The sequence below is a fragment of the Tripterygium wilfordii genome, chromosome 4, assembly GCF_013401445.1.
Source record: "Tripterygium wilfordii isolate XIE 37 chromosome 4, ASM1340144v1, whole genome shotgun sequence".
Classification (NCBI taxonomy): Eukaryota; Viridiplantae; Streptophyta; class Magnoliopsida; order Celastrales; family Celastraceae; genus Tripterygium; species Tripterygium wilfordii.
Genome location: NC_052235.1, coordinates 7,700,356 through 7,810,934, shown reverse-complemented (window position 1 = coordinate 7,810,934; position 110,579 = coordinate 7,700,356). Strand labels below are relative to the sequence as shown.

General features: G+C 34.7%; 15 protein-coding genes and 4 pseudogenes across 20 annotated transcripts; 8 read left to right on the top strand and 11 right to left on the bottom strand.

Moving 5' to 3' along the window:
- Positions 1–347: 347 nt before the first annotated feature.
- LOC119995920 (germin-like protein subfamily 1 member 17) lies at positions 348–1,902 on the bottom strand. The gene is made up of 3 exons (XM_038842396.1): positions 1,701–1,902; positions 1,442–1,546; positions 348–954 (listed from the first exon to the last, which is right to left on the bottom strand). The coding sequence occupies exons 1-3, from the start codon at positions 1,885–1,887 to the stop codon at positions 512–514; spliced, it is 735 nt and encodes a 244-aa protein (XP_038698324.1). The 5' UTR covers positions 1,888–1,902; the 3' UTR covers positions 348–511.
- Positions 1,903–5,617: 3,715 nt separating this feature from the next.
- On the top strand, positions 5,618–16,616 carry LOC119996892 (annotated as a pseudogene).
- A 1,175-nt stretch (positions 16,617–17,791) lies between these two features.
- On the bottom strand, positions 17,792–18,503 carry LOC119996891 (germin-like protein subfamily 1 member 16). Its single transcript, XM_038843669.1, has 2 exons — positions 18,487–18,503; positions 17,792–18,332 (listed from the first exon to the last, which is right to left on the bottom strand). Exons 1-2 carry the CDS (start codon positions 18,501–18,503, stop codon positions 17,792–17,794), a joined length of 558 nt encoding a protein of 185 aa, XP_038699597.1.
- Positions 18,504–21,315: 2,812 nt separating this feature from the next.
- On the top strand, positions 21,316–22,004 carry LOC119997704 (annotated as a pseudogene).
- A 3,019-nt stretch (positions 22,005–25,023) lies between these two features.
- LOC119996890 (germin-like protein subfamily 1 member 16) lies at positions 25,024–25,885 on the bottom strand. The gene is made up of 2 exons (XM_038843668.1): positions 25,756–25,885; positions 25,024–25,610 (listed from the first exon to the last, which is right to left on the bottom strand). The coding sequence occupies exons 1-2, from the start codon at positions 25,883–25,885 to the stop codon at positions 25,069–25,071; spliced, it is 672 nt and encodes a 223-aa protein (XP_038699596.1). The 3' UTR covers positions 25,024–25,068.
- Positions 25,886–27,281: 1,396 nt separating this feature from the next.
- LOC119996482 (germin-like protein subfamily 1 member 17) lies at positions 27,282–28,319 on the top strand. The gene is made up of 2 exons (XM_038843129.1): positions 27,282–27,442; positions 27,604–28,319. Exons 1-2 carry the CDS (start codon positions 27,316–27,318, stop codon positions 28,152–28,154), a joined length of 678 nt encoding a protein of 225 aa, XP_038699057.1. The 5' UTR covers positions 27,282–27,315; the 3' UTR covers positions 28,155–28,319.
- Positions 28,320–33,530: 5,211 nt separating this feature from the next.
- On the bottom strand, positions 33,531–35,332 carry LOC119996889 (annotated as a pseudogene).
- LOC119996149 (germin-like protein subfamily 1 member 20) lies at positions 35,139–36,436 on the bottom strand. The gene is made up of 2 exons (XM_038842682.1): positions 36,238–36,436; positions 35,139–35,903 (listed from the first exon to the last, which is right to left on the bottom strand). The coding sequence occupies exons 1-2, from the start codon at positions 36,395–36,397 to the stop codon at positions 35,335–35,337; spliced, it is 729 nt and encodes a 242-aa protein (XP_038698610.1). The 5' UTR covers positions 36,398–36,436; the 3' UTR covers positions 35,139–35,334.
- An 8,658-nt stretch (positions 36,437–45,094) lies between these two features.
- Positions 45,095–46,206, bottom strand: LOC119997312 (germin-like protein subfamily 1 member 17). The gene is made up of 2 exons (XM_038844237.1): positions 45,985–46,206; positions 45,095–45,836 (listed from the first exon to the last, which is right to left on the bottom strand). The coding sequence occupies exons 1-2, from the start codon at positions 46,109–46,111 to the stop codon at positions 45,295–45,297; spliced, it is 669 nt and encodes a 222-aa protein (XP_038700165.1). The 5' UTR covers positions 46,112–46,206; the 3' UTR covers positions 45,095–45,294.
- Positions 46,207–48,622: 2,416 nt separating this feature from the next.
- Positions 48,623–49,682, bottom strand: LOC119997311 (germin-like protein subfamily 1 member 17). Its single transcript, XM_038844235.1, has 2 exons — positions 49,501–49,682; positions 48,623–49,359 (listed from the first exon to the last, which is right to left on the bottom strand). The coding sequence occupies exons 1-2, from the start codon at positions 49,625–49,627 to the stop codon at positions 48,812–48,814; spliced, it is 675 nt and encodes a 224-aa protein (XP_038700163.1). The 5' UTR covers positions 49,628–49,682; the 3' UTR covers positions 48,623–48,811.
- A 3,057-nt stretch (positions 49,683–52,739) lies between these two features.
- LOC119997310 (germin-like protein subfamily 1 member 17) lies at positions 52,740–53,787 on the bottom strand. Its single transcript, XM_038844234.1, has 2 exons — positions 53,605–53,787; positions 52,740–53,451 (listed from the first exon to the last, which is right to left on the bottom strand). The coding sequence occupies exons 1-2, from the start codon at positions 53,729–53,731 to the stop codon at positions 52,904–52,906; spliced, it is 675 nt and encodes a 224-aa protein (XP_038700162.1). The 5' UTR covers positions 53,732–53,787; the 3' UTR covers positions 52,740–52,903.
- A 4,297-nt stretch (positions 53,788–58,084) lies between these two features.
- LOC119996888 (germin-like protein subfamily 1 member 17) lies at positions 58,085–60,673 on the bottom strand. The gene is made up of 3 exons (XM_038843667.1): positions 60,607–60,673; positions 58,778–58,905; positions 58,085–58,612 (listed from the first exon to the last, which is right to left on the bottom strand). The coding sequence occupies exons 1-3, from the start codon at positions 60,671–60,673 to the stop codon at positions 58,085–58,087; spliced, it is 723 nt and encodes a 240-aa protein (XP_038699595.1).
- A 903-nt stretch (positions 60,674–61,576) lies between these two features.
- Positions 61,577–62,265, top strand: LOC119997814 (annotated as a pseudogene).
- A 6,304-nt stretch (positions 62,266–68,569) lies between these two features.
- LOC119996646 (germin-like protein subfamily 1 member 16) lies at positions 68,570–69,603 on the bottom strand. The gene is made up of 2 exons (XM_038843357.1): positions 69,429–69,603; positions 68,570–69,280 (listed from the first exon to the last, which is right to left on the bottom strand). Exons 1-2 carry the CDS (start codon positions 69,556–69,558, stop codon positions 68,739–68,741), a joined length of 672 nt encoding a protein of 223 aa, XP_038699285.1. The 5' UTR covers positions 69,559–69,603; the 3' UTR covers positions 68,570–68,738.
- A 686-nt stretch (positions 69,604–70,289) lies between these two features.
- On the bottom strand, positions 70,290–70,961 carry LOC119996887. The gene has a single exon (XM_038843665.1). The coding sequence runs from the start codon at positions 70,959–70,961 to the stop codon at positions 70,290–70,292; it is 672 nt and encodes a 223-aa protein (XP_038699593.1).
- A 949-nt stretch (positions 70,962–71,910) lies between these two features.
- Positions 71,911–72,910, top strand: LOC119996645 (germin-like protein subfamily 1 member 17). Its single transcript, XM_038843356.1, has 2 exons — positions 71,911–72,051; positions 72,206–72,910. Exons 1-2 carry the CDS (start codon positions 71,925–71,927, stop codon positions 72,754–72,756), a joined length of 678 nt encoding a protein of 225 aa, XP_038699284.1. The 5' UTR covers positions 71,911–71,924; the 3' UTR covers positions 72,757–72,910.
- A 2,823-nt stretch (positions 72,911–75,733) lies between these two features.
- On the top strand, positions 75,734–81,534 carry LOC119996644 (U11/U12 small nuclear ribonucleoprotein 48 kDa protein). 5 transcript variants are annotated; one of them, XM_038843353.1, is made up of 6 exons: positions 75,734–77,219; positions 78,125–78,239; positions 78,859–78,966; positions 79,274–80,104; positions 80,236–80,768; positions 81,219–81,534. In XM_038843353.1, exons 1-4 carry the CDS (start codon positions 75,844–75,846, stop codon positions 79,982–79,984), a joined length of 2,310 nt encoding a protein of 769 aa, XP_038699281.1. In that variant the 5' UTR covers positions 75,734–75,843; the 3' UTR covers positions 79,985–80,104; positions 80,236–80,768; positions 81,219–81,534. The 5 variants fall into 5 exon arrangements, with proteins under 5 accessions (XP_038699281.1, XP_038699282.1, XP_038699283.1 ...); XM_038843354.1 differs by lacking the exon at positions 80,236–80,768; XM_038843355.1 differs by lacking the exon at positions 80,236–80,768 and having other exon boundaries at positions 81,200–81,534.
- Positions 81,535–84,265: 2,731 nt separating this feature from the next.
- LOC119997299 lies at positions 84,266–96,642 on the top strand. 2 transcript variants are annotated; one of them, XM_038844212.1, is made up of 8 exons: positions 84,266–84,418; positions 85,358–85,682; positions 85,819–85,996; positions 86,811–86,991; positions 87,079–87,159; positions 87,424–87,531; positions 87,649–87,924; positions 96,237–96,642. In XM_038844212.1, exons 2-8 carry the CDS (start codon positions 85,382–85,384, stop codon positions 96,333–96,335), a joined length of 1,224 nt encoding a protein of 407 aa, XP_038700140.1. In that variant the 5' UTR covers positions 84,266–84,418; positions 85,358–85,381; the 3' UTR covers positions 96,336–96,642. The 2 variants fall into 2 exon arrangements, with proteins under 2 accessions (XP_038700140.1, XP_038700139.1); XM_038844211.1 differs by lacking the exon at positions 96,237–96,642 and adding an exon at positions 88,163–88,564.
- Positions 96,643–100,486: 3,844 nt separating this feature from the next.
- LOC119997298 lies at positions 100,487–104,257 on the top strand. The gene is made up of 8 exons (XM_038844208.1): positions 100,487–100,676; positions 101,502–101,826; positions 101,962–102,139; positions 102,590–102,770; positions 102,857–102,937; positions 103,192–103,299; positions 103,417–103,692; positions 103,910–104,257. The coding sequence occupies exons 2-8, from the start codon at positions 101,526–101,528 to the stop codon at positions 104,006–104,008; spliced, it is 1,224 nt and encodes a 407-aa protein (XP_038700136.1). The 5' UTR covers positions 100,487–100,676; positions 101,502–101,525; the 3' UTR covers positions 104,009–104,257.
- Positions 104,258–110,579: the final 6,322 nt, after the last annotated feature.

Sequence of the window (110,579 nt, the reverse complement as noted above, 5' to 3'; positions counted from 1 at the left end):
TATTGAATATAAGATCTACCTACTAGAAACTTAAATCTATTGACTGGAAAAAAAATAAATAAATAAATATATATATATATATATATATATATATATATATATATATATATATAAAATGACATTGACATCGATTGACTTACAACGGTACACAAGCAAATCTCGAACTAAAATCTTGGTAGCAATAATAAAAAAGATTGACTATACCAAACCCTTAATAAATTATTTCAAGCATCTATATCATCATTATCCGAGATTTTATCCAAAAATTTTTGGGTTAGCTAAATGAGCCCGAGAAAATCAATCATCATCATCCAAACTTTTATCACAAAAAATATGAGCCGGCTACATGAGTATGAGAAAATCAACGACAAGAATTTATTATGATAAATTTAAAACAAAACATAACAGAAATTGGTTCTAGTGAACCAAACATTGATAGAGGCACACAAGCAACCTCTTTATTTGTAAACAACTATATCATAACGTCCACAATGAAATACAGTTCTAATTGTTAGTCAGAGAACTTTTTCTGAAGATCCTCCACTATGTTCTTGTCTAGTTGAAAGGCTTTAGTGGGAACATCAGGATTGATTAGTGGATCCGAACCAAATATTGTATCTACAATTGTAATCACACCAAAGTTTTGGCTGCTCAATCCTGCAAAAGCCACTGCAGGTGTCTTTCCAATATTGAGTTGGAAGTGAATCATACCGATTGGAAACACAAACACATCTCCTGGGTTTAGGGTTTTGGCGAAAAGGCGATTACCATCTGCGTTGGACGTGACAAATCCGACATAAAGTGTTCCTTCGATGACCACAAGGATTTCTGTGCGGTGAGGGTGAGTGTGAGGTGGATTTAGGCCACCGTATGGTGCATAGTCAATGCGAACCAGGGCTACGCCGAGGGTGTTGAGTCCTGGTAGTTCATTGACACTAACAGCAGTGACATTAGTGTAGAAAATCCCACTATGGCACAACCCAGAGCCAGCCTCCCCACCATCTCGGCCCATTGGGCCGTGGCAGTTCGCAGCCCACCTTCCTGGAAAAGGCTGGACAATGAGTTGAAGACTTGGGCAAGCTTATAAACTAGACACCAAGCCCCTCAACAATCGATGTGGGATTTTTATCCCTTTAACACCTTTTAACACTCCCCCGCACTCGTGGACTGGGTACCAAAGCCCACGACCCAACGAGTGAAAAATTTTTTTATCGGGGACGAGCACACCTGCTCCGATACCATGTAGAAAATCCCACTATGGCACAACCCAGAGCCAGCCACCCCACCATCTCGGCCCATTGGGCCGTGGCAGTTCCCAGCCCACCTTCCTGGAAAAGGCTGGACAATGGGTTGAAGACTTGGGCAAGCTTATAAACTAGACACCAAGCCCCTCAACAATCGATGTGGGATTTTTATCCCTTTAACACCTTTTAACAATTAGAACCAACATGATTTGAGACGTCTCCTGGAACGTTGAGACCGGATTTAAAGAAATCATTTGCATTGACGAGCTTTGGGTCCTTGCAGAACTTTCCATTCACAAACACTGCATAAAAGAAATGTTGTGATCGATACAATCTCACATGTATACTATTGAAATTTGAAGTCAAATCCTGAAACTGTACGAGGTTCTAATTAAATCAAACCGAGACTAATTGAGCTACCATAACAGAGAACAAGAATATATATGATATGCATACCTCCATCCTTAGGTTCATTGATGGCGACACAGAAGTCTTGAAGAGGGCTTGGATCGAAGGCCGAGACAAGCGAAGAGGCCAAAGCCAAGAGGAGAAAAGGTACCAAGAGAGGAGAAGCACCTTTCATTGTGTTGATGTTTGTTCCAGAGGATGTATTGTTTGGAGGTGTGGGGAAGCAATCTTTCATGGGGTGTATTTATAGATGGAAGTCACTGAGGCCGAGTCTCTGTAAACTTTATCCCAACGAGGACCAGGAAGTTTTTTATATATAAAAAAAGAACCATTCTTCAACTGCTACACACATCACACATGTAGTTGGTAATTAATAGATGAATTTTCTTCCCATGATTAGGCCAATTGACTCAATATATTTTGTTTTAACAGTTTAGAAAATCTTCGAGTGTTTGGATTACTTAATAGCCCTAAGATTGACATTTAGAAGGTGGAATGAGGTGAGAGTTACCCATTCCCATCTTTGGTTTGATTTTGAGAGGATGAGATCTCAAACTTATTGTAGTACCCTCTATTCTCATTTGGGGAGAATGAGTTTTAATGTGCAAAATACTACTATACGTTTATTACATATTATAATTCTCACACGCATATTCACCCATTATTTCCTACCAAATATAATCATTCTCACCTCATATTTATTGTCACATGCACACAGCTCACACTCATATCACGCTCACCTCATACTCGCAATTATTCAGTTATGAACCAAATGTCTCATAAATATATATTTGTAAACCCAAGTGTGTCAATATGAAAATGTGAACTTAATGGCTCATTTGGTTTGCGGATTTGGAGATAGAAATAGAAAGAGAATGTCAGAAAAGCTATTTTTCCGTCATTCTCATTCCTTGCCAATGTTTAAATCACACTATTATATTACTTTTCTAACATCATTGAGCTCTTTAGTCATACTTGGCTAGAGTAAAAAATTACAATTATTATAGATTTAAATTAAAAATAACACTTTAATTTGAGTACGTAAAGTTTAAATCCTCATTCCCTGTCGACAACTCGTTCATTCCTAGGTGCGCCGTGGACTGTGAATAATAACAATGAGATCGGCGGCTTTCCAATGCACACGTAATTAAGAAAGAATCACCTAAGAGTGGCAGGTGAAAATGGAGTGGATATATATATATATATATGTTTTATTTAAGGAATCATATCACCAACTACATATTTCTTCCTTCAATTGCCTATTACTTAGTCTCTACTAAAAGGGCTATGAAATGATGTTTCACTAACTACTCTAGTTAATCCTAACGACTCTAGTTGATTAATCCTCAGACTTCTAGTCTTGTTTTCTCATAAACAAATGGTGGTTCACTAGTAGTTTTTTTTTTTTGTCACACCAAGTCTTGCTAACATTAATTAGTTGATTAAGGTAGAATTTTATTATTATATTTGTATATCCGATTATGTTTCCTACCTAATACAGTTGAAATTAAAGTAGAAAACTAGGTTTGATTGGTTAGATGCAGAAGTATATGTTTCATCCGAATGAGGAAACTCTGGAATTCCCTACATTTTATAATTCTCATCTATTACTGGAGAATATGTTGGTTGAATAAAAATTTGATGTGATTTGACACACCTACGGAATCATTACATGAGAATTGTACATGCTGAAAATTACAGAGCCCCAAATCTATTTCATCCACTTCTTTACCAAGACACACATATGCAAGTTTTTCTCTAATTTTCTTATCCACACATACATGCATTTTAACTCCATGGGTCCGTTTGGTTGAGTGGAAAGATTGATTTTCAATGTTAACGGAAAAGTTATGAAAAAACAATTGAGCTTAAAGTTGTGAAATATGTTGTGAGGTGTTTGGTGAAGTAAAAACTGACGCTAGCGGAAAAACTGTTGAAATAATATTATAATATTAGATTTTTTATTTTTATATTAAAAGTTTATATTAAATTTAATCTAATAAATATAATTCTTATTTAAATTAATTTTAAGCATATTTTTTATTAAATGTTTTATATTAATTAAATATTATAATATGATACAAGTGGGAATAATAATATAAATTATTTTTAATAATAATTTTTCATAACTATTTAATCATTTTATTATTAAATTTAATTTGATAAATATAAGTTATTATTAAAAATAATTTAAGTATATTAGAAATTTTTTTATATCAAAACTTAAAATGTTAATTAGTAAAAGAAAAAAAAATAATAAAATATAATGTTGTAAATATTAATAAAAATTGTTAATAAACAAATTGTTAAGTAAAAATATAATGTAGATTTTTTTAAAATAAAATTAATAAAGAAATGTTAAGTCAAACAAATGTGGGCCCAACCCTTATTTAAAAAGTAATAAATTTGTAATCATACTATGGGATGGCAGTGGATCTGCTGACATCTAGTCGCCAGATCCGCTAGTGCCGCTGCATCGACACTGTTGAGAGGTTGGTGCAATGGATCCGTTGCACCAAACAGGCAAAGGGTCCGTTTGGCATAGCAGTTTGATTGATTTTCAATGCTAACAGAAAAGTTGTGCAAAAAAAACTAAACTTAAAGCTGTAAAATATGTTGTAAGATATTTGACGAACTAAAAGCTGAAGCTAGCGGATACAACCCTTTATATTAAATTAATTTTAAGCATAAATTATAAATATCAATATTTAAAATTATATTAAATTTTTTATCATTACATTTTTATTTATTACATGAGTTTTTATTATATTTAAGATGTATTTTTAATTTTTTTACAAATATTAAATTTATTTTTATATTTAAGCTGTATTTGTTCCATAAACTAATTACTTTATTAAATATATATTATTAAAACTGGGGCCCACATTATTTTATGTTAAAAAGTTCACAAGCACAAGATTTCATGATTCATGGGTCCCACAATTGAAATCTATATATATATATATATATAAAAGTAGGATACATTTCCACTTTTGTTTTCCCTCCTAAAACTTCTAAGATTTTAATCCCACGTCTTTAGTTATTATGATACACTTAATCATATTTTAATCCTTAATTATAATATTTGTTTTTAAAAATTCTACACAACAACTTTATCATTATCTTTATCCCTATAAAAAAAATTTACATAGTTGTTTTTTTAAATTCTACACCACAACCTTTATCATTATCTTTATCCCTATGAAAAAAATTTTACCACCATATGATTACCTTTATCACTATAAAAATTTTTTTGCCACTTTTTGAAATTTTAAATAGTAGTTAGTAAAATATTTTGACTAACGTGTTTTCCTAATTGTTGTTACAATGTAATTCTACACAACAACATTTATCATTATCTTCATCCCTATAAAAAATTTTACCACCTTTTTCAATATGATTGTCTTTATCACTATAATTTTAGCCAAATTTTGTTACCACCCTTTTCGATATGATTACCTTTATCATTATAAAAAAATTTTTGCCACTTTTTGAAATTTTAAATAGTAGTTAGTAAAATATTTTGACGAACGTGTTTTCCTAATTGTTGTTACAATGTAATTCTACACAACAACATTTATCATTATCTTCATCCCTATAAAAAATTTTACCACCTTTTGAAATTTCAAGATGATCTCTATCACTATAATTTTAGCCACTTTTTGAAATTTTAGTAGTAGAACCTTCACGTGATATCACTAATTAATAATTTTATAACTTAATTGTTTAATTATATTATGTTAATAACGGTTAAAGGAATCTACTTTCCCATTTATAATAAAGGACTTCCCTTTGTGATAATTTTTTCCCTTTTAAATTTTAAAAATTCAAACAACTTATGATAATATTATCTTTTAAATTTTAAATATGACAATATTGTGTTTAAATTGTGAGGTATACATATTCATCAAACATCTCCTCATTGTCTCTATTTTCTTCTATTTTCTATTGATTGTATGCTACAAATGTCTCCAAGGTTTGATTTTATTGATCAATTGATTTCCATTAATCGTCTGTTTGATACTTTTCTTGATTTGATGAATGCTTTGATTGATTTTGCTAATTTCCCTTGCTTCCGTGCAGCTACAAGCAACTGCACCTCATTGTGGTGAACCGTGAGTTTGTTGGTGAATGCTTTTATGGTTCTTTCTTGAGTTTGTTGGTGAATGCTTTTATGGTTCTTTCTTCCATTTCCAAGCTGTACTAATCAACTGCACATCTGTGATTAAACCTTGCATTTAGAGGGTGTATGTTTGTTTGATTGATATTTTTAATTCAAGATGTATATGCACAACTCATCTCTCTACAATATTTATTGTAGATTCAGTGGAGGCAACAACGATATACAATATGGGGAAAGTAGGATTGATTTATAAAGTCGAAATATTATTGTGTTTAGAAAGGTTCTTTTATGGGCCTAATGAACTGCAGCTGGTAAACTCTACTCATATAAACACATTTGATTATTAATTATGTTCTTGCTATTCTATTATTATGAAATCTGTAATAATGGTGTGCTCTCATTTAGCTTCCAAAGAGCGAAAAATATCTACCTATTTGTGTTTGTAGTTCAAGCCTCTTAATATTTACCAAAACTTCTGCACATGCTTCTCAAGCTATTTTCGATTTCTATAAAAAAATTTATCGCTTATTATGTCGACTAAAAATGTTCACTAGGTTTTACATCATTTTTTGTGATAATAGATTTCAGATCATAGTGCAGCCAACCAATTCCAATTGTCAGGTATCTGTATCTTTTGACTTCCTTCCTTATTTCCCTCTGTGTTATTAAAACCGATTAAAAATCGTAAACGGTTTCCAATTACAGATTGCACATTTCAACTTGATTAGTCATTGGTATTGTCTATGCCTTGCAGCAATTATTTAAATGTCAGAATACGTGAATCCTTTTAAACCAATCACAGTTTGTTGGCATGAGCAACCAAATATGTGAGTATTATGATTTGAACTTTTTCTTCGTAAGAATCAAACATATAAGGATTAATAAATGTTTTTTTTCAATGTTTAAAGTTTAAGCAAGTGCATACCAAACACCTTCAAATAACAACCAAACATATAAGGATTTTCAGCTTGAACATCCTTGACATTTTCAGATATCAATCTTTGGCATTTTCTTTTTGATGAAAATTTCAAGTTGTTCTGCTTAATTGGATTGGTGTCATTCCCTTGAGTGCGATATTTGGCCCATAAATATGAACTTCCTGTTGTCATGCTTTCCAAGGACACTTCAGTAAATCACTCTGCATGACTAGAGTTCATGAATCTGCCACTAATTCACGGTTGGATTGAAATTAGTACTTCGATGAACTTCCTGTTGATGATAGCTTGCCCAAGGATTTTTGCTCGGTAGCTGAGGTGGCATGTACATTTATCATAAAAATAGAGTTGTTGTTATGCTACTTTCGCAGAACACTTTAAGCTATCAGACTTTTGTTCTCATGGAATTTGAAGGGAGTGAGGAAAAATTTATTTGGTTCATTTTTAAAATTCTCTCATAAATTTAGACAACACTTCAACGTATAAACTTAGACAATCAACACTTTTAGGTTATATATATTTTTTTGAGTGGGATAATAATGTTTTAGAAAATGTTAATTATGAGCTCCTCTGTTAATTGTTTCTGAATTGTGATACTGGATTTTGAGACTGATAACAAGACCATGATTTACCGGCAACAAATGATCCACCATCATCGTACTGAACATCAAGTTCCAACGACCACAAGTTTGTATGAGTTACTGGCAATAAATGATACATATCCCGAAGCACCATTATTAAATCAGTCGAACATAGTCTTGAAGAAAATAAAAGCTGGGAAGCATATTATTCATGATAGGACTATGTTGCAATCCATTGTATTAAATGGTATGATCTTTTAACATTTTATGATATAGTTTTCCGGAAGCATAATTATCATTATTTTTTTAGAAAACAAATTTCAAAAAAATAGGTTTAAATTCAAATAAATTTCATGTTAATATATTTATGATTTTATGCAGATGGACAAAATGATGTTCATATATCTGAGATCAATGAAGTTGGTGCTGCTAAAGGTATGATTTCATCAATACAATATGCATGTCCAAAAATTTACTTAATTAATATTTACTTCAATAATGTTTGTATTTATATCCCAAATTAATAAATTAAATTGATTGAATTTGTAGTAGATCTCAAATAAAATAGCGTCATCATATTCTAATGATTTCTACCTATAATTATTTTGATATAATCTCTGAAGTTTTTTATGATATAGTTTGAATAAACAAGAATTATCATTACTATTTTTACAAACCGAATTCACAAAAAATACATTTCAAAATAAAATTAATTTCATGTTAATTTATTTATGATAGTATACAGATGGACAGAATCATGTTCATTTATCTGATGTCAATGAAGTTGGTGTTATTGAAGGTATGATTTCATCAATATAGTATGCATGTCCAAAAATTCACTTCATTCATATTACTCCACTGATGTTTGTATTTATTTTTCAATTTAACAAATAAATGTGCAATAGTATCATTGAAATATTTTGTATTTGATAACATATATTGTAGGTAACGACAATAGTATGAGCTTAGAAGATATAAGCATTGATTCTGATCTTGAAGGTAAAATTGACATATGAAGTTGTTAAACTATACTTATTTAATTTATTGTATGTCTTAAATAAAACAGCTTGATCATATTCTAATGATTTTCATTCTTAATTATTTTGAAGGTGATGATCACTCAGATCAAACATATCACGAAGGTTTGTATTTATTTTTTTATACAATAAATTATGTATTTAATAAATGTTTAGTTTATTATATTGTTGTATCTTTATTTAATTCAGATTATTACAAGTTGTTATGTTTTCAATTGTAAAGTACGTGATTCTTATATTTTTAATTTCATTACTTGTAGACTATTGGGACATTGGTGATCCGGTATTTGAATGTGAAAGTTGTGGTGCTCTGTTTTGGTACAATGAAAGAATAGGGAAAAGCAAACATTCAGCAACTCGTAAATTTTCATTGTGTCGTATGCAAGGAAAAGTACAACTTTCATTGATGGAAGAACCTCCACAACCATTAAATGATCTTTTGCACAAAGGGGATGCTAAGAGCAAGCATTATTTTGACAATGCCCGAGCTTTCAATATGATGTTTTGTTTTACATTGATGGGAGGAAAGATTGACAATAGCATTAATAAAGGATCAGTACCTTTTACGTATGTACTCAATGGACAAAATCATCACATGATTGAAAGTTTATTACCCAAGTCAGGTTCAACCCCCAAATTTGCTCAGCTTTATGTATATGATACTGAAAACGAGGTTGAAAATAGAATGAGTGCTTTCAGGTTTGTTAACTATTCAAAATATTTTCATTGAAATTATTGTTAACATTTTCTTTTTTTTTCTTAAAATTTTTAATTTTTTTATTTAAATAATTAATTTTGCAGATCAAAGGATAATCCAGTAACATTTGATCATGGAATAATCGATGGTCTCAAAAAAATGCTGGATGAAAAAAATGTTCTCGCAAAATCATTTAGAATGGCAAGAGATAGGTTTAATTCAGAAGGTCTTATGAATGTCAAGCTTAGGTTGATTCAGAATCGAAGCTCAGATGGAAGAAGATACAATATCCCCATTACTTCTAAAGTTGCTGCACTTATTCCTGGAGATATTGATCCTGATAATTTTGAAAGAGATATTATATTAGAAACACAAAGTGGGCTATTGAGACGAATTAGTGAATTACACACTGCATACTTACCTTTGCAGTATCCGTTACTTTTTCCATATGGTGAAGATGGATACAGAGATGATGTTCCACTGAGAGAGCAAGAGGGTACTTCATCAAGAAAAAGGAATAAAGTAACAATGCGACAATTTTTTGCATATAGGATTCAAGACAGGAATTCTGAAGCTGACACAATATTATGCTCCAGGAAATTATTCCAACAATTCATTGTTGATGCTTACACTATGGTTGAATCGCAACGATTATGTTTTATTCGTTGCCATCAAAAATAATTGAGAGCTGATATATATAAAGGTTTGTCCGAAGCAGTGTTGAGAGGAGAAACAAATCCTTCATCGATTGGAAAACGTGTGATTCTGCCATCGTCATTTACTGGGGGAGCGAGATATATGATTCAAAATTATCAAGATGCAATGGCTATTTGCAGATGGTCCGGTTTTCTTGATTTATTTACAACTTTCACTTGCAATCCAAAATGGCCGGAAATTGTGAGATTTTGTAAGAGGAAATGCATAAGACCTGAAGATAGACCAGATATACTATGTAGAGTTTTCAAGATCAAATTGGAAGAATTGATGAATGACTTAAGGAAGAATCAAATTTTTGGAAGAGTTAATGCTGATAATTCAATTCTTGAATTTAAATTTTACGAGAGCTTATCATTTACTAATTTTTAATTGATCATATTAATGTTTTTTTTCGTTAATATATTATTTATGTGTTATTCTTTTAAGATGTTGTTTACTAACTTATTCCAAATTCAAATTCATTTAATTATTCAAAACTCGATTGTTTATTAATTTTATTTCCTTTGGTGTTTGTTCTGAACTGAAAATCATTTAATTCATATGGTTTTGACATGCAGCAATATACACAATCGAGTTTCAGAAACGTGGCCTTCCACATGCTCATATTTTATTATTCTTACATCCAAGTAGCAAAGTTCAAAATGGTGAAGATATTGATAAGATCGTATCCGCTGAGATTCCAGTTGTGGAAGATGATCCTGAATTATATGAGCTTGTAAAGAATTACATGATTCATGGTCCTTGTGAAGCTTCTAACCTACGATCCCCATGTATGAAGAATGGAAAGTGTTCTAAAAAGTTTCCTAAAAAGTTCAATGATAGAACATTTATTGATCCATATGGATATCCTGTTTAAAGAAGGGATAATGGTAGGACAATACAAAAGAAAGGAATTGTCATTAACAACATGTACGTGGTTCCATACAACTCCTATCTTTTGAAGAAGTATCATGCTCATATCAATGTCGAATGGTGCAATCAGTCAAGATCTATCAAATATCTATTTAAATATGTGAATAAAGGACATGTTAGAGTTACTGCTTCCTTCTATCAATGTCAAAACACTGAACAAGGAGATCATAACGTGGATGAAATCAACATGTACTATGATTATGGATACATATCTCCTAGCGAGGCATCTTGGAGAATTTTTGCCTTTGACATTCATTACAGAAATCCCTCGGTCGAGCGTTTGTCTTTCCATCTTCCAAATCAACAAAATATTGTTTTTCCTGATGATGAAGCAATAAATGATATTCTTATTAGGATGGGATCTCAACAAACAATGTTTATGGCTTGGATGGAGGCAAATAGAGTTTATGAAGAAGCTAAAAATCTCTCATATGCTAAATTTCCAACAAAATTTGTATGGAGACAGCAAGAGCGTCAATTGTTCCCAAGAAAAAGAGGATTTTCAATCGGAAGAATTTTTTATGTACCTCCAGGTAATGGTGAAATGCATTATCTTAGAATTATACTAAATATTGTCAAAGGCCCTACATGTTACGAACATCTTAGAACTTTCAATGGGGTACGCTATTCTTCCTTCAAAGACGCATGTTATGCTTTGGGATTGCTTGATGATGATAGAGAATATGTTGATGCTATCAAAGAAGCAAGCTTATGGGGTTCAGGATATTATCTCAAGAATCTATTTGTTTCTCTAATTTTGTCCAATTGCATGTCTAGACCAGAATATGTATGGGAGCAAACATGGTCTATACTTGGAGAAGATATGCTTCAAAAACAAATGAATATTTTACATATCCAAGGTAATATTTTTTACTTTCAAATTCTGTAATAATACTGATATACATTTTGTTAGTGATATCAACTATTTACATTTTAATAATATATATTTTTTGTTTGTGATATTATTTATCAAAATTAAAATTAATGATATTCTATGTTGAAAATCTATAATATATTGTTCCCTTTAATTTAAAACATATTTATATGTATTTGTTTAATGTTTTCAGATTTGCATTTAAGTGAAGAACAGTTACAAGATCTTACTCTTGCAAAGATGGAAAAGTTGTTACAAGCAAATGGAAAAAGTCTAAGGGATTATCCTCCAATGCCATTCCCAAATGAAAATTATCTTGCAGAAGTTCAAAATAGATTGATTCAAGATGAGCTCTCCTATGATAAAGTTGCATTGGCTGAAGAGTATAAGAACCTTCTTTCTTGTCTCACCGATGAACAGATGGGTGTTTATGAAACAATAATGCATGCTGTATCAGTAAATGAATGAGGTGTGTTCTTATACGGGTATGGAGGTACAGGAAAGACTTTCATATGGAAAACACTTTCAGCAGCACTTCGATCTATGGGTGAAATTGTTCTTACAGTTGCATCGAGTGGAATAGCGTCTCTATTGATTCCTGGTGGTAGAACAGCTCATTCTAGATTTGAAATTCCTTTGAATATTAACGAGGACTCCTGTTGTAATATCAGACAGGAAAGTCAATTGGCTCAACTAATATGTAAGTCCAAGCTCATAATATGGGATGAAGCCCTTATGACTAACAAATATTCATTTGAAGCTTTGGATAAGACCTTGAGGGATGTTCTTAGATTTACAAATCCTAAAAGCTTTCAGCAACCTTTCGGAGGTAAAGTTGTAGTTTTTGGGGGTGACTTTAGACAGATATTGCCCGTTGTTCCAAAGGGGACAAGACAAGACATCGTCTTTGCAACGATAAACTCTTCATATTTGTGGAAATTTTGTAAGGTTCTAAGATTGATAAAAAATATGAGGCTTCATACGAGTTGTCAAGATTCTGCATTGAACAAGATAAGCGAGTTCTCGGAATGGATACTAAAAATCGGTGATGGTGAAATTGGTGATCATTGTTGGACAAGAATTTTATTCTAGGGTATAAAGAACACTGTCTATTCCATCTGCAACAGATCCAAGTTGTACTGTGATCTCAGTGATTGCTTCGTGCAATTTATCTGGGTCATGAGTACTTGCTTGTCTGCCCCATGACATATATCGAACACCTTGTATGGCATACCTTGAAACCATAAGTTGCCTTTTGTAGTCTTGAACTTTGTCGGTTGCTTTTTTAAGTCTCCTTTTGGTTTCCATCAAAGCTTCTTGTAGAGATTCGATGGTTTTCTGGGGATTGTCCTCGTATACGTCTTCCCTTATAGGGGAGAGGTTGAATCTGGGATCGTCTCCACCTTCTTCTTCTTTAGAAGTAGAACCTTCATCAGTTCTAGACCTTTTTGCAGGTGGAGAGTTAGGAGTATCCATCCTTGAATATTTCTTGAGGAAGATATTGGTTTATGCTGATTCTTACTTTTGAATATTTATACGAATGGAATATGAAGGAAATGTTGGACCAAGACTTAGTGTCTAGGTTAACATTGTGTTTTTGATGATTGTGTATGATTATATACTAAAATGTGTGTGAGCATGCTTGACTTGAACATATCCTAAAATGCTAGAAAACATGCTTAAATGGTTATTTGGTTAATTGTTTAATATCTTAATTGTGCATATACAAATGAAGGCTTATGTATATCTCTATGTGAATTTGGTATCTATATATTTTTGAGATAGTGCTGGAAATTAAGTTTTGGAAACAAACATACATGGACTAAGTTAGGGCATTAATCTTCTAATGATCATAATTTATCTTACTTAGGTCCAAATGACTTGAAACTTGAACCACATGCACATGAAGGTCTAATATATGTTCTAGGACTATAATCATGATAAATTAAGTGCATCACATATATATTTGATCATATGCTTAAATTCCGCCAAAACTAGGTTTTACCTAATTTTGTGCATATGTGTTCTTTGTGAACGTGGTGAACCAAATGAACTCCGATTTAAATGAAATTTCGTGTGCATCTTAGTTTTATCACTATGAACATATTTGACCTAGTAAAGTTTAAGAGAAAAGGTCATTTACACTGAGTTTGCAAAATGACATTGAATTTACACTTAGAATTCATCGGTTTCACTATTAGTGACTTATTTGCTTGGTTGAGTGACCAAACGATTTCCGATTGTTATGAAATTTTATATGGACATTCTAATATATATAAAATGATTTATCATGCAGTAATATGAATTTTCTGTGTTGTTTTTCTAATGTAATTAACCTATGCGCTCTATATGAAGCTCTTTGAGCTTACATGCAATTGGGGAGTTCTACCTCCTATTTCTTTGTAGGTTAATCATCATGAGAATGTTATATCACTCAGAATTCAGTTTGCTCAAGTGAATTGAAGTCCGGTTTTCAAGTATGAGCTTGGATCTCTAGAAAACCAAGAAAAACCTATGTTCATCAACCTTCCACTAAGGCATTTTGATTGATGATGGGAATTAGCCTTAGGGCTGCATAATATGGATATATTGGTGCTGCCAAATTCAGAGTTTGAAGTCAAGATTGGAGGGACATGTTTGGTCACGTGAAGGATCTCTTATCTTCATCAAACAAGATCTTGCACATGCTTCCTTTATTGAGGTCAATGATCAGATTTTTGTGAGAAGACAATTGATGAAGCTAAAGGACAAATGCAATGGTTGAAATTTGTAAGAGATGAGAAAGTATATTTTGCAACTAGACAAGACTTAGATTATGAAGATATTCTTGAAGACTACAAGCTCCAATGGTACACTAATCTATGGCTGAGATTGAATTGTTTTGAATTATGAATGGATCAGATTACAACAAGACTTGAAGGGTTAAGATGACCATTTAAAAGGTGAATCCAATGGTTGTGCATAAGACAACATTCTTGCTTGCAATTTTTGACTTAAAAGAAGATCTTACTTTATTTTTGGAGTCAAAGATGGCTGCAAGTTGCTACACATTTAAAAGGAAATTGTTCGAGATACCAATGCCAAGATTTGGTGCAAGTTTGATCAAATGGTCAAAGATCACAAAATTGTTGGAGATACCAAGGTCAAGATTTGGTGCAAGTTTAATCAAATGGTCAAAGATGGCTGCAAGTGCACATGACAACTCAAATCTTGCAAAGCTAGACTTGGAAAATAATGCAAGTGCAACGGTTACATATTGCAAGGTTGAGATTCAATGATCTATTCATTCAATGGCCAAGATTTGCACATGTAATTGAAGGTCGAGATTTGAAGATGGAAAAAGATCCAATGGTGGAAATCACAAGAGCTTAGTAAATTATAAAGAGGGGTTCTTCCTCATTCCAACTTGGAGAAGCCAAAATTACATTGAAGAAATTCTTGCTCTCAAAACTTTCAAGCTAGTTTGTGCCATTGAATCCAAGCTTCTACCCAAGCCACTCTAAAGGCTTCCTCACTATTTTGCTTTTGCAAAGAGGGAGTGCTTCTCATTTGGCTTCTTATTTTCAGATTCGAAAATCCTCATTATTCTTCATTTTCTATCCAACCCGTGAGGTGATATTGTGATTCTTGAGTGTTCCTCAACCCCATTTGCTTAGTGCAAACCTTGAGTGAACCATTTATACCGAACACTTGTAAAAGTCCCTTCATTGGGCAAAAACCTTGTTGAGGTTGAGTTTAAGGGAGTGCTTGAAACCCTTGGTTGTAAAGTTTGAAGATTATCTTGAAATCTTCAGTTTTAAGGGTGACCTAAAAACCCTTGTGAGTTTTGTGGAGCTCTTGAGAAAACCACATCCTTAGTGGAGGTTGAAAAATCCTAGGTTGGTGAACCTAGGTAGTAGATGTAGGAGAAGAGTCTCCGAACTACTATAAATTGCTGTGTGGACTTTCTTGATTGCATTGCTTGCTTGTTGATTGATTAAGTGTTTTGATTGCAGAATTTTCTGAACCACTAATCTGTCCGTGCACTGTTCACATAGCTAAACTTTGAATTTTAATCTGAATTTTTGATATAGTATTCATTAGGGTGTTGTGATACTGCATACCGAATTTCATTGAATTCTGACTTGATTTGCTAGGTGAAATTTGAGTTGTAAAATCTGTGCGCAGTGTGTTGTTTAAAAAATCAGTTTTTACAATTCCTTGATTATTTGATAATTGATCATTCACCATATTGTATCACATCTTGCATTGAAATGAATATTGATTAAGATAATTATTAGAGTCCAAATTTGTGTGCTAATTGTTAATTGACATTGATTTCCTTTTAAATTATAAAAAGAGATTCCTATCGGAATTTGGGGACACAATTCACCCCCCCTCTTGTGTTAAGTACGATCCATCAATCATAATGATGGTGAGGGAATTGTAGAAATTTCAGAAGATCTTCTTATCAAGGACTCGGACAATCCCTTGGAAGCTATTGTTGATAACACATATCCTTTTTTACTTCAGAAAATGGGAGATTCTAAGTATCTGCAGGAGAGGACAATTCTTGCACCTACACTTGAAATTGTAAAAAGGATGAATGACTTTATGCTTTCGTTGGTTTCAGGTGAAGAAATAACTTATTTTAGCTCCGACAGTGCTTGCAAAGCAGACATCAATGTTGATAGTCATGAAGATTTATACACAACTGAATTCTTAAATTTCATTACATCTTCCGGTCCTCCAAATCATGAATTAAAATTGAAGATTGGTGTTCCAGTAATGTTGCTTAGAAATATTGATCAGAAATCTGGTTTATGCAATGGAACTAGATTGATAGTGACACAATTGGGAAAACATGTTATAGAAGCTAAGGTTATTTCAGAAAGCAAGGTGGGTCACAAAGTATTTATTTCTCGAATGGTACTATCTCCATTAGATTCTCGATTGCCGTTTAAATTTCAAAGAAAACAGTATCCATTAGCTATTTGTTTTGCCATGACAATAAACAAAAGCCAAAGACAATCACTTTCTCATGTTGGATTGTATTTGCCAAGGCCGGTTTTTAGTCATGGCCAACTATATGTGATTGCGAGTTTATGAATTTATTCAGTACACACCCAAAAGATAATGATTGTGGATTCTTATATAAAAAGAATTGCTATGTAGATCATTAGATCAGGGCAAGAAACTTTGGGTTGACTAAAGCAAAAATTTTTGGGAGCGTTATCACCGGACCCATCAACTTTTAATAGTCCCTCAACAACAATTCCAGGCTCCGCCCCCGAAGGTCCATTGCATATAATACCCTTATTGAATTATGACTAACATCAAAATGCATGTTTTTAAGTCTGGGTTGTTCTACAACGTCGTCATGGTCAAATGATATTGGTGTTGTTTGATCATATTTTTTAATATATTGATCACTGTCTTTAGTAATTGGATGTTGTTATTTTCTGTAAATAGACTAGTTACCGGTATAAGATTTAACGAAAATGACATATAGCTCATGAGAGTCCAACATGTTTATTTCATTGATTTAATCAATGGAATAGCTTTTATTCCACTATTTTATTCATTGTTTTCTAAACCATAATCTAGGATTCATTGTTTTAGTTCTGAATTCATTGTTTTTGAAATTTCATTGAAAAAAAAATAGAATTAAGATTCACTCGATAAAACTCATCGACAATGGATCTTGTTAGAAAGAGCTTTATGCGCTGATTCGGAATATGTAATTTTTTTAAACAATCTAACATGTATTTTGAGAGTTAAAACGATTTAAAATTTTGTTTAAGAGACTTGGGCTCCCATGGACTACCACTATATGGGCTACCTAACACTACTGAAGATCTAATTATTGAATATAAGATCTACCTACTAAAAACATAAATCTATTAACCCAAAAAAAATATAATGGCATTGACATCATTTTACTTACAACAGTACACAGGCAATTCCCAAACTAAAATCTTGGTCCGAGCTTTTATCCCAAAATTTTTGGGTTGGCTACATGAGTATGAGAAAATCAATCATCATCATCCGAATTTTTATCACAAAAATTTTGGGTTGGCAACATAAGTAAGAGAAAATCAACGACGAAAATCCATTAAGTGTATTCATTTCCGCCAAACATTTATTATAATGAACTTAAAATAAAACACAACAGAAAATTAGTTCTAGTGAACCAAACATTGATAGAGGCACACAAGCAACCTCTTTATTTGTAAACAACTATATCGTAACGTCCACAATGAAATACAGTTGTAATTGTTAGTCTAGAACATTTTCTGAAGATACTCCACTATATTCTTGTCTAGTTGAAAGGCTTTAGTGAGAACATCAGGATTGATTGGTGGATCTGAACCAAATACTGCATTGGCAATTGTAATCACACCAAAGTTTTGGCTGCTCAATCCTGCAAAAGCCACTGCAGCTGTCTTCCCAATATTGAGTTGGAAGTAAATCATGCCGATTGGAAACACAAACACATCTCCTGGATTTAGGATTTTAGTGAAAAGGCGATTACCATCCACGTTAGATGTGACAAATCCGACGTAAAGTGTTCCTTCCAGAACTACACGGATTTCTGTGTTGCGAGGGTGAGTGTAAGGTGGGTTTAGGCCACCATACGGTGCATAGTCAATTCGAACCAGCGCTACACCAAGAGTGTTGAGTCCTGGTAGTTCATTGACAGTAACAGCAGTGACATTAGAACCAACAACATTCGAGACGTCTCCTGGAATGTTAAGACCAGATTTAAGAAATCGTTTGCATTGACGAGCTTCGGGTCCTTGCAGAACTTTCCATTCACAAACACTACATCAAAAAATGTTGTGATCAATAAATTAAAATCTCTCATACTATTGAAATCAAACCCTAAAACGGTACGAGGTACTAATTAAAATCAAACCAAGACTAACTATATAAGCTATCAAAACATTAAAAAAAAAGAAAGAGTATATATGCATACCAGCATCCTTGGGTCATCGATGGCGACACAGAAGTCTTGAAGAGGGCTTGGATCGAAGGCCGAGACAAGCGGAGAGGCCAAAGCCAAGAGGAGAAAAGGTACCAAGAGAGGAGATGCACCTTTTATTGTGTGGTGATGTTTGTTCAAGAGTAAGTACTGGTTGGAAGTGTGGGGAAGCTATCTTTCATGGGGTGTATTTATAGATGGAAGTGTCTGAGGCCAAGTCTCTGTAAACTTCGTCCCAACTGCTACACACATCACACATGTAGTTGGTAATTAATATATGATTTTTCTTCCTATATATGATTAGGTCAATACACTCAATATATTTTGTTTTAACAGTTTAAATTATAAATGTTCGCCACCTCGATCTGTCTCCCATCCATGACATATCAAATAGATACACCATAAACAATAAAAAAAAAAAAAAAAAAAAAAGATACACCAGCAACAGACGTGCAATCCCAAACTCGTTACACCTTTTATATATTCTCATTTGTGGAGGATAGTCAATCTCACCAAAATAGTGAGAATGAATATTCTTCCTTGTGGAGAATGAGTTTTAATATACAAAATACTACTATACCTTTATTACATATTCTCACACTCATATTCACCCATTATTTTCTAACAAACATGATCATACTCACCTCATACTTATTATGATGCTCATATCATGCTCACGTGAGAGTCGCAATCATTCAGTTATGAACTAAATGTCCCATACATATATTGGTAAACCCAAGTGTGTCAACATGAAACATGAAAAATTGAATTTAATGGCTCGTTTTGTTTACAAATTTGGAGACGGAAATGGAAAGAGGACGCCAAAAAAGTTATTTTCCTAGCATCTTCATTCCTTGCCAATGTTTAGATAAGACTGTTATACTACTTTCCTGACATCATTGATTTCTTTGACCATGTTTGGTTAGAATAGAAATTACAATTATTATATATTTAAATTAAAAAATAACATTTTAATTTGAATATCCAAATTAAAAATTGTAAAAAAAAAATTATTTGACCAGATTGAATGAATGAAAAATGAAATAATTTAAAAATGACATATTTAAAACACATGATTGTGGGATATTGTCGAAATTATGTGTTTTTCAAAATGACCATACATGTGTTTGATTAAAAATGAGTGAGGAATGATTCCTCTCTTTTTTTGGGAGGAAAGGAGAATGGGAGGAATGCAGTTTTCCTTAGAGTCCTAGATTCCAAAGATTTCACCAACCAAATATAAGAATTATTGGTAAAAGAAAAACTCTTATTCTTGAGAAATTGGATTCGCGGAACCGAATAACACCGAAAGTTCAAATCCTTATTCCCTTGTCAACTCTTTCATTCCTATGTGCGCGGTGGACGGTGAATAATAACAATGGTGTAGATATATATATATATATATATATATATATATATATATATATATATGGTTTATTTAAGGAAGCATATCACCAACTACATATTTCTTCCTTCAATTGTCTATTACTCAGTCAACTAAAAGGGTTATGAAATGGTGTTCACTAACTACTCTAGTTAATTAATCCTCATTCTTCTAGTCTTGTTTTCACTAGGTGTTGTTTTTTAAGTCGCACCAAGTCTTGCTAACATTAGCTCCACATAATTCTTATGAATATATCCATTATAACAATATGTGTCCTCTGAATTTTTTTCCTAATACAGTTGAAATTAAAGTAGAAAATTAGGTTTGATTTGTTAGATGCAGAATATATGTTTCATCCGAATGAGGAAACTCTGGAATTCACCATAGTCTATAATTTGCATCTGATAGTGGAGAATAAGTCGGTTGGAAAAAATACAAAAATTTAATGTGGTTTAACACACCTCACAAATCATTAAATGGGAATCGTACACTCTGAAAATTGCTGAACCTCGGATCCGTTTCATCCATTTCTCTACCTAGACACACATATGCAAGTTTTTCTCTAATTTTGTATCCACACATACATGTTTTTGAACTCTATATCGAACTATGTATTTTAACTTCAAAGAATTCACCTATTCATACGCATAGTTCAAATGCATCCAGCCAAACACATACTCTTACATATGATACAAAGTTCGGATGCTGGGGATAGGCTTGTTACAATACGTGGTTTGTGCATAATTATGCTGAGTTCATGAATTTATCCAATACACAACCAAAAGATAATGATTTTGGATTAATTCTCATATAAAAAAAAATACTTTGTAGATCATTAGACCAGGGCAAGAAACTTTTTGTTGACTAAATTAAAGCAAAATATAATTAATTGCTCTATCCCAAGCAAGTAGAAAGTTGTTAAATATGAACAAGCTAGTTGCAAGATTTCATGAACAATGTAATGGTCTCTTGTTTTTTTTTTTTCCTATGAATTTATGTAACCGACTCCAAACTATTTTAGAAAATGCCTTAGATTAGTTTTATCATCTAAAAACTATATCATGTGTCTAGAAAATCTTTGTATATATACATGTAGATATGTATACAATCAGCCGAGCAGGGCCGGCAAGTAATGGTTGAATTGTTAGATGCAATCAATTTAATTAGCACAATTGATTGAACTGTTAAAACAAAAGGGTATTGACTTAACCATTTGAAGAAGAAATTATTAAGTATATCAACTGTGTGTGTAGCAATTGAAGAATGCTTCTGATGAAGTATAAAAACATACGTAAATATATGGACTTGGGGAATTTTACAGACTTGGTCATGCATTCATCCTCTATCTATAAATATATCCCATGCAAAATTGCTTATCCACACCCACCAAGACGTACTCTTTGAAGAAATATCAAAATTTGAAGCTTTCAATCTACACAATGAAAGGTGCTTCTCCTCTCTTAGTATCTTTTGTTCTCTTGGCTTGGGCCTCCTCGCTTGGCTCGGCCTTCGATCCAAGCCCTCTTCAAGACTTCTGTGTCGCCATTGATGACCTAAGGATGCTGGTATATATGCATATATACTCTTACTTTGTACTAGGTTTTGATAGATCGTATTGAATCATTGATCACAACATTTCTTTTATGCAGTGTTTGTGAAAGGAAAGTTCTGCAAGGACCTGGAGCTCGTCAACGCAAACGATTTCTTTTTATCCGGTCTCCATATCCCAGGAAACGTCTCAAATGATGTTGGTTCTAATGTCATTGTTGTTAGTGTCAATCAACTACCAGGACTCACACCCACCCTTGCCGCACAGAAATCCTTGTAGTCCTAGAAGGAACACTTTATGTCGAATTTGTGACATCCAACGCGGATGGTAATCGCCTTTTCGCCAAAATCCTAAACCCAGGAAATGTGTTTAACGTTTCCAATCGATATGATTCACTTCCAACTCAATATTGGGAAGAGAGCTGCAGTGACTTTTGCAGGATTGAGCAGCCGAAATTTTGGTCTGATTACAATTGCAAATGCAGTGTTTGGTTCGGATCCACCAATTAATCCTGATGTTCTCACTAAGGCCTTTCAACTAGACAAGAACATAGTGGAGTATCTTCAGAAACAGTTCTAGACTAGACTGACAATTAGAATTGTGTTTCATTGTGGGCCTCTGTCATTAATGTCCAGTTCACTAGAACCAATTTGTGCTATGTTTTAAGTTTTGATATAGATACTTGAAATAATTAACTAAGAGTTTGCTATATATAGTCAATCTTTTTCTCATTATTGCTACCAAGATTCAGGTCGAGATTTGTAATTGTGTGCTGTTGTGGGTCAAAGAGTTCAATGTCAATTCACGGCAAATTACAACATTCACTTACTGAGAACAAGACCAATTTAGTGAAAATATGATCAAACGATACCAATGCCATTTGAGCATGACCACTATAGCCCACCGAGATTTAGTATCATTCAAAAGTGTGGTCAGATAAAAAATTTTTGTGCACGCACAACGAGAGCACTCAAAAGTTTAATTTTGTTGCATGTCTCATGCAATCATATAAAAATTTCTCGTATGACCTCAATTATCATAATCAATCTATGTTAATTGCTTGCAATATCCATAATATATATTTATATATACAATTATATAAAATCAAGCAATAAAAATAACAGTCTTTTTATAATCTTTTTATATTACAAAAATGACATATAGTCAGGAAGACATTGGTTTGTCAATGTCAGAATTATCCCCCAAACCGTGGCTGTTAGAAAGGACCCCACTCTCCAGTTGACAGTTATTTCCATTGACAAGTTGCTCTTGATGGTTAGAGACCCGACTTTCCCCATCCGAATTCCTAGGGACGGTTATTTTAGGAGTAACCGTCGTAGGTGCAGAATCCGCAACACCCTCCTGGTGATGGATCGGAGAAGAGACTGTCTACGAGGAAGGCGGCTTGTGATTTCGATTCTGATTGGAAAAGAGATTGCCTGTAAGGAAGGAAGGCGTCTTTCGAAATTGTGTGATCAATGAACATGCGACCCATCAAACTAAACTCAACCTTCTTCTGAAGGAATTCCAAATGACTACCATAACATATATATATAACACCGATTCCTTTTGTTCCGTGAGCGAAAAATTCTTCCGGTGAATAACAAAAGTCGCCATACTTGAGCAGAACATAACAAACCACCCATGTGTTACAGAGGGACTTAGCACAGTTCCTCTCTGGTTTCAGAGAAAACCATAGAGAACGACTAGGTTTTTTCTGGTTTCAGTCTTTCAAAAAAAAAAAGACGACTCTCTCTACAGTTTTAAGAGAAAATTAGAGAGTTGATATTATTCAAGTTTTTTTTTTTGTTTTTTTTTTTTTTAAAAAAAGGGCTTAGCCCGGAATTTTATTAATCAAGGAAGAGAAAAAGCCTCTCTTCGATGGCTTACAAGAAACGAGGGGGGCATGAACCTGACCTCGGCAACAAGAACAAAAAACACAACAATGACATAACCAACCAAACAACACCAAGCAGAAAAACCACTGGAAACCTATTTTCTAATATGAAAAGCTGGGATCCCCAACCTATCCATTTGGAGCAAACCTTTAACAGTAGGAGGGAGATTACAGAACCTGTCATAGGCTAGAGAATCTTTATTCAAGTTATATCTACATCCATTACTATATAATCAATCCCCTCAAAAGTTTTATTTAATTGCATTAACACCTCTTGTAGTTTTAATAATTGAATTTAGCCGCACAAATAAAAGCCTTAAAGGCGTTAATGCAAATAGACTAAACTCTTGTAGCCGAATTGGATATTTCGATAAAACAGTTCCCTCAAAGTTTTATTTAATTGCATTAACGACTCTTGTAGTTTTAACAATTGAATTCTGCACACAAAAAAAGAAAGAACTGTTTATGAAAATAGGCTAAACGCTTGTGGCCAAATCGCATATTTCGATAAAAGAACCACCGAGCGTAAGAACTGCTGTTCTACTGTCTCCTGCAAATTTTGTACACGGACACGAAGGCTTGATGCATGGAATTACTCTAGTAGTGCTCTATGAAATAAAATTATAGTTTTTTTTTTTAATGATAAGGAAATCCACCATGGATTTTTAAGAGATCTTACATAATTTCACACGTGAGGCGTTATTTTTTGGTTTCGTCCGCTCATTATAACACTACCCTTTGAATGTATACTGAGTAAACTCATGTCTGTCAAGCAAACACATGATAACTCCATATATGATGTTATGCAAGAACCGAACTCGCGACTTTCTCAAATGGAAGGCTACCTTCTAACCAGTTAGGTTAGAAGCTCATTCCAAAATAAAGTTTTAGTTTAAGCCATGAAGGGAAGGTTCATTGTATATAATACCGTTATTAAATTATAAATAACATCAAAATGCATGTTTTTCAGTCAAATGATATTGGTGTCGTTGGATCATATTGTTCGGTACATCAATCTTTGTTTTTAGTAATTGGATGTTGTTATTTTCTATAATTAGATTAGTTACCGGTATAATATCTAACATAAGTGATAGAGATCTCCATAAATAGGATCTCAGTCATCCCAATGATACATGTCAGTATGTCACTTTTTGATTCAATCACCAGGTTTTATGGACCCCTACACTTTCATCAATAACAAAATGAATTACTGGGATGATTGGGATCCTTGACATTTTTGAAGATCTAATTATTGAATATAAGATTTGCCTACGATAAACTTAAATCTATTTACTGGAAAAAAAAAATATAACGACATTGACATGTTTGACTTACAACTTTACACAAGCAAATCCCAAACTAAAATCTTGGTAGCAATAATAAAAAAGATTGACTATACCAAACCCTTAATTAATTATTTCAAGCATCTATATCATCATCATCCGAGTTTTTTTCCAAATTTTTTGGGTTGGCTAAATGAGTTTGAAAAAATCAGTCATTATCATCCAAACTTTTATCACAAAAAATTTGGATCGGTTAAATGAGTATGAGAAAATCAACGACGAGAATCCACTAAGTGTATTCATTTCCACTAAACATTTATTTTTAACTTAAAAACAAAACATAACAGAAATTGTTTCTAGTAAACCAAACATTTATAGAGGCACACAATTGCAACCTCATTATTTGCAAACAACCATATATCATAACATCCACAATGAAATTAATACAATTTTAATTGTTAGTCTAGAACTTTTTCTGAAGATACTCCACTATGTTCTTGTCTAGTTGAAAGGCCTTAGTGAGAACATCAGGATTGATTGGTGGATTCGAACCAAATACTGCATTTGCAATTGTAATCAAACCAAAGTTTTGGCTGCTCAATCCTGCAAAAGCCACAGCAGGTGTCTTCCCAATATTGAGTTGGAAGTGAATCATACCGATAGGAAACACAAACACGTCTCCTGGGTTTAGGGTTTTGATGAAAAGGCGATTACCATCCGCGTTGGATGTGACAAATCCGACATAAAGTGTTCCTTCCAAGACTACAAGGATTTCTGTGCCGCGAGGGTGAATATGAGGTGGGTTTAGGCCACCGTACGGTGCATAGTCAATTCGAACTAGGGCTACACCGAGTGTGTTGAGTCCTGGTAGTTGATTGACACTAACAGTAGTGACATTAGAACCGACAGCATTTGAGACGTCTCCTGGAACGTTGAGACCAGATAAAAAGAAATCGTTTGCATTGACGAGCTTCGGGTCCTTGCAGAACTTTCCATTCACAAATACTGCATAAAAGAAATGTGATCAATACAATCTCACATATATACTATTGAAATCAAACCCTGAAACTGTACGAGGTACTAATCAAAATCAAACCAAGACTAATTAAGCTGCCATAACATAGAACAACAATATATATGGTATGCATACCAGCATCATTAGTTTCATTGATGGCGACACAGAAGTCTTGAAGAAGGCTTGGATCGAAGGCCGAGCCAAGCGAAGAGGCCAAAGCCAAGAGGACAAAAGGTACCCAGAGAGAAGAAACTGCACCTTTCATTGTGTTTATTGAAAGCTTCAAATTTTGATATTTCTTCAAAGAATACTATTTGATGGGTGTGGATAAGCAGTCTTGCATAGTATCTATTTATAGATGGAAGATGAATGACCAAGTCTGTAAGATTCCCCAAGTCCATATATTTATGCATGTTTTTATATTTCATTAGAAGCATTCTTCAACTGCTACACACATAGATGATATAAATTTATTCTTCAGATGGTTTAGTCAATGCCTTTGTTTTAACAGTTCAATCAATTTGTGCTAATTAAATTGATTACATCTAAAAATTCCGACGATGACTCGCCGGCCCGGATCGTATACATATATATCTACACGTATATATACAAAGATTTTCCAGACATATGATATAGTTTTTAGATGATAAAACTAATCTAAGGAATTTTCTTATACTTGGTCTTAAGGAATTGGTCATTTTGTTTGATTATTTCCCCTATATCATCATCCGAAACTTCTCTAAAATTGTTTGGAGTCGGTTACATAAATTCATAGAAAAAAAAAAAAAAAACCAAAAACAAGAGATCATTACATTGTTTATGAAATCCTGCAACTTGTTCATATCTAACAACTGTCTACTTGCTTGGGATAAAACAATTAATTATATTTTGCTTTAGTCAACCCAAGGTTTCTTGCTCTGGTCTAATGATCTACAAAGTAATTTTTTTATATGAGTATTCATCCACAATCATTATCGATTTCTTGGATGTGTATTGAATAAATTCATGAACTCGCACTCGTAATATAGCACAAAACACGTATTGTAACAAGGGTATGTAATATATAGCCATAGGCCTCCTTCCCCTTCTTGGTTTAAACTAAAACTTTATTTATAGAGTACTACTACTTAAACAAGCCGATCCCTAGCGTCCAACTTTGTGCGTATGATATATATGTAGAGTATCTTTTGGCTCATCCATGGGACGTATGGACCTATGCATATGAATAGGTGAATTCGTTGAAATTAAAATAATACAAGTTTGATGTGGAGCGTGGATAAGAAAATTAGAGAAAAACTTGCGCATGTATGTCTTGGTAAAGAAGAGTCGATGAAACGGATCTGGGGCTCTACAATTTATTAGATTTCAAGTACTTGCACACGCGTAACCTAGAATCTACATGCGTGTCTTCGTAAAATTAGAGTTCAAATACTTTGTCTTAAGGAATTGATTTTGTTTGAGTCCATTGACCTAATCATAGGAAGAAAAACCATCCATTAATTACCAACTACATGTGTGATGTGTGTAGCAGTTGAAGAATGGTTCTTTTTTATATATAAAAAACTTCCTAGTCCTTGTTGGGATGAAGTTTTACAGAGACTTGGCCTCAGTGACTTCCATCTATAAATACACCCCATGAAAGATTGCTTTCCCACACCTCCAAACAATACATACTCTTGACCAAACATCACCACAATGAAAGGTGCTTCTCCTCTCTTGGTACCTTTTCTCCTCTTGGCTTTGGCCGCTTCACTTGTCTCCGCCTTCGATCCAAGCCCTCTTCAAGACTTCTGTGTCGCCATCGATGAACCTAATGATGCTGGTATGCATATCATATATATTATTGTTCTATGTTATGGTAGCTTAATTAGTCTTGGTTTGATTTTGATTAGTACCTCAGCTCGTACAGTTTCAGCCTTTCAGGGTTTGATTTCAATAGTATATATGTGAGATTGTATTGATCACAACATTTCTTTTATGTAGTGTTTGTGAATGGAAAGTTCTGCAAGGACCCGAAGCTCGTCAATGCAAACGATTTCTTTAAACCCGGTCTCAACATTCCAGGAAACGTCTCAAATCGTGTTGGTTCTAATGTCACTGCTGTTAGTGTCAAGGAACTACCAGGACTTAACACCCTCGGCGTAGCCCTGGTTCGCATTGACTATGCACCATATGGTGGCCTAAACCCACCTCACACTCACCCTCGCGGCACAGAAGTCCTTGTAGTCATCGAAGGAACACTTTATGTCGGATTTGTCACTTCCAACGCAGATGGTAATCGCCTTTTCACCAAAATCCTAAACCCAGGAGATGTGTTTGTGTTTCCAATCGGTATGATTCACTTCCAATTCAATATTGGGAACACAGCTGCAGTGGCTTTTGCAGGATTGAGCAGCCAAAACTTTGGTGTGATTACAATTGCAGATGCAATATTTGGTTCAGATCCACTAATCAACCCTGATGTTCTCACTAAAGCCTTTCAACTAGACAAGAATATAGTGGAGGATCTTCAAAAAAAGTTCTCGACTAATTAACAATTAGAACTGTATTTCATTGTGGTGGTTATGATATAGTTGTTTACAAATAAAGAGGTTGCTTGTGTGCCTCTATCAATGTTTGGTTCACTAGAACCAATTTATGTTATGTTTTGTTTTAAATTCACCATAATAAATGTTTGGCGGAAATGAATACACTTAGTGAATTCTCGTTGTTGATTTTCTTATACTAATGTAGTCAACCCAAAATTTTTATGATAAAACTTTGGATGATGATGATTAATTTTCTCATACTCATTTACTCAACCCAAAAATTTGGGATAAAAGCTCCGTTGACGATTATATAGATACTTGAAATAATTAATTAATGGTTTGGTATAGTCGATCTTTTTTATTATTGCTACCAAGATTTTAGTTTGGGATTTGCTTGTATACTATTGTAAGTCAAACGATGCCAATGTCATTATATTTTTTATATCACAAAAATGACATGGTAAGGAAAACATTGAGTAGTTTCTAAATCTCTCTTCCAATATCCATAATACACAAACACACACACAAAATTATATGAAATCAAGCAAGAAAATAGCAGTTTCTAAATCTCTTTTTTTAATCTTTTTATATCATCATCATTTATAGATCAGATATTAGTGGGTTCGGTAAAAAATACATATTACAATTCAAATGTGATCACGGTGACAATTACCAGAGCAAGAAACCCTCAACGAAACAGACTGGCACCAAAAAAATAGAATGTCCGTTCAAATTGAGAGGGAGAAAAATGAAGCTAGACGATGATTGAATGTTGGAGGTGGTGTGTGCAGAGCATAATCATGATCCTGCATTATATATGGAGGGACATCCATAACCCGGTCAGCTTCTGAATCTGAAATTCAAATTATGGTTGACATGTCGAGCAAACCATGCAACCAATGAGCTCGAAGATTAGTTATTCGCACATCCTGGCTCGATAGATCGATTGCGTGCATTCCCACACGTATTGTTGATGGATGCGACATATCAGACCAACAGGTATGGGTTGCCTCTCCTTGAAATTGTTGGTCTTTCCTCAACTACTCAGACTTTTTGCATAGCGTTCGCATATTTACACTCAAAAAAAGAGCCCAGTTATACTTGGGCTTTGGAATGTTTGCAATCTGCAATGCATGGATGCACTAGCTCACGAGTTATCGTTATGGATAGAGAGTTGGGGCTGATGAAAGCCTGTGCTCAGGTATTTCCCGAGGCTTCGAAACTACTCTGTAGATGGCATATCTATCAAAGTATTTTAACCAAATGCAAGCCATCAATGCAAGACAATAGAGTTTGGAATGCATTTTACCGCATGTGGACTACGGTGATCGAGTCTGAAAATGAAAACGCGTACATGAGTAATATGGCACGCCTTCAAGTAGTCTTACGGAAGTTCTCGGCAGTGATGAAATATCTGAAAGATGTGTGGCTGACACCATATAAAGAGATGTTTGTATCTGCCTAGACAGACAGATATCTGCATTTCGGGAACCACACAACTAATAGGGTTGAGAGTCAGCATGCCAAGCTGAAAAGATATTTGTGCTCGTCATAGTCAGACTTGGAGAGATCCATGTCATGGATTCATCAGGTTATCTTGTCTCAGGACATAGCTATCAAAGCTAGCGTTGAGAGAAGTCGAACCATCATCCAACACCGATTCAATATACCGCACCTTCGGGATTTATGTGGTTTTGTTTCAATCGAGGCATTGAATTTGATGTTGATTGAGTTTGAGCGATCAAAAGATGTTGGACAAATTGCTTACAAATGCGGATGTCACCTTTATAGGAGCCATGGACTACCGTGTGCTCACGAACAAGCCATGTACGTGAGCGAAGGTCATATTGTACCGCTTGATGCCATTGATAAATTTTGGAGAAAGCTTGATCTAATGCAATGTCAGTCGATTGAAGAGGATGACATTGACTGTAACGCTGATGTACAAATGTTCACAGAACATTTCAAGTAGCAGCCAAGACATGTAAAAGTCAGTTGGCTAAGGAAATCGAGGGAAATATTCAGACCTTCATCAACTTCTCTTCGTGAAGCGACTGTTAAGACCAACACTAGAGGGCGTCCATCCACAAAGAAAAAAGTAGCCACCAACACTCGTAACAATCCAACATCTTTTGATCGCTCAAACTCAATCAACATCAAATTCAACGCCTCGATTGAAACAAAACCACATAAATCCCGAAGGTGCGGTATATTGAATCGGTGTTGGATGATGGTTCGACTTCTCTCAATGCTAGCTTTGATAGTTATGTCCTGAGACAAGACAACCTGATGAATCCATGACATGGATCTCTCCAAGTCTGACTGTGACGAGCACAAGTATCTTTTCAGCTTGGCATACTGACTCTCGACCCTATTAGTTGTGTGGTTCCCAAAATGTAAATTTCTGTATGTCCAGGCAGATACAAACATCTCTTTATATGGTGTCAGCCACACATCTTTCAGATATTTCATCACTGTTGGAAACTTCTGTAAGACTATTTGAAGGCGTGCCATATTACTCATGTACGCGTTTTCATTTTCAAACTCGATCACCGTAGTCCACATTCGGTAAAATGCATTCCAAACTCTATTGTCTTGCATTGATGGCTTGCATTTGGTTAAAATACTTTGATAGATATGCCATCTACAGAGTAGTTTCAAAGTCTCGGGAAATACCTGAGCACAGGCTTTCATCGGCCCCAACTCTCTATCCGTAACGATAACTCGTTGGCTTGTGCATCCATGCATTGCAGATCGCAAACATTCCAAAGTCCAAGTATAACTGAGCTCTTTTTCTGAGTGTAAATATGCGAACGCTATGCAAAAAGTTTGACTAGTTGAGGTAACACCAACAATTTCAAGGAGAGGCAACCCATACCTGTTGGTCTGATATGTCGCATCCATCAACAATACGTGTGGGAATGCACGCAATCGATCTAGCGAGCCAGGATGTGCGAAGAACAAATCTTCGAGCTCATTGGTTGCTTGGTTTGCTCGATAATCGAAAACGTATTCTTGGTCGTTGAGGAATGAGAACACAACTTGCATTTGTGATTGACCCGATCTCTCAGAGGTCCTGTGCATCTTGCATGCATTATATATGGTTCTGATGGTGCTCACGTTGTTCGGTTCTCGCTTTTTCAACTCCGCCAATATGTCCCGTGACTTGGCATTTTGTGCAGACATGTCAACCATAATTTGAATTTCAGATTTAGAAAGCCTACCGGGGTATGGATGTCCCTCCATATATAATGCAGGATCATGATTATGCTCCGCACACACCACCTCCAACATCCAATCATCGTCTAGCTTCATTTTCCTCCCTCTAAATTTGAACGGACATTCTATTTTTTTGGTGCCAGTCTGTTTCGTTGAGGGTTTCCTGCTCTGGTAATTGCCACCGCGATCACATTTGAATTGTAATCTGTGTTTTTTACCGAACCCACCAATATCTGATCTATAAATGATGATGATATATCCCAATTTGTGTCCAGTTTGTTGAACCCACTCGATCATCGATTGTCGCGATTTGAACACCTGATAATGTATTAGTTCTTATTAGAAATTTATGAATATTCATTCAACATAACAAAAAAGCTCATATTTTGATTGATTAAAACATTATACCATATCAATTTCAAATTCCCATCTATCGTTAACTTTGATATTATCGACCATCTTGTTTGCATGTTCGTCTTCTTGCTTTATTTCGGTTGAGATAAAATCACCCTACGAACAATATAATTTCCACTGAGTATTTACAAAAAAACAACAATATAATTTACATCAGTATATGTATTTACCTGTTCACTTGAACAACTGGACAAGTGGTAGTCGAAAATATCATTCAAGTAATCCATATCCACAATAGGTTCACTCTCTTTTTATCTCAAAAACATACTACTTTAAGACTCTCTCTCGTTTTTCTCTCACACACCACTGCTATCTCTTGCAGTTTCTTAAAATACTCTGCAAACTCTTCTCAATTTATAGACATATGCGTACACATGTACAGACAGAGAATATTCTCTGTACTATACAGAGAATATATTAGGACAGAGAATATATTCTCTGTCTAGATTCTCTATCCTATACAGAGAATATACAATGGATACCTATCTACAATTGATAGATAGATATAATTGAAAAGTTATATATATATATATATATATATATATGTTAGCATGACATGACAAAAAGGGGGTCTAAGATAGGGGGTTTAAAGTAGGGGGGTTTTAATAGTGCTTCCCATTAAGCACCACCTTTGAAGGTCCTGTACTTCCTTGTATGAGCCATCAAATGAGAATGTCTTAGTCAAGTCTTTGCTGTAAGGTCCTTATTCTGACCATTCCACAGTTACGAGTGACCAATATTTACCTTCCTTCCCAATCAATACAGAACAATGAACTCTGAATTTTAACCTTGAATCTCAAAACTTGAAAATTCCCAACAGTTTCCTTCTCCCTGCGACATATTGTACTCTCTGTCCATATACTTCAATAAGTGCTCGTTTAGTATGTCAATAGTCATTCAACAAGTCAGCAAATTTTTAGAGTTCTCCTACCAGCAGACTAGTGCTTCAATACCCCGTCTCCACTCCCTACAGTAGGAGGATGCGCCCTGAAAACCAGTAAATTTAATGATTACCAACTTCATTCAAATGTATTATCCAACTTCCTACATCTAATATTTGAGAAGCTTCTTCCAGCAATAAGGAGCATTGGCAAGCCATTAAGAAACAGCTCTATATGAAAAAAGGAACGCCAAGTCAGTACATTCATATATGTCATAAAAAAAGAGCTTCTTCATGCTGCTCTTTCTGAAAACTTGTTGTGAGCATCAGGAAGTAAAATCTCTACCAATCTAAGTGACAGTTTAAGTTCCATCTAATTATGACTCTAAAAGGCCACAATGGATCCGAAATACAGGATCAAGTGTAGCATATGTTTTTATAATGCATAAAATGGTAGGGAGATAAAAGTTGACAAGAAGCTAGCATTTCATCAATTAATTCCCTTATCATAATGTATGTAGCTATAATGGCTTAGTTGATTGTTCTTCTATGGCTAATTCCAGACCAGCTCTAACTGAGCATCAACTCTTTTGTGCTTAACTTCTCTTGTTTTTACTTCTGCATCACAATTATACTGATAATATGACAGCAAGAATGGACAAAGGAGTTGACAATGGTTAGAAGTCTTGCATTAAGAACCATGTGATTAATGCACGAAGAGCATAGGGAATCACAAAAAAAAAAACCAACTCTCCATAGTTACCTCCATATCATACCGGAAGAACCAATGTCAGCCGTCAAGATCAAATGTTGTACACACCATATCTTGAAGTCATTCCCATCACAAATTTACCAAGCCTAGCACAAAATTAAACACCTCGAAGGTTGATTTCTAGATGCTCCATCTTCTTAGCCAGATCATGCTTCGCACAATTCTTCAGTCCATTAGTGACCATGTCAAAGCACCGAGAAACAAGCGTCAAGCCCATCTCTGTCATCTCCACCAAATAGTTTGCAGCATCAATAAACCTCCCTCCTCTCCCACACATTGTTACCAGCATAGTGTAAACTGGTCTATTAGGGCAATGACCCTTAACCTTCACTCACCAAAAAAGCTAAATGCACCATCAAACTGCCCACTCCTACACATGCCCTTAATTATTGGTGCATACAAACTCGGGAATGGCTTATGTCCGTCCCCAATTGAATTGTGAAGAAGCCTGAACGCCTCGTCAATTCTACCCAACTTTGAAAACGAAGGAATCAATATCTTGTAAGTATTGATATCGGGGAAAAGACCCAATTTACACACACTATGGTACATATCAACACAAAATTCAATCTCCCCGGATTTACAGATTGCTTCAATCAAAGAATTAAAGGTATTTATATCAGGTACAAACCCTTGTTTAGTCATCTTCCTCACCATATCCTTCGCAGACTCTAGATAACCAGCATCTAACAAACCTTCAATCAATAAATCACGCCCACGAACAGGAGGGTTGAACCCTTTTTTGCTCATCTCCTTTAGAAACTCTTGAGCCTCTCTGAGTTTACCTGTCGAACACCATGCGTTCACGAGAGTGGCATAGGTCGTCTTGTCAGGCTCCACACCCTTCCTGATCATCCTCCTTATCAATGCGTAGGCACCATTAAACAATCTCACCTCACACAGAGCCAATAACAGGGAATTGTAAACATCAACAGTTTGCTGGAAATTCAAATATTGGCACTTGTTGAATATCTGCACGGCCCGGTCGATCTGGCCGTGTTTCCCAAACTGTTCGATGATGAAACTGACAGTGCTAGGCGAAAGCTGAAAAGGGCAATTTTCGTTTTGATGCTTCTTCTTGTGGTCGATCATGGACCACATTGAAGAATACTTACGGTGACAAGCGAGGATCTTGATGAGCTCTTCGAATTCGAGTGAGGTTGGGGAGTAGTGTGATCGGGCCCAGTGAAAGAAGCGGAGGGACTCCGAGGGGGAATTGGAGCAGGCGCGGAGGACGCGGAAGACAAGCTCGGAGGTCACGGGGATATCGAGCTTGTTGAGAGTGCGTTCAGGGTGGACCTCGCAGCGCACAACGTTGGCGATGCGATTGATGGCGGCGAAGTAGTCGTCTTTAGGGGTGACGGAGGCATTAGTGTTAATGGTTCTGAAGTGGCTGGTAATGGCTCCGGAGAGGAGCAGCTTGGTCGTGCTGTGTTAATGGTTCTGAACTGTATACCCACACTTTTGCATGGGGGAACACTATTTTGTTATGCATTTTTTTTTTAATTTATGGATAGTACTTATTGTACATAATCAAATATCTCTAAGTATCCATAAAACTTTTTCTCTTATCTTATTAACCTTTAAAATATTTTATCTCTCGAAATATATGTTAAGTTTCGAAAAAAAATTACATACATTTTTTCTCTCGAAACATTTAGGATTTCAGAAAAAATTACATATTTAAAATCAGTATGTAAAACACTTTCCAACAAAACTTATTGTCGATATTTTTCACCTGATCTTACTTTATTACACTATCCGGAATAATGAAACACAGACATTTATTATATTATTTCGATCTCGTATTACATTGCTTCACACTCTTATTACATTATCTCGGCGACCTATTACATTATTTTCCATATCCACCACGCCGCAAATATTATTGCTATTCATGATTATCCAGTATATCTTGACTGTAACGGTCCGAATTGTTGCTGAAGATATTCGACGATGCATTTCTCCAGTAGAAAGGCCTTGGAGAGAACATCAGGATTAATAGGAGGATTTGATCCAAAAACTGCATTTGCGATCACAATAAGCCCTGGATTATGGGAGCCAAAAGCTGCAATGGCAACCGCGCTAGTGTTTCCAACATTTAATTGAAAATGAGGGAGACCAATTGGAAACACTATTAGGTCACCAGGGTTTAGGGTTTTGGCGAAAAGGCGGTTGTTGTCTTGGTTGGATGTGACAAAGCCAGCATAAAGTGTGCCTTCTAGAACAAGTAGAATCTCCGAGCCACGAGGGTGGTAGTGAGGTGGGTTTAGGCCACCATTCGGAGCAAAATCTATACGATTCATCGCAACCCCAAGTGTGTTAACTCCAAGAAATTGATCCACTAATGCAAAAGTGATATTGGAACCGAGTTGATTCGAGGTGTTCGCTGGAATGTGTAGACCAGTGAAGACGAAGTCATTTGTGGTGACGAGATTCGGGTCCTTGCAAAATTTCCCATTAACAAACACTGCATGAATGAAAAAAGAAAAGTCATAATATTTCCAACGAATGAATGTTATTGACATAGTAGTATTAAATTACCAATTTAACCCCATATACAAGAATTGAACCCGTAACCTTTGTCATATATACTACATCGTCAATTCAACTTGATAGATGACCCATTTGCTCAGTTGGTGAGGAGATCCACCCAACGGTTGGACTCCTCTCTCACCCAATTTGGGTCTCAACTATAAAAACCCAATAGGTTAACCTATTGGATGAGGGCAAATATCATTCATTCAAGCTCTCTATGTACAGCACCGAAACTGAAAACCATAAAAATATACATATATATATACCTCCATATTTTGTGTCATTGACGCCAACACAGAAGTCCTGAAGAGGGCTTGGATCATAAGCAGAGGCAAGTGAGGAAGCCAAAGCCAGTAGAACAAAAGCTATAATTAGGAAATGATGAGTAGCAACTCTCATACTTGCAACAGTATTTACTCTCTCCATTGTAGCACTGTAAGAAGTTATACTTGGTGATGAGGGTTAGTGCTCTTCAATGGTTGTATTTATAGTGATGGAGAACACCTCATGTCAGTCAAAGCTTAAATCTTAAAAATTGGCTTTCCATATATTAAAATGTAAAATTGTCATTACTTGAACCATTTGAGTTGCTAACTCAATTTTTCTAATTACTTGAACCATTTGAGTTACTAGCTCAATTTTTCTAATAACCTATCTCATATATATATATATATATATATATATATATATATATATATATATATATATATGCAACATCGACACTTCAAATATATGTATTTTCATAGTCAAAGCAAGATCCTTTATTCCTTTCGTCCTCTAATGAGACTCTTTTGAGTTGCTAAGTCATTTTAATCTATATATATATAAAAGTAGAATACAACTTCACTTTTTTTTCTCTCCCAAACTTCCAAGTTTTTTTTTAGATTTTTTAATTCTTATTATTTTTCAGATATTTTAATTTTTATTATGTTTTAGTTATTTAGTCATAATCATCTAACGACCATTTAAATTATCCTTTATCTAAACTTGTATCACCTAGAACTTGGTATAATTTTATTCAAACTAAGGATAGTGTAGTTCTTATAGCATACGCCCTTAAACATAAAAGACTCAAATACCGGAAAAAGATAGTCACTATCCCTAACTTATACAATGTATAGCTTATAACAAACAAAGGAATACGAAACTTCAAATGGAGCCTTATGTTACTAATTCGAGGCCTTTTCCCCGCAATTGTGTTATTCGCATAAACATGAAGAATCCAATTAGTATAAGGTTATCAACAGTATGAAACAACGATTTTGTTAATGGCAAAATATAACATTTGGCTCCTCAACTATACCCCTAGTTGAAGCGTATCTATTTCGTCCTTCAAGTGAGAGAGTAATGAGAAAAATCCAATGTGGCATCTATTTGGCATATCAGAGTAATCTTAGTTGACAAACTTTGACAAAAGTAAACAATATCATCCTTAAACTATTAATGTCTAACACTTTAGAGCTTAAACTATATAACAAAATTGTTTGGGGATTTTGAAGAGTTGGGTATTTTGGGGGATCTTGTGAGATGACAGGTGTAAAATTTAAGTATAGTGCGATGACAGGTGTAAGAATTACACTAATTGAGATGCCACGTTTGATTTTTCTGATGTCAGAATCATTTGAGGGACGAACGGGCTACATTTGAATAATTGAGGGACAATTTTAAGAGAAAAAAAAATTTAAGGACAAAAATGAAATTAAGGGTATAGTTGAGGGACCAAATGTATATTTTTTTCCTTTTGTTAAGGGTAATTGGTAAATACATAATATTAAAAATATGTTCAAGTAAAGTTACCAATTCACAATAAATGTTAGTAATCAAATCTCCAAAAATTCTCAAGTGAGGAATCCCTCATTTTATTTAAAATGAGGGATCCATCTAACCCCATTCATTATGTGTAAGTGTGCCCCTCACATGTGATAGGGCCCACACATGAATGATGTTAGATGAATTACGCACTTTAAATAAAGTGCGGGATCCTACACCTAAGAAGTCATCATCAAATCTCAAGCTCCAAAAATACGTCGCGATTAACTCGATAAAAGAAAATTTATGATAATAAAAACTATCTAAAATAAATAATTACGATAGTATATTATGTTCATAAATAATTATAATGCAATTTTTTGTTTTAAGACGGGGAGGGGGATTCAAACCTTGATCATTAGGGTGATATCAATACATCATCCTTATCATTTCAACTAGTGGCTTGGGTGTATGATGCAACCTTATTTGATGATGTTGTACGTAGTATGTATCAATCTTTGGCTTTCTACAAAGAGAACACCACTCGTGAAAATATTCTCATGAAAACAAGTGCAAGAGGTGGTCGTTTCTAACCACTTGTAGTTGACTTGGAATTATTCATTAGTGAATGTATTTCATCCATAAATGTTTTAGCAATTTGTATTTCTGCCATTTTTCTTTAGCACTATTCCACTTCATAACACAATTTGTTTTTCTTCCATTTTTCTTTAGCACTATTCCACTTCATAACACAATTTGTTTTTCTTCCATTTTTCTTTAGCACTAATCCATTTCATAGTTGTGAGTGGATTGTGTTGGGTGTAGGGTGACGTAGAACGGTCAAAGGAAGAGTTCCTTGAGAAGTTGGAACATGTTCGAAGGAATCCAAATCGAAATTGGAATTGAAGTTGCTGTTTTTGGGAATTGAAGTTTCAATTTCAAACTTTGACCGTCCATAACTTTTGATTCCTCGTGTGTTTCCTTATTATAATATGTTTCCGAGGACTGATTTTGAAGACCTAAAGTTTGGAATTGGAAGGAAATAAAAAAGGCATCGTTTTGGTGTCCAACGAAGTTAATTAAGTTTCTTGCACGTTTTATGTTTCCAATTTTCCAATTCTAGTTTAATTAGGAGTCCAATAAGGGTTTGATTGTTTTGTCAGTCTATAAATAGTCTCATAAACGTTTGTAATTGATACAATTCAGTTTTATTAATAAAATTCCTTGAGGTTTTCTCAATTGTTCTTGGTGGATTCCAAGTTTCTTGATTTCATCGTGAACGAATTCAAGTGGCTTAGCTTTCGTACTGCGTCAGGAATTCAAATCATAACTCGGGGTCGAGTTCTTTCCAAGTGGAGGGGAATGACGTAGAACAGTCAAAGGAAGAGTTCCTTGAGAAGTTGGAACATGTTCGAAGGAATCCAAATCGAAATCGGAATTGAAGTTGCTGTTTTTGGGAATTAAAGTTTCAATTTCAAACTTTGACCGTCCATAACTTTTGATTCCCTCATGTGTGTCCTTATTATAATATGTTTCCAAGGACTGATTTTGAAGACCTAAAGTTTGGAATTGGAAGGAAATCAAAAGGCATCGTTTTGGTGTCCAACGAAGTTAATTAAGTTTCCTGCACGTTTTATGTTTCCAATTTTTCAATTCTAGTTTAATTAGGAGTCCAATAAGGGTTTGATTGTTTTGTCAGTCTATAAATAGTCTCATAAACATTTGTAATTGATACAATTTAGTTTTATTAATAAAATTCCTTGAGGTTTTCTCAATTGTTCTTGGTGGATTCCAAGTTTCTTGATTTCGTCGTGAACGAATTCAAATGTTCTAGTTTCCGCACTGTGTCAGGTGGTATCGAAACAGGTTGTTTTCCTGTCAGATATGTCTAACACAGAACGGAATCGCAATCCCAACGACGCTGGTCAAGGGATAGATGATCTATGGACCGTGTTTGATGAGTATAGGCAACATATGACAGAACAGATGACCCAACAAAGGCAACAAATGGCCCAACAAAGGCAACAGGTGGCTGAAGTTCTGCGTATCCTTGGCGAATTGCTAGTCAACGTTGGCCAGAGTGAACAGACAACAAGGGTAGATGCTCGTGATGTGGCACAAGATCTCCCTGATGGCCGAGCAGCTGTCAATCGACGGAATCCACAAGCGAACCGTGGTAGATAGGTGCCCCAACCAGCACATCACGACCTCATGGAGGAATCCGTGGATAATGTGTATGGTGATGATGATTTGAAATTTGATGAAGGTGGGATATTGTATGAAGAAAATTCAAAATATTCTCAATTAGCCAAAGGAATTGAAACTAATCAAATCTCACAAGAGCCCGAGGAGGATACATGTTCTAGTGATTTTATAGAAGTTTTGATAGAAGAAGAAGTTAGACAAAAATTTATGCACCATAATGACAAAATTGTTGTGATTGAAGATCCAGATTCAATTGAAGATGCAGATTCAATTGAAAGCCATATTATTCACCAATCTCAAAATTCTATAAATTTGGCAACAAAGTGTGAGATGCAATATGTTGATTTTATTGGGATTGAGAATTCTAATTTCATTATTAGCTCTTCAATATTAGAGATTGTCAAGGAGTTGATGTTGAGAACTACGAATTTGGGTCATCCAAATTTTATGGAATTTGTTGAGCTCATGAGCATATTGAACAAATTGTATTATTCGAAATACTTGTTTCTTTGGGATGGAAGAATACAAAGTCAACCAATGGACTCAAAGACTTCAAAGGATCAACTTTCTTTGAGTATCATGGTGAAGACAACTCTTTTTAGTCAAATCATAACTCGGGGTCGAGTTCTTTCCAAGTGGAGGGGAATGACGTAGAACGGTCAAAGGAAGAGTTCCTTGAGAAGTTGGAACATGTTCGAAGGAATCCAAATCGAAATCGGAATTGAAGTTGTTGTTTTTTGGAATTAAAGTTTTAATTTCAAACTTTGACCGTCCATAACTTTTGATTCTCTCGTGTGTTTCCTTATCAAAGTTGGAAACTAAAACTTTAATTTCCAAAAACAACAACTTCAATTCCGATTTCGATTTGGCTTCCTTTGAACACGTTTCAACTTCTCAAGGAACTTTTCCACAGACCATTCTACGTCATAGGGGATACAAAGGGTAAAGTGAATGGTTGAGTGGCGAGTATGTTTGTAAATTTTCCAGTTCTATAGTGAAATTCTCTGGCTGTTCTTCTCTCGTGGGCATAGACAAATTATTGCACCATGTTAAAAATTCTATGTTCTTTTAGTCTATTTTTTCTCGCATAATTAATTTCTATATCTTGGAATTTTTACTCTCACACCATAAAATAAAACATGAGCTAGAATTATAAATGGTGGAATGAGTGATTCTCACCCTCATCCCACCTTCATTCCGTCCTATAGATATCAACCAAATGCCCTGTGATATAATATTATGATATTCAAAAGAAGTATGACAAAAGTGGAGCAGTATGACTAGCATTTTGGAAAATGACTTCGAGTGCTATGACTTTTTTTTTTTTGTGACGAGGGAATCTACTGAAAGCACAACTCATCGAACTCCACCTCAATGGTAAATTCATGGATCACATGCAATACCCGGAAACCACATGGGTCAGTCAAGTCCTAGGTCGAACCCTAGTCCAAAAATAACGTCAAATCATGCCAGAGTGGATGTTAGAAACCTGTGACCTTCCATGCACATATACTAAGAGATTCAAATAGTTAACTTAACTATCTGAACCAACAATTTTTTATTGAGTTGTATGACTTCTTTAACATTGAAAATCTTTTAAACAAAAAATGGGTAAAGAATGTTTTGTTAGAAGCACCAATAGACTCTCTTATCCAAACTTGACTATCATTGTAAGATATTTATCAATTTTCCAAGTCTAAGTCTAACCTATCACAGGCAATCCGTGTAGATTCAAGGGTGGGGAATTTCCCACCTCGACTTTTTAGTCTTGTTATTTATATTAATGATCTTTTTTGTTTTTCTAATAATAATGTAGTTTTGTAATATTTCGTATAGTTAAGGGTAATTCATAATTTTTTTTTGAGTAATCTCACTCTTCTCTTACACTTCCCTTCTCTCCCCGTTAGTTAGCGAGACTCAACTCTTGTCTAAACCTTTTAGGGTAGGGACTGCGGGTCTTATCGTAAAACAAAAAAGAAGCAGCTATGTTTCAAAAATAAAACAACTTGAAGCAAAGATTTTTAAGCATTTGAATGTATTTTTTATTGAAGTATTGTTGATTGACCTGATCCTTCTTGCACGACTAGCTATGGATAACAAGACCTGATCTTGCCGGCTTCGTCTCCTTCTATCAATAAAAGCTTTATTTTATTGTTACTCAGTCCTCATTGGCCTAGCTTGGAATGGAATTTCTCTTTGAAGTGTTGGGCTCAGTTTCTCCTTTGAAGTGTTGGGCCTGTTCTTAATGTTTGCAGGCCTGGTCATCAAGCTTTTATTCAAGCCCACTTGTATGCTCAATATTTAGTACAAAATATCAACATAATATTTTTATTATTTGGTTGTTGGAACTTGGAACATGTTTTGCATGATATATTCTAATTGTTATTGGATTATGTGTTATGTTATTGCTACAACATGTCTTGATATTGAGAGCTATTCTTAATTTTACATATAGTATATAAAATTTTACAATTTTACGATTTCGATTTTACACCCACTCTCCAATTCTAATTCGATTTTACGATTTTACGATTTTACGATTTAACTAGAAACGCAAAAACATCTCCCAAGTTTAGGATTTTGGTAAATAGAACTATGTTGGTTGTGACAAATCCAACATAAAGTTGTCCTTCAACGACTACAAGGATCTCTGTAACGTTTAAGCTGTAAGCCGCCATATGGTGTAAAGTCAATGCGAACAAGGGATATGCGAAGGGTGTCGAGTCCTAGTTCATTGATAGTAACAGGAGTGGCTTTAGAACCAACTAGATTCGAGATGTTTCCCGAGGTCTGGGTAGAAGAAATTGTTGGCATTGACCACCTTCTTTAGGTCCTTGCAGAACTTCCCAGTCACAAACACTTCAACAAAGAAAATAAAATCAACATGACATTTGCATTGGTTTGCATTATAATCATAATAATATCATTTCTTTAATGGTCATGATGCATACACATACAACCTAATAAGGCCAAAGCAGATAAACATGGAGAAAGAGTAATTGTTGACCTAGCTATATATATAGTCATTCCTTACACTCTTTTTAGTGCCCACAATACAAGGCCACAAGTTCCACATCGAGCACACTCTGCCTCATGCCTAAACCACCCACTTTGTTATCGACCCCTAAGGACCATGCCTTACACTCTTTTTAGTGCCCGTAATACAATGCCACAAGTCCCACGCTCGTTTGAGTTTATTCAAAAAGAATTTGTGGGGCTAAACCCAAATTCACCATGGGCTCCAGCATATCTTTGTTGAGTTGTCACCATCAGCTTTGATACCAATTGTTAGAGAGATATGACTAGGAAGTGTATGTCTATATACACGCACACCTATGAATGTCCGTGGCTAACATACATGTTTGCAACTCACATGAATCCAAAAAATTAAGCTAATAGGTTTTGAGTAACTGAACCCATACATATATATTAACCACTTAACTTTCTTGTACTTATCCAATATGGGTCACTTGTGAATTCCAACAATATTTTTATACATGAATCATTCCTCCTCCATTAGCTAGTCTATTACTTAGTCCACCAAAAAGCTTATGAAATTTCCTCTTCCATAACTAACAATCTAACCACTCTAGTTAACTTCTAGTCTTGCTTATTTAATAAGGATGTTCATTTGTTGTTTTCTTTTTATGCGACTCAGTCTTGAGCGTGTGATTTGGATTGAGTGTCTATTTTTAAGTCCATAATCTCTAACCAACATTAGTTGAATGTAGATTTTTATTTTTTATTTTTTATTTTTGACCAAGTAATCGTGTGCCCTTTACCTCGTATGATATATATATAATAATTCTCCTATGAGATTCTAAAGTGAAGTCTTAAAATGAGGACCTAATTTTTAAGATTCACTTTTAAGTTTCCAAATATTTTTTTAAAATTTGAAAAATATATATTTGTATTTTGATAGGTCTTACGAACCTAATATATGTTTTTTATTCTAAACAACAATCAAATGTAACCTGAAAAGTGTATGAAATGTATTTCGTTTTATATCCAACGATCCAGAATTAACATGCAAGTTTCATGTTCAATTTGATTGTTGTTTCGAACAAAAAAATATCATTGAGTTCGTAAGACCGATCAAAATACAAATATATATTTTTTTTTTCTAAATTTTAACAAAAATATTTTTAACTCTAAAAGTTAGGACCTCATAAGAGAATTCATCATATATATCTATATACACACACGCACATTGTAAGTACAGTACCATCTCAATTTTCCACCCATACCATAGAAAATAAAGTAAGAGAAAGAGATGTTTCATCTACTTCTTTACCAAGACACAATTTTAAGTTTTTCTCTAATTTTCTTTCTTTTGTTCGTTCTTTTCTTTGAAGTTGAATACAAAGTTCGATATAGAGTTAAATGCATGCATGAGTGGATAACATTTGATGATTAGCCACTTTTGAAGACTTCACCTAGTCACCTTATGGATCAACCAAAAGATAATCTATATATCATACAACGTTAGATGGATGGGAACGACTTGTTTTAGTAGTATTGTCTCAATGAAATAAAGTTTTAGTTTTTTTTTTAATGATATGGATACCCATTATAACTACCCTTCGAATATGTATTGGGTAAATCCATAGGTCCATAAACTACACTTGTCAAACAGTCACATAGTTATTCTATGTACGATCTCATGTAGGAATCGAACTCATGAACTTCTCAAAGGGAAGGCTACCTCCTACCTAGTTATTAAATTATGAATAACATCAAAATGCATGTTTTTTCTGTTTGGGTTTTTCGACAATGCGGTCACGGTCAAATGATATTGGTGACTTTTGATCATATTTTTCAGCACATCGATCTTTGTTTTCAGCAATGAGGTGTTTCTATTTTCAGTAAAAAGACTAGTTATTTGAATCTACTAAAAATTCAAATCTATTTACAGGAAAAATAAATATATAATGACATTATTTGACTTACAACGGTACACACCCAAATCCCAAACTAAGATCTTGGTAGCAATAATAAAAAAAGATTGACCATACCAAACCCTTAATTATTTATTTCAAGTATCTATATATAGCATCATCTTCTGAGTTTTTTTCTCAAATTTTTTGGGTTGGCTAAATGAATCTTGAGAAAATCAATTATCATCATCCGAGCTTTCACCATAAAAATTGTGGGTCGGGAGCATGAGTATGAGAAAATCAACGACAAGAATCCACTAAGTGTATTCATTTTCACGTAACATTTATTATCGTGAACTTAAAACCAAATACAACAGAAATTGGTTCTAGTGAACCTAAACATTGATAGAGGCACACGAGCAACCTCATTATTTGTAAACAACCATATATCATAACGTCCACAATGATATTAATATAGTCGTAATTGTTAGTCTAGAACTTTTTCTGAAGATACTCCACTATGTTCTTGTCTAGTTGAAAGGCCTTAGTGAGAACATCAGGGTTGATTGGTGGATCCGAACCAAATACTGCATCTGCAATAGTAATCACACCAAAATTTTGGCCGCCCAATCCTGCAAAAGCCACTGCAGGCGTCTTCCCAATATTGAGTTGGAAGTGAATCATACCGATTGGAAACACAAACACATCTCCTGGGTTTAGGGTTTTGGCAAAAAGGCGATTACCATCCGCATTGGATGTGACAAATCCGACATAAAGTGTTCCTTCGATGACTACAAGGACTTCTGTTCCGCGAGGGTGAATGTGAGGTGGGTTTAGGCCACCATACGGTGCATAATCAATTCGAACCAGGGCTACGCCGAGGGTGTTGAGTCCTGGTAGTTCATTGACACTAACAGTAGTGACATTAGCACCAACAGGATTTGAGACGTCTCCTGGAACGTTGAGACCGGATTTAAAGAAATCGTCTGCATTGACGAGCTTCGGGTCCTTGCAGAACTTTCCATTCACAAACACTGCATAAAAGAAATGTTGTGATCAATACAATCTCACATATATACTATTGAAATCAAACCCTGAAACTGTACGTGGTACTAATGAAAATCAAACCAAGACTAATTAAGCTACCATAACATAGAACAACAATATATATGATATACATACCAGCATCCTTAGGTTCATCGATGGCGACACAGAAGTCTTGAAGAGGGCTTGGATCGAAAGCCAAGACAAGCGAAGCGGCCAAAGCCAAGAGGAGAAAAGGTACCAAGAGAGGAGAAGCACCTTTCATGGTGGTGATGTTTGTTCAAGAGGATGTATTGTTTAGAGGTGTGGGGAAGCAATCTTTCATGGGGTGTATTTATAGATGGAAGTCATTGAGGCCAAGTCTCTGTAAACTTCCCAACAAGGACCAGGAACGTTTATATATATATATATATATATATAAAGAACCATTCTTCTACTGCACACATCACACATGTAGTTGGTAATTAATATATGATTTTTCTTCCTATGATTAGGTCAATACACTCAATATATTTTGTTTTAACAGTTTAAATTATAAATGTTCGCCACCTCGATCTGTCCCCCATCCATGACATATCAAATAGATACACCAGCAACAGACGTCAATGTTGTATTTAATTTAAATTGAGAATTGAAGTAACCCCATAATTCCATATAGGCTCCGCGAAAATCTTCCAATATTTGGAATTTTGGATCACTTGCTACCCTTAAGGTTGGCATTTAGAAGGTGACATGGGGATGAAAAACACTCATTCCCTAGTTTGGTTGGATTTTGAGAGGATGGAATCACAAACTTATTACACCTTCTATTCTCATTTGTGGAGAATGAGTTTTAATATGCAAAATACTACTATACCTGTATTATTATAATTTTCACACTCATATTCACACGTTATTTCCAACCAAACATGGTTATGCGCAACTCATACTCATCGTCACACTCATATCACGCTCACCTAGCTCCTTTGCCTAAACCACCCACTTCGTTACTGACCCCTGAGAATCATTCCTTACACTCTTTTTAATGCCTGAGATACAAGGCCACAAGTTTCACATCGAGCACACTTTGCCTCGTGCCTAAACCACCCACTTTGTTATTGACCCCTAAGGATCATGCCTTACACTCTTTTTAGTGCCCGTAATACAAGACCACAAGTCCCACACTCATTTGAGTTTATTCAAAAGAATATGTGGGGCTAAACTCAAATTCACCATGGGCTCCAGTATATCTTTGTTGAGTCGTCATCATCAGCTCTGATACCAATTGTTAGAGAGATATGACTAGGAAGTGTATGTCTGCATACACGCACATCTATGAGTGTCCGTGGTTAACATACATGTTTGGAACTCATATGAACCCAAAAGATTAAGCTATTAGGTTATGAGTGGTTGAGCCCAAACATATATAGTAACCACTTAACTTTCTTATACTTATTCAATATGGATCACTTGTGAATTCCAACAATATTCGATGCATGAATCATTCCTCCTCCATTAGCTAGTCTATTACTTAGTCCACCAAAAAGCTTATGAAGAACTAACAATCTAACTACTCTAGTTAACTTCTAGTCTTGCTTATTTAATAAGGAAATGGTGTTCATTTGTTGTTTTCTTTTTATGCGACTCAGTCTTGAGTGTGTGATTTGGATTGGGTGTCTATTTTTAAGTCCATAATCTCCAACCAACATTAGTTGAATGTAGACTTTCTTTTTTATTTTTGACGACGTAATCGTGTGCCCTTTACCTCGTAAGACTGATCAAAATACAAATATTTTTTTTTCTAAATTTTAACAAAAATATTTTGAGCACTAAAAGTTAGGACCTCATAAGATAATTCCTCATATATATATACACACATTGTAAGTATAGTACCATCTCAATTTTCTACCCATACCATAGAAAATAAAGTAAGAGAGAGATGTTTCATCTACTTCTTTACCAAGACACACAATTTCAAGTTTTTCTCTAATTTTCTTTCTTTTGTTCATTCTTTTCTTGAAGTTGAATACAAAGTTTGATATAGACTTAAATGCATGCATGAGTGGATAATATTTGATTAGCCACACTTGAAGACTTCACCTAGTCACCTTATGGATCAACCACAAGATAATCTATATATCATACAACGTTAGATGCATGGGATCGAATTGTTTTAGTAGTAGTGTTTCAGTGAAATAAAGTTTTTTAGTTTTTTTTGATGATATGGAAACTCATTATCACAACCCTTCGAATATGCATTGGGTAAATCCATAGGTTCGCAAACTACACGTGTCAGACGATCACATAGTTATTCTACGTACGATCTCATGTAGGAATCAAACTCATGAACTTCTCATAGGGAAGGCTACCTCCTACCTAGTTATTAAATTATGACTAACATCAAAATGCATGTTTTTTCAGCCTGGGTTTTTCTACAATGCGGCCACGGTCAAATGATATTGGTGTCGTTTGATCATATTTTTGAGCACATCGATCTTTGTTTTTAGCAATGGGGTGTTTCTATTTTCAGTAAATATACTAGTTATTTGAATCTACTAAAAATTCAAATCTATTTACAGGAAAAATAAATATATAATGACATTATTTGACTTACAACGGTACACACGCAAATCCCAAACCAAGATCTTGGTACCAAATCCCAAACCCTTAATTAATTATTTCAAGTATCTATATCATCATTATCCCAAAATTTTTGGGTTGGCTAAATGAGTCCGAGAAAATCAATTATCATCATCCAAACTTTTATCATAAAAAATTTGGGTCGGCTACATGAGTATGAGAAAATCAACGACGAGAATCCACAAAGTGTATTCATTTCCACCAAACATTTATCATGAACTTAAAACAAAACATAACATAAATTGGTTCTAGTCAACCAAACATTGATAGAGGCACACAAGCAACCTCTTTATTTGTAAACAACTATATCATAACGTCCACAATGAAATTAATATAGTCGTAATTGTTAGTCAGAGAACTTTTTCTGGAGATCCTCCACTATGTTCTTGTCTAGTTGAAAGGCTTTAGTGAGAACATCAGGATTGATTAGTGGATCCGAACCAAATATTGTATCTGCAATTGTAATCACACCAAAGTTTTGGCTGCTCAATCCTGCAAAAGCCACTGCAGGTGTCTTCCCAATATTGAGTTGGAAGTGAATCATACCGATTGGAAACACAAACACATCTCCTGGGTTGAGGATTTTGGCGAAAAGGCGATTACCATCTGCGTTGGACGTGATAAATCCGACATAAAGTGTTCCTTCGATGACTACAAGGATTTCTGTGCCGCGAGGGTGAGTGTGAGGTGGGTTTAGGCCACCGTATGGTGCATAGTCAATGCGAACCAGGGCTACACCGAGGGTGTTGAGTCCTGGTAGTTCATTGACACTAACAGCAGTGACATTAGAACCAACACGATTTGAGACATCTCCTGGAACGTTGAGACCGGGTTTAAAGAAATCGTTTGCATTGACGAGCTTCGGGTCCTTGCAGAACTTTCCATTCACAAACACTGCATAAAAGAAATGTTGTGACCAATACAATCTCGCATATATACTATTGAAATCTAACCCTGAAACGGTACTAATGAAAATCAAACCAAGACTAATTAAGCTACCACAACATAGAACAAGAATATATATGATATGCATACCAGCATCCTTAGGTTCATCGATGGCGACACAGAAGTCTTGAAGAGGGCTTGGATCGAAGGCCGAGACAAGCGAAGCGGCCAAAGCCAAGAGGAGAAAAGGTACCAAGAGAGGAGAAGCACCTTTCATTGTGGTGATGTTTGTTCAAGAGTATGTATTGTTTGGAGGTGTGGGCAAACAATCTTTCATGGGTTGTATTTATAGATGGAAGTCACTGAGGCCAAGTCTCTGTACACTTCCCAACAAGGGTCAGGAACTTCTTTTTATATATATAAAAAGAACCATTCTTCAACTGCTACACACATCACACATGTAGTTGGTAATTAATATATGATTTTTCTTCCTATGATTAGGTCAATACACTCAATATATTTTGTTTTAAAAATTTAAATTATAAATCCGTCCATGACATATCAAATAGATACACCAGCAACAGACGTCAATGTTGTTTTAATTTAAAATGAAAATCACTTTTTATTTATTTATTGAGAATTGAAGTAACCCCATAACTTCTTATAGGGTCCGCGAAAATCTGAGTGTTTGGAATTTTGGATCACTTACTAGCCTTAAGGTCGGCATTTAGAAGGTGAAATGGGGATGAAAACACTCATTCCCTTGTTTGGTTGGATTTTGAGAGGGTGAAATTTCAAACTCATTCCACTTTCTATTCTCATTTGTGGAGAATGAGTTTTAATATGCAAAATATTAATATTCCTGTATTATTCCAATTTTCACACACATATTCACCTGTTATTTCCAACCAAACATGGTTATGCGCAACTCGTACTTATCATCACACTCATATCAGGCTCACCTAGCTCACACTCACAATCATTCAATTATAAACCAAATGTCCCATAAATATATTCGCGAGCTTCTTCAGGTCCTTTCAGAATTTCCTATTCACAAACTTTGCAACAAAGAATATGAAATCAACATAATATTTGTAGTGGTTTAATTGGATTGGTAGCCAACATTAACATACACCCTATTAAGACCAAAGCAGAGAAACATGGAAAAAGAGTAATTGTTGGCCTTGCTAGTCATATTGTATGAAAGGATCAATGGGTTTTGCTTCTAACTTTTGTTTTTGTGTGTGTGCGGCTCAACTTCCATTACAATAATAAACAAACAACTGTGGCATACTATATGACTAGTTCTTTGAATCCTTCTTAACTCTCTTGTAAGTTTAAAGTTTTAGCAGGATGGTTGTTTCACATAGAACAGCACAACCCGAGTTTCATCATCATCATCAAAGCCTTTATCCTAAAAATTTGAGGTCGGTTACATGAGTCTATCAAAACATGAACAGGAATCCACCATGTTTATTCGTTTTTTCCATTCATTTTTATCATAAATCATATATTCATCTACTCCTACTAATTTCATATGGTTTCGTATCGAAGAAAAAAGAGTCCCTTTCTGCCTTTATCAAAGATTTCAAGGGTTTGAATGATGATGCGAATCCACTTTTCAATGTGAAAACTAGAGATAATTTCTTAGAGTAGCAGCCTAGCAGGTGATATTACATTACATTTGTTAGGAAGGAGAGTCTGTGTTCATATATACACGCACACTTATGATGGACGTGGCTAAGATATATTTGTTGGTATTTATATGGACCAAAAAGCTTAAGGTATTAGGTCATGGACCCATCCAGTATATTAACAACTCAACTTTCATATACTTACCTGATGTGAGACTTGTATCACTTGTGAATTCCCAAAAACAATGTTTTCTATACATGAATCCTTGGTCCTCCATTAGTCTATTACTTAGTCCATCCGCTAAAAAGTTCGTGAAGTTTCCTCATGCATAACTAAACAATCTAACTACGCTAGTTAAGCCTTTGTATTTCTTAATGTTTAACTTCTCTAGTTAATCCTTTGGCTTCTAGTCTTGCTTATTTAATAAGTAAATGGTACGTGTTCATTAGTTGTTGTCTTTTTATGTGACTCAGTCTTGCATTATTGGGTGTCTATTTTTAAGTCCATAATCTCTAACCAACATTAGTTGAATGTATAATTTTTTTATTTTTGACTAAGTAATCGTTTGCCCTTTTCTTCGTACGATATATATATATATATATACACACACACACATTGTAAGTACATTACCATCTCAATTTTCTACCTATATCATAGAAAATAAAGTAAGAGAGAGATGTTTCATCTATTTCTTTACCGACACACAATTTCAAGTTTTTCTCTAATTTTCTTTCTTTCTTCATTCTTTTCCTTGAAGCTAAATAAAAAAGTTTGATATAGACTTAAATGCATGCATTTGTAGATAATATTTGATTATATAGCCACTTTTGAAGACTTCACTTAGCCACGTATATATGGTTCCAATGGATCAACCAAACGATACTCTTCAAATTATACAATGTTAGATGCATGGAATTGAATTGTTTAACTAGTACTAATCTATGAAATAAGGTTTTAGATTTTTTTTAATGATTAGGAAACCCACCGTGGATCTTAAAGGGATATTCTATGATTTCGTACATCAAGGGTTATTTCTTGGTTTCATTCAATCATTAATATTTTCATTTGAATATGCACTGCATAAACTCATGCGTGTCAGGCAAATACATGATAATTCCATGTACGATATTATGTAGGAATCAAACTCACAACTTTCTCAGAGGGAAGGCTACCTTCTAACGAGTTAGGTTATTAGAAGCTCATTCCAAAAAAAAGTTCTAGTTTAAGCCATGAAGGGAAGGTTCATTAATGTATATAATACCCTTATTAAATCATGACTAACGTCAAAATGCATGTTTTTAAGTCTGGGTTTTTCTACAATTTTGTCACGGTCAAATGATATTGGTGTCCTTTGATCTTTGTTTAGTAATTGGATGTTATTTTCTGTAAATAGACTAGTTATTACCGATATAAGGTCTAATCATTGAATATAAGATCTACCTACTAGAAACTTAAATCTATTGACTGGAAAAAAAAAATATATATATATATATATATAATGACATTGACATCGATTGACTCACAACGGTACACAAGCAAATCTCGAACTAAAATCTTGGTAGCAATAATAAAAAAAGATTGACTATACCAAACCCTTAATAAATTATTTCAAGCATCTATATCATCATTATCCGAGATTTTATCCTAAAAGTTTTGGGTTAGCTAAATGAGAATTTTTGGGTTAGCTAAATGAGCCCGAGAAAATCAATCATCATCATCCAAACTTTTATCACAAAAAATATGAGTCGGCTACATGAGTATGAGAAAATCAACGACAAGAATTTATTATGATAAATTTAAAACAAAACATAACATAAATTGGTTCTAGTGAACCAAACATTGATAGAGGCACACAAGCAACCTCTTTATTTGTAAACAACTATATCATAACGTCCACAATGAAATACAGTTCTAATTGTTAGTCAGAGAACTTTTTCTGAAGATCCTCCACTATGTTCTTGTCTAGTTGAAAGGCTTTAGTGAGAACATCAGGATTGATTAGTGGATCCGAACCAAATATTGTATCTGCAATTGTAATCACACCAAAGTTTTGGCTGCTCAATCCTGCAAAAGCCACTGCAGGTGTCTTTCCAATATTGAGTTGGAAGTGAATCATACCGATTGGAAACACAAACACATCTCCTGGGTTTAGGGTTTTGGCGAAAAGGCGATTACCATCTGCGTTGGACGTGACAAATCCGACATAAAGTGTTCCTTCGATGACCACAAGGATTTCTGTGCCGCGAGGGTGAGTGTGAGGTGGGTTTAGGCCACCGTATGGTGCATAGTCAATGCGAACCAGGGCTACGCCGAGGGTGTTGAGTCCTCGTAGTTCATTGACACTAACAGCAGTGACATTAGAACCAACGCGATTTGAGACGTCTCCTGGAACGTTGAGACCGGATTTAAAGAAATCGTTTGCATTGACGAGCTTTGGGTCCTTGCAGAACTTTCCATTCACAAACACTGCTTAAAAGAAATGTTGTGATCATACAATCTCACATGTATACTATTGAAATTTGAAGTCAAATCCTGAAACTGTACGAGGTTCTAATTAAATCAAACCGAGACTAATTGAGCTACCATAACATAGAACAAGAATATATATGATATGCATACCTCCATCCTTAGGTTCATTGATGGCGACACAGAAGTCTTGAAGAGGGCTTGGATCGAAGGCCGAGACAAGCGAAGAGGCCAAAGCCAAGAGGAGAAAAGGTACCAAGAGAGGAGAAGCACCTTTCATGGTGGTGATGTTTGTTCAAGAGGATGTATTGTTTGGAGGTGTGGGGAAGCAATCTTTCATGGGGTGTATTTATAGATGGAAGTCACTGAGGCCAAGTCTCTGTAAACTTTATCCCAACGAGGACCAGGAAGTTTTTTATATACAAAAAAAGAACCATTCTTCAACTGCTACACACATCACACATGTAGTTGGTAATTAATAGATGAATTTTCTTCCCATGATTAGGCCAATTGACTCAATATATTTTGTTTTAACAGTTTAGAAAATCTTCGAGTATTTGGATTACTTAATAGCCCTCAGATTGACATTTAGAAGGTGGAATGAGGTGAGAGTTACCCATTCCCATCTTTGGTTTGATTTTGAGAGGATGAGATCTCAACTTATTGTAGTACCCTCTATTCTCATTTGTGGAGAATGAGTTTTAATGTGCAAAATACTACTATACCTTTATTACATATTATATTTCTCGCACGCATATTCACCCATTATTTTCTACCAAACATAATCATTCTCACCTCATATTTATTGTCACATGCACTCAGCTCACGCTCATATCACGCTCACCTCATATTCACAATTATTCAGTTATGAACCAAATGTCTCATAAATATATATTTGTAAACCCAAGTGTGTCAGTATGAAAATTTGAACTTAATGGCTCATTTGGTTTGTGGATTTGGAGATAGAAATAGAAAGAGAATGTCAGAAAAGCTATTTTTCCGTCATTCTCATTCTTTACCAATGTTTAGATCACACTATTATACTACTTTTCTAACATCATTGAGCTCTTTGGTCATATTTCGCTAGAGTAAAAAATTACAATTATTATAGATTTAAATTAAAAATAACACTTTAATTTGAGTACGTAAAGTTTAAATCCTCATTCCCTGTCGACAACTCGTTCATTCCTAGGTGCGCCGTGGACTGTGAATAATAACAATGAGATCGGCGGCTTTCCAATGCACACGTAATTAAGAAAGAATCACCTAAGAGTGGCAGGTGAAAATGGAGTGGATATATATATATATATATATATATATATATATATATATATATATATATATATATATGTTTTATTTAAGGAATCATATCACCAACTACATATTTCTTCCTTCAATTGCCTATTACTTAGTCTCTACTAAAAGGGCTATGAAATGATGTTTCACTAACTACTCTAGTTAATCCTAACTACTCTAGTTGATTAATCCTCAGACTTCTAGTCTTGTTTTCTCATAAACAAATGGTGGTTCACTAGTAGTTTTTTTTTTTTTTGTCACACCAAGTCTTGCTAACATTAATTAGTTGATTAAGGTAGAATTTTATTATTATATTTGTATATCCGATTATGTTTCCTACCTAATACAGTTGAAATTAAAGTAGAAAACTAGGTTTGATTGGTTAGATGCAGAAGTATATGTTTCATCCGAATGAGGAAACTCTGGAATTCCCTATATTTTATAATTCTCATCTATTACTGGAGAATACGTTGGTTGGATAAAAATTTGATGTGATTTGACACACCTACGGAACCATTACATGAGAATTGTACATGCTGAAAATTACAGAGCCCCAAATCTATTTCATCCACTTCTTTACCAAGACACACATGTGCAAGTTTTTCTCTAATTTTCTTATCCACACATACATGCATTTTAACTCCATGGGTCCGTTTGGTTGAGTGGAAAGATTGATTTTCAATGTTAACGGAAAAGTTATGAAAAAAAAATTGAGCTTAAAGTTGTGAAATATGTTGTGAGGTGTTTGGTGAAGTAAAAACTAACACTAGCGGAAAAACTGTTGAAATAATATTATAATATTAGATTTTTTATTTTTATATTAAAAGTTTATATTAAATTTAATCTAATAAATATAATTCTTATTTAAATTAATTTTAAGCATATTTTTTATTAAATGTTTATATTAATTAAATATTATAATATGATACAAGTGGGAATAATAATATAAATGATTTTTAATAATAATTTTTCATAAATATTTAATCATTTTATTATTAAATTTAATTTAATAAATATAATTTATTATTAAAAATAATTTAAGTATATTAGAAATTCTTTTATATCAAAACTTAAAATGTTAATTAGTAAAAGAAATAAAGTAATAAAATATAATGTTGTAAATATTAATAAAAATTGTTAATAAACAAATTGTTAAGTAAAAATATAATGTAAATTTTTTTTTAAAATAAAATTAATAAAGAAATGTTAAGTCAAACAAATGTGGGCCCAACCCTTATTTAAAAAGTAATAAATTTGTAATCATAGTGTGGGACCCACAAAAAAATGAAAAAAATATAAAGACATAAACGCCATCCCATAAGCTCCTATCCGAAGCTTATGGGATGGCAGTGGATCTGTTGATATCTAGTCGCCGGATCCGCTAGTGCCGCTGCATCGACACTGTTGAGAGGTTGGTGCAACGGATCCGTTTTTGGATCCGCTGCACCAAATAGGCAAAGGGTCCGTTTGGCAGAGCGGTTTGATTGATTTTCAATGCTAATAGAAAAGCTGTGAAAAAAAAAAAAAAAAACTGAGCTTAAAGCTGTAAAATATGTTGTGAGGTATTTGACGAACTAAAAGCTCAAGCTAGCGGATACAACCCTTTATATTAAATTAATTTTAAGCATAGATTATAAATATCAATATTTAAAATTATATTAAATTTTTTATCATTACATTTTTATTTATTACATGAGTTTTTATTATATTTAAGATGTATTTTTAATTTTTTTACAAATATTAAATTTAATTTTATATTTAAGCTGTATTTGTTCCATAAACTAATTACTTTATTAAATATATATTATTAAAACTGGGGCCCACATTTCTTTTTGTTAAAAAAGCACAAGATCTCATGATTCATGGGTCCCACAATTGAAAATATTTTTAAAAAATATAAATGAACAATGGATCCGCCTTTAGAAGCACAAGGAGCTTCTGAAATTACAGCGGAACCGCGGTAATATGTGCATCGAAACCGCTGCAACCGCTAAGCCGTTTCGCATAGCGGATCCGCATAACAAACTTTGCATTTTAACTTCAAAGAATTTCACCTATTCATATGCATAGTTCCAATGGAAGGGAAGGAGGTCTATGTCTATATATTACATAACCTTGTTACAATACGTAGTTTGTGCTATATTATGCGATCGTGAGTTTATGAATTTATTCAGGACACACCCAAAAGATAATGATTGTGAATTTTTATATAAAAAGAATTGCTATGTAGATCATTAGATCAGGGCAAGAAACTTTGGGTTGACTAAAGCGAAAATTTCCGGGAGCGTTATCATCGGACCCATCAACTTTTAATAGTACCTCAACAACAATTCCAGGCTCCGCCCCCGAAGGTCCATTGCATATAATACCCTTATTGAATTATGACTAACATCAAAATGCATGTTTTTAAGTATGGGTTGTTCTACAACGTCGTCATGGTCAAATGATATTGGTTTTGTTTGATCATATTTTTTAATATATTGATCATTATCTTTAGTAATTGGATGTTGTTATTTTCTGTAAATAGACTAGTTACTGGTATAAGATTTAACGAAAATGACATGTAGCTCATGAGAGTCCAACAGGTTTATTTCATTGATTTAATCAATCGAATAGCTTTTATTCCACTATTTTATTCATTGTTTTCTAAACCACAATCTAGAATTCATTGTTTTAGTTCTGAATCCATTGTTTTTGAAATTTCATTGAAAAAAAATAGAATTAAGATCCACTCGATAAAACTCATCGACAATGGATCTTGTTAGAAAGAGCTTTATGCGCTGATTCGGAATATGTAATTTCTTTAAAAAATCTAACATGTATTTTGAGAGTTAAAACGATTTAAAATTTCGTTTAAGAGACTTGGGCTCCCATGGACTACCACTATATGGGTTACCTAACACTACTGAAGATCTAATTATTGAATATAAGATCTACCTACTAAAAACATAAATCTATTAACCCAAAAAAATATAATGGCATTGACATCATTTGACTTACAACAGTACACAAGCAATTCCCAAACTAAAATCTTGGTCCGAGCTTTTATCCCAAAATTTTTGGGTTGGCTACATGAGTATGAGAAAATCAATCATCATCATCCGAATTTTTATCACAAAAATTTTGGGTTGGCAACATAAGTAAGAGAAAATCAACGACGAAAATCCATTAAGTGTATTCATTTCCGCCAAACATTTATTATAATGAACTTAAAATAAAACACAACAAAAAATTAGTTCTAGTGAACCAAACATTGATAGAGGCACACAAGCAACCTCTTTATTTGTAAACAACTATATCATAACGTCCACAATGAAATACAGTTGTAATTGTTAGTCTAGAACATTTTCTGAAGATACTCCACTATATTCTTGTCTAGTTGAAAGGCTTTAGTGAGAACATCAGGATTGATTGGTGGATCTAAACCAAATACTGCATTAGCAATTGTAATCACACCAAAGTTTTGGCTGCTCAATCCTGCAAAAGCCACTGCAGCTGTCTTCCCAATATTGAGTTGGAAGTGAATTATGCCGATTGGAAACACAAACACGTCTTCTGTGTTTAGGATTTTAGTGAAAAGGCGATTACCATCCACGTTAGATGTGACAAATCCGACGTAAAGTGTTCCTTCTAGAACTACACGGATTTCTGTGTTGCGAGGGTGAGTGTGAGGTGGGTTTAGGCCACCATACGGTGCATAGTCAATTCGAACCAGCGCTACACCAAGAGTGTTGAGTCCTGGTAGTTCATTGACAGTAACAGCAGTGACATTAGAACCAATAGCATTCGAGACGTCTCCTGAAATGTTAAGACCAGATTTAAGAAATCGTTTGCATTGACGAGCTTCGGGTCCTTGCAGAACTTTCTATTCATAAACACTACATCAAAAAATGTTGTGATCAATAAATTAAAATCTCTCATACTATTGAAATAAAACCCTAAAACGGTACGAGGTACTAATTAAAATCAAACCAAGACTAAGTATATAAGCTATCAAAACATTAAAAAAAAAAAAAGTATATATGCATACCAGCATCCTTGGGTCATCGATGGCGACACAGAAGTCTTGAAGAGGGCTTGGATCGAAGGCCGAGAAGGCCGAGACAAGCGGAGAGGCCAAAGCCAAGAGGAGAAAAGGTACCAAGAGAGGAGATGCACCTTTTATTGTGTGGTGATGTTTGTTCAAGAGTAAGCACTGGTTGGAAGTGTGGGGAAGCTATCTTTCATGGGGTGTATTTATAGATGGAAGTGTCTGAGGCCAAGTCTCCGTAAACTTCGTCCCAACTGCTACACACATCACACATGTATTTGGTAATTAATATATGATTTTTCTTCCTATATATGATTAGGTCAATACACTCAATATATTTTGTTTTAACAGTTTAAATTATAAATGTTCGCCACCTCGATCTGTCTCCCATCCATGACATATCAAATAGATACACCATAAACAATAAATAAATAAATAAAGATACACCAGCAACAAACGTGCAATCCCAAACTCGTTACACCTTTTATATATTCTCATTTGTGGAGGATAGTCAATCTCACCAAAATGGTGAGAATGAATATTCTCCCTTGTGGAGAATGAGTTTTGATATACAAAATACTACTATACCTTTATTACATATTCTCACATTCATATTCACCCATTATTTTCTAACAAACATGATCATGCTCACCTCATACTTATTATGATGCTCATATCATGCTCACCGGAGAGTCGCAATCATTCACTTATGAACTAAATGTCCCATACATATATTGGTAAACCCAAGTGTGTCAACATGAAACATGAAAAATTGAATTTAATGGCTCGTTTTGTTTACAAATTTGGAGACGGAAATGGAAAGAGGATGCCAAAAAAGTTATTTTCCTAGCATCTTCATTCCTTGCCAATGTTTAGATAAGATTGTTATACTACTTTCCTGACATCATTGATTTCTTTGGTCATGTTTGGTTAGAATAAAAATTACAATTATTATATATTTAAATTAAAAAATAACACTTTAATTTGAATATCCAAATTAAAAATTGTAAAAAAAAATTATTTGACCAGATTGAATGAATGAAAAATGAAATAATTTAAAAATGACATATTTAAAACACATGATTGTGGGATATTGTCGAAATTATGTGTTTTTCAAAATGACCATACATGTGTTTGATTAAAAATGAGTGAGGAATGATTCCTCTCTTTTTTTGGGAGGAAAGGAGAATGGGAGGAATGCAGTTTTCCTTAGAGTCCCAAATTCCAAAGATTTCACCAACCAAACATAAGAATTATTGGTAAAAGAAAAACTCTTATTCAGAAATTGGATTCGCGGAACCGAACAACACTGAAAGTTCAAATCCTTATTCCCTTGTCAACTCTTTCATCCCTATGTGCGCGGTGGACTGTGAATAATAACAATGGTGTATATATATATATATCAATATATGTATGGTTTATTTAAGGAATCATATCACCAACTACATATTTCTTCCTTCAATTGTCTATTACTCAGTCAACTAAAAGGGTTATGAAATGGTGTTCACTAACTACTCTAGTTAATTAATCCTCATTCTTCTAGTCTTGTTTTCACTAGGTGTTGTTTTTTAAGTCGCACCAAGTCTTGCTAACATTAGCTCCACGTAATTCTTATGAATATATCCATTATAACAATATGTGTCCTCTGAATTTTTTTCCTAATATAGTTGAAATTAAAGTAGAAAATTAGGTTTGATTTGTTAGATGCAGAATATATGTTTCATCCGAATGAGGAAACTCTGGAATTCACCATAGTCTATAATTCGCATCTGATAGTGGAGAATAAGTCGGTTGGAAAAAATACAAAAATTTAATGTGGTTTAACACACCTCCCAAATCAATAAATGGGAATCGTACACTCTGAAAATTGCTGAACCTCGGATCCGTTTCATCCATTTCTCTACCTAGACACACATATGCAAGTTTTTCTCTAATTTTGTATCCACACATTCATGTTTTTGAACTCTATATCGAACTATGTATTTTAACTTCAAAGAATTCACCTATTCATACGCATAGTTCCAATGCATCCAGCCAAACACATACTCTTACATATGATACAAAGTTCGGATGCTGGGGATAGGCTTGTTACAATACGTGGTTTGTGCATAATTATGCTGAGTTCATGAATTTATCCAATACACAACCAAAAGATAATGATTTTGGATTAATTCTCATATAAAAAAAAATACTTTGTAGATCATTAGACCAGGGCAAGAAACTTTTTGTTGACTAAATTAAAGCAAAATATAATTAATTGCTCTATCCCAAGCAAGTAGAAAGTTGTTAAATATGAACAAGCTAGTTGCAAGATTTCATGAACAATGTAATGGTCTCTTGTTTTTTTTTTTCCCTATGAATTTATGTAACCGACTCCAAACTAAATGCTTTAGATTAGTTTTATCATCTAAAAACTATATCATGTGTCTAGAAAATCTTTGTATATATACATGTAGATATGTATACAATCAGCCGAGCAGGGCCGGCAAGTAATGGTTGAATTGTTAGATGCAATCAATTTAATTAGCACAATTGATTGAACTGTTAAAACAAAAGGGTATTGACTTAACCATTTGAAGAAGAAATTATTAAGTATATCAACTGTGTGTGTAGCAATTGAAGAATGCTTCTGATGAAGTATAAAAACATACGTAAATATATGGACTTGGGGAATTTTACAGACTTGGTCATGCATTCATCCTCTATCTATAAATAGATCCCATGCAAAATTGCTTATCCACACCCACCAAGACGTACTCCTTGAAGAAATATCAAAATTTGAAGCTTTCAATCTACACAATGAAAGGTGCTTCTCCTCTCTTAGTATCTTTTGTTCTCTTGGCTTGGGCCTCCTCGCTTGGCTCGGCCTTCGATCCAAGCCCTCTTCAAGACTTCTGTGTCGCCATTGATGAACCTAAGGATGCTGGTATATGTGCATATATACTCTTACTTTGTACTAGGTTTTGATAGATCGTATTGAATCATTGATCACAACATTTCTTTTATGCAGTGTTTGTGAATGGAAAGTTCTGCAAGGACCCGGAGCTCGTCAACGCAAACGATTTCTTTTTATCCGGTCTCAATATCCCAAGAGACGTCTCAAATGATGTTGGTTCTAATGTCACTGTTGTTAGTGTCAATCAACTACCAGGACTCACACTCACCCTTGCGGCACAGAAACCTTGTAGTCCTAGAAGGAACACTTTATGTCGAATTTGTCACATCCAACGCGGATGGTAACCGCCTTTTCGCTAAAATCCTAAACCCAGGAGATGTGTTTAACGTTTCCAATCAATATGATTCACTTCCAACTCAATATTGGGAAGACAGCTGCAGTGACTTTTGCAAGATTGAGCAGCCGAAATTTTGGTCTGATTACAATTGCAAATGCAGTGTTTGGTTCGGATCCACCAATTAATCCTGATGTTCTCACTGCGGCCTTTCAACTAGACAAGAACATAGTGGAGTATCTTCAGAAACAGTTCTAGACTAGACTGACAATTAGAATTGTGTTTCATTGTGGGCCTCTGTCATTAATGTCCAGTTCACTAGAACCAATTTGTGCTATGTTTTAAGTTTTGATATAGATACTTGAAATAATTAACTAAGAGTTTGCTATATATAGTCAATCTTTTTCTCATTATTGCTACCAAGATTCAGGTTGAGATTTGTAATTGTGTGCCGTTGTGGGTCAAAGGGTTCAATGTCAATTCACTGAAAATTACAACATTCACTTACTGAGAACAAGACCAATTTAGTGAAACTATGATCAAACGATACCAATGCCATTTGAGCATGACTACTATAGCCCACCAAGATTTAGTATTATTCAAAAGTATCGTCAGATGAAAAATTTCTGTGCACACACAACGAGAGCACTCAAAGGTTTAATTTTGTTGCATGTCTCATGCAATCATATAAAAATTTCTCGTATGAACTCAATTATCATAATCAATCTATGTTAATTGCTTGCAATATCCATAATATATATTTATATATACAATTATATAAAACCAAGCAATGAAAATAACAGTCTTTTTATAATCTTTTTATATTACAAAAATGACATATAGTCAGGAAGACATCGGTTTGTCAATGTCAGAATTATCCCCCAAACCGTGGCTGTTAGCAAGGACCCCACTCTCCAGTTGACAGTTATTTCCATTGACAAGTTGCTCTTGATGGTTAGAGACCCGACTCTCCCCATCCGAATACCTAGGGACGGTTATTTTAGGAGAAACCGTCGTAGGTGCAGAATCCGCAACACCCTCCTGGTGATGGATTGGAGAAGAGACTGTCTATGAGGAAGGCGGCTTGTGATTTCGATTCTGATTGGAAAAGAGATTGCTTGTAAGGAAGGAAGGCGTCTTTCGAAATTGTGTGATCCATGAACATGCCGCGACCCATCAAACTAAACTCAATCTTCTTCTGAAGGAATTCCAAATGACTACCATAACATACAACACCGATTCCTTTTGTTCCGTGAGCGAAAAATTCTTCCGGTGAATAACAAAAGTCGCCATACTTGAGAAGAACATAACAAACCACCCATGTGTACCAGAGGGACTTGGCACAGTTCCTCTCTGGTTTCAGAGAAAACCATAGAGAACGACTAGCTCTTTCTGGTTTCAGTCATTCAAAAAAAAAAAAGACGACTCTCTCTACAGTTTTAAGAGAAAATTAGAGAGTTGATATTATTCAAGTTATATCTACATCCATTACTATATAATCAATCCCCTCAAAAGTTTTATTTAATTGCATTAACACCTCTTGTAGTTTTAATAATTGAATTTAGCCGCACAAATAAAAGCCTAAAAGGCGTTAATGCAAATAGAATAAACTCTAGTAGCCGAATTGGATATTTCGATAAAACAGTTCCCTCAAAGTTTTATTTAATTGCATTAACGCCTCTTGTCGTTTTAACAATTGAATTCTGCACACAAAAAAAAAGAACTGTTTATTGTAGTGGCAAAAAACCGTCATGGACTAATTTCTCAGTCAATGCATGACCCAGTTAGCACAATTGGATGAGACGTCAGTCAACGCACAATTTGACCGACAAAGTCGAACGAGACGAACCCAAGTCGGACAAGACCATAAATGTTCAAAAGCACATAAGCAACCCATATTCGGGCGTCCAAGCTAGGCAGCCCATACTCAGGTGTCCAAGCCCAAGTCGATCAACGACCAAGTCGATTAATACGCAAATTGGTCAACCACCCAGTCGGTCAACACAATCAAAACAAGTCTAAAGCGGTCCGGCTCATGGGCGTCCAACATCTTCGAGTGGTCATCATCGAGCGACCAAACCAAAGACATTCCATGCGATCAACTGTCGACGGACGACGTCAGAGTCAGTCAACGACCAACTTGATCAACGCCCAAGTTGATCAACACTATGGACAGTTGGCGAGCATTGGTCATGCTCGCCTCAGGTATCAATCATCCAACTCAACTCCATCACATATCATGCTTATACGTGCATATTATCCATCATACAACTAAATCATGATCCCCTGTTCTGACTTGGCCGCCCTAAGGCAACGGTCCTCTGAGACCATTGTCGGACTTAGCCTCAATAAGACAAATACAACCTCTGACACAAGCACGCCGAGTCAGTTGACATGCAACATTGAGCCGCCTGACCACTGTACAACCCTGACCTCAGCCAATCAAAATAGGCCCTGTGTCCTGACATTCGACACCACCTTCCCATATCTGCCAGCGAATTGTACTATAGTACCCAGTATGTCAACCTTGGTCGGCAAGTCACCCCACTATAAAAGCCCCCTCTTCCTTGGGAGCGGGATACGCAATCTGGAACACTCAGACTCTTTGCTCTCTGTAGTACCCGGTTTTCGTCCGGCCAAAAAATAATAAATACAAAAATAAAATAAAATAAACATAAAATAATAAATGAAATAAAAAGAAATAAAAAAAATAATAAAGGAAAGTGGAGGCATGGGGGCCTCCACTAAAGACTCACTAAGGAAATGGCGGAACAAAGAAATAAAACAATAATAAAAAATAAATAAAGAAAAGTGGAGGCATGGAGGCCTCCACTAAGGACTCCACCAAAGAAGTGATGGAACCAAAAGATTTCATTTATTGATTGGACAATGGCACTCATGATTGGTTGGTTTTGACAAGGCAAAGCAGTAGTGGAAGCACTTCCACTGGCGGTGCCTTTCCCTCTCTTATTCTACACCCGTTTCTCCCCTTAAAAAGGGAACAATACAGCAGCTACAAGGGGGCTCACGAAGAATATGATGAGAAGGCAACTCTCTCTGTCTTTCGTTTGAGATCTCTTAAGCAAGGTCAATTCAAAAGTCTTCTTACACAGGTAGCTAGGTACCATGTTGTTCAGTTGTGCTTCTTCAAGAAAGCTCTAAAGTCTCTTGAAATTGCCGAGCCACATGTGAAATCAGTCACTGAACAGCAACATATTGATTACCACTTCAGTAAACTTAACGGTGATGATGGTGATGATGGTGGTGAATACCTTGCTGCTCAAAGTTATGCAAAGAACATGGGCCCCTACGGGGAACTTGTCGGGGCCTTAGGCATTGTCTGCAAGTCAACTGATGTGGAAGACAACATTAAAGGAGAGGAAGAAGAGGTGTTCAACAAGAAGAAGGAGAGGTAACGATTCTGTTTCCTGTTTATTCATTTATCTTCGTATTGATACCTGGAATTTTTCTGTTCACTGTGTTAAAATCTGGATTTGTTTGTGCTATGTTGAAATCTGAATTTGTGCTATGTTGATGCCTCTGTTCATGCTCAGTTTATATCTAATTCATACCCGATTATTCTCCGTTTATATCTGATTTAGATCTCCCTGCTTATTCTTTGTTTACTTGGCCATTGTTGTCCCGGTTATTCTTTGGATCTGATATCAGCTTGAGTTGATTCATATCAGACTCTAAATCTGACTCTGTTCGTATAGCTTTTGTTAATTATTTGATATCATTGTGTATGTATATATATATATGTGGTGTGCGTATATATATCAGCGTGTGTATATATATATGTCTGTATGTATATGTCTGTATGTGTAAATATATATATATATGTAGTGTACGTGTATATATATCAGCGTGTGTATATATATATGTTTGTATGTGCTGTCTATATATATATGGTGTGTATATGCTGCATATATAGGTGGTGTGCGTGTATATATATATACTCTGTGTGTGTTTATATATATTGTATATGTGTTTGCATACCAGTTTGTATATTTGTATGTGTGTGTTTATATGTTTATGATGTATATGTACTTAATTTGATATTGAATTTTTATGGCATTTGAGTACAACTTTACCCCCTTATCTTGTTTGTTTTGGATGTTGGCTCGGGCTTGGATATTATTTGGACGAGTTGATGGAGGCTTGAGCAATTTCAAGATTTTGTTTGGTTTATTACAATTTGTGTATATTTGGCCCCCCATATTGTGTAATTTATCTTATTCATGTCGATTTGTATAATTTCGACATTTATTATTTGGATTGTTTGTACAAGTGTGGATTATGAATATCTAGGCTTAAAATTGAATATAGGTCATTTCAATTAAAGAAATCATAAGTTGATTTCCTTTATTTGAATTATGAACCATATTTGATTTCATTTATGAATTTGCCATAAGTTGGCAATAATGGATTAAATTGGCAAATGACATTTTTTCCAAATAATCATTTATACCATAAGTTGGTATTTAAAATTAAACCTACCAAAAGTTGGTAGGGTATTTTATCATTTACATCATAAGTTGGTATTTAAAATTAAACCTACCAAAAGTTGGTAGGGTATTTTATCATTTACATAATAAGTTGGTATTTAAAATTAAACCTATCAAAAGTTGGTAGGGCATTTTATCATTTACACCATAAGTTGGTGTTCAAAATTAAACCTACCAAAAGTTGGTAGGGCATTTTATCATTTACACCATAAGTTAGTGTTCAAAATTAAACCTACCAAAAGTTGGTAGGGTATTTTATCATTAACACCATAAGTTGGTGTTTAAAATTAAACCTACCAAAAGTTGGTAGTGTGTCTCCAAATAAAAACTATCATGAATTGATAGTAATATTCCAAGCTATTTTTTCAAACATTATCATAAGTTGATAAGTGTGTTGAAAGTAATAATTCAAACTTTAACAATTATATCTTGCAAAGAGCAAGTATCCATAAGATAGCCATGAAATTAATTAGGGTAACTGTTTTCAAACGGGAGTTGTGGGGTGCCTAACACCTTCCTCACACTCAATCGATCCCCGTACCCTTTTCTCTGGTTCGCAGGTTTTTACTGTGTCCAATTGCACCTTAAATCAATTGGTGGCGACTCTAAACATTTTTCATCCTCCAACGCCGGTCCGCGTCGTGACCCCGGTTGCGACACTCTCTCACTTTCTTCAACCTTCAACTCATTCATAGCTCTCTTGCACCCTGCATCCTTCATTTTCCATACCAACATTTGTATTTACGATTCTTATATCTTTGCTTTGACCAACTTGGTTCCGGTTGACTGACTTGAGCGTCGGAGGTTCTTTGGCAGGTACCCCACCGGTGCCCAAGGTCTTTGATCTCAGCCTTGCTTTGTTTCTCAGGATCCCACTGTAGAAGGCCTCCATATAAATTATGTTGACCATTTAACGATTGTAGATTCGGGTATCTACATTTATGAAAATAGGCTAAACGCTTGTGGCCAAATCGCATATTTCGATAAAAGAACCGCCGAGTGTAAGAACTGCTGTTCTACTGTCTCCTGCAAATTTTGTACACGGACACGAAGGCTTGATGCATGGAATTACTCTAGTAGTGCTCTATGAAATAAAATTATAGTTTTTTTTTTTAATGATAAGGAAATCCACCATGGATTTTTAAGAGATCTTACATAATTTCACACGTGAGGCGTTATTTTTTGGTTTCGTCCGCTCATTATAACACTACCCCTTGAATGTATACTGAGTAAACTCATGTCTGTCAAGCAAACACATGATAAGTCCATATATGATGTTATGCAAGAACCGAACTCGCGACTTTCTCAAATGGAAGGCTACCTTCTAACCAGTTAGGTTAGAAGCTCATTCCAAAATAAAGTTTTAGTTTAAGCCATGAAGGGAAGGTTCATTGTATATAATACCGTTATTAAATTATAAATGACATCAAAATGCATGTTTTTCAGTCAAATGATATTGGTGTCGTTGGATCATATTGTTCGGTACATCAATCTTTGTTTTTAGTAATTGGATGTTGTTATTTTCTATAAATAGACTAGTTACCGGTATAATATCTAACATAAGTGATAGAGATCTCGATAAATAGGATCTCAGTCATCCCAATGACACATGTTAGTATGTCACTTTTTGATTCAATCACCAGGTTTTATGGACCCCTACACTTTCATCAATAACAAAATGAATTACTGGGATGATTGGGATGCTTGACATTTTTGAAGATCTAATTATTGAATATAAGATTTGCCTACTATAAACTTAAATCTATTTACTGGAAAAAAAATATATAACGACATTGACATGTTTGACTTACAACTTTACACAAGCAAATCCCAAACTAAAATCTTGGTAGCAATAATAAAAAAGATTGACTATACCAAACCCTTAATCAATTATTTCAAGCATCTATATCATCATCATCCGAGTTTTTTTCCCAAATTTTTTGGATTGGCTAAATGAGTTTGAAAAAATCAATCATTATTATCCAAACTTTTATCACACAAAATTTGGATCGGTTACATGAGTATGAGAAAATCAACGGCGAGAATCCACTAAGTGTATTCATTTCCACCAAACATTTATTATTAACTTAAAAACAAAACATAACAGAAATTGGTTCTAGTAAACCAAACATTTATAGAGGCACACAATTGCAACCTCATTATTTGCAAACAACCATATATCATAACATCCACAATGAAATTAATACAATTTAAATTGTTAGTCTAGAACTTTTTCTGAAGATACTCCACTATGTTCTTGTCTAGTTGAAAGGCCTTAGTGAGAACATCAGGATTGATTGGTGGATTCGAACCAAATACTGCATTTGCAATTGTAATCAAACCAAAGTTTTGGCTGCTCAATCCTGCAAAAGCCACAGCAGGTGTCTTCCCAATATTGAGTTGGAAGTGAATCATACCGATAGGAAACACAAACACATCTCCTGGGTTTAGGGTTTTGGCGAAAAGGCGATTACCATCCGCGTTGGATGTGACAAATCCAACATAAAGTGTTCCTTCCAGGACTACAAGGATTTCTGTGCCGCGAGGGTGAATATGAGGTGGGTTTAGGCCACCGTACGGTGCATAGTCAATTCGAACTAGGGCTACACCGAGTGTGTTGAGTCCTGGTAGTTGATTGACACTAACAGCAGTGACATTAGAACCGACAGCATTTGAGACATCTCCTGGAACATTGAGACCAGATAAAAAGAAATCGCTTGCATTGACGAGCTTCGGGTCCTTGCAGAACTTTCCATTCACAAACACTGCATAAAAGAAATGTTGTGATCAATACAATCTCACATATATACTATTGAAATCAAACCCTGAAACTCTACGAGGTACTAATCAAAATCAAACCAAGACTAATTAAGCAACCATAACATAGAACAACAATATATATGGTATGCATACCAGCATCATTAGGTTCATTGATGGCGACACAGAAGTCTTGAAGAGGGCTTGGATCGAAGGCCGAGCCAAGCGAGGAGGCCAAAGCCAAGAGGACAAAAGGTACCAAGAGAGAAGAAACTGCACCTTTCATTGTGTTTATTGAAAGCTTCAAATTTTGATATTTCTTCAAAGAATACTATTTGGTGGGTGTGGATAAGCAATCTTGCATAGTATCTATTTATAGATGGAAGATGAATGACCAAGTCTGTAAGATTCCCCAAGTCCATATATTTATGCATGTTTTTATATTTCATTAGAAACATTCTTCAACTGCTACACACATAGATGATATAAATTTATTCATAAGATGGTTAAGTCCATGCCTTTGTTTTAACAGTTCAATCAATTTGTGCTAATTAAATTGATTATATCTAAAAATTCAACGATGACTCGCCGGCGCGGATCGTATACATATCGACACGTATATATACAAAGATTTTCCAGACATATGATATAGTTTTTAGATGATAAAACTAATCTAAGCAATTTTCTTATACTTGGTCTTAAGGAATTGGTCATCTGTTTGATTATTTCCCCTATATCATCATCCGAAACTTCTCTAAAATTGTTTGGAGTCGGTTACATTCATAGAAAAAAAAAAACAAAAACAAGAGATCATTACATTGTTTATGAAATCTTGCAACTTGTTCATATCTAACAACTGTCTACTTTATTTTTTTGATAAATCAGAATTTATTAGAAAGAATAGAAATTACAAAGGATAGCAACACATCTCCTTTTACAACCACGAATAACCTTAACAAAAAAAGCACTAACACTGGAGAAAAGAAAGACACAACAGAATGGAAAGATTCAAGGACATTAGACAAGCCATGACACCATCAAATCTTGTCTATCAACCCCTTTCTTGGCTAAGAAATCTGCCACACCATTTGCCTCTCTCCAAATATGGACAAAATTCACTGCAGCAAAGACCTTAGTGAGATTAGTGATCGCATTACAATCCTGATCCATAGACCATGGATTGGAGGAACCCTTCTTGAGCCAGGAGACAGAATTGTGAGAATCAGATTCCACAATGAGTTCCACCCCATTACTTGAGCCATGAGCTACTGAGATCTCAAGGGCTTTCCTAATGGCCTCCATCTCAGCTGAAGTTGCATCAAGATTTCCTACTGGGCCTGAGAAGATACACAAGAAATTCCCACTACTATCTCTTAAGACCCCACCAATTCCTACCTTATCCAGCCTAGAGGAACCATCAGTATTCCATTTCAAGTGGCTAGTAGGGGGAGCAACCCAAATGGACACCGGCCTTGGAGCTTTATTAAGGAGAATCTTGAATTTCACCCCATCACTTGCTGCCATTAATTCTGGACCACTGTAAGGAATTGAAATGTTAATTGCTTTAAGCCATAGTCCATATCTGATGAATACTAAGTACAACACATTACTCCACTCTACTTCAGCATCATCAAAAATCACCTTGTTTCTTTCGGTCCATATTGTCCAAATCACAGCAGCAAATATCATGTACCAGACCCTTTTTTGATGTTGACCATGAGCAAAAGAAGGCCACTCTTTGAAGAGATTTGAGATTGAACTTGGAGGGCACCAGCTGAAACCCCACCCCAACTGTCTACTTGCTTGGGATAAAACAATTAATTATATTTTGCTTTAGTCAAACCCAAGGTTTCTTGCTCTGGTGTAATGATCTGCAAAGTAATTTTTTTTTTATATGAGTATTGATCCACAATCATTATTGATTTTTTTGGATGTGTATTGAATAAATTCATGAACTCGCGCGTAATATAGCACAAACCACGTATTATAACAAGGGTATGTAATATATAGCCATAGGCCTCCTTCCCCTTCTTGGTTTAAACTAAAACTTTATTTATAGAGCGTTACTACTTAAACAAGCCGATCCCTAGCATCCAACTTTGTGCGTATGATATATATGTAGAGTATCTTTTGGCTCATCCATTGGACGGATGGACCTATGCATATGAATAGGTGAAATCGTTGAAATTAAAATAATACAAAGTTTGATGTGGAGTGTGGATAAGAAAATTAGAGAAAAACTTGCACATGTATGTCTTGGTAAAGAAGAGTGGACGAAACGGATCTGGGGCTCTACAATTTATTAGAGTTCAAGTACTTGCAGACGTGTAACCTAGAGTCTACATGCGTGTGTTGATAAAATTAGAGTTCTAATACTTGGTCTTAAGGAATTGATTTTGTTTGATGATTTTATTTGAGTTCATTGACCTAATCATAGGAAGAAAAACCATCCATTAATTACCAACTACATGTGTGATGTGTGTAGCAGTTGAAGAATGGTTCTTTTTTATATATAAAAAACCTCCTGGTCCTTGTTGGGATGAAGTTTTACAGAGACTTGGCCTCTGTGACTTCCATCTATAAATACACCCCATGAAAGATTGCTTTCCCACACCTCCAAACAATACATACTCTAGAGCAAACATCACCACAATGAAAGGTGCTTCTCTTATCTTGGTACCTTTTCTCCTCTTGGCTTTGGCTGCTTCGCTTGTCTCGGCCTTCGATCCAAGCCCTCTTCAAGACTTTTGTGTCGCCATCGATGAACCTAATGATGCTGGTAGGCATATCATATATATTATTGTTCTATGTTATGGTAGCTCAATTAGTCTCGGTTTGATTTAATTAGTACCTCGTACAGTTTCAGGGTTTGATTTCAAATTTCAATAGTATATATGTGAGATTGTATTGATCACAACATTTCTTTTATGCAGTGTTTGTGAATGGAAAGTTCTGCAAGGACCCGAAGCTCGTCAATGCAAACGATTTCTTTAAACCCGGTCTCAACGTTCCAGGAAATGTCTCAAATCGTGTTGGTTCTAATGTCACTGCTGTTAGTGTCAAGGAACTACCAGGACTCAACACCCTCGGCGTAGCCCTAGTTCGCATTGACTATGCACCATACGGTGGCCTAAACCCACCTCACACTCACCCTCGTGGCACAGAAATTCTTGTAGTCATCGAAGGAACACTTTATGTCGGATTTGTCACGTCCAACGCAGATGGTAATCGCCTTTTCGCCAAAATCCTAAACCCAGGAGATGTGTTTGTGTTTCCAATCGGTATGATTCACTTCCAATTCAATATTGGGAACACAGCTGCAGTGGCTTTTGCAGGATTGAGCAGCCAAAACTTTGGTGTGATTACAATTGCAGATACAATATTTGGTTCAGATCCACTAATCAACCCTGATGTTCTCACTAAAGCCTTTCAACTAGACAAGAATATAGTGGAGGATCTTCAAAAAAAGTTCTCGACTAATTAACAATTAGAACTGCATTTCATTGTGGTGGTTATGATATAGTTGTTTACAAATAAAGAGGTTGCTTGTGTGCCTCTATCAATGTTTGGTTCACTAGAACCAATTTATGTTATGTTTTGTTTTAAATTCACCATAATAGATGTTTGGTAGAAATGAAAACACTTAATGGATTCTCGTTGTTTATTTTCTTATACTAATGTAGTCAACCCAAAATTTTTGTGATAAAACTTCGGATGATGATAATTAATTTTCTCATACTCATTTACCCAACCCAAAAATTTGGAATAAAAGCTCCGTTGACGATAACATAGATTCTTGAAATAATTAATTAATGGTTTGGTATAGTCAATCTTTTTTATTATTGCTACCAAGATTTTAGTTTGGGATTTGCTTGTATACTATTGTAAGTCAAACGATGCCAATGTCACTATATTTTTTATATCACAAAAATGACATGGTCAGGAAAACATTGAGTAGATTCAAAATCTCTCTTCCAATATAATACACACAAACAATCATATAAAATCAAGCAAGGAAATAGCAGTTTCTAAATCTCTCTTTTTAATCTTTTTATTACAGTTTCTAAATCTCTTTCAAGTAATAAAAACTCAAAAAAAAATTGAAATATCGCTAAGAAATTTATTTCTCATTGGAATTGAAACTTCAACACACATATGTCTAACCTAGTCGATTGTCAACCGAACCACCTCTCATTGCTATAAAAAAAACTCAATTAATAATGAATAACCTTCATGTATATATTTTCATACATATAATAAAAAAAGAATATCATACATAATAAACATACATTAAAAAAGTAATATATTTTTTATATACACGATAATCCACATCCATTACTATATAATCAATCCCCTCAAAGGCTCAAAGTATTATTTAATTTCGCTAACACCTCTTGTAATTTTAATAATTGAATTTAGCATCCATCAAAAAAAAATTTGAATTTAGCACAAATAAAAACCTAAAAGGCGTTAATGCAATAGACTAAACTCTAGTAGCCGAATTGGATATTTCGATAAAAGAGGTCCCTCAAAATTTTATTTAATTGCATTAACGCCTCTTGTAGTTTTAATAATTGAATTCTGCACACACACAAAATAAATGTTTATGAAAATAGGCTAAACGCTTGTGGCTAAGTGCCTGTGTAGCGGATCCGCTCCACTAGCCGCTGTCAACTTCCGCTGCACCAAACGGTGCAGCGGATCCGCTGAAGGAAAAGAAGCTCCCAAAGGGAGCTGCTATCCACAGCGGGAAGCGTTTAGCCTCCTACTTCTTTTCTTTTTTCTTTTTTTTAATGATGTGGACCCCACATCATCGTTACATTTTCTTATTTTTTAATATTGTGGGTCCTACAAGTAATATTTATAACATTAATTTCTTTTAATATTTAAAACATTAATTTCAGTTTTGATATAAAAACAAATTACAACTAATTTTAATAATAAATTATATTTATTAGCTTAAATATAATTTTAATACTTAAAATTATTTTTAACAGTTTTAATACTATAAAAATATTTTAACAGTTATAATACTTAAAATAAAGAAATATTAATATTTTATTAATTAAAAATTAAAAATATTTATTAATTAATACTTAAAATTAATTTTAATAAGAATTATATTTATTAGATTAATTTTAATATAAAAATAAAAATAATATTATAATACGTTATTTCAACAGTTTTTCCGCTAGCGTCAGTTTTTAGTGCACCAAACACCTCACAGCATATTTCACAGCTTTAAGTTCAGCATATTTTTCACAGCATTTCCGTTAGCATTGAAAATTAAGATTTCCGCTCTGCGAAACAGAGCCTAAATTGCATACTTCGATAAAAGAGCCACTAAGAACTGCTGCTCTTTTGAAAAAAAAGGTTTTTTACACATAAAACAAATTGTGAGAGTTGTGTTCCAATAAAAACAAGTCAAAAAAACTTTAGAAAAAATGATAAAAGCTTCAAACTTATTAAAATGTTGTTCCTTCTTCTTCTTCATTCTTCTTCCTCATTCTTCCTCGTGTCCCTATGAGGAAATATTGTCGTTCGGCCATCATTCATGGAGAACAAAACACCAAAATGAAGCTCCATGGAAGCTCGAGTAAAGCCCAATCATCACCGACCGTCGATGATCACTTTGAGTCATTAGAAAAACTTTGTGAAATCACAGACCATTGTTTGAAAAATAGTCTGATCCGGCCAATTCGGCCAACGCCGACAACCATCACCACCACCAATCAACTCACCGAACCAAGGCGCATCAACTCTAGAACTTGATCTAGTCAAATAAGTGAAAATTGTTATTGTTTTTAGATATGATTTTTCAGATCTGCAGAAATTATATATGTTTCAGATCTGCAGATATTATATTTGTTTTGATGATATTGTGTATTTGTTTTGCATATGATGATATTATAAATGTTTTCACAAAAATTTCGTTTTTCTACCTTCATTGTGATGGCATTACCAAATGAAATTTTCGTGTTTCAGTTTTCAAACATATCAGTAAAATAGATAACAAATTACTAGATTCGTGGGAATGGTGAACCACCACTGTCCGCCCATCAATCAAGGCAGTCGACCAATTAAAAAGAAACGTCGGAGCACCACGACCAACATCCAGTCATCAATTCATCGCTGTTAGTTATTGATTCCATTTGATTTTGATCTTGAAGCCGAGCTCAACCGTGAAGAAAAGTGTTTGATCCGACACCAGAGACGTCGCCTCCGCAAACCACCACCACGGGAATGTAACCCAAACCTAGGCGCATCATTCCTATCTATTGGTTGGCCGAAATAGTCATCGTAGGAAACTCATATTTTTTGAGGGTCATATATGGAAGATGAGAGTATTTTGTCAATAAAATAAATTTTTGTTCTTTATAGAATATTTTTTAAATTTAATGGGATTTATGAAACAAAATTTATTTGAATATCCTTATTAGAACAAAATTGTTAGTGAAGGATTTATCTCGACATTTCCCTAAAAAAAAACTGCTGCCCTACTGTCTCCTCCGGCCATTGATTTGCATTCGTAGCTCCTCCTGCAAATTTTGTACACGGACACGGAGGCTTGATGCATCCATTTTCGCACTACCAGTCCTTCACCCTCCCTCATCAAGCTCCAGTTCCTAGCCCTAACCCTAATTTCTCATCCTCTCAAAACCCTACTAGCCCTAATTTTAACGTCTCCTTCAATTCTCAAAAACCCCCAATTTTGGATCTCTCCGCCACACTCTCTTCTCTAACATCACTCATCTCTCAATCTCGTCAAACCCTCGATTCCCTCTCTACACTCCTCCCTCTCCCTCCTAAACCGGACCATGTACCCTGCCCCTTCAACCCCCACCACCTCATGCCGCCGGAATCTCTCTTCCTGCACTCCCTTCGTTGCCCCTTCTCTCCTATTCCACCTATAACTGACGACGTTCTCGATTCCCTCCACTACCCCAAAACCCTGAATTCCCATGACCGCGTCCCCTTCACTCAAGAGTTACCCGATCCCTGTGCTGAACTCTGCTTCTCGTTGGATGATTATTATGGTAATTTTGGTTCTAATTTCTTTTACAAAGATTGCCCTGCTGTTGTAAATTCGTTAGACTTGGATGATTCGAAGAGAATGTTAACGTTGCCTGGGGTCTTACTGAAAGAATGCGCAAATTTTGTTGTTCGCGATGGCAGGGGAGAAGTTGAGGTCCAGTTCTCTGAGAGGTTGGAATTTAAGGTTTTGCCGTCGGAGTTTTGGACTATTAGGGTTGAGGTTGAAGGGTGGGGTGGCAATTATCCAATTGAGTACTCATACAGTGTTGCTTGTGCAATTTTGGGGTCGAAAATAGTGAAGAACAGTAATTTGACGAAATGGATAATTGCAAATTCCCCGCGCTATGGTGTTGTGATTGATGTTCATTTGAGAGACCATGTATATGTGCTATTCAGGCTTTGCTTGAAAGCAATTGTAAAGGAAGCTTTTAGTTTGGAAGAGTTGGTACTAAATAGAGTATCTGATGAGCAGACTGTCGTGGGTGATACAAAGAGAAGGGTAAGCTTGAAGTGTCCCATATTGGTTCAGGTTTTGATGTGGTTTGCATCCCAGCTTTCTGTTTTGTATGGTGAAGTGAATGGAAGGTGCTTTGCTATCAATATATTTAAGCAATTTTTATTAGAAGCTGCACCTCAGGTGTTGTTGATTCCCTTGGAGGAAACAAGTACACATTCTTCTATAAATAATGAACTCTGTGTAAACACAATTCATGCCAAAGATGTCAGATTTGAAGAGCCAGTTGAAAGGCGTATGGGGGTTGAAATAGGTAAACTGGTGGGTAAACACGTAGATTGTGAGGTGATTTTTGTGTCCCAAGTGGCAGCAGCAGTTGCAGCAGTGCTTGAGCGGTCCTTGCTTGAACAGAAAATTAAGGGTTCACAGGTTTCTCAGCAGTTTACAAGATATCAAAGGTATGATTATATTTCTAGCTTTTGGATTACTATTAGTGTTCTATTTTTTCTTTTAATTTTTTTTAATGGAATGGTGTTTTGTTCTTGACCTAGAATAAGTTGAAGGTTAGAATATTTATAAATTTTATTTTTACCTATGCCTCAAATTTTGCCATGCCATTTTGTGTTACTTTTAATGTGAAGCATGTTCATTTCATAAACTATTCTACTTCGTCGCTCGGCTACTCTATTTCTGTATTAGTTTTTATGTGTTATTCAAGAGACCCATAGCCTTCTTTGCTTCATTCAACCTTTCTTTTACTTTTTCTTGGTAGATCTATAGGAAGTCGAGTTTTCTGAGTTGTTTGTTCTCACAATACCCTTTGATAATCAGGCGGCAAGTGGTGAATACTATTTTTAAATGAGTGAAATGAACAAATTGCAATCTATTGCAATTTTGACCGAGTAGATGGAGGGTAGCGAAGCATATTACAGACTAGTTCCTGGAGTGAGGTTCAATTGAAATGGCATAGCATCTAGGAGCAGAGAGAGAGAGGAATAGTTAGAAGGGGACTCATTTAGAACTATGTGTGAGTTTCTAGGTAATGGGCCAACCCTTGCATACGTCCTTCTGTCCTTCACAGATAAATGAATATGCATCTAACTGATACTAGTTACATGAAGTACAAGCTTGCAAATAGCATAGATAAGATGGCTAAGTTTTGAATTAATTAAATTAGGCTCTGCACCTCAACCACATCATCCATATGAACTAATTCACTATTTCTTAAATTTGACTGGAAACAATGATATTGTTATGTTACACCTGCATTATATTTATACCATGGAATTGTCAGTTTGTTTTGTGTTTTGCGTTGGTTCATGCAAAATTGCTGAAGCGTTAAAGATCTTCTTTTCATGTATAGGATGGCTGAACATGCTTATGTGTCATCAAAAGCTGATGAGGAGCGGAAAAAACGTTCTGATTACAGACCTATAATCGATCACGATGGCCTTCCTCGGCAGAGATCATCTAATCAGGTATGTGTTAATTGCATTACGTCACTGATTAGTAGCGATGACTTTGCGCCGTAGATGAGGTGAAGTAGGGGAGTCATATGGACTGTATGATTTATTTATGTCCTATGAGATTTATGTGGGTAACGTATCCTCCTTTGTTTTACTCAGTGCTTTTAGATATTATATTGATAGTGAGGCAAGTTTGGCTCACATTGTAGTGGAAAATTTCTGATTGTTCCATTTATTGTGAAGGAAAAGATATTCTATGTCAAATTAGTAAATGTCATCAGTTGATTGCAAGATATTTTACCGTTAGAAGTGAGTTTAACTTATAAGAGGGCAAATGCAGTTAGTTTGGTTCATTCTACAGTTTGTTTCCCAGGGTTATATATTTTGTTAACAAATTGTACATTTAATTTCCTCAAGGGAATAATCTTTCAATGTTGATTTTATTAAACTTTTAGAACTCATAATTATTACCAAGAAAACTAGGCAACGAGTTAACGTTACAGTATGTTGCCTATTAGGAACTGTCTGTTATACGTCCTATGCCCTAAATTGATCCTGCTTCTTTTAATAGTTTGCTGCTGTTTTTTAACTCTCATTCTTTCAATGCCCATGTTTTCTTTGTTTGCATAAGGACTCGAATAAGTTTAAGACAAAAGAAGAATTATTGGCTGAAGAAAGGGACTACAAACGGCGAAGAATGTCATATCGTGGGAAGAAGGTGAAGAGGACAACCTTACAGGTAGGAACTTGTCTGGTAACTCCCAGCTTAACAGATCCACATAGTTCCATTCATTTACCTCCTAATAGATTTTGTGGACTAATTTGGTGGTAAAGGTTGCATGCATCTGTTTGAATGTCTTAGTCATCTGACATATGTTTCAAGGGCGATTGCATTTCTATAGGTGCAACCTTTTTAGATTTGACTTATAAATTTATAAGTTTTCCCTTTCCCTTTTTTTCATAATCCTTTTCGAAATAATCCTTGTCATGTAACTTCATGTGGTAGCATGTGTATCTTTAATATTTTCGAATATCTTCATCCATAGGTGATGAGAGATATAATAGAGGAGTACATGGAAGGAATACAAGAAGCTGGTGGAATTGGTTACTATGAGAAGAGAACTAAAGAGAAAGGCGCTTTGCTTGGATCACCCTCTGGTCAGCACTTTGTGTTGGATGCTGATGGGCAAAAATCTATGAATGCTGACTCATTGGAAGCAACTAGAGGTATTCCAGACAAGTATGTCGGACAATCATCCTCAAATTTTAATGGTCATGGGAGAACTAATCGGGGACGTCATGGGAGCAGTGGGTCTTTAGAAGATAAGAGAAGTACGGGTAGGAACAAGCATCGTGGAGAGTATGATTCTGAAAGCCCAGAAAGATATCGAAGTCGTGAACGGTCCAGTCAGAGAATCCATGATAGGGTGCTAGATGATGTGGAAGTTACTAGAACCAAGCCACATGAGATGAAAAGATCATCTGGTAAGTCCGATGGTCATGACTTTCTATCAAATTATCATGATTCAAATCACACAGATAGGTTTACAGTCGGAAAGGATGATCATAAGTTGAAAAGTAAAAGCAAGCGAGAACGGAGCAAATATGGACATCATATTTCAGACTCTGTTGTCAGAAGTGCATTCAGGGACAGATATGATCCTTCAGAATCTCATGATCATCATATTTCAGACTCTGTTGTCAAAAGTGCATTTGGAGACAGATATGATCCTTCAGAATCTCATGATAAGTATTGATATTGTATCGACTGGGCAAGAGTGTCAGACCCAAAAATTCCAAAAATGGCACTGGTTGTGATTTAGTGGAAGGGCATTCCTCGCATCTATGAGAAACCAACAGTAATTTGACTATTTGGGGTAAGTTAATGTCGTCATTATTTATTTTTAAATTTTTTTAATCTGAATTTTATATAAAGTTCTGTTTTTCATGTGGGTTTTGTCTTTTTTGGGACATGATTCTTGACGTGATTCACAAACATAATCTGCAGTAGGAAGTTATCAGGCTTCAGCAATTTTAGCTTCATCTGTATCCTCTTTTGTATCCTTAACGGTTATCTTTTCTTTGTTGTTAAGCTTTTGTTATCTTCATGGTGCTTAACGTTTTGTCTGCATGCTACTCCATTAAGATCTCAGAAGGGCCTTATTACTTACTCCCTCCGTCCCATTTTGATTTTCCTCCTTTGGAAATCTAACGTCTTAAGGAGACATTATTTAATGCAATTCAAGTACACAAAAAAATATGTTATTCCAAATTTGCCCTTATTTATAGTGTTACTTTTTTTTTCTTGAAACAAGGGTAATTAAAGTGATAAGGATAAGTTTGGAATACAACAATAAATTTGTTAATTAATGAAGAAAAGTGACACTAGTTTTGGGACATCCCAAAATAGAAAGGACAAGCAAAATGGGACGGAGGGAGTATATGTTATCAGTTTATATCCGTTCACCTATTGCAGCAACTTCATGGTTTTTTAAGAGTGAGACTATTTTTCCCCCATGAACGTACGCACGTTCCTACCAGGTAAATGCATTTGTTTTACTTCTGTGATTGTGTTATGTTTGCTGTTGCTAGTTTGGAATTACAAGAAGAGCTTGCGCACTTCTTATAAAAAGACTCAGAACATGAATGGCTTTTTTCAACATCAGGGCAACCTCTGTTTGTTTTTGTTTGTCAATTTAATTGATGGTATTACTGATTTCTTTTTATAGTTTTATTATTGCTTTGCTGGTAAGTTTCTTGTGAACAAAGTGGATACAAAACCTAACCATTAGTTAGGCACAAATTCAGTGGCTATGATTGCTACAAGAGTTTTCAGTAGTGCCGACTCGATTGGGGGTTCCATGACTATAGTCTTACTGACCAATTATCATTTTCAAAATTGTTCAGCCTGATCTGGAATTCTGTTGGTTTGCATTAGTAATGATGTCTTCTTGGTTTTAAATCACTTACAGTTGAACTTGCTGCTTGTAGGTTAGAAAAGTCCGGAGCATCTGTAAAGTGAGAGTCTGCTGTCTTGTGGAGGTTTTGCCAATATGGATAATGTTGCTGAAGTGTGTGTGATTTTTTATTTTTTTTTGGAAGAGGGATGTCATGAAAACAAGAAAGGGGATGAGTTTGGAAGGTTTCTTCCTGCAATACCTGGATCTACTTGCTTAATAATTGTGGAGAATTCGATATTGTATTGAGAAAGTGTTAGCTTATAGGACATATTGGTGCCTTGTGGGGGGGCAGGTAGAACATGTCAAGATATCTCTAATGGAAATTTTGGTGAGGATTTCATCTTTGATTTAGAACTCTAATACACTGTTCATTTCAGGAATTGTGCCCTCAGTTTGTCCACGAATCCAGACCTAAGATCAAATGGTTTGTAAGTTTTTTTTTTATCAGGGTTTGTAAGTTGATGATGCCTGCAATGGTATTAAAACATTGCTATGGTTTATTTGAGATTTAATCAAATCTTCATACATCATGCAAGCAAGTCGTTTGACAAAATGAGATTGAAAATAAGTCTCTGGATTCACTTGATATTACTATGAAACAAAAGTATTTCTTATTTGCTACCCTCAATGACCAAAAAATTGAAACATTTTTTCCATTTAGATTTAGTAGTCATTGATTGAAGTAGTACAATGTGAGTGGAGAATGATTAGTCTTATAATGGAAGGAGCTTGAGCGTATGAAGTAAGTATAATCATGTTTGATGAAAAATAAAGAGTATGGGTACGAGAATTTTAATAGTATAATTTCTATATATATTCTTTTTTACAAAAGATAATGACAACTTGTAGTTTAATGAAACTCAAAATCCAAACATATTCACATTGGCGAGGTTTTGGAGTGCTTTAAAATGTAACCTCATTGTGGGATTCATACTTATAATGAAGAGTATGCACAAGTTTTTAATGCATATGGAATGTCCCTCAAGTGTCCACCACTGTGAATGAATGCTTTGGGGATAGCTTCACACCCTCACTTCGGGGATGAGCTTCACACTCTCATCCCATCCTCTAAGTGTTTGTTTGGATTGATATTTTATAAAGTTACGTGAGAGAGATAAGTAACTCCACCTTGGATTGTAAAAGTGAGAGTTAAATGAGGTTAAGTAGGGGAAACTTTCCCCCTCACTCTAACTCCCTCACTTTAACTCTACATTTTGTAATCCCTCAAATTTGAGGAATTTGTGAGTTGAGAGAAAAGTTTATTTATTAATTCCAAAATGATTCATAAATTGTTTTTACTCATTTCAATTTTAAATAGGAGCGTTTATGTAATTCACATATCTTAACTCTCATTTAACTCTATATTCTATCCAAGTGAGGCCTCCCATAATTCTACCTCCATTAACTCTATCATCCTCTTTATTTCTTAGGGCCGTTTGGATGACATTTTCTGTTAGCATTTATACTACTTTTTTTTTTTTTTTGAAAAGGTCAGGGACCATATATATATTCATCAACTCATCGACTGAGTGAAAGAACATGAGGCCAAAATTAGCACTCGGGCCACCAATAGGTGGAATGAAACAAGCCTAAAAAGGTAGACTATATCAACATACTATAATCAAAATTACTAGAGAAAGAAAACTATAATAACCGGCTAAGTCAGTACTCATGGTGACCATGTTGCTGCCAACTCTCCCAAGAATTTTTATCTGAATTAACAACTTGCATGACTGAACTTGGAGCCTCCTCTATCTATACTCTCGCTTCGTGAAACTGGAAGGAAATCTTGGCTAGTGCATGTGCAGAAGCATTAGCTTCACGACGCACAAGAGACACCGATCATCCAGAAAAATTCAGTAGCAATCTTCGAATTTCCAGGATAACTGAACGCCAACTTGTAAGGTTGAGCTCCTCACCTTTAATTGCAGCAACTATAACTGAGGAATCTCCGTCTAAGATAATATGTCTGAATCCTAGCTCTAAGGAAAGCTGAACTGCATAGAGTGCAGCCATGGCTTCCGCTAAAGTAGGATCAATCAAACTCCTCCTCACCATTGTACTACATGCCATAACATCTCCACAGATATCTCGAAGAATAACCCCAAATCCAGTACACTGAGATTGTGAGTGAACAGCAGCGTCCCAATTCACTTTGATAAAATTAAAAGATGGGCCTCTCCAAATATTTAAAGCCGGAGAAGAAACCACAGAATCTGTTGCTGTGCGCAATAGACTAGTCTCCACCTGGGCTTTCTCATAAGCATCGGCCGTGAGCATTTATACTACTTGCTAGTATAAATGCTGCAGGTCATCCAAACAGCCATTTTTTGGCACATAGTCCAATACAATTTTTAGGGGCATTTCTACTACTTTTGAAATGCTCCAAATTTTAACAATTTCATTACTTTTCACAAGCTTTTCTCTATTTTGCCCTCATCCAATTAATATTATGCCAAATATACCACTTATTGAGGAATAGTTTTATTAAAATACTTTTCATTTAATAAATTAATTAACACATAAATTAACTTTTATTAATAAATAAATTCATTCATTCATTAATAATTTATTAGTATGTTTAATTTATTTTAATTCATTATATTAATTTTTTAAATTAATTTGTATGTTTGGATACAATTATATTTTTCTATTACAACTAATATGCATAATACCCTTTCACGTAATTTATCACAATCTGCTACAAACAAAAAATGTTACCAGCAAAATTTCAACCAAACACAACAAACCATTCAAGCAGCATATCTAGTATTAAAATTGTCCAGCATTTCTGTTACCACCATTTCTGCTGACATATCTGCTACTTTACAAATGATTTACCAAATTGACCCTTAATCCAAGCAAAGCCTTAATGCTAACTAAATGTCCCTGTTACATTTGTTCTAATGGAATATATATATATATATAAAATTTAAATATGTGAATTGTAAAAATGGAGAATTTGTTTAAAAAAAAGGAGAACTTTTATTTAAACGTAATAAAAGACCCAAAACAAACTATAATTTTTGTTTAAAAAAACAATTATTCCATCTGTCCTTTTAAAACTCCCCAGGCAAGTTGTCTCTAAACTTGAAAGCGAAGGAGTTGCTAACCCGCATGAACAAGTCTCTCACTCCCTTTTCTTTCTTCCTTCAAGTGTCTATATATACATACATGGCACAACGTTTGAGTTCAGTTGATTTCACGTAATTCATCGACTTTCAAGATCAGGTGAGATCATCTTATTGATCCTGTTTGGGGTTTGGGGTTGATCGAAATTGTTTATGCGACATGGGTTTGATTTCAAAAGATGAAACAAAAGAGAAAGTGAGATTGCAGTAGTTTAAACTGAAGTAGTTTAGAGTAAAGTGAGTCGATTGAGTTTGCTTCTTTATTTTTATAGGAATTGAATGGCGTAATTTTCTCAGTAGCAGTAGATACTCTGTTTTTTGTTGTCCAACAAATAGTGACTAGGTTTATTGCCACTTGTTGATGCTGTCGTAGTGTTTTCTTTTAAACTTTTCAGCTGCTAATCGCTATCCCAGTATCTGAATCCATAAATAAAAATGCACTCTCGTCTGTCTTCATACTTTTATGGGGTTTATAGGAGACAGAAAAACAAATATTGTGATTGAAATTGATATCTATACCCTATGTTTTGGCTGCTGGGAAACTAGAGGAACCTGTTAGTCAAGTCATTTGTGTTTCTACAAGAAATGCCGCCTTCAAGAAAGTTTTGTGCTTTCAGCGTATTTAGCGGAGTGATGGATTTAGTTACGGAGTTGTGTTAAGAGTCAGTTTGATAAATTGGGATTGTGGATTTTATGTTGTCTTTGAGCAACAAGCTGAAAGTGTTCATCGAATTGGCTTGTCGATTTTGGAAGAAAACAAGCATAAGAGGAAGATGTGTGTGTTATGTAAGTTGCTGGGATTTTTTGAATGGTTAGGGTCTTAAATGCATATATTATACTTTTTTTTTATAAGTGTAGATATTATACTTTTATTGTAGAACAAATTAGGCACTACTGAATATATTGTCCAAATTGCTGCCAGGAGGGAGGTGACTAAAAGTTTTGTCTTAGCTGGCTCTTTTGTTTAATTTTGTTGTACATTTGTTAATTATGCATCCACAAATCTTCTTTCTGATAGTTCTTTTATTCTGCCTTTCAGTCTGTCATAACTCGTTTTCACCCTATGGCTTACATTCCTCGTCACAAGCGGCATTCAAAGGTTCTAGAGAAGTTATCAACAACTCCAGAGTTTCTTGTTCCTCGGTTTAAGAGAGACACAAATTTAAAGTCAGCAAAATCTTATATAGAGAGAAGTGGGAAGATTGTATATGCAAACAATGCCATATCTAGATGGATTATGGTTGGTTCGACTCTGGCTGACCAATTTCCTGCTTCTGTTAATCTTGAACCGGTTTCCCTCGAAGCCTTTGAGCAGAGAACGGTAGGAAAGCCTCGGGCTTTGGTCAACAGTCATCTGATGAGAGGTTGGTACTTCGGCAGTTTAAAGTTTCTTGAGTTTATGCTCTTTGTTGTTTTAAGATTTTGAGTTGATTTTTTTTTCACTTAATAACCTTGCATTTCTGTTCTTTTCTTTCTTTTTTCCATTTTTCTTTTTAACAGAAGAGTGTAATGATCAAAGTGGGAGCATTTTGAGTAGACCGTGGGCATCACTAAGTGGAACATTATTACAAGACATCTTATCTACTTTTGAAATCATGAAAAATGAAATGGTTTTTCATGAGTTGGAAGTAATAAAGCCAGTGTTGGTTGCTAGATTTGGTAAAGTTCTTTTCCATGGGTAAGTGATTTAGATTTCTTTTATTCTCATAAGGTTTTTGATTCTTGGGGGTTTTGATATCAAAATATAGGTCTTATTTGAGTGAGTTGTGCTAGTGTTTCTTCTCAGTAGATTTATCTTAATGTCAGATCTTGGAAATGAATTCTTGTGTGGTGACTGCCTAATCTGTCAAAATAATCTGGTCTGTTTTTCCATTAGCAATACCAAGAAGTGTAGTTAAGCACTCGTCATTTCAAACATCATATTGATTTGGTTTCGTACTTAGTTACAAATAGCTATAATTGGGTGCGGTTAATACTCATTTGGCTTCAACTTTTTTTCGTGTTGTACATTTTCAAAATTCACTTCAGTTCTTCCAGAAGGGTGATTGATTTACATACTTGTGATTCAATTTCACAGATTATGGCTCAGCCTTTATCTGAAATAGGAATGGTTTAGGCAAAAACAGGCCGGTGACACATTAGATTCAATTATTACATGGTCCAGTAAGCCAGTTCGATGTCTTGTTTGGCTTGAATTAAATTTATGTTTTTCTCTTTAATCAGTCCATATTCCTAGAATAATGTGGTTAAGGCATGCATTGTTTGCGGTGGCGATTAGTTCATTTGATTGTGACAGTGGAATCTTATATGGTGCTTCACTAGCTTAATTTAGCGAAGATTTATGTTTGAACTGCCGATAAATTTTGTAGCTTTTTTTTTTTGATAAATTTGTAGCTTCTATTAATATTTGTAATGCGAAACATGCAAGTCTCGTGTTAGCTATATGTTTGTGCAATAAGTCACAATTGACTTTCTTAATCTTCTTTATGCAGGAGCCCTTCTGTGAGCCTTGAGGGCATTAAAGAAAGTGAAGTTGCTGAAGCTACTCTGAGACAATTAAGAAGAACATTTTACACGAGTGTTCCTACATCATATATGGAAAATATTGTCGATGTAGTTGCCCCAGAAATTGGAGTGGATTTTGAAGACGAGAAAGACATATACCATGTAAAGGTAGTGCTTGTTCTAATACCTCTGTTTGCTCTTACTTTTTTGCTTTTATATTTTGCCTATTTATTCTCTAACCTTTTTCTTTTGTAGCTGTCTGATAGCAGAAGACAAGATGCACTCATTTCATGCAAATGCAATGTGACAAATGATAACAGGCTTGAACTCTATAAGGGAAGTTATCTTTTGTTTATGGAGTGGTATTTATCTTATTAAAGAAGAGGGTAGAGAGCTGCTTGTTTATTGACGTGTATGAACGTATAGAACGTTTCTGCTTGTGTCACGTTTTGTTGCGTTTTGTGTATGTTCTTTTCCGACTAATTTAGTTATATCAGTCCATGATATGAGTCATTTTATTTTACTTTACTGTTTCAAAGTTTTCTGGATACTATTGCTCCTTTCAATTAATTATGGAGGCTTATATTAGTTTTCTTACAGGTTGAACTCAACCAAATTCGTCACATGGTTATAGACATATCTTGCCTTGAAAAAAGTCGAGACCTGAGGCTAATGTTCTGTGCCAAGAGGATCTTAACATCTCTGACTGTAAGTTATTATGCAACCATGCACTCAATAACAAATTTATTTCGAGTCGCTGCATAATAATGAAAATTATCGTTTCTCCATGAATGTCTACCCTAATAATGAGTAATATTCTTCCAGGACGATGAGAAGTGTAGCATTAGAGAATTGATCAATTCTGCAGTTCCAGATGCAGATGTAAAGGGCGGACTGAGATGGCCTGTTGGAAAAGCATCTTCTGGAGATAGAGATAGATACAACGTCATTGGGGTTTGGCACACGATATCGAAAACATACAATAGTCCATCTTTGAGGCTCAAGGTAAGACATGCTGATCGATTTGATTTCAAAACTTCGACTGGGGAAGCTACGAACGAGATTGTGCTGAAGTTGAAAGGAATCGTCTCAGAATTGCAGGTAATTGCTGACTCCACCAATTGAACTCGAGCTTGCATTTGCGTAGTGGCCAAACAAATTTGACAATTGATTTGTGTTTCCAACATGGACATGCTTCATGAATATGTCGTTGAATGCTACAGCTTATTTTGTCAGTTGAATAACCATTTTTAAGTTAACAAGAAATACATATTTTTCTGCAACTAAAATTGCACTGAAGGGAAATGTCCATGATTTTACGCGCTCTTTCAAATTTCAGGAACACAAGTTGCAAGACTCAGTCTCTGTCATGCTTGAAGACAACTTGAAGTTGATATGGGAGCACTTCCTGGGCCATGAACATTCTCCTCTGCCATGAAATCCCTGTGTGGATGGTGGTGTACTAAAGTGTCATTACTACAACTATATGATATGGGTTGAAAATGGGTGTCTGTGTTTTGATAGTTAAGTTCTTTGCATCTTTTGTTGTCGAGTGGTTAAGTGAGTGCTGTTGGGTTTTTGTCAATATGGTCTGTTTTCCATTTGGCTTGTAATTTTTATGAGACTGATACTGTTTTGTAAAGAAATGTGTTTTTCTTCCCTTAAAAAGGGCTTTCTTCTCCTGTCATTGCTTATGCAGTGCTTATGATCATATGAATGAAGGAAACATCTCCACATTTTTATGATGTTCCAAGAGGGTTGGGCAGTCAAAGTAGTTGAATAAGAGAATTAATGTGAGAATAAGAATTGAGATCCCAAAATATATGACTCTCATTTGATCCTCAATTAATGTGTAGTGTACAATGTCAAGTGGGACTTATATAATCATCCTCTAGTGGTAAGGATGTACTTATTCAGATTTATATAAGTATTTCTACTTCTATGTTTCTAAATTTTGAACATTTGAGATTAAAATTTGATTAAACAAATTTTTTTTGGATAATCAAGAAATTTTTAACCCAACATGCCCACCGAATAGTTATTTGATTAAGCAATGGGAAGCACCAAAATTTAAGTTCTAATTTTAAAACCCTAAACTCAAATTCTAAACTTTAAATACTAAACTCTAAATTAATGTTAATCAAATTCATTTGGTCAGATTTAAGACTTAAATAAATTTCAATAACCAACTCCTTGCTATGCTAAAATGGAAAGATCAAGACAGTTGAAATAGTGAGAAAATTTATCAAACTCTTTAAACTTTTCAACTTCGTGTACTCTCTCAAGTTCTCCAAAACTTTCTTCACTATCAGTCGGATTGGAAGAGGTTCTCCACCTCCTCCCTCTTTGTCTTCTTTCTTTCTCGTTGGACAACCTTAGTTTGCTTACTGAATAATTTGAGTTCTCTGCATGTTCTACTTGTGAATTTGTTGATTGACAACATCAGTGCGACAATGAAAATAATGATGATGGTTGATCTCTTTCAATCTACATCCGGATCTGCTTCTGTTTTCATATCTGCTTTGATGCTGTCTCAAATTGTCATATATGTTTGGATGCGGGTGGTTTCAAACTGATAGATCTAGTTCTACAGATGCAAGTTTGTTTTTTTAATCCTATCTCAGTGTGAAGACTAGAGTCCTTAGTTCATTTTGTATGTTTTCACTTTTTTTTTTCTCTAGATTCGGGTGTTTTACTCAATGTAGTTTCTATAGTGTCCGTTAGCATTGATAGAGTGTAGTTTGTTTCGTTTATTGTTGGGTCTTGTCTTAATGAGTTTTGTCTACTCATTGGGCAGAGAAAATTACCACATGATGTGGTACTTTATATTACTTTTTAACTAATGTAATCAACTTCAAGTCTTTTGACCTTTTAAAAAAGTTGATAGTGGAAGTAGTGGAAATCATAAAAGCATGTAATTATGAAATACCAACAATATGGTTGAGTTTTCTCCTATAAATAAATACATATGATATGTCTTTGTGAAATATAAGACAAGAAGAAGAAAAATACCACTTTTATATCATTCTAGTTTCAGTGTTGTGTTACACAATGACCCCGTTTGAAAGAGTTTTTTTTACTAACATTTTTTAACAAATAGTATAAATACTAGTTGTCATCCAAATACCATTTTTGTGCACATATGTCGAGACATTTTCATCAACATTTTATACTACTTTTACAATGCTACTAATATGAAATATTTCCCTAGTATTTGCGTGAGAATTGTCTATTTTGTCCCCATTAAATCTATATATTCCCATTATACCCCTACGATTGTCAATTATTATTTAATTAATTAATTGTATTCATTGAAATTATTATTTAATTATATTAGATAAATTAGTTATCTTTATTTTATAAATTATTTTTTATTTTTAAGTACATTTTTTTTGAAAGCCCATAGGCCACACACACGCTAAGTCATGCACGAAGGGCATGAGGTCACCACAACGGATGAAAACTACCGAAATCCCAACCCCCGGGTGATAATGAAACCCTGGACCTCAAGGTCCTGGGCAGGCAACCTGACCAACCAATACATTTATATGTCTCTATTACAACTAAAATGCATAATACTCCTGTATGTAATTTGTCACAATATGCTACACAACATAATTGTTACCAACAAAAGTTCAGTCAAACACCACCAAAATTTATGCAGCAAATCTCTACTACAATTATCCAGCATTTCTACTACCACCATTTCTATTAACATATTTGCTACTTTCAAAAAGCTTTACCAAACTAGGCGAATGTAAATTCTATCTATTTTTATTTCATATTTTCTTTGGTATTATAACAGATTAAAGGTAAAATGTGGATCATCTCAATTCTCAAGTATTTTTTATATTGAAAATAGAAAATCACTTTAAAAGAATAAAAAATGGTTTCTAAAAAATTTTAAAAATACGGAAAAAACACAAATAAACGGTTGCATTTCCAAAACTGCCCATCTAATCAAATCCAACTCCTCTCTCACTCTCGAGGGTACCAAAATCTCTCTCCCAAACTATGAATTAATTGAACGGCAATGCTACGTATCCCTAACAAATTCAGTCATAATAAGTCATAACATGTAATTAGACAACGTAATAACGAAAGTCAATGTCCAAAATCTCTCTCCCAAACTACGAATTAATTGAACGGCAATGTTACGTATCCCTAACAAATTCAGTCATAATAAACCATAACATGTAATTAGACAATGTAATAACGAAAGTCAATGTAATTAGACAACGTAATAATGCAATTTAATATAATTAGATAACGTAATAATGTTATGGCCGGTTATGGAAGAAATTGTTAGGGATACAAAGAGTTTTCCTTAGTCTAACTTTGGTTACTGAAAGATACCCAAGATTTCATGTTGGTCACTAAAAGATTAAACGTTCCAAGTGAGTAACTCAAAATTTTCAGATGTTCCATAACAAGTAAATATATATTTAATAATTTAAATATTTTATACATACGTTGTATTTTCCACTATGTATGCTTCTTTGTATTTTTTTTTCATAACTAATTGTTTATTTATTTTATCATTTTGTATAATATTTTTTGTTATGTGGAGACCTTTTTTTTTTGAAAAATGTCATGAACCGGATTGTATTCATTTACCCAAAGCGTAAGAGAATTTGAGGTCCTAAGGAGCTCAAGCCACCATAAAAATGGATTACAAGATAATTAAGAAAAAGAAAAATACAAATAACGCCCACCACCAGAGACTCTCGACGACACCGTATTACACTAGATCTCATCAAACAATCCTCAAATGACATCATACTCCACCGAATTACGCCAAGTTACATATTGAATAGAAAAAAAAATAAAACAAAAAACACCATGGTTCTAGATCAAGGATAGTGGCTTCCTCTCCAACAATATAGGCCGATGTCCCTCAGATATAAGAGTCTCGTCACTATGAACCAAATAAATATTGTCGAAACACACCAGAAACACCAATGATTGAAGGTCCGCGATGGATGAAGGAGATCTAGAATTGGAGATAAGAAGCCCTGAATCAAACCTTATTCAAACTCAAAACATGAAAAAAGTGCATAAAGAAAGAGATAGGAAATAGTAGCAGGGGAGGAGAAAGTGGGGAAAAAAGGATCTCCACCTCCTCCTCGAAACAGATCTAAAGGAGTTGAGGGAATTGAAGGGTTTTCCTAGAGAGCGATGATTTTTTTTTGACATAGCGATCAATTGTTATGTGAAGACTTAAGAAACTACGAATGATTGTGAATTTTTGAATAGAGGCATATTAATAATGTATTTATATATTATTGTGAGTATTATGATATATGAAATATTTTTAATTATTATTTATATTAAATAAATACTTAATTATTTTGAACACGGATGAAACCCGATTTGAATCTCGATTGAACCATTGAAGCATGAAGCAAAGAATTTTCCATTTCGATGACTCGTTTGGTTTTCAAGACTTTGATTATCATCCTCATTCCACCCTCCAAATGCCGTCTAAATATTAAAATGGAATATATGAAATTTAAATAGGCTATGTGAATTGTAAAATGGAGAATTTTTATTTAAAAGTAATAAAAAATCCCAAAAGAAAAAACAATTATTTCATCTGTGATCTGTCCTTTCAAACTCCCCAAGCAAGTTGTCTCAACTTGAAACAGCAACAACTTGGAAGAGAAGGAGTTACTAAACCAGCATGAACAAGTCTCTCACTGCCTTTTCTATTTTTTCCCTTCGAGTGTCTATATATATATACACACACACACATACATTGCACAACGTTTGAGTTCAGTTGATTTCACGTGATTCATCGACTTTCAAGATCAGGTGAGATAATCTTATTTATCCTGTTTGGGGTTGATCAAAATAGTTTATGCGACATGGGTTTGATTTCAAAAGATGAAACAAAAGAGAAAGTGAGACTGCAGTAGTTTAGAGTGAAGTCAGTCGATTGGGTTTGCTTGTTTATTTTTGTGGGAATTGAATCGCGTAGTTTTCTCAGTAGCCATAGATACTCTGTTTTTTGTTGTCCAACGAATAGTTACTGGGTTTATTGCCACTTGATGTTTTCGTAGTGTTTTCTTTTAAACTTTTCAGCTGCTAATCGGTATCCCAGTATCTGAATCATAAATAAAAATGCACTCTTTTCTGTCTTCGTACTTTTATGGGGTTTATGGGAGACAGAAAAAAAGTATATTGTGATTGAACTTGATAGCTATCCCCTATGTTTGGCTGCTGGGAAATCAGAGGAATCTATAAGAAATGCTGCCTTCAAGGAAGTTTTGTACTTTTACCATATTCAGCGGAGTGTGGATTTAGTTATGGAGTTGTGTTAAGAGTTAGTTTGATAAATTGGGATTGTAGATTTCTTTTTTTATCTATGAGCAACAAGCTGAAAGTGTTCATTGAATTGGCCTGTCGATTATGAAGAAAGCAAGCATAAGAGGATCAGGAAGATGTATACTTTTTTTTAACAATTGTATCTACTATACTGTAATTAGGTATTATGGAATATATTGTCCAAATTGCTGGCGCGAGGGAGGCGACTAAAAGTTTTGTCTTGGCTGGCTCTTTTGTTTAATTGTGTTGTATATTTGTTAATTATGTATCCTCAAATCTTCTTCCTGATAGTTCTTTCATTCTGCCTTTCAGCCTGTCATAACTCGTCTTAACCCTATGGCTTACATTCCTCCTCACAAGCGGCATTCAATGGTTCTAGAGAAGTTATCGCCAACCCCAGAGTTTCTTGTTCCTCGGTTTAAGAGATACACAAATTTAAAGTCAGCAAAATCTTATATAGAGAGAAGTGGAAAGATTGTATATGCAAACAATGCCATATCTAGATGGTTTATGGTTGGTTCGACTCAGGCTGACCAATTTCCTGCTTCTGTTAATCTTGAGCGGGTTTCCCTCGAAGCCTTTGAGCGGAGAACGGTAGGAAAGCCTCTGGCTTTGGTCAACAGTCATCTGATGAGAGGTTGGTATTTGGTCAGTTTAAAGTTGCTTGAGTTTATGCGCTTTGTTGTTTTCAGGTTTTGAGTTGATTCTTTTTTACTTAATAACCTTACAATGCTGTTCTTTTCTTTCTTTTTTCCATTTTTCTTTTTAACAGAAGAGTGTAATGATCAAAGCGGGAGCATTTGGAGAAGACCGTGGGCATCAATAAGTGGAACAGTATTACAAGACATCTTATCTACTTTTGAAATCATGAAAAATGAGATGGATTTTCATGAGTTAGAAGTAATAAAGCCAGTGTTGGTTGCTAGATTTGGTAAAGTTCTTTTCCATGGGTAAGTGATTTAGATTTCTTTTATTCTCATAAGGTTTTTGATTCTTGGGAGTTTTGATATCAAAATATAGGTCTTATTTGAGTGAGTTGTGCTAGTGTTTCTTCTCGGTAGATTTATCTTAATGTCAGATCTTGGAAATGAATTATTGTGTGCTGACTGCCTAATCTGTCAAAATAATCTGGTCTGTTTTTCCACTAGCCAATACCAAGAAGTGGTAGTTAAGTACTCGTCATTTCAAACATCATATTGATTTGGTTTCGTACTTAGTTACAAATAGGAATGGCTATAATTGGGTGCGGTTAATACTCATTTGGCTTCAACATTTTTTCGTGCTGTACATTTTCAAAATTCATTTAAGTTCTTCCAGAAGGATGATTGATTTACATACTTGTGATTCAATTTCACTGATTATGGCTCAGCCTTTATCTCAAATAGGAATGGTTTAGGCAAAAACAGGCTGGTGACTCATTAGATTCAATTATTACGTGGTCCAGTAAGCCAGTTCGATGTCTTGTTTGGCTCGAATTAAATTTATGTTTTTTTCTTTAATCAGTCCGTATTCCTAGAATAATGTGGTGAAGGCATGTGTTGTTTGCGGTGGCGATTAGTTCATTTGATTGTGAGAGTGGAATCTTATATGGTGCTTCACTAGCTTAATTTAGCGAAGATTTATGTTTGAACTGCCAATAAATTTTGTAGCTTCTATTAATATTTTTAATGCGAAACATGCAAGTCTCGTGTTAGCCATATGTTTGTGCAATAAGTCACAATTGACTTTCTTAATCTTCTTTATGCAGGAGCCCTTCTGTGAGCCTTGAGGGCATTAAAGAAAGTGAAGTTGCTGAAGCTACTCTGAGACAATTAAGAAGAACATTTTACACGAGTGTTCCTATATCATATATGGAAAATATTGTCGATGTAGTTGCCCCAGAAATTGGAGTGGATTTTGAAGACGAGAAGGACATATACCATGTAAAGGTAGTGCTTGTTCTAATACCTCTGTTTGCCCTTCTTTTTTGCTTTTATATTTTGGCTATTTATTCTTTAAGCTTTTTCTTGTGTAGCTGTCTGATAGCAGAAGACAAGATGCAGTCATTTCATGCAAATGCAGTGTGACAAATGATAACAGGCTTGAACTCTATAAGGCAAGTTATCTTTTGTTTATGGAGTGGTATTTATCTTATTAAAGGAGAGGGTAGAGAGCTGCTTGTTTATTGACGTGTATGAACGTATAGAACGTTTCTGCTTGTGTGACGTTTTGTTGCGTTTTGTGTATGTTCTTTTCCGACTAATAATTTAGTTATATCAGTCCATGATATGAGTCATTTTATTTTACTTTACTGTTTCAAAGTTTTCCTGATACTATTGCTCCTTTCAATTAATTATGGAGGCTTATATTAGTTTTCTTACAGGTTGAACTCAACCAAATTCGTCACATGGTTATAGACATATCTTGCCTTGAAAAAAGTCAAGACGTGAGGCTAATGTTCTGTGCCAAGAGGATCTTAACATCTCTGACTGTAAGTTATTATGCCACTATGCACTCAATAACGGATTGAGTTTGGGTCGCTGCATAACAATGAAAATTATCGTTTCTCCATAAATGTCTACCCTAATAATGAGTAATATTCTTCCAGGACGATGAGAAGTGTAGCATTAGAGAATTGATCAATTCTGCAGTTCTAGATACAGATGTAAAGGGCGGACTGAGATGGCCCGTTGGAAAAGCATCTTCTGGAGATAGAGATAGAGATAGATACAATGTCATTGGGGTTTGGCACACAATATCGAAAACATACAATAGTCCATCTTTGAGGCTCAAGGTAAGACGTGCTGATCGATTTGATTTCAAAACTTCGACTGGGGAAGCTACGAACGAGATTGTGTTGAAGTTGAAAGGAATCGTCTCAGAATTGCAGGTAATTGCTGACTCCACCAATTGAACTCGAGCTTGCATTTGCTTAGTATCCAAACAAATTTGACAATTGATTCTTGTTTCCAACATGGACATGTTTCATGAATTTATCGTTGAATGCTACAGCTTATTGCGTCAATAGAATCACCATACATGTTTTTCTGCAACTAATAATGCGCTGACGGGGAAAAGTTCATGATTTTACGTCTTTCAAATTTCAGGAACACAAGTTGCAAGACTCGGTCTCTGTCATGCTTGAAGACACCTTGAAGTTGATATGGGAGCACTTCCTGAGCCATGAACATTCTCCTCTGTCATGAAATCCCTGTGTGGATGGTGGTGTACTAAAGTGTCATTACTACAACTATATGATATGGGTTGAAAATGGGTGTCTGTGTTTTGATAGTTAAGTTCTTTGCATCTTTTGTTGTTGAGTGGTTAAGTGAGTGCTGTTGGGTTTTTGTCAATATGGTCTGTTTTCCATTTGGCTTGTAATTTTTATGAGACTGATACTGTTTTGTAAAGAAATGTGTTTTTCTTCCCTTAAAAAGGGCTTTCTTCTCCTGTCATTGCTTATGCAGTGCTTATGATCATATGAATGAAGGAAACATCTCCACATTTTTATGATGTTCCAAGAGGGTTGGGCAGTCAAAGTAGTTGAATAAGAGAATTAATGTGAGAATAAGAATTGAGATCCCAAAATATATGACTCTCATTTGATCCTCAATTAATGTGTAGTGTACAATGTCAAGTGGGACTTATATAATCATCCTCTGGTGGTAAGGATGTACTTATTCAGATTTATATAAGTATTTCTACTTTTATGTTTCTAAATTTTAAACATTTGAGATTAAAATTTGATTAAACAAATTTTTTTTGGATAATCAAGAAATTTTTAACCCAACATGCACACTGAATAGCTATTTGATTAAGCAATGGGAAACACTAAAATTTAAATTCTAATTTTAAAACCCTAAACTCAAATTCCAAAGTTTAAACACTAAACTCTGAATTAATGTTAATCAAATTCATTTTGTCAGATTTAAGGCTTAAATAAATTTCAATAGCCAACTCCTTGCTATGCTAAAATGGTAAGATAAAGACAGTTGAAATAGTGAGAAAATTTATCAAACTCTTTAAACTTCTCAACTTCTCCAAAACTTTATTCACTATCAGTCGGATTGGAAGAGGTTCTCCACCTCCTCCCTCTTTGTTTTCTTTCTTTCTCGTTGGACAACTTTAGTATGCTTACTGAATAATTTGAGTTCTCTGCATGTTCTACTTGTGGATTTGTTGATTGACAACATCAGTGCGACAATGAAAATAATGATGATGGTTGATCTCTTTCGATCTACATCCGGATCTGCTTCTGTTTTCATATCTGCTTTGATGCTGTCTCAAATTGCCATATATGTTTGGATGCAGGTGGTTTCAAACTGATAGATCTAGTTCTGCAGATGCAAGTTTGTTTTTTTAATCCTATCTCAGTGTGAAGACTAGAGTCCTCAGTTCATTTTGTATGTTTTCGCTTTTTTTTTTCTCTAGATTCGGGTGTTCTACTCAATGTAGTTCCTATAGTGTCCGTTAGTATTGATAGAGTGTAGTTTGTTTCGTTTATTGTTGGGTCTTGTCTTAATGAGTTTTGTCAACTCATTGCGCAGAGAAAATTACCACATGATGTGGTACTCTATATTACTTTTTAACTAATGCAGTCAACTTCAAGTCTTTTGACCTTTTAAAAAAGTTGATAGTGGAAGTAGTGGAAATCATAAAAGCATGTAATTATGAAATACCAACAATATGGTTGAGTTTTCTCCTATAAATAAATACATATGATATGTCTTTGTGAAATATAAAACAAGAAGGAGAAAAATACCACTTTTATATATATCTCAGATTCTAGTTCAGTGTTGTGTTACACAATGGCCCCGTTTGAAAGAGTTTTTTTACTAGCATTTTTTAACAAATAGTATAAATACTAGTTGTCATCCAAACATCATTTTTGTGCACATATGTCGAGACATTTTCATCAACATTTTATACTACTTTTACAATGCTACTAATATGAAATATTTCCCTAGTATTTGCGTGAGAATTGTCTATTTTGTCCCCATTAAATCTATATATTCCCATTATACCCCTACGATTGTCAATTATTATTTAATTAATTAATTGTATTCATTGAAATTATTATTTAATTATATTAGATAAATTAGTTATCTTTATTTTATAAATTATTTTTTATTTTTAAGTACATTTTTTTTGAAAGCCCATAGGTCACACACACGCTAAGTTATGCACGAGGGGCATGAGGCCACCACAACGGATGAAAACTACCGAAATCCCAACCCCCGGGTGATAATGAAACCCTGGACCTCAAGGTCCTGGGCAGGCAACCTGACCAACCAATACATTTATATGTCTCTATTACAACTAAAATGCATAATACTCCTGTATGTAATTTGTCACAATATGTTACACAACATAATTGTTACCAACAAAAGTTCAGTCAAACACCACCAAAATTTATGCAGCAAATCTCTACTACAATTATCCAGCATTTCTGCTACCACCATTTCTATTAACATATTTGCTACTTTCAAAAAGCTTTACCAAACTAGGCGAATGTAAATTCTATCTATTTTTATTTCATATTTTCTTTGGTATTATAACAGATTAAAGGTAAAATGTGGATCATCTCAATTCTCAAGTATTTTTTATATTGAAAATAGAAAATCACTTTAAAAGAATAAAAAATGGTTTCTAAAAAATTTTAAAAATACGGAAAAAACACAAATAAACGGTTGCATTTCCAAAACTGCCCATCTAATCAAATCCAACTCTCTCTCACTCTCGAGGGTACCAAAATCTCTCTCCCAAACTATGAATTAATTGAACGGCAATGCTACGTATCCCTAACAAATTCAGTCATAATAAGCCATAACATGTAATTAGACAACGTAATAACGAAAATCAATGTCCAAAATCTCTCTCCCAAACTACGAATTAATTGAACGGCAATGTTACGTATCCCTAACAAATTCAGTCATAATAAGTCATAACATGTAATTAGACAATGTAATAACGAAAGTCAATGTAATTAGACAACGTAATAATGCAATTTAATATAATTAGATAACGTAATAATGTTATGGCCGGTTATGGAAGAAATTGTTAGGGATACAAAGAGTTTTCCTTAGTCTAACTTTGGTTACTGAAAGATACCCAAGATTTCATGTTGGTCACTAAAAGATTAAACGTTCCAAGTGAGTAACTCAAAATTTTCAGATGTTCCATAACAAGTAAATATATATTTAATAATTTAAATATTTTATACATACGTTGTATTTTCCACTATGTATGCTTCTTTGTATTTTTTTTTCATAACTAATTGTTTATTTATTTTATCATTTTGTATAATATTTTTTGTTATGTGGAGACCTTTTTTTTTGAAAAATGTCATGAACCGGATTGTATTCATTTACCCAAAGCGTAAGAGAATTTGAGGTCCTAAGGAGCTCAAGCCACCATAAAAATGGATTACAAGAGAATTAAGAAAAAGAAAAATACAAATAACGCCCACCACCAGAGACTCTCGACGACACCGTATTACACTAGATCTCATCAAACAATCCTCAAATGACATCATACTCCACCGAATTACGCCAAGTTACATATTGAATAGGAAAAAAAATAAAACAAAAAACACCATGGTTCTAGATCAAGGATCGTGGCTTCCTCTCCAACAATATAGGCCGATGTCCCTCGGATATAAGAGTCTCATCACTATGAACCAAATATATATTGTCGAAACACACCAGAAACACCAATGATTGAAGGTCCGCGATGGATGAAGGAGATCTAGAATTGGAGATAAGAAGCCCTGAATCAAACCTTATTCAAACTCAAAACATGAAAAAAGTGCATAAAGAAAGAGATAGGAAATAGTAGCAGGGGAGGAGAAAGTGGGGAAAAAAGGATCTCCACCTCCTCCTCGAAACAGATCTAAAGGAGTTGAGGGAATTGAAGGGTTTTCCTAGAGAGAGATGATTTTTTTTTGACATAGCGATCAATTGTTATGTGAAGACTTAAGAAACTACGAATGATTGTGAATTTTTGAATAGAGGCATATTAATAATGTATTTATATATTATTGTGAGTATTATGATATATGAAATATTTTTAATTATTATTTATATTAAATAAATACTTAATTATTTTGAACACGGATGAAACCCGATTTGAATCCCGATTGAACCATTGAAGCATGAAGTAAAGAATTTTCCATTTCGATGACTGGTTTGGTTTTCAAGACTTTGATTATCATCCTCATTCCACCCTCCAAATGCCGTCTAAATATTAAATCGGCTATGTGAATTGTAAAATGGAGAATTTTTATTTAAAAGTAATAAAAGATCCCAAAAGAAAAAACAATTATTTCATCTGTGATCTGTCCTTTCAAACTCCCCAAGCAAGTTGTCTCAACTTGAAACAGCAACAACTTGGAAGAGAAGGAGTTACTAAACCAGCATGAACAAGTCTCTCACTGCCTTTTCTATTTTTTCCCTTCGAGTGTCTATATATATATACACACACACACATACATTGCACAACGTTTGAGTTCAGTTGATTTCACGTGATTCATCGACTTTCAAGATCAGGTGAGATAATCTTATTTATCCTGTTTGGGGTTGATCAAAATAGTTTATGCGACATGGGTTTGATTTCAAAAGATGAAACAAAAGAGAAAGTGAAACTGCAGTAGTTTAGAGTGAAGTCAGTCGATTGGGTTTGCTTGTTTATTTTTGTGGGAATTGAATCGCGTAGTTTTCTCAGTAGCCATAGATACTCTGTTTTTTGTTGTCCAACGAATAGTTACTGGGTTTATTGCCACTTGATGTTTTCGTAGTGTTTTCTTTTAAACTTTTCAGCTGCTAATCGGTATCCCAGTATCTGAATCATAAATAAAAATGCACTCTTTTCTGTCTTCGTACTTTTATGGGGTTTATGGGAGACAGAAAAAAAGTATATTGTGATTGAACTTGATAGCTATCCCCTATGTTTGGCTGCTGGGAAATCAGAGGAATCTATAAGAAATGCTGCCTTCAAGGAAGTTTTGTACTTTTACCATATTCAGCGGAGTGTGGATTTAGTTATGGAGTTGTGTTAAGAGTTAGTTTGATAAATTGGGATTGTAGATTTCTTTTTTTATCTATGAGCAACAAGCTGAAAGTGTTCATTGAATTGGCCTGTCGATTATGAAGAAAGCAAGCATAAGAGGATCAGGAAGATGTATACTTTTTTTTAACAATTGTATCTACTATACTGTAATTAGGTATTATGGAATATATTGTCCAAATTGCTGGCGCGAGGGAGGCGACTAAAAGTTTTGTCTTGGCTGGCTCTTTTGTTTAATTGTGTTGTATATTTGTTAATTATGTATCCTCAAATCTTCTTCCTGATAGTTCTTTCATTCTGCCTTTCAGCCTGTCATAACTCGTCTTAACCCTATGGCTTACATTCCTCCTCACAAGCGGCATTCAATGGTTCTAGAGAAGTTATCGCCAACCCCAGAGTTTCTTGTTCCTCGGTTTAAGAGATACACAAATTTAAAGTCAGCAAAATCTTATATAGAGAGAAGTGGAAAGATTGTATATGCAAACAATGCCATATCTAGATGGTTTATGGTTGGTTCGACTCAGGCTGACCAATTTCCTGCTTCTGTTAATCTTGAGCGGGTTTCCCTCGAAGCCTTTGAGCGGAGAACGGTAGGAAAGCCTCTGGCTTTGGTCAACAGTCATCTGATGAGAGGTTGGTATTTGGTCAGTTTAAAGTTGCTTGAGTTTATGCGCTTTGTTGTTTTCAGGTTTTGAGTTGATTCTTTTTTACTTAATAACCTTACAATGCTGTTCTTTTCTTTCTTTTTTCCATTTTTCTTTTTAACAGAAGAGTGTAATGATCAAAGCGGGAGCATTTGGAGAAGACCGTGGGCATCAATAAGTGGAACAGTATTACAAGACATCTTATCTACTTTTGAAATCATGAAAAATGAGATGGATTTTCATGAGTTAGAAGTAATAAAGCCAGTGTTGGTTGCTAGATTTGGTAAAGTTCTTTTCCATGGGTAAGTGATTTAGATTTCTTTTATTCTCATAAGGTTTTTGATTCTTGGGAGTTTTGATATCAAAATATAGGTCTTATTTGAGTGAGTTGTGCTAGTGTTTCTTCTCGGTAGATTTATCTTAATGTCAGATCTTGGAAATGAATTATTGTGTGGTGACTGCCTAATCTGTCAAAATAATCTGGTCTGTTTTTCCACTAGCCAATACCAAGAAGTGGTAGTTAAGTACTCGTCATTTCAAACATCATATTGATTTGGTTTCGTACGTAGTTCCAATTAGCTATAATTGGGTGCGGTTAATACTCATTTGGCTTCAACTTTTTGTAGCTTTTTTTTTTTTTTGATAAATTTGTAGCTTCTATTAATATTGGTAATGCGAAACATGCAAGTCTCGTGTTAGCTATATGTTTGTGCAATAAGTCACATTTGACTTTCTTAATCTTCTTTATGCAGGAGCCCTTCTGTGAGCCTTGAGGGCATTAAAGAAAGTGAAGTTGCTGAAGCTACTCTGAGACAATTAAGAAGAACATTTTACACGAGTGTTCCTACATCATATATGGAAAATATTGTCGATGTAGTTGCCCCAGAAATTGGAGTGGATTTTGAAGACGAGAAGGACATATACCATGTAAAGGTAGTGCTAGTTCTAATACCTCCGTTTGCTCTTCTTTTTTGCTTTTATATTTTGCCTATTTATTCTTTAAGCTTTTTCTTGTGTAGCTGTCTGATAGCAGAAGACAAGATGCACTCATTTCATGCAAATGCAGTGTGACAAATGAAAACAGGCTTGAACTCTATAAGGCAAGTTATCTTTTGTTTATGGAGTGGTATTTATCTTATTAAAGGAGAGGGTAGAGAGCTGCTTGTTTATTGACGTGTATGAACGTATAGAACGTTTCTGCTTGTGTCACGTTTTGTGTATGTTCTTTTCCGACTAATTTAGTTATATCAGTCCATGATATGAGTCATTTTATTTTACTTTACTGTTTCAAAGTTTTCTTGATACTATTGCCCCTTTCAATTAATTATGGAGGCTTATATTAGTTTTCTTACAGGTTGAACTCAACCAAATTCGTCACATGGTTATAGACATATCTTGCCTTGAAAAAAGTAGAGACCTGAGGCTAATGTTCTGTGCCAAGAGGATCTTAACATCTCTGACTGTAAGTTATTATGCAACCATGCACTCAATAACGAATTTATTTTGAGTCGCTGCATAATAATGAAAATTATCGTTTCTCCATGAATGTCTACCCTAATAATGAGTAATATTCTTCCAGGACGATGAGAAGTGTAGCATTAGAGAATTGATCAATTGTGCAGTTCCAGATACAGATGTAAAGGGCGGACTGAGATGGCCTGTTGGAAAAGCATCTTCTGGAGATAGAGATAGATACAACGTCATTGGGGTTTGGCACACGATATCGAAAACATACAATAGTCCATCTTTGAGGCTCAAGGTAAGACGTGCTGATCGATTTGATTTCAAAACTTCGACTGGGGAAGCTACGAACGAGATTGTGCTGAAGTTGAAAGGAATCGTCTCAGAATTGCAGGTAATTGCTGACTCCACCAATTGAACTCGAGCTTGCATTTGCTTAGTATCCAAACAAATTTGACAATTGATTCTTGTTTCCAACATGGACATGTTTCATGAATTTATCGTTGAATGCTACAGCTTATTGTGTCAATTGAATCACCATACGTGTTTTTCTGCAACTAATAATGCGCTGACGGGGAAAAGTTCATGATTTTACGTCTTTCAAATTTCAGGAACACAAGTTGCAAGACTCGGTCTCTGTCATGCTTGAAGACACCTTGAAGTTGATATGGGAGCACTTCCTGAGCCATGAACATTCTCCTCTGCCATGAAATCCCTGTGTGGATGGTGGTGTACTAAAGTGTCATTACTACAATTATATGATATGGGTTGAAAATAGGTGTCTGTGTTTTGATAGTTAAGTTCTTTGCATCTTTTGTTGTTGAGTGGTTAAGTGAGTGCTGTTGGGTTTTTTGTCAATATGGTCTGTTTTTCATTTGGCTTGTAATTTTTATGAGACTGATAGTGTTTTGTAATGAAGTGTGTTTTCTTCCCTTAAAAAAGGCTTTCTTCTCCTGTCATTGCTTATCCAGTACTTATGATCATATGAATGAAGGAAACATCTCCACATTTTTATGATGTTCTAAGAGGATTGGGCAGTCAAAGTAGTTGAATAAGCAATCGGAAGCACTAAAATTTTAAATTCTAATTTTTAATACCCTAAACTCAAATTCTAAACATCAAACATTAAACTCTAAATTTTAAATCCAAAACTCTAAATTAATTTTAACCAAATTCATTTGGTCAGATTTAAGGTTTAAATAAATTTCAATAACAAACTCCTTACTATGCTAAAATGGTTGGATCAAGATAGTTGAAATGGTGAGAAAACTTCTCAAACTCTCTCGACTTCTCCAAAATTTTGTTCACCATCAGTCGGATTGGGTGTGGTTCTCCACCTCCTCCCTTTTTGTTTTCTTTCTTTCTCGTTGGGCAGCTTTAGTATGCTTGCTGAATAATTTGAGTTCTCTACGTTTTGTACCTGTGGGTTTGTTGATTGACAATATCAGTGCGACAATTAAGATAATGATGATGGTCGATCTCTTTTGATCTACACCTGGATCTGCTTATGTTTCCATATCTGCTTTGATGTTGTCTCAAATTGCCAGATATGTCTTGGATGCGGTTTCAAACTGATAGATCTAGTTCTATAGATGCAAATCTATTTTTTCAATCCTATCTCAGTACGAAGACTATAGTCCTCAGTTTATTTGGTATGTTTTCATTTTTTTTTCTCTAGAGTTGGGTTCTCTACCCATTGTAGTTCCTACGATATTCGTTGGTATCGATAAAATGTAATTTGTGTTCGTTTATTATTGGGTCTTGTCTTGATGAGTTTCGTCTACCTATTGGGTGGAGAAAATTATCATATGATGTGGTACTTTGTATTGATTTTAAACTAATACAATCAAGTTAGGTCTTTTGACCTTTCAAAAAAAAAAGATAGCTAAATAGTGGGAATCGTAAAAACATGTAACTATGAAATACCAACAATATGGTTGAGTTTTCTCCTATAAATAGATATGATATGTCTTTGTAAAATATAAAACAAGAAGAAAAATACCACTTTTATATATATCTCATATTCTAGTTTCAGTGTTGTGTTACACAATGTTAAATTCTATCTATTTTCATTCGGTAGTGCTAGTCATACATAGACAAAGATACATAAGTGTACATAAGCCTATGTGGCAAGCCACATCAACCACATGACATGGCAATTTTAAAATAGAACACAAATCAAAAATATATTTGGGCAGGCTTTGTGGTACACATTCCAAGACCACTCTGACATAAACCCTGATATTTTCTCTTCCCCATTTCTCTTTCTCTCATACGTTTCTCTTCTTCTCTCATACGAAAAGAAAGATCTGGAAACCAGACCTCCATAGACGATGGTTTAGCACTCCGATTCTAACAATGGATCACGACACAAAGGTGGAGCATCTTCTCATGGTGGCCGTCACTGGAGCACTCTGATTCGGACTCTCTATGAGAAGAAGAGTAACGTCCAAAACTTGTAAGTAATTATTCGGACTCATTTATCACATAAGTCGAGAATCATACAATCTGAAATGTGTTTTTGTGTGTGACAATGATTTGCTGATATTTGAATTTTTCCCCTAAATTTGTTTTTTTTTAGACTTGAAAGGAACAATTACACAATTTCATCATGATTTTTGTATGACTGAACAATGTTATTAGTGATCTATGCATACCTGAATCATTTTGTCTGCCTTATTAGTGATGTATTTTTTGTTCTGAAGAACGTATTGATGAGAATTTGTGACTGACTATTGATGAAATTCTAATAACATTATAATATCAGTTTATTACACTGCGATTGGTGACTCCGAAAGACTCCGTTTTGGTTTATGTACAAAAAATTCGTCAAACATGATCACCTCGATTGTTACACTTTTTGAGAAACTAATGTGTAATTAGTTTGTGATTTTTACATTTTTTGAAACACTGATGTGTAATTAGTTTTCCATCAACATAATTCCTTATGTTGATGAAGGCTGTGTAATTAGTTTACAAGGTCTTTTATTTTTTAGCCAGTATATATTATAATTACACTATCTTTGTTTCTTTATTTCTGATGGCAAAAATTAAGGCGATAAAGAGTCATAGACGACGTCATAAATCAACTAATAATGAACATGTGACCGCAAAAGAATGAGAGCGCAAGTTTAACCCACTCTAGTATGTATTTGGCATAACATCCTTACTCACAAGTCTTTAATTGAAAAGTAGGCTTAGAAGGTGTCTTAATTGCATTATTGTGGCAGTCAATTGAACTATTTTGTTATCCTATTACGCATTATTCATTTATAATTACACTGTGTTTTAATTACACACAATCAACTTATTATTTGTGTTATCGTAGGTGGTTGCTTAATTATGAATGATTTAGAGAACGAGGCATTGAACAAGGAACATCCAATTTCAGAATTGGATATCGATGACGATATCCCAAGTATTAGTTCAATTCCTAGTGCTTCTAGCACTTCAGATCTTGGAAGTGAATCAACATATGCCACTAGTTCGCCAACAACTTATTATTACAAATTTGTGGGATTTTTACATTATTCTAATTTATTATTACACATTGATAATTTATAATTACATTCTTGTGGTCATAATTACACAGTTCCTCATTCACAAATATGTTACCTTGTCTCAGCTTCTTATCACAAAAACGCAATGGAATCGTGTATCAAAACCTTCACAATATTGTGCCTTCTGAACTACAACTTATAAAAAGAACCAAGAGGATGACATCTTCTCTAATTGGAGATACATAATTATCACAACAACAACATAATTGGGACTATGAAACCAAAATCGTACTTCAATTAATATCAACATATTTGCATACAATTAATGAAATTTCAAAACAGGGACACCTAAAACAAGGATTGGATGTCATCCAAATTACTGTCCAAAACAGGGACACCTAAAACAATCTGGAAACGCACAGCCAATATTGCATAATTACATTGTAAAAATCTATAATAACATTTTAACTATGTTAAATACATTTTTTGCATTTATTATTTCATTCTCTATAAACTTGGTACTTCCCAAACACAATCTTTTTCCATCGAGTTCAGGGTAGTGAAACAAGTCAGAATATGCTCTCGGTGTCGCCGGAAAATAAAAAATCAACAAGACCTTTATTACATTATTTCAACCTCTTATTACATTGTTTCAGCTTTCTATTTCACTGTTACATACTCTTATAACATTATTTCAACTTCTTATTACATTATTTTCAAATTAAAAGAATAAATATCAAAAAGACAAAAAATAAATTTATAGTGAAATTAAATACAATCAACAATCTGTTTTGGATGCCATATGATCTTTCTTCTTCAATTTCATTGGACAAAACAAATGCTAGACTCGTGAACGGCTTCGGCTCTAGCAATCAATGAATTAGTTGAACATGGAATCCCAATTGAAGAAAACATGCTAGCCTACCACCGCCCCATTAGAGAGATTTGAAAGAAAGTGCTTCATAAGGAAGGTGAGTCCACAAGCTAGTCACTCAGGAACCACTCCCTTTCCCTTTCAGACTTCGGAGTCAAGAACGAAAAACACACGATATTCGGGCTTTGACACGCAGGTGTGATGCTTCTAAGACTAGTAGCGTTAGCAACTGCATGAGCAGTATCTGCGACGACGTCGAAGACAACCTCATCAAGGAGGGAGAGATGTGGAGAGGGTGGGTGGAGAGAGAAATGATGAGGGGAGATCTGGATAAAGAATGAGGGGATGGGTGGAGATAAGATAAAGATATTGGTATTTATGCCATTTCAAAATAAAGCGGGTAAGAGAGAAATTTTTTTAAAAGAAATACATATCTAGTTGGCAAGGTGACATGTCTTTACAGCTGGACCATGGATACTTATGGACAAAGATTCTATGGATGTTTAACATTTTCCATTTTCATTTCATATTTTCTTTGGTATTATAATACATTGAAGGGAAAATGTGGATCATCTCAATTCTCAAGTTCTTTTTATATTGAAAATAGAAAATCACATGAAATGAATAGAAAATGGTTTCTAAAAAATTTAAAAAAATACAAGAAAAAAAAAACACAAATAAACGATTGCATTTCCAAAAATGCCCATCTAATCAAATCCAACTCTTCTCTCACTCTCGAGAGTATCAAAATCTCTTACCCACGCTATGAGTTAATTGAACGTTGGTCATTGAAAAATACCCAAGATTTCGTTTTGGTCATTGAAAGATTAAACGTTCCAAGTGAGTAACTCAAAATTTTCAAACGTTATATAACATTGAATATATATTTAATAATTTAAATATTTTTTTTACATATGTTGTATTTTCCACAATATATGCTTCTTTGTATTTTTTCATAACTAATTGTTTATTTATTTTATCGTTTTATATCATTTTTTATTATGTGAACTGTGAACACCTTTTTTTTGAGAAAGGTCATGTGTCACACCCCGATTTCCACGGAAAAGGGAACGTGAGGACATGACAAAAATGCACCAGAATCAAAAGACGGACGTGACACAACATTGCATAACAATGGCTTTAACCTGTCGAACCAATCCCTAACATGAAAAATTATCAAAAGTGGCCCAGAAAATTTCTCAAAAACGTAATTAAAGCCGCAAACCATGCAACCTGTCTAATCCATGCACCTCACGCATCCGGACATCCGAATATAGGAATGTCTCATCCGAAGTCTAAACACCTAAATAACATAAAACATAATCTAAAACATATCCAAGAATACCATGCCAATGTGACAACAATCCTAATATGTTTAAGAGCGTAACTAACCAATATCTTAGTAAACAAGTAATTCAACTAGAAATTCAAAGTGCAAATAAAACAAAATGTACAATGCCCGCATCACGCACCCGGAAATTGCTCCTCAACCTGCTCACCTGAAAACAAAGATAAACAAGGAACAAGGAAAGAGAATAGGGTGAGCCAAATGTCCAGTAGAATTCAGAAAGCTAACGACCCACCTGTGTCGGAAAGGAATTAAAAGTAGAATTAGAAGACAACAAGAATAAACTGGATGTGACGATCCATCAATCATGCTCATACAAGTAATGATATAATATTTTATCAACGTATGCTCAAATCTAAGGTAATTATTAAGTAAAATATTAGATTTCAAACATCACTAGTCACTGAGGATATAATAATAATAACCTCAAATAGTCAACCATTCTTTAGCCTTGCCATGATCCTTTATTGGTCTTTCATCGGAAATCGATCACGAGTTATTGCTTAACTAGGTTATAAGTACACCTATCAGGACATCCAGAGCCTTACCTTAGGTATTGGAGCATACCATTCCAATAGCCTACTTCTAACTAAAGAATCTTGGGCCGAGAGCTTTGCTCAATCCTAGACCCCCACGACTTTGGTTCCTGACCAAGAGCTTTGCTCAGTCCGATCCAGGAATACCAATTGTGTCAATTATTTATCCAATCCGCAATTCCAATGTAAAAATCTCATCAAAATTCATGATGCATGCTGTATTTTCAAAAGCTTAAATATTTTCATATCAATATCCCCTTATCCACCCATTTTCCAAAGACATGGAACTTTAACAAAACCAAGTGTAAATATTATAGGTAGTTAAACTTTAGCCTAGTCACATCGGGGCTCACAGGTTTGCACAACTCTATCTTTCGAGGCCCAGCTAGGTCCCATACCCCCCATTGAGCCCAGGAAAACCGAGTGTTAAATATTTACCTACATGTAATGTTTAGACTTATGCATTTAAACATATGTATATACAATATAATTTCATTTAATGTAGGGATTTAAAACCCGTGTATCATATCAAACCATGCATGCATGTACCACCCTCTTCTATAGTAGAAATCAAGAATGTTCATCAATCGGGAGCTCAACAAACTCCAAGGAAGACACCACAGACAACAATTATAAGAATGAGTCCAACAATGTGCAAGATTTCACAAACAACTCTAGCAACCTAATCAAAGGAGTATAAAGAGTTCATCAATCCCTAATACACCAAGGAATATGAATTTAATTAATACAAAGAGTCCAAAAATATCAATGATCAAAATACCGTAAGGACTAAGAATTAAAATAAATTAGAAGTTCAAGAACAATAGACCATGGCCATGTAAAACACCAAGCCGAAATAACGATATACGAACCATTTATTCAAGGAATTCACTTATAGCCAAACAAAGAGTAGTTTACACAAGGATTACCATCTCAAGAATAAGCAACAACAACAACAATATTGAAGCTTAGGAGCCCAAAGATAAGAAATCTCCTATCTCTCCTCCTTAATTTTTACGCAAA

Coding starts and splice junctions, on each gene's coding strand:
- LOC119996646 (XM_038843357.1), bottom strand. CDS start 69,558: ATGAAAGGTGCAGTTTCTTCTCTCTTGGTACCTTTTGTCCTCTTGGCT. Junction 69,281..69,428: donor CAATGAACCTAATGATGCTG/GTATGCATACCA, acceptor TCTTTTATGCAG/TGTTTGTGAATGGAAAGTTC.
- LOC119996888 (XM_038843667.1), bottom strand. CDS start 60,673: ATGGATGAAACGGATCCGAGGTTCAGCAATTTTCAGAGTGTACGATTC. Junction 58,906..60,606: donor CCCATTTATTGATTTGGGAG/GTGTGTTAAACC, acceptor ACACAATAAAAG/GTGCATCTCCTCTCTTGGTA. Junction 58,613..58,777: donor TCGATGACCCAAGGATGCTG/GTATGCATATAT, acceptor GTTTATGAATAG/AAAGTTCTGCAAGGACCCGA.
- LOC119995920 (XM_038842396.1), bottom strand. CDS start 1,887: ATGAAAGATTGCTTCCCCACACCTCCAAACAATACATCCTCTGGAACA. Junction 1,547..1,700: donor CAATGAACCTAAGGATGGAG/GTATGCATATCA, acceptor TCTTTTATGCAG/TGTTTGTGAATGGAAAGTTC. Junction 955..1,441: donor CGTCTCAAATCATGTTGGTT/CTAATTGTTAAA, acceptor GGATTTTCTACA/CTAATGTCACTGCTGTTAGT.
- LOC119997299 (XM_038844212.1), top strand. CDS start 85,382: ATGGCTTACATTCCTCGTCACAAGCGGCATTCAAAGGTTCTAGAGAAG. Junction 85,683..85,818: donor CAACAGTCATCTGATGAGAG/GTTGGTACTTCG, acceptor TCTTTTTAACAG/AAGAGTGTAATGATCAAAGT. Junction 87,532..87,648: donor GGATCTTAACATCTCTGACT/GTAAGTTATTAT, acceptor ATATTCTTCCAG/GACGATGAGAAGTGTAGCAT.
- LOC119997298 (XM_038844208.1), top strand. CDS start 101,526: ATGGCTTACATTCCTCCTCACAAGCGGCATTCAATGGTTCTAGAGAAG. Junction 103,300..103,416: donor GGATCTTAACATCTCTGACT/GTAAGTTATTAT, acceptor ATATTCTTCCAG/GACGATGAGAAGTGTAGCAT. Junction 103,693..103,909: donor GAATCGTCTCAGAATTGCAG/GTAATTGCTGAC, acceptor TTCAAATTTCAG/GAACACAAGTTGCAAGACTC.
- LOC119996482 (XM_038843129.1), top strand. CDS start 27,316: ATGAAAGGTGCTTCTCCTCTCTTGGTACCTTTTCTCCTCTTGGCTTTG. Junction 27,443..27,603: donor CGATGAACCTAATGATGCTG/GTATGCATATCA, acceptor TCTTTTATGTAG/TGTTTGTGAATGGAAAGTTC.
- LOC119996149 (XM_038842682.1), bottom strand. CDS start 36,397: ATGGAGAGAGTAAATACTGTTGCAAGTATGAGAGTTGCTACTCATCAT. Junction 35,904..36,237: donor CAATGACACAAAATATGGAG/GTATATATATAT, acceptor TCATTCATGCAG/TGTTTGTTAATGGGAAATTT.
- LOC119997311 (XM_038844235.1), bottom strand. CDS start 49,627: ATGAAAGGTGCTTCTCCTCTCTTGGTACCTTTTCTCCTCTTGGCTTTG. Junction 49,360..49,500: donor CGATGAACCTAAGGATGCTG/GTATGCATATCA, acceptor TCTTTTATGCAG/TGTTTGTGAATGGAAAGTTC.
- LOC119997310 (XM_038844234.1), bottom strand. CDS start 53,731: ATGAAAGGTGCTTCTCCTCTCTTGGTACCTTTTCTCCTCTTGGCTTTG. Junction 53,452..53,604: donor CAATGAACCTAAGGATGGAG/GTATGCATATCA, acceptor TCTTTTAAGCAG/TGTTTGTGAATGGAAAGTTC.
- LOC119996887 (XM_038843665.1), bottom strand. CDS start 70,961: ATGATATTTGCTGCTGTGATTTGGACAATATGGACCGAAAGAAACAAG.
- LOC119996644 (XM_038843354.1), top strand. CDS start 75,844: ATGCATCCATTTTCGCACTACCAGTCCTTCACCCTCCCTCATCAAGCT. Junction 77,220..78,124: donor CAGTTTACAAGATATCAAAG/GTATGATTATAT, acceptor TTTCATGTATAG/GATGGCTGAACATGCTTATG. Junction 78,240..78,858: donor GGCAGAGATCATCTAATCAG/GTATGTGTTAAT, acceptor TGTTTGCATAAG/GACTCGAATAAGTTTAAGAC.
- LOC119997312 (XM_038844237.1), bottom strand. CDS start 46,111: ATGAAAGGTGCTTCTCCTCTCTTGGTACCTTTTCTCCTCTTGGCTTTG. Junction 45,837..45,984: donor CGATGAACCTAAGGATGCTG/GTATGTATATCA, acceptor TCTTTTATGCAG/TGTTTGTGAATGGAAAGTTC.
- LOC119996645 (XM_038843356.1), top strand. CDS start 71,925: ATGAAAGGTGCTTCTCTTATCTTGGTACCTTTTCTCCTCTTGGCTTTG. Junction 72,052..72,205: donor CGATGAACCTAATGATGCTG/GTAGGCATATCA, acceptor TCTTTTATGCAG/TGTTTGTGAATGGAAAGTTC.
- LOC119996890 (XM_038843668.1), bottom strand. CDS start 25,885: ATGAAAGGTGCAGTTTCTTCTCTCTGGGTACCTTTTGTCCTCTTGGCT. Junction 25,611..25,755: donor CAATGAAACTAATGATGCTG/GTATGCATACCA, acceptor TCTTTTATGCAG/TATTTGTGAATGGAAAGTTC.